At 32.0% G+C, this 118,416-nt stretch overlaps 3 protein-coding genes and 1 long non-coding RNA gene across 4 annotated transcripts; 3 read left to right on the top strand and 1 right to left on the bottom strand.

The window, feature by feature from the left end:
* The first annotated feature begins 14,917 nt into the window (after positions 1–14,917).
* On the top strand, positions 14,918–23,470 carry LOC143077446 (uncharacterized). The gene is made up of 3 exons (XR_012978947.1): positions 14,918–15,289; positions 18,821–18,970; positions 22,990–23,470. It is a non-coding gene; the product is annotated as an uncharacterized LOC143077446 (long non-coding RNA).
* Positions 23,471–52,069: 28,599 nt separating this feature from the next.
* Positions 52,070–59,912, top strand: LOC143061229 (uncharacterized). Its single transcript, XM_076233700.1, has 4 exons — positions 52,070–52,314; positions 54,626–56,141; positions 56,999–57,104; positions 57,759–59,912. Exons 1-4 carry the CDS (start codon positions 52,132–52,134, stop codon positions 57,958–57,960), a joined length of 2,007 nt encoding a protein of 668 aa, XP_076089815.1. The 5' UTR covers positions 52,070–52,131; the 3' UTR covers positions 57,961–59,912.
* Positions 59,913–69,632: 9,720 nt separating this feature from the next.
* On the top strand, positions 69,633–83,445 carry LOC143077414 (uncharacterized). The gene is made up of 10 exons (XM_076252971.1): positions 69,633–72,068; positions 73,271–73,385; positions 74,229–74,386; positions 75,598–75,748; positions 76,922–76,993; positions 78,087–78,252; positions 78,621–78,667; positions 79,239–79,298; positions 81,628–82,824; positions 83,282–83,445. The coding sequence occupies exons 1-10, from the start codon at positions 71,988–71,990 to the stop codon at positions 83,437–83,439; spliced, it is 2,205 nt and encodes a 734-aa protein (XP_076109086.1). The 5' UTR covers positions 69,633–71,987; the 3' UTR covers positions 83,440–83,445.
* A 10,714-nt stretch (positions 83,446–94,159) lies between these two features.
* On the bottom strand, positions 94,160–105,917 carry LOC143061213 (uncharacterized). The gene is made up of 17 exons (XM_076233699.1): positions 105,711–105,917; positions 104,905–105,173; positions 104,127–104,229; positions 103,700–103,929; positions 102,906–103,034; positions 102,501–102,671; positions 101,637–101,773; positions 100,965–101,070; positions 100,341–100,424; positions 99,689–99,869; positions 99,409–99,498; positions 98,442–98,510; positions 97,313–97,373; positions 96,266–96,328; positions 95,283–95,467; positions 94,498–94,779; positions 94,160–94,347 (listed from the first exon to the last, which is right to left on the bottom strand). The coding sequence occupies exons 1-17, from the start codon at positions 105,913–105,915 to the stop codon at positions 94,160–94,162; spliced, it is 2,553 nt and encodes an 850-aa protein (XP_076089814.1). The 5' UTR covers positions 105,916–105,917.
* Positions 105,918–118,416: the final 12,499 nt, after the last annotated feature.

The following is a 118,416-nucleotide window of genomic DNA, read 5'->3' as shown; positions in this document are numbered from 1 at the left end:
AAAGTGGTACAGTTTTAGCCGAAAAGGGAGTTCCTATTGGAAATTGCATTGTCAATATTTACAGAAATGCAACCTATAAAGTTATTATTTGGGTTTTTTTTTAATTATTTGCCACAACAACTATATATATATATCTGAAAAAAAATCAAGCTTTAGGATACTTTGTCAATATAATGAAATTGTATGCGACTGTCATACAAGGGAGAGATTTGGATAGCTATAAAACCAGTTTTAATTCACCATTTTCTGTATAAGATAATCCCTGCACCAAGTTAGGAATATGACAGTCGTTGTCCATTCGTTTGATGTGTTTGAGCTTTTGATTTTGCCATGTGATTAGGTCATTAACAGAACGAAACGGACCAGAAAACCGGTCGTTATCGGATTTTCACATGATAATGACCGATGGGCGTGGTTTCCGTCTGTTAATGACCGTTCGGGCGTGGTTTCCATCTGTTCATGACCGCTGGGGCGTGGTTTATTTGTTAATGATTCTCTGTTTAGAGAGATGTCCCTTCAATAAAACATTTCCTGTTTTCAATATTATATTTAAGTTGTTGAATTGTTTACCATATGTTTTGGTAAATTATAAAATTATAGAGAACTTGATTTAGTATTCATATACTGAAAAGATTGCACTAAAATGAATGGCATTATTGCTACGACTGGTTTTAACTATTTGCCATAGAAATCGTACAACTACTCGAGTTTGCTTTGGACATTTTGAATCTATGAGAATTTTCTGAAACATGGTTCCTCAATGAAATAAACATAATAGTTTTTGAATTACTGGTCATTATCGTGATATATGGACTGCCCGTAGGATAGTGGTATTGACTGTGACAGCGATAATGACCTCGCTCAGTCATTATCACTATCTTATTCAATACCACTGTCCTGTGGGCAGTCCATATATAACGATAAAGACCAGTTATTCAAGAACTATTATATAGATATTGAAATAAATGTGTGAGCAAAACAAATATAAAAGGGTAAAAATGTCAGATATTGTAATGCCTCTTTCCATTTAAAGTTATAACAGGGCGTTAAGCCCACTTAACGTTCAAGACTACCTTTATCGGTAAACGCATAATGTTAATAAGAGATGTTGACGATTTACACATACACAAATTAATATCAAATGTATATAGCGTACACACAATGTGTATGTCTTTAAAAAAAATGTCAAACAGTAACAATCTAATGTCCATAATACATGTAATAGTTTCATTGAAAAATATACAAAACTGCACAGACAACCATGATTCATATCGAAACACATGTAAGATAACTCGACAGAAAATGCGAACAGAAAAAATAATTCGGAGGGACTAGTTACATTTTTGATATAAAAATAATTCAAATTTTAAAGAGTGACAGTGAACACAACAATACTTGAAGTGTTTTCTTATAGAATCATACACCATAATTTTAGCAAGAAGTATAAACTTCTGGCAATTTTCAACTTTAATGGTACCTTAATTGAACGAGAGGCCATGTTGTCAATGTCATGGACAGGATGAGATTACAATAATACATACATGAATCTCCAATTAAAACAAATACACTTTGATGTTTTAAAATCTCCTTGAATAAGAATTTAGAAGTTTGTGAATGAGACTACTGTTAAAAAAAGTAAATAACACAGATATAAGCAAACAAAGCGTAAAATACATCATTAAATTCTCTGAGAAAGACATGATCTCGTGCAGTCCTGAAATATATGTACGGACCGGATGAAGCTCTTTAAGTGATCGTAACTGTTAAGTAATAAATTTATAGTTATGTGTTAATGTATAAATAACAAAAGAAATTTTAGTACTGACAAACCCGTTATTGAAAGATCTTATTACATAATTTGATAAACTTCACTAATTAGTTGATTGTTTTAGATACAGATTAGGATATAAAGGTTATAAATGTGCATGAATCTTATTTAAGTAACTATGCATCATCACTGTAAAATGAGGATGTGAGTTTAGTTTGATTGTAGTTTTTCCTTTTCCATAACGGCAAGTTGCGTCAATTTTTTTCAAATAAATTTCCAAAGACATACTGGTGTTTAGTGATTCCTCATTCCCTGACGAGAAGCAAACACTTATGTCATTGAACGAGAAATCATCTCTACCTACACCCTTAATCGAATATTTAGATATATACAGTATTGTTAAAACTTGTGACACTTGAAGAAGGCCATTTGTTGAGCCGAAATATTTGTCAGCACGATTTAATAACAACATTTTCGTATTATAACATCTTATATCAGTACCGTTGTGCAAATCCTTAGACTGATATATATATATATGTTCCCTCCGGTTTATATGATCCGTTCATCCTATATTGACTCTTAAAATTCAAGAGTCTGTCTGAAATTGATGGTACATTACATGGCCTTCCAAATACCTTTTCGATCCCTAACATCACTGAAGAGACAATTGTTGTCGAAATCCGGATCTGGTGTACAAAAAAAATATTGACACCTCATGTTTGTGGCATAACATCTTGGCAACAAGTTTATTGTTTTCTGTTTAGTATTAAATTCATATTAAGATCCATTTTGTTACATCTTGTGATCAATTTTATTTGGCAATCGCCAATGGCAGTCAGCAGGGTTAAAGAACATCAGTTGTTCGACCTTTTTTAGTCACATGCGTTTTGTTAAAATATACTTTTCACTTTTTTGGTATTTTGGAAAATGTTGTTTGCGCTGTATTTAGACCCTTCTACAATGAAATTTGTTTTACATGCACACGTATAAAAATTGCGGTTTTTATCCAACGCAATCATAGGTTTGAACGTAGTTTTCAATTTAGACTTGTTTATATATATATATATATATGTTTATATATGTAATATATAAATGGAGCAAAAATAGAAAAATATGAAAACATTTAATACCAGTATATTAGTAAAAGAATGACATTGTTTGATTTTGTTGTAAGTAATGTCAGCGAAACAGAAGTGCTGGGATGTGCATACATATAATTATACAATAATCTCTGTGTGTTTGTCTTACTGACATCCTCTAGTACAAATTTTAGATTTGATCATTTTATTGTCATAGAAAAGGATTTAACTTTTGTTTCTATTCTAATAATGTACGAGCGTAGTGATTTTGTTTGTTTATTTTTCTTATTTTCTATCAATATGAATATGACTATTATTGTCAGTTTATTTTCCTTTAATCTGTCAACATATAACATTAAATAATTAAGATAATTGTTAGTGGCACTTTCATAAAAAAAAAAGCCTGTAGGAAAATGTTTCTATTGTTAAATATTTGAGCATAGTGTGTTGTGTTTAATGTTTTCATTTCTTAAAAAATATGACTGTAATTGTCCATTGTAGAGAATCTTAAAGTGATGTTGTATTTTCCCTTAATATGTACTGTTAAATTATCTAGTATACTTATCTTAAATAGATCAGAGTGTTTTAATTGAATGTTGATACTTGTTAAAATTAAATGCGTGCATTTCATGGTCAATTAGTACTGGTGTTTGAAAGGTGAATGATTTACTAATGTATGACACAGGTAGAAAAAGTCTGTTTGATTACGTTCAATGGACTGTTCTATTCTTTATTTACTTTAAAAAATACAGTTTATCAGTATAATATGCATAAATATACAGTTTACAAGTTGTATAGCACTAACATACACATAAATAACAAACGTCAGAAATATCAGTCACATATTATACAGTTTGTGAGTTTCAGACTGCATATAATAAACATAGGTCTTAAATATTATTCCTGCACTTAAATGCATAGAGTAAGTACTTTCCTAAATTACAGAGTTCCTTAGGGTTTTCAACAAAAAGCAATTGTACTAAAAGTTGACGGTTTGTCTAATAATATTTCTTGATAAACTTAAAATGAAATTCATCCTCTACTACAATTTTATCACTATTTCTACGTATTCCATTAAAACGACCAGTTTCAATGCATAGATTATGTAAAGACAGGCGAATTCTCGTTATCCATTTACTAGCTAAAACAGGTAAACATTTTTGTAAATAAAATTGTAATTCTACATTTGACACAATATACTTATATATTCTATACTTTGGTGAAGTTTCAAGCGTGAAATGCAACTCTTGTTTAGCTTGATCATATATTCGTTGTTTGGCTAATTGTAAAATTATCCAAACAAAGTACCCATTGGTTGTCCCAATAAAAGTTCATACCAAGATTATATAAAATTGTTTTAATACAAGTTGCCCAGTTTTTACATTTATTGCTATTTGCAACTAGTTCTTTGTAACCTGACTTTATAATACAATTTTCACTACCGTGAATTTTAGTCCATAATGTGAGCATCCTCAAATTCCGCTCATATAACAATGGAAATCTTCCTAATTCATAATATGCCATTACATTAGAAGTGGACCTCTTGACACCTAGTACTTGTACTTGTTTGGCTTTCTAATTATTTTGATATGAGCGTCACTGATGAGTCTTATGTAGACTAAACGCGCGGCTGGCGTACTAAATTATAATCATGGTACCTTTGATAACTATATACTAGTAATGTTTTACAATAATCCTAATGAACTTTTACTACATTTGGTGTTTTATGAACACCCCAAACTTCACAACCATACATTGAAATACTACACACATAAGTGTCAAATAAACTTATAGAAGTAACAGTGTTCAGTTATAAGGATGATTCATTTTTCCTCATACTAAACATAGCTTTCCCGCCTTGTTCAGCATAGTGGTTTTGAGTAATATAAAATTTACAATTATAATGAAATAACACACCCAGACAACAAAAAGGATCTACAATATTTAATGGTTTACCATTATAAATCCATGTCTCAGTAAGACTAATTTTCCCACCTTTACGAAAAACTACTCTCTTTGTTTTTTTGTGTTAACTGAAAGCCATTTCTCAGTATAACCAGATAAAGTATTTAACATATTTTGTAAGCCTTGGATTGATTCTAACATCTAAATCATATCACCAACATACAATAATAAAAAAGGTGTTATGTCCTGAAAATTTAGTCCACAGTTACCATTAATGATGAATTCATTCTCAAAGTCATTGACATAAAATGAAAATAAAATAGGGGAAAGAAATTCCCCTTGCATTAAACCAAGATTATTTGACTGACACAAAGGTGAAGTGTGCATTGCACTTGTGACTTGCTTATGATTATTCTAAGGATATTTAAAAAGTTTGGCTTTTTTTCTTTAATCTTGCTAGTTGTATTACTTGATGAATTAATTTAACTTAAGGTTCATCATAACAAATGAACAAATATGGCCGTATTTTCACCTCAAAAACTACTCTGTGTACAGACTTACCTGTGCTGTTTGTAAAGATTTAATGCCTAGCATCCACTAGATATATAAAAGTTAAACGCATTTTGTGTTTAAGAAAGATAAAATCTTTCTTCGTTTTTGGTGGGCATTTTTTTTCCTTTCTGCAGAAGGTGTAAAAATAAATAAACACCTGAATTTCTTTTATACTGTCCACTCACTGACTCAGATAAACTCTTTAACTCACCTATAGTTGTGAAGATACCTCTTGTCCATGTCAATTAAGGACAATCAAAACACTACAAACCGGTTTTTTTTTACCAGAGGGAACATTTCATAGTTTTACCACCACTTAGTTAATTTTCACACCTTTTGCATGAAGGAAAAAAATGCCCATCAAAATCCAAAAGAGATTTTATCTTTCTGAAACACAAAATGCATTTAACTTTATTATATCTAGTGGATGCCAGGCATCAAAACTTTATAAACTTCACAGGTAAGTCTGTACTCAGAGTAATTTTTGGCATGTAAATACAGCCATATTTGTCCTTTTGTTATGATGAACCTTAAGGAACCATTTGAGAAATAATTCATATACACTAGTTCCAAATACCTAATTATTTGTTTTATAATATCTAAACTAAAGCTAAATGACACTTATGCATGTAGTTGGGAGTCTTCGTATTTTCTTATAAGTATATTAGTTTCCCGTAGATAGTTTAGCACGGGACTAAAAGTGTGTATGTATCGGATAGAATGTGTTTCAATGAGAGATCTACGACTCCGTTAACTTTGAGCTTATCAAACATCTGTTTTTGTTGCAGATCATATTTTGAGCAGACTAATAGAAAGTGTACAACATCGTCTGTGACTTTGCAGTTTTCACAAATTTTACTCGGGTGTGTCCCTATTTTGTGAAGATATTTATTGACATTAATAGAGCCAGATCTTAATCTGAATATTATTCGTTCATTTTCTCTATTCATTTGTGGAATAGTAATCTTAAATGATACATTATTTTGAAAGGAGTGTAGTAATCTTCCCTTTGGGTTGTCTGACCACTGTTTTTACCAAATTTGTTTGATGTCTTCTTTATATAGGGGAATATGACAATCTATTGTATCTTTATTAAGAGCCACTTTGGCAGTCTGGTCTACCATTTCATTTCCTAAAATTCCGACGTGGCTCAAACAGTATGTTGCTACCTAGTTTGACTAACTTGTTGTATAAAAATATAATGTCGTACAATAAATAATTGTTTACCTTAGTAAATTATTCTTTAAGGCTTGGAGAGCTGACAAAGAGTCGACAAACACAATAACATTATTTGGTTTAAATTCTTCTAACCATATAAGAGACAGAAATATTGCCATAAGCTCACAAGTGAAAATTGACATATTCTTAGTCAGTTTGAAACCTTTTTTATTCCCATTTCAGGTATTGCAAATGCACATGAGGTTTTATTCGAATTTGGATCTTTTGATCCGTCCGTATAAATTTTAAAAACTGGCGCTACTGCGTATCAATCATGAAGTTACTTTCACTTCGAATTAAGTGTGGATTGTTCTTTCTTGAGACGAGATTTGAGAGTTATGAACATACACGGGGTTTAGTCAAATGCCAAAGGGGTGTTGGGAATTGTTTGTATGTATATATTTGGTTAATATCTATATCATGTTGATAAATAATATCTTTTGAATAAATAAAATATGGTTTTTTATTCTGTTTTGTTTCCCTGGAGTAGCAAAGAAATGTTGCCTTTTTTGCTAGACTTTCCCTAGTTGGATGGTTATCTTCATGACTAGATATGTTCAAAAACGATTTTGTAGTAAGACACTGCCTACGCTCTTCGTAGGGTGGGTCACCCATTTCTACTTGCAGTCCACTTGTGGCTACATTTTTTATATGCAATGGTACAAATTCGAAGTGCTTTACTTTGCACCCGGTCCAGTATTTTCTTTACGGAATGTGAGGCGGAATTATATACTTCACATCCGTAGTCTATTTTAGATCTTATAAGTGTAATATATATGTTTCTAAGATAATGGCTGTTTGCTCCCCACTTAGTATCTGTTAGAAGGTCCGGGACCACAATTATTTCGTAGTGCATTTCTTTTAGAAGATAAATGAAAATTAAAAAAATCCCACCTGCGCTTTCTCAATGAAATTTTTACAGTGTGTTGTACTATTTTTGGGACAAATTATATCAAAATTATAGAAAACTTCATCGGCTCTAACTCAAAATATGGACAATTTTATGTTTAGGGCGTCTTGAAATCTTTTGACAGCTTCCGAAGTGCTAATTTTCAACCTTTTTCAGCGTGACCAAATCACTACTTTCCTTTAAAATTCTGAACCCAAATTTTTGTACAGTGTAATTTCACCCCCCCCCCCTTTCTTGCAATTTGAGGCATTAAACACGGAGAAATAAAAATAAATGGGAAGTGACCCACTGTCAACAGGGGACTAAATTTTTTTTAACCAAGTCAATTTACTATCAATAATTCTTCTTAAAAATTTCACCTCATTGACTACTTGTATTAACTGTTACCTAACGTCAATAATAAATTCTCAGACTTTTTCTTTCTACTAAACAGCTCCTTTCTAATAGATGCAGTTTTAGAGGGGGGAATGAGAAATCCCCATCTATCATACTATGATTTGATATTGTCAAGATCTTTCTGTATTCTCCTTTGAATGAATATAACCAATATTTTTACCACACAGCCATATTGCACTATCGTCTACAAATTGGGAAATAGAAATAGAGATTAATACATGGCCTTTTCCATATCAGCATGGGTATCATCCCGAGACCCCCATATCAGCACGAGACGGAGTCGAGGTGCTGATATGGGTCGAGGGATGATACCCAGGCTGATATGGAAAAGGCCATGTATTAATCGCTTTATCATATACTTCCGACAATAGTTTTATGTAACATGTGTAACGCAAATAAACTAATGCAATAACTAAAACAGTCAAACATTTTATAAAGAAAATTAGAATTATGAATCAAATATACTATAGTTGTCCAACAACAGCATCATTAACTCCTTGTATATTTATGGTAACATTTCCTATAGAGGCATTTTGAAACATGAACATTTGGAAGAGTTTTACGTTCATTACTACTCCATGTTTGTTGTACTATAAAATGATTCATAATTGTCAATGGCATTTGTTAGCAAGTATTAAACTATCCCCACAAAAGTTCCCGTAAATTTTGACGTCGTCATAAAAAACATCTGACGTCACAATGGAAAAGTAAACAACCGATACCGGAAACACCGGAAGTAACTTGCACGAGAGGCACTGATATGGGTTTTTTGCACGAGAGGCACTTGATATGGGTTATCAGCCCGGGTGGGAAGATATGGCTTGTGCACTTCCGCCCATTACACATATGCAAAAGCTATCATATTAATGCTAAGTATATGATAAAAATTATTAATGCATGAAGGGAGGTCGTTTACCATAATAGAGAATAATGTCGGGCTGATACAACTTCCTTGAGGTGTACCATTTTTGATCGTGAGAATATCTGAAAGAGTGTTATTTAGGGCCGGGTATTTACTTGGACCTGTATTGTTCTGTTAGTGAGAAAACTATTAGCCCAACCGAGCATGTTACCCTTTATCCACATTTTAACCATTTTGTTTAGAAGTCCAAACTTCCATATCATAGCAAATGCTTTCTGGAAGTCAATAAATACTCCAACTAAATATTCTTTCTTTAAAAATGATTTTTGTATATCGTTATCAAGTCTAATTATTTGTTCCATCGTACTTCTATTGTCACGAAATCCACTCTGATCGATAAGGTGAGTAAATATGATTTTTCTCAACGTACCACCTTAGTCTGTTATTAATCATCTTTTCCATAATTTTTACAAAAATTAGATGTTAAAGCTATTGGTCTATATGCATGTCGATCACTTGAATCCTTCCCCTTTTTAAAGCTTGGAATAAATATTGAATGTTTCCAAGCCAGAGGAAGATCTTGTGAGAACCAAATTATGTTATATAATAAAAGAAGTACACCAAGAGATTAATCGCTAAAGCTTTTAAACATACTATAGGTAACCTTATCTTTACCAGAAGATGTATCTGATGTATCAGCAATAGCATCCTGTAATTCATTAAGGGTAAATGGTTCATTATAACTTTGGTAGTTTTCAGAAAAATATTGTTTCAAGTTTTCAGCTTCTACAGACTCAATATGTTCTTTATGTGATATAAATGCTTCTGAGTAGTTACTTGAACTACTCACATTGGCAAATGCTTAAGCTAATATATTAGCCCTTTCTTTAGTAGATTCATATGGTTTTTTTTTTTTTTTTTGTAAATCAAAGTAGGCATATTTAGAGAATTAATTGTTTTACCCATCATTCTCTTAATTGTATTCCATACTTGCCCTTTATTATTATTATTATTCAAGCCACTGCAGAAGGTTTCCCAATATTGTTGCTGTGTTAATTGAATAGTATTTCTACATTCCTTTTCTCTTTCTTTGTATAATAAATAATCATGTCCACCCCCTATGTCTGGCCTTGTTACGAGCTTTATTGCGTTCTTTTACCACCAATGTACAGTTTTCATTCCACCAGGGGACTTCTGGTTTATTATTTTTCCTTCTTTTATTACAGTATTAGAAGGGATGTGCTCACCAGCAATTTTAATGATAGTGCTAGTGAGATGAGTACATGATTTATTAATATTGTCAGTAACCATGCTCTCACTATGTTGTTTATGACATGAGCTGGCGAACCCATTCTAATCAGCTTTTTTATAGTTCCAAATCAACTCTTGTTCGCTGTTTGAACAAGATGAGGTTTGATTTAATGTTAATTGTATTACAAAATGGTCACTACCATATAAGGATTTAATATCTACTGTCCACGTTTTTTGGTGTGCTAACTGTACGCTAGACATTGATATATCAATACATGACAATTGAAGATCGGAGGGGTTTTGTCTAGTACCTGATCCATCATTTAAAACCATATTATTATTGGTTGTAATAGCATTGTGCAATGAGTTACCTTTAGTGTCAGTTTTATTACTACCCCATAGATAATGATAAGCATTAAAGTCACGACAGATAATAAATTTACCTTCAATTTGATTCAACAGATTTATATAATCATCTTCTTTTGTGTCTATTGATGCATCATATCATATGCAACAACACTGTAAAATGAGGATGTGAGTTTAGTACATGTAATACGTTTGTGATACATTTTCTCCAAATGTAGATTAACTTCGAAACCTTCCGTAACTAATCTTTGTATTTTGCAATTTGATTAGGAACTTTCCGTTTTGAATTTTCCTCGGTGTTAAGTATTTTTGTAAATGTTCTTTTAAATAAGGATCTGTTAAGAAATTAGTCGTTATTGTGCTTTATATATAGAAATACGGACACAAGTATGTTACAAAATGGGCGCCAATTGAATAATAACATCCTTTTGATACACTTTTTTACCGGAAAGTACATAGTTGTTGAAAAAATTACAGCTTTAAGGATCTCATTTAGAGACCTTTTTCACTAATTGAAAATGTACATTTAACTGCAAATTCAGTACAACACCGGTATGCCTATCATGATACAAATTAAAGGAAAGATGATACCCCGTTTAACTCTTCTTCTTCTTTTTCCTCTTTCTTCCTATACCAATAAGCATATCGACGCATGTGAAGATATTTTGACAGAAGGTACTGCGCCATTAAATATGTTTTTTCTACCCTCGAAAGTTTGACACAATTTATATGAAGACATATTCGAGAGCAAGGTTAATGATTTGAGGTCCTTCCTTTGGCCTTGCAGTTGAGACCAAGGTGTAATGACGTTCTAGTTTTACCTTTTTTTTAACGTCATACCAATACGCACTAAGATTTTCACAATATGTTTGGAAACTTGACACCTTAAAAAAATATTTAACCGGACATTACCTTAAATAAACCAGACGAAGCATGTTTGCACTTTTTTCATTTAAAAGTACATAGAAAACATATATTTCTTCAATCGACATGCATACATCCATTCCTTGAGACCGGACGTGACCTTCGGTAACCCGAAAGAAACAATTTATCTCTATTATTTCAGGCTGAAATATATCGAAACCATATATATTTTGAATCAGTGTGAATAAAGTAATCTTATGAGATGGTATGTAACGTGATCTTAAATAAATTTAGCTAATCATATTTCTTATGTCAGACAAAACTATAACATGCATATTTGTACAATGAACCTATCAATATGAAGAAATCTATAAGTTGATGTCAGCACTTATTTTGAGTACGCCAGTATTGATTGCGACCAACATTTCAACAATGCAATAGTGGAAAGAATCTAAATTTTCCGTAAAAGATTTTCTGTTAATATTTTCATTTTTTCTCTGAAACCATGGATGAAATGCAAGTTATCCTAACTTCTCTGAAACTGCATTTAACTGATCTAAAAAAAACTCCAGTTAACAGGATATGCATGTATTTCTTCTTCATAAAACAAAGTTTCGTATCTTGCTTCAAGCCTTTTGAAGTGGGAATGCCATAGTTATCGCTTTCGAGCTCCTAAAGTAATCTGTAAACGTGTCGTTATATTACACAGGATATCAAAACATCCATAACCCATAGTAACAAAAAAAAACCGAAGTTTATGATTCGTTAATATAGTTCAGTGTCCTATAATAGAATAAACCATAATGAACAAATTTAAATAAACAACAAAATATATAATTGTCTCAAATAACTTATACATGTATAAAAAATATACTTATATCAAATAATGCAATTGAGTATATCATAGTTGTAAGAAATCAATTTCAAGTCATGTTATCAGATGTTATATGTTTATTTCATACATGTGCAGCTACAGAACACCCCTTTTACATTGTATATATTTAAAAACTTGACCAAAAATCAAATAATCAAAACGATTTGCTATTGATAATAGCATAAAGTATTGAAAAGTTTTGTATAAAAAAAAATCCCGGAATTTATATTTAAATTTTGCTTTGAACTAATTTTCCCATTTTATGAATCGAAAATGATTTCCTTCGATTTAATTTGTTTGATAATGTACTTTTATTTTCTTTATGTGTGTATGTTTAATACCTGCATGACTTTGGATGGTGATGTGTGTGATCTACTTTTTTTGTGTAACCTGGATGACAACTTGTTTTTTTTTTTTTTTTTTTGTTTGTTGTACTTTTACCTAATGGGTAATTGTATTGAACAATACAAGGTAGCCATAGGGTTATTCAATTCATGTAAATTTCATTTATTCAAAAAGGGGGATAGTTCATTACCTTCCAATTATAGACCTATATCACTCATTAGTTGCCTAGGCAAAGTCATGGAACGTGTTGTATATAAATATATTTCCAACCACTTACAAAGATTTAAATTAATTTATGAGTATCAATCGGGTTTTCTTCCTAAATGTTCAACAGTTCACCAACTGTTAGAAATATATAATTGCATATTGAACTCACTTGAAAAGAAAGAGATAAGTTGTTTTGTTTTTTGCGATTTCTCCAGAGCCTTTGATAAAGTTTGGCATGATGGTTTATTGCATAAAATGAAGGCTTATGGTATACATGGAAATCTGTTAAAATGGTTTAGAAGCTACTTAATTGATAGAAAACAAAGAGTGGTTACCAAGCAATCTTCTTCAAAACTTTGCAGTATTTCAGCTGGAGTTCGTCAAAGGTCGGTCCTTGACCATTACTTTTTGTAATATCATATATTAATGATATTGCAGAAAGACTTATTTCTCTGAACAGACTCTTCGCAGATGACACGTCGTTCAGCTGTGCGGATCGTGATGCTTTTCATATAGAAACTTTGATAAATCATGATCTGGAAAAGCTGAACGAATGGTCCAAAAAAATGGTTAATGTCTTTTAATCCAGATAAAGCAGAAATTATGTTATTTTCTAATGCTGAAACCCCAGAAATGAACTTTATATTCAATGATAAAAATATACCTATTACAAATATTCATAAACATTTAGGGGTTACATTTAGCAATGATGCTAAATGGAATGCCCACGTTGATAATATTATCTTAAGCAATTCTAAACATATAAATATGCTAAGGAAGTTGAAATACAAACTGAGCAGGAAAAATTTAGAAAAACTCTATTCAGTTTTTATAAGACCTTTATTTGAGTGTGCAAGTGAAGTTTCTGATAAAATTGGGGTAGGATAGTTAAGGGGTTACCTATATTCACAAGCTAAAGGGTTATTTATGAAGAACTTGGATGAGAAACATTTATTTAGCTGAAGAAAAAGAGAGAAGAAAAATCAAAATGTTTTATAATATTCAAAATACTTATGTTCCAGAATATTTGTCAGATTTAATTCCCCAAAAAATACAAAGTATGACGGTCTATCCTCTACGCAATGGAAATGCCATCATTATTCCATTCTGCAGACTAACACTAACTAATGATTCATTTATTCCATCAACCATACGTCTTTAGAATAATACTGATGATTCAACTCGTAATACGGAGTCAATTAATAAATTTAAAATTGACCTAAAAAACCGTTATCCTCAGAGTAACATATTTGTACCGAAGCAATATGAATTTGGAATTCGAAAATAGAATATAATTCTCACCCAACTTCGATGTTTTGCATCATACTTTAACTATGATCTATATAGGGTCAATATTATTTCTGACCCTTCTTGCCGCTGTTGTAAATCGTGAAGATTCCTATACTTTCTTTTTTAAATGTATAATATATTCAAACATACGAAATAAAATGTTTGAAAGTCTGCGTTGGCTTCCAAATGATTGTAAAATTAACATAGAACTACTAACCTCGGGTAGTTGTCTTCTTTCTCTAGAGCAAAACCAAACCATTTTCAAAAATGTCTTTGAGTTTATTAAAAGTTCGGAAAGATTTCAAATTGTCTAGATAGCAAACCATGATCGCACACAAATCATCATCTAAGTAAAATTCTTCACTACTTTGTTGTCCCTTTTTTTTGTTTTTTTTTTTTAATTTTTTGTTTTATTTTTTGTGTTTTTGTTTTCTAAATATTCATTTATTTTTATTATTATTTTTTTTTGTATTATTAATATTTTCTTTTTTCTTCAATTTTCCGTCTTTTGATCCATATTTATATAAATATATATATACTAAATAGAAATACTATTCTATACACGCATGCTCACATATATTTTTGTATTATATTGTTAAAATGTTAAATGGAGAAGACTTCATAAGTCTGTTTGACTTGTGTCTTATCCAATGTATACGTAAACAAATAAAATATGTTTAAACTAACCATAAAAACAGAAACGTGACCTAATGATGCAAGTCTTTGTATAAAATGTGAACTTGGGCACCGTCCTTCTTTCCTATTAGGAAAGGATGGTTTATAACCTGTTTTTTTTCTATTACCGTGTCTTATTAAATAAAGTCATATCTGTCACTTGACTATAACCCGTTGGCCTTTTTCCCCTTGATTGTGAACATTCAACGTTAAACGTAAAATCATTAATTGATAAAAAAAAAAAAAAAAAAAAAAAAAACCAAATCAATCAATCATGTTTCAAAAAGGGAAAGAAGGTTTGCCATTGTTTTTTTCAAACAATTAATTTTTTTATTTTTTTTTCGTTCAGCCCGATGCGTACGTATACGAAGTAACAGAAGGTGAAATCCTTAAAATTGCATTTACTTCAACAGTACCAGTTGGTTGTTTTAGCTTAGAGCAAGAGTTCTGTAGTCAAAGTATCTACATTTCAACACCAACTCAGCAACAAGGGTGCGGTAATGGAAATAACATTCAACAGAGAGAAATTGTGTTTAACCAAAATAACTGTGGAATGGAGCTTCCCAGTCTGAATTGGAATGAATCACTGTATCTAGATATCAATGGATATAGCGATGGGATTTATAATCATGCAGATAGGACAACATATATACGACTTTTTACGAATCCAAATGCCGGAAGTTCAATGTTCAAAATATGGCGGAATTTAACTGTTCCAGAAATAACGGTAAGAATGACTTAGAATGATACTTCATCATTGCACGGTAGGTATAGTGTCCGGCTTGGATCGTGGTTTTTCGAGTGATTCGGTCCGGTTTTTCGAGTGTAGTTCAGGCTTTTTCGAGTGAAAAAACATGCGATCAGGTCAATTAACTGCTATTTCGTAATTATAATAGGTTTTTACATGGCTACCAAACTTATTTTGATTACTACAAATGTATACAGGTTTTGAGCAACTAAGAAGCACAATTTACTTGTATCTAACAAATAATATGAATGTTTATTATTGTCCGGACTTTTTCGAGAGAAACTGTAAAATCGTCCGGGTTTTTAACCAAATGGTCCGGGTTTTTTCAAAGAAAATTGTTATGAAAATAAGGCCTTAACTTGAAAAAAATACTTTTTCTTGTTTATAACTGTAATCAAGTGAAGGACAATATCATATCTTCCAAAATAATCTCCAAACCATCATACTAGTCTACGGTGATCAAATTAACCTTTGTCAATTTAATTCTGATCGAAAAACGTTCTACCACAACTTTCAAGTATTAAATTAGAAATTATTGGATCCTTTATAAAAAGGTCTTTAGAAAATAGTAGAGAGGACTCATAATCTTTTCAACTTTATTTCATGGTTCTTCTGATGGCACAGTTAAAAATATTTTTTGTGGTGAATTTCGGAGTTTTTATACGGGACGTGTTTATATACCGTTGTCCGTCAGTGGTCAGCAAGTCGGAAAATGACTCACAAACGCTGTAACCAATTAACATGAAACTTCAGAGAAATGTTTATATCTATTGAGGTATCCAACCTTTCGGATTTTATAATTTTAGATTTTACGTTTCCAAATTATTGGATTTTATTTTCAAACTAGAGGCTCTAGAGGCTCTAAAGAGCCTGTGTCACTCACCTTCGTCTATGTGCTGTAGTTCATATTAAACAAAGGACACCCTTCAACATTGAAGACAAATAGAATCAAGACAAAATTCTCTATTATGGTGACAATGACTTGCTTGTAATTCTTACTTTACTGGAAATTATTGCTGTTTACAGTTATCTCTATCTATAATGAACTTAGTCCAGTAGATTCAGAGGACATGATTTTTGTCAAAGTAAACGGACGATAAAGAAGGACAGTCACAGCGACGAACACCAAATGATGGGAAAAACTCACTTGATCCTTTTTGGCCAGAAGAGCTAAAATTTGGTGATTTTAAAGTTTCAGACAATATTTTTAAAGTGCTTTTAGAAGTTGTCACGTAACTTTGACAATGAGGGTCGATAGAAAACAAAACATTACGACAAAAGAGATGATTTCAGATTTCCAATTGTGAACTTTCCATTTCTAAGTAGCAATATTCCAGCAGCACCTGCATACGGAGTATATGTCCCCCAATTGATACGATATTCCCGTGCTTGCATTTCCTATCATGATTTTCTTGATAGAGGGTTGTTGCTCACAAGGAAGCTATTTAATCGAGAGTTCCAAATGGTGAAGTTGAAATCATCTCTTCGTAAATTTTACGGACGCCATCACGAGTTGGTTGACAGTTATGGAATAACCGTTTCACAAATGATATCGGATATGTTCCTTACATCGTAACTACAATCCCCTTCTCTTTCATAAATGTGACCTACCGAATTAGACAATTTCCGGATTTGTTATTTCATAAGCAACACGACGGGTGCCACATCTGGAGCAGGATCTGCTTACCCTTCCGGAGCACCGTAGATCACCCCTAGGTTTTGGTGGGGTTCGTATTGTTATTCTTTAGTTTTCTATGTTGTGTCATGTGTACTATTGTTTGTCTCTTTGTCCATTTTTAAAGCCATGGCGTTGTCAGTTTATTTTCAATATATGAGTTTGACTGTCCCTCTGGTATCTTTCGTCCCTCTTTTTTGACTGATTTACATAGATTAAGGTAACCTCCTTTCAGCTTTTCATAAGTTTTTGATACTAGTATCACATTTAGAAATTATTTATAGGTTTCATAACAAGTGAGGTCGGATATCGCTTGATATGAACTCTTACAGTTATTTAATTTCAATATACTACGGCGAACTATTTGAACTAAATAACGTGAGTTGATATCAAACGATATATCATTCTCATCAATGACCTAACAAATAGCTAAAGAGATGCCGTAATATCATCTTATGATCCTGGATAAGCAAATCAAATTAACGCAGATTTCCGTATATCACTTTTTCGTATCACACTCTGTGCAGTGTGCTACGAGAAATGCCTTTTCGTGCAAGAATATAGATAATAAGCCACAACCATAAGAGAATGAACTTTTTTTTTAAACGTCACGGGCGTAGCATGCACTCATGGTGCAGCTGTTTATCAAAGACGCAATAAGAAACCTACCTCAATCCAAATTGTCTATGCTTTCATTAGAGTGTTGGCATCATGAATATATAATGAACATGTAATTCATAAGAAGTGACAAACAACAATATATACAAATGTACGATACTTGTTTATAAAGTTTAATCGTAGTACAAGATTATCAAATTGATGAACGCATTGGTTTCGTGCCTTTAAAAGTCGTAGCTTGAACTCTTTTTTCATAGTTTTAAACATAAATACACTGACATTTAACATTTTAAGCTATAGGAAATTTGTAAAATCACTCGATAAAACAAGGACGCACTCGAAAAAGCCCGGACTGCTCTCGAAAAAACGGAACACATAGAAATGAATTTAGTCTCAAAATTTAGTTTTCAATGCAATAACAAGAATATTTGTAAACTGTCTATATATTTAAAGATATAAGGATTCTATGTATGCATTTCAGTCGACATTTGCATTGGTATGTGTATAAAATTAGCTTTATTCTGTTTTTGGAATTAAAGCATTGTAAGGCCAAATTCAACTTTTTTAACAAAGATAATATCGGATTGATAATATATTTTTATCTGAAATACTAACACACCTTGTATATACGTGTATGTTAAACTCAAGCGTCTATATAACGTCCTGTTAGAAAGGAAGTCTGTTTGTTTACATTTTTTATCATAATCACTCGAAAAAAAAGTGGTCACACTCGAAAAAGTCCGATCAAATCACTCGAAAAACCACGATACTTGCCAGACACTATACCTACCGTGAGTGTGTAAAATCGAAAATACAATATTTTCTACTTAATCATGTTAATTGCATAGTGAAATCATAGGTCTACATGCGGCATACAGTACTTTCTTTATATTTTGTACAATGAAATTCATATCAAAGGAAGCATATATCCCAGGGTATAATATTTTAAATTGTATACCTATGGTCACACTAAAAAAATAGAACTGATTTCCAACTAAATCAATAATTCAGTGACACAGTTTCCGTTAGTTTTAACTGATTGAAACAAAGAAGAACATTTATTACCGAGAGAAGCATTTTTCACGTGTGTTAGAAGGTAATTGTGTATACCTATGTTAGTTTACCAAAATACCATATTTTTTGTAAATATAAGACAAACTTCTTTTTATTTTTTTCAAAGTCTTGTTAAGCATAATGGCTTTTTTACATAACTTTAGGTGAAGGTTTTAGACAAAGATAGTATATTAACCTCCAGGCTTTGTCAATCGTACAATGATCCACATATTACAACATTTGACGGACTTTATTATCATTATATGAATGTCGGAGAATTTGTTATGTACAGAAATGATAACGGTCCTTATTGGGTAAGTATTAAAATTATAGTTTATGGTAACCTAAAAGTAAATGTTTGTTGTATATCATATGTTATATGATCAATATTCTTATGGTTATTTGTATGAAATATCGCACAGGTCTTTCAGGGAAGGAAACATTCTGTTCGGCGTGAGCCAAGGCTCCGTGTTTAAGGCCGTATTTTGAACTATAATTGTTTACTTTTACAAGTTGTGACTTGGATAAAAAAAAATTGTCTCACTGGCACTCTTACCACATCTTCTTCTTTCTGTGTAATACAACTTCCATTGACAGTGAATATTGAACTCATTGATAAAGGTCTCCAATGATCGTCAACTTTGTGCACAAATTTAAGCCTGGTATCTACGATGAGGCTTCTTATGACACATAACCCAAACGAAATGAAATGAAAACAACACTTTAAAATTTCAGGCTTCGAAAAATCTTTTCTCTGCTTTACTTCATCAGGGAAAAGTTAAATAGCAAAAATACCTAACACCGAGGAAAAATCAAACCAATAAACAAAGTCAAAAGCTCAAACACACCAAGCAAATGGATAATAACTTCATATTCTTGACTTAGTACATGCATTTCCTAATGTAGAAAAATAGTTGATTAAATCTGGTTTTAATGGTAGCTAAACCTCACACTTCACGCGCTCAAGGCTAGAAATGTATAAGAACCGAAACAGTTGTAGAGCTATTTGTATTTGACAAGTACCAAAGTACTGACCACCAAGCTGATGGTATCCACGAGGACTGATAGCCCTAACGCAAAACATAAAAATGGAACACGTGTTGTTTTAATATAGATATCATCTTATAAACGATGTACATCACATGATGTATAAATCGTTAATGTGTTTTAAAAATAATTACTAAGCAGCTGTTAAATGTTTATAAACAGTTACTGACTATTGTTTTAAACCATAGAAAAAAGGTATAACATATATACTCATATTGTCTGACCATACTGTCTGGATACGTTAAGTTACTTTGAGTGTTAGTTGCGTAAGTTATGAATTTTCAAGGTTTACAAATAGAAAAGTTTTTTGTCTGTTTCCCCTATCTTTTTTAATTGTTTTTTTTCTTTTTAGCTCACCTGGCCAAATATGCCAAGTGAGCTTTTCTCTACACTTGCCGTCCGTCGTCCGTCATCGTCGTCGTCCGACATTCGTCGCCATCGTCCGTTAACTTTTACAAAAATCTTTTCCTCTGAAACTACTTGTCCAAATTTAACCAAACTTGGCTATAATTATCATTGGGGTATATAGAAAAGAATATGTCCGATCAACTAGCCCGCCAACCAAGATGGCCGCCATTGCTAAAAATAAAAAAAAATAGGGATATATTTTGCCTTATATCTCTGTAACCAAAGTATTTAGAGCAAATCTGACGGGGTAAAATTGTTCAGCAGGTCAAGATCTATCTGCCATGAAAATTTTAGACGAATTACACAACCCGTTGTTAGGTATTTAAATGAAAAATTATTAATTTTAATGACATTTTGCAGTTTTTGGTTATTATCTTGAATAATAATATAGATAGAGATAAAGTGTAAGCAGCAATAATGTTTAGCAAGGTAAGATCTAAAATACGTCAATACATAAAAAAGGTCAATTGACTCTTTAAGAAGTTATTCCTCTTTATAGTAAATTTTTAATAATTTTTCATGGTTGTAATCTTTTACAAAAAACTTCTCTGAAACTACAGACATATTCAACCAAACTTGCCCACAATCATCATTAGGGTATGTATTTTTAAAAATGTGTACGATGACCCTGCCTGTCATCAACATGGCAGCCATGCCTAAAAAAAGAACATATGGGCAAAATGCAGATTTTGCCTTATATCTCTGTAACTAAAGTATTTCGAGCTAGTTAATATATATCTGCCCTGAAAATTTCAGACGAATTAAAAAAGACGTTGTTAGGTTGCTGCCCTAGAAATTTTGCAGTTTTTGGTTACTATCTTGAATACTATTATAGATAGAAATAAACAGTAAATAACAATAATGTTCAACAATAAGGTCAGATCTACAAATATGTCAACATGACCAAAATAGCCAATTGACCCCTTTTCACAATTTTTTGGTATTTTTTGTAATCTTTTACAAAAATCTTCTCCTCTGAAACTACTGAGACATAGGCCACAATCATCATCAGGATATCGAGTTTAAAAAATGTGTCCGGTGATCCCGCCTGCCAACCAACATGGCGAACATGGCTAAAAATGGAACATATAAAACGCAGATTTTAGCTTACATCTCTGAAACAAAAGCAAACGTATTATTCGTGGATTATTTCATGCATCAATTGTAAACAAAAATATCAGGTTAGCTTCACAGACTCCATGAAGCCTTTAGTTTAAGAAAATAAAAATTTTAAATTACTTTGATTTGTTACATAATGTTCATACAATTTTTCAATGTCAGTTTTTTAAACGTGTTGTCTGTGCAGATATTTTTAAGTTAAAAACAAAAGCTTTTTAATAATTATGTGAATATACGCATTTGGCCATGATCATATGCATATGGTCTATATATAATACCAACTACAAATATCATCAGGAAATATATTTTTATGTTACGTCGATGAGTGACACAATGATTGGTGCAATTAAAAAAAAAACAGCAAAACAACAACACGATAACCCAAATAAGTCATCCAAGAATCAACGCATGTGCTTATCAAATACAAAAATGTCTTCGTCTATATTTGATTTTAAAAGTTATACCTTCGATCTTCTATCGATATTCCTTGATGTTTTAATGCTGCTGGAGTGATATCTCGTTAAAGACTGTTCGAAATTAAAGGCACATTACCACATTCAGCAATCAACTAGTGCTACACCGTCTAATAATGTTACTCTGCTTCCTGATAAGTAATGAATAAATTAAAAGGTTGAGACGAACACTAACTTCAGCATGTTTAATGGGCACTTACACCATATCCGAAATATACCCAACACTAGACTAACGAAAATATGACATGTACAAAGATGTATTGTCTAGTTTAACTTAACTTTACATTCTTCAGTGTTGTCATCATTTGAAGAGCGAAGGACGCAATGTTCACCTTCAAGAACATCTACAAATACGAACATAAAAATTGATTAACTAAACTATGTTAAACATGATATTGAAACCCATAAAAACAACAATAACCATTTATCAGCAATTTGTATCCCTTTGATCTTACTGCCTAATATTTTTAAGATCATGGACAGGACTTGATACTCGACAAAAATAGGCAGTTTCGTCATGTACAAGTGACGTCTAGTGCTCAAGTCCATCCGCGTCAATTTATCAATGAAATGCATGCGACGTCATTCATACTACCGAACAACTATCCCAACGTTTTGTACGCGTAAAAGTAGTTTGACTAACTTTTTTATTCTTATTCATAATCACAACCAACAAAACCTCCAGTTATGGAAAATTGCCGATAAAAAGAATAGGCATATGGCATTTTTTTCTATACTGACTTCATCAGCTCGAATATTATCTCCTCCTAGAGGACTCACTTGATATTCTTGCTGATCAAGTCAGTATCAAGAATTAAAATGCATATATTGGTGCACCTGAGAAAGCTTTATGTCAATTCTTCGTTTCATTACATTACTGTTTCTCATAGAAGTGTGTGTGTGCCGAGTTATTTTTTTTTTTTTTTTTTTTTTTTTGCATTTTTGTTCCCTTGTCGAATGAATTTTGTTTAAACAAGGAGAAATAAGCCTCAGGCTAACTGCGATTGAAATAAGGTCAAATTTTTCATCATTATATTTTGTACATATTATGAGGAAATCACTGTAGTGGTTCTCATTGAGGTATAAGTGGGATCCAGGATTGGCCAAATGTTTGTAAGCCGGACACGTGAATGTCATACTATTTTGCATGAAAGAAGGAAAAGAAGTCAAGCTGGTCAAGTAAAATTACAAGCGCTATTATTACAATGATAACATCCCTCTCTCCAAATTAAAACTCCACTGTACTGTTTGATGACCTTTTTAATCTCATAATCTTTCTTTTAAAGGTACATGCCTTATTCACCAACTGTGGATGGGGCTGGGTTGGATCGTCATGTAATTGTGGAGTAGCAGTAAGAAGTCGGAGATCACTTTTTGTGATACGAACCTGTAGAGAAATATCTAGAACACAATCCGACTTTTTTCCACAGCCGAGAACATACAGGATAAATTGCGATGAGAATGACATGTTCATTGAGTCCAGAAATAATGAATATATTGTAAGATCATACAATTGATTATACTGTGTCCCTTCATCCCTTTAAAAAAAATTTCAACTTTAGAGATAAGAAAAGCATACGGGAGTAATACAATGTATTTAAGGATGTACTTAGGTGCGTTTTTAGATAAGTGTCAAATGTTCGGATTCCTTGATGTTTCCTTACGATACAAGGTAACATATTTTGCCCCATAACACCTATTTATCTTTTAACATAAGACTTATTAGCTCATAAAAGGTCATTTGACTAAATTCAAGCAGATTCTTGATTTTCTTTCTTCTGATTTGAGACCTAAATAATACCAATGCAAATATAAGGTAAAAAAAAGTCCGAGTCAGCCTTTTTATAAATCAAACATCTCGAAAAGGAGTTCAATGACCTATCAGTATTTTGTAGCTTATTTTAATCCTTAAGTTATACTCTTCCAGCTTAAATTATCAATTTTGAATTCTTGATTTATTTAAATTTACCTAAGATCACCTAAGTACATCCTTAATGAAATGCCATAGTAGTTCACACTTTGCAGTTAATACCTTAATCTACATATTCACATAAATAGAAGATACACAACAAGGAAAATGTGGGAATTCATTAACTCAAATGGCAGAGACATCGGATGAGTTAACCAGTGACCTGTTTTCTGTTTTGTATACATCTACGAGGTCCTTGCAATAATTGTTTAAATGTTTCTGTTTTAAACGATTCATCTGGCATTCCCATTTTATTATTTGAGTGCAACGGATGAGCTGTGTCTAAAAGATTATGCAGTTTATCATTGTTTATAATACTTTTTTGTGTTTCTTAATTATATTTTTAACTCTGACGAATTCCTTTGCCTATCAACAGTATATATAAAGAGTGATACTATTTAATTTTCTAAAAAAAAGATGTTACAAAGAGTTACTATCGTCTAAATATCTTACGCGTTAACGTGTTCCTTTTATTTGTTTTTGTATATTTGTTTTTTGGTCTGGTTAATCATTTTTGGTAATATCTTTTTGGGTGGCTCTGTATTTATATATTCCGCTATTGTTATAAAATTAAGGAGATATGGTTGTTGAGGATATAGTTCAAATACTTAAAGTTATGTTCCCCGTAATTACGTCTTATGTTTAAGACGTTACACTGTAGCTTTGTGTGGGCGCCTTAGATATAGATTTCGATTATAAAAGTAACACAACGAAAAGTATAGAGACTTATAAGTTTACTACAATTCATGTTGATGCCGTGCCGCTTTGGAAAGTAAACTGACAGCGGTGAGAGCAGGTCATAAAAGTGCTGTATTAAGACGACTTTTGAGATTTTGATGCAGAGCAGGGTTTGCAGAAGACAATAACAATCAAAACCAAGGAGTAAACAAAGACTCATAAAACCAAAAGACATTTACATCAACAGTAATAAATAATAAATACAGAATTGTTAGAAACAATTTCGCACAACCAGAAGATAATTAGTGATTTGACGAAAAATTATAGATATAACAAAGGACGAGGATGAAATTCTACAACCATATGAGTATAAATTCTTTCTGAATACTAAAATAAGACACAAACGTAAAACAATACTCATATTCACCAAGTTCTAATGCTACCACCTTGCCTTGTCAGTCAACATAAAATGCTTTCAGTTCAGTTCAAAATACACATCGCTTTGTTTATCAACAAATGTACCATATTTCGCCAAACATTACGCAAAATTACCAACTTCCGAAACTCACCTTACCTACATTTACAGGAGATACACTCATTTGACAAATTTTTTGGGACTCGTCTGTTCACTACAATTCCACACTTACCAACATATAGAAGTTAACGTATATGAAATCGCAACTAAGTTATGAAGCCGCGCGATGTACTGATGAACTGCCGCTCAGCAACAATAATTATACAGAAGCTATTAAATTGTTTAAAGAACTTTTGGACAGCCACGCAAAATTATAAATGGCTACATGCAAGCCCTCTTAGATCTTACTTCACTGCAATACAACCTTGTTAGCCTTCGAAATTATTACGACATACAAGAAGCGTACATAAGAGGTATAGAGTCTATAGGTAGATCGCGAGATTCATATGGCGCACTTCTCATCCCAATCATCTTGAATAAGCTATTGTCAGCTATAAAGGCAAAATTTAGAAAGAGAAAACTGATCCGATAACTGGGAACTAAAAGAACTAAAACACAGGATATTTAAAGAAATTACAATTTTGGAAGCAGGAAAACGCACCGATTTAGTTATTGAAATTTACCGTCTACAGCAACATTTTTGACAAGCGCCAATAAAATAGATTACATGCAAATATAAGATACATTTGAAAACGGCCAGAAACAAAGTACAAATATTCGACAGCAAACCTTGCATTTATTGCAACGATATGCACAAGCCGGCAAAATGCTCAATAATTACCAGATTATGAATAACGTATACAATTATTAAGATGGCTCGGGTGTCCTCCTCCTTCTTGTATTTTGAAGTAGCAGATAACAGTTGGTCTGAATCTTTGATGAAATGTGCAACTTTTAAAAGTAGTATTAAATTCATGTGTATGACTTTTGATGTAAACATAGAAAATATTGGGTTTTGCCAAATAAGGGGAGATAACTCAGGTAGTAGGGGAAATAACTCAGAAAAATTATTTTTTTAAATAAAAAGTGTAATGATTTTACCTATTTTAATATGTAGCAAGAAAACAAGTTCTGTGACCCCATTTTTTTCTTTTTCTTATCTTAAAACATGTTATAAGAGCTATCTTCTCACATCTTATCTTAACCTTCTATCAAATAGTTTTCTTTTTATCACACAAAATTCGATTTTCCGTGCATAATTATAATCCATACAAAACTGACAAATTTTCACAACCTGTAGCGTGTGAAAAAAACGGTGACCAATAATTTGATTATAATTTTGAAAAAAAAGCATGATAAAACCTTCGTTTTGACAAATTATTAAGAAATTTTATGGATTTACTTAAAACGCTCCAGCTTTAACACAAGATATTATGCTTTAAATTCTTAAGAACGCACCACTAGTTTATGTACCCAAAATACCCACATATCGTACTTTACTAAAGCTTTAAATATAAGGACATGTGAAACGTTAGTAAACGCCGTAATAAACAATGAAAACATTGTCACCGCCACAAGTTTTAAACAATGAAAGCATCGTCTACAATACAATCCGTTTCTAACGTATTACTGAAACCGCCATAGCGCCCGATTGGAGTTAGCATCAAAGAAATGAATATATTGGTGATTTTGAATCTGTACAAAGTTTTCATTTTTCTAACCTATATACCACTTTGCCTCATATTCTTATTAAAAAAAATTTCACATCCCTAATTAACTGGGCATTTAAAAAGTCAGAATGCGATTACATATGTTCAAACTCTTTTAGGTCATTTTTAAGTAGCAATAAACAAAAGAACTATGTCAATTGGACATGCTTTGACACTATATAATTTTTTATGCGCTTGAATTTTTACTTGATAACATTTTTGTTCGCTTTGAAGATTCCGTATATCGTCAAGTTATTGGAATTCCAATGGGGACTAACTGTGCACCACTTATTGCGGACCTGTTCTTGTATTGTTATGAGTTACAATTTATGACTGAAATAAGCAAAGACCCATCGAAACAACTTTCGATACAAAAATTTAACAATATTTTAGATATTTGGATGATATATTGTCTCTCAATAATGACGACTTCAATATGTATACTAAAGAAATTTATCCTGTTGAACTTACTTTAAATAAAGCTAATACTAACAATGGCCACTGCCCTTTCCTTGATCTTCATATCTATATCATTAACGGGAAGCTTTATACAAAAATTTATGATAAAAGAGATGATTTTTCATTTCCTATCGTTAATTATCCATTTTGTAATGGTGACTTTCCCTTGTCACCATCTTATGGTGTTTATATATCTCAGCTTGTACGATTTGCTCGTGTATGTAACAACGTTTTAGATTTTAGCGAGAGAAATTTATGTATTACTGAAAAATTATTACACCAGGGTTTTCGATATCACAAACTTGCCAAAACATTTACTAAATTTTATCATCGGTATAAGGCAATAATTCGTAAATATAACTCAACATTCAGACATCTTATACGTTCAGGTATTTCACATCCAATCTTTTATGGTAATATTCTTTACAAAACACAAAAATGTCAGTATTCACCTCAAAAGCTTACAAACCTTTAAACAGACTTATTAAGAAGGGTTACAGTTACGATACTGTTGTCAGATCATTAAAGATTGCATATTTTGGCTGTTATATTGATTCACTTATAGGGTCTTTGCAACGGAACTAAACACATTGTTTTGTATTATTCTTTTTTAAACAGTTGTTGGCATTACACGGGTTATGTTCTTCTCATATATTTTATGGTAGTATGATACTAAACCCCTAATGGGAGGGATTGTGCCTGATATTCATATGATGAAGACATAATATTTCAATCAGTTTAAATGAGGTCTGTAGCTGGCGTGTCAGTTAACCTTAGAAGTCTGTTGTTATTTATGTTTTATAGTCATTTTATTTATTTTCTTTTGTTACATCTTCTGACATCGGACTCGGACTTCTCTTGAAATGAATTTTAATGTTGGTATTGTTATACGTTTACTTTTCAACATTGGCTAGAGGTATAGGGGAGGGTTGAGATCTCATAAACATGTTTTACCCCGCCGCAATTTTTCTCCAGTCCCAAGTCAGGAGCCTTAGTCTTGTATGATTTTTTATTTTAGTTTCTTGTGTCTAATTCGGAGTTTAGTATGACGTTCAATATCACTGTACTAGTATACACTTTTAAGGGGCCAGATGAAGGACGCCTCCGGGTGCGGGAGTTTCTCGCTACATTGAAGACCCATTGGTGGCCTTCGGCTGTTGTCTGCTCTATGGTCGGGTTGTTGTTGCTTTGACACATTCCCCATTTCCTTTCTCAATTTTATTACGGATATAATATTTATCGATGAGGGAGCACAATATTCTTTCGTGACAGAGGAATAAGCTTCAAAAGACATAGAGGCAGTACATGTAGGTACAGAAGTTATTTATCTTTCAGCTTTTGGAAATATATGTACTAAATTTCGAAACCTACCGAAAAATATTGTATACGTTAAATCAATAGAAGGAGAGAAGATACCCATTGAAGTTTTAAGGTTTAGTAGTACCAACTAAAGCAAGTCTGGTAACAAATTGTAGTGTACATGTATATGACACCCGAGATAGCAATTTTTAAAGGGTTACAATTAGCACATCCGATCACAATCAACAACAGTTTAAGTATATATTTATTGATAGGAGCAGATTTTTACTGGTATTTTATAGAAGATACCGTATTAAAAGGAAAAGGCCCGACAGCTGTTAAGTCTTAACTCGGTTAGTTGGTTATTCATTACCAGATTAAACCGAGAGCCGTAAGAATGTTCAATATTGACAAAGCATCAACTGAAAGAGTTTAGTTAAGTAGCATTTTGAACTTGGAGTTACTGAGAGTAGTCGACGCAGAACCGGAGAATGCAGATATCGACTTTATGCATATGTTCTAGAAAACGTCAGTCGAATTTCACAAAAAAACAGGTAGGTAGCTACATGTAAGTTGCCATGGAAATAAAATCAAAAGAACTAACCAACATTCGGCAAAACAGATAACCAAAAACGTTGTCAAAAGGTTGTCAAGACCCTAACATGTTGGAAACAAACGATAACATCATTCGGGATCAGGAGAACAAAGGATTTATCGAGAAAGTGGAGGATCTGGATAAAGCTATTGGTTAGGTTCACTATATTTCACATCACTCCGAAAAGAAGGATTCTATTACTATACCAATTAGAATCGTCTTCGGATGCAGTTGCCGACAATTCCGACAATTACCGAGTCTAAATGACTGTTTATTCAGTACACCACTGATATTAAACGACTTGACCAAGTTACTTTTTAGATTAAGATTAAATCCTGTTGCCATAATTATAGATATAGAGAAAGTATTTTTAAACGTGGGACTACATAAAGAGGATCGTGAAGTGACCAGATTTCTTAGATTAAGTTACCCTTAAGATCTAAGAATCCATCTAACTGCTTTCAGATTCAATTCAGTACTGTTTGGGGCGACATGTTCGCCATTTATTTTGAACGCTGATTTACTTAAACATCTGCAAAAAGAAGGAACTGAAGGAAAATACTTGAGCGAGACCTTTGTGTTGGTAACATTTAAGTAAGCGTTACTGATGAAAATAAAGCCCTCAATTACTTCACGGAAGCAAGACAACTGATGTTTAAAGCTTTATTTAATCTACTTCCAAATTTCATAAAAAGAGTGGGAAAACAAAATCAACATCCGGGTCGGAGATATTGTGCAAGTTGATGACAACAAACTTCGAAATCGTTGGAAAATAGAAATTGTTGAAGAATTAGTTGTTGGAAATGATGGTTTAATCAGATCTGCAATTATCAGAACTGCAAATGGCCGTACGACTCGTCCAATCGTCAAACTTTTTCTGCTAAAGATTCACGAAGAGGAACTACCTAATAAAAAAGAAAAGACGAATGAAGTCGATACCAGCAGAACGGTGCTTGTGCGAAAGGCTGCTATGCGTGAAAAGGAGAGTAATAAATCTTGGACACATTCTTAGACATTTATTCTAGATCTGTGTCCGATTTTAAAATCGTTGTAGAGAATGCTAAATTTTTATTATAGTAATTTCAAGACACAGTAATTCCCCATCATACTTTGAATCCTATTTTGTCGTTTCACATATGGACAGTTACAGAAATACATTTTAATTTTATACAATGACATACTTTTGCGGCCCCCAGTATGTTGAGATATAGTGCAAATACTTAACGTTATGTTTCACGTATTTAAGTTTCATGTTGATGACGTTTCTTTCTACCTAAGTTTGTATAGACGCCTAAGATATAGATTTTGATCATAAAAAGTAACAAAGGGCAAAGTATAGACACTAATTCGTTTATTACAATACAGTGGTATTATTGCCAATTGAACACAGTTCAAAGTGTATGAAAGTAGTTATTAGAAAAACCTTGCGGCTTTCAACAATGATAAAATCTACCGTATTGTCGGCTATAAAATGCCCCGGCATGAAAAAAAATTCAAATGAGAAAAATAATAGCCTAATTATATAAACGATATCATAACATAATAGTTAACGAAATACAAATGAGACAGACATACATCAACGGCAACCACTGAACTAACGACTCCTTACTTGGAACAGACACGCAGCAGGGTTAAACAATTGTTTTATTCAATCCGCCCTTACATGGGACAGTCATGTTATAACACAACATAAGAACAAACAAAACAAATCGGTTTAAAAGAGTAAAACTCATCAGATCGACACAAAGCAGAAACATCAAACAAAAACATAGACCGGACGTGGTAGAATATTTTTCCAGTCCTTTTCCATCAAAACAAAACAGACACTTAGTACAGATATGGGAGTACTCGCAGTACTGATACCTAGTTCAACGCCAACTAAACTAATAAAATATATGCATGAATGAAGACATGCAATGGATTTATATATGTAACAGTCAGAGAAAAACATGACATTGTGCAATGCTAAAATAAAGGTATCCGAAAGGTACCGTCAAAGTGCATATGTGCATCATATTACTGTTATATTATTGAGCTACAGTAATTTTGTTTTGTTTTCATTGATGTTTGATGATGTGCTTTGTTTATTTTTAAAGTGTTTATACGACATCTTGTGTTTCTGTTAGTTGTTTGTTTTTATAGTGATTAACAATATTTACTGCTGTACCCCCACCTTCGGTAGCAACAGTTACGATCCAGTACTCTCCTATCCACCCTTCTCGCACCGAGGGTAAATTATCACGTTGTGATTGGTTTAACGCCGTCACGTGGTGACCCTTTATGAGACCGTAGGGGGTTAGTAAATTTCATAGGGGGTTCGTGACGCGGTAATGGTGACGTCATCTATTAAATATTGTTGTGTTTCTTTGATTATTTTTCAACACAACGCAGCAGAAAAAGTCAAGCGTGTGATAAATTCGGTATACGGTTAACTACTGACTCCACTACGGATCAATAGAGGGTGAATACAATCCATAGGGAATTCGGCCTCTGGCCTCATCCTCTATGGATTTTACTTACCCTCAATGGATCCGTAAAGGGTCAGTAACGAACCATATAACTTATGTTGGAAGATTAAGCCAACATTTGTGATTACAATGCTGCGCAATCTATCGGTAGGTAAAAGTCATGCCCATTCCATTTTTTTACAATGACAGTTCTTGAACTCTCTTCAATGTAGAGGTGTAGAAATGATTGTGTCTAGTGTTTACACATTTCGTGAAGCGTGAACTGAAAATACATTTTGATATTCGAACATGTGCTCGAGAGACATACCCAGGAACTTCAATAAGTTAATAAAGAACTGGAAAATTATCACAAAATACCGTTCTACGTTATTGGGAAAAGACTTGTTGTACAATCAGCACTTGGCATTTGTAAATTTATATTTTTCTACATTTAAAATTTATACGTGATCATCTTAAAGGTTCTTTTTGATTGGATGCAGCAATTTACAACTGCGGCCAATATAAATCATTATCTTGTGTCTCCGAAACTCTATATAAATCCACCAAAGGTGGAGAGGAGGAGACTGGATCGTAACCTTTGGCTAGCGAAGATCGATGTACCCAAATTGCAGACATGCTTACTGATAAAGTCTGTTCTTTTGCTCATACATGTTCGTCAATAAAATGAAATTCGATGCAATTGTCACGCAAAAAAAGTAAAATAACAAAAATAAAGAACTCCAAGGAAATTCAAAACGGAAAATCCTATATCAGGTGGCAAAATCAACAGCTCAAACACATAAACGAGTGGACAACAAATTTCATATGCCTGACTTGGTACATGCATTTTCTTACGTAGAAATGGGTTGATAAAACCTGGTTAAATACATTGTAGCTAGCAAAACCCGCACTTGTATGACACTTGCATAAAATTCCATTATATTGACAAAAATGTGTGAACAAAACGAACAGACATGATAGTTAAAAAATGTCAAAGAGGGGGACAGAAGTCAACATTGTGTTATAATTTTACTCACTATAAGAACAAACAATAAGCCAAAAAAAAAAAGAAAATTACATTTGTACAAAGGGCAAAGGAAAAAACGAATAACAAAAATACATAAATTTGAAATATTACCTTAATACAATGCGAGACGTTTAACGATCTATAAAACCAGGTTTGATCCACCAATTTCAGGAGTATGACAGGTGTGTTGTATTTGTTTGATGTTATCTTTTGATTTTGTAATTTTGACTTTTCGTTTTAAATTTTTCTTCGATTTCGGTATTTTTGTTATTTCATTTTCTTCTAAATGCTGAAGTGTATCCTTATTACTTTTACAATGGGTCCATATGAATTTTCCGGGTAAATAAAAATGCATGGCTTGTTTGTTGATAATAAACTATAGCAGATGCGATTGTAGTCACGGTCCCTGGATTCACAGAAGTGATTTGTCTGGATATACCTTTTATAAAAGTCACTCATTATGTAGAAAAAAATCCCTTTTTATAGCCATTGAAATCTATTGTGCCAGCTTTTGTCTGTCGTTACACATCGCAGGCTTTTGCAGTTGGTATGCCATTGTTTTAAATTTCAAAATGCTCTGTTTTTAGGATGATACTGTTGTGCAAATTGAATTTTAAAATATACGTATGTTAAATGATTATATATATTTACTGAAGGTTACCCTACCGTCTGGTACAGAAATACGGATTGTAGTTTCATGGGGGTCCAAGTTCATCAATCCGATAACAATCAAACCGACGATATACGATATAGGAAAGACAAAGGGACTGTGTGGGCATTTAAGTGAAACAAAAGATGAAACAGATGATTTTAAACAACCAGATGGCAATCATACTGATGACACCGACATTTTTGGAGATTCCTGGAAGTAAACTATTTCTTACACGTACATTTACTACAGTATTAAAAAATATGTCAATTACCTTTTTAGTCAAGTCAAACTAAGTTTTAACCTCAAACTAATTGCAAAAGATTTTTTTTTTTTGGTTCTAATCTTTAGCATTAAGCCCTAAATATACACAGAAAAAAAAGTCCCATTAAATCTAACTGGAAGAAAATTCAAAATTATCATTTTGACTTCCTATTAAAATTAACATTGAAAGGGGAGATAACTCCGCAAAAATTAGTCTTTTTTAGTCATTTTTTGGTTGATTTTTTTAAAGTTCATGTAAAGTATGATACTGTGATTGGGTAATAAGTCAGTATTTGACTATAATATATAATCTTCTGCTCATGAAATGTACAAAACCGAAGTGTTATAATTTTTGTTTTTGTGCATTTTTCATCAAACAAATTGCATATTTGTGGCTTTGTGACCATTTTGAAAAAATAATATGAAAGTTTGGTAATGTTTATATCTGTAAATTATATTTGTTCAACATCTACCTTGTTTATAGAAACTTTAAATAACAAAAAGAAAAATTATATGCATTATTATTTTTATTAAGTTTTAGATTCTTTACCTTGACATGTTGAAAAATGCTCAACTAATTAATTACGAAATCTAGATTGTAGCTTGATAAAAGATATGAAAACACTTTTAGAGTTGTTTGTTTTACTCTTAACTCTAAAGACAGCTAAAATATCAAGAATCAATTCATTCTGTTGAATAGAAGTGGCAAAGTTATAATTTTGAATAACTTTTTATTAATATTTCTGCCTTTTTTGCAGAGTTTTCTCCATTTTTCAATGCAAATCTCCATAGGAATTTTAATCGTAATGATTAAGTCTTTCTCAAGTAAGATTATTTAGGACTTTTTTTCTGTGCATATTTGGGGTATAATTCTTAAGATTAAAACTTTTAAAAAAATCTTCTGTTGCAATTACTTTAAGGTTAGAGTCAAATTCATGCTTGATTGACTGGACTGTTTCGACTTTAATGATTACTGTAAACCAACATATTTTCGCGAGCGACTAATTTTCGCGATTTTCGCGAGTAGAGAAAAAACGCGAATTTCAATCGCCGAGAATAATTAAAATTTCCATCCATCTTCATTAATCTTCATCCAGTTAATTAGAAAATCGCGAAATAAAAGAGCCGCAAAGTTGACTAGAAAGGATAAAAACGTGAAATAAAGTATCCGCAAAATGAAGTTGGTTTACAGTATACAAATAAAAATTACATAATGAAAAGAGGTTTGAAATTGAAAACAAATAATTAATTTTTTTGGGGGGGAAACCGACAAAATAAAATCAAATAAATTTTACAAGTTTTAGTAAATATTTTTATTACATAACATTAATAACGTTAATTTACTATTATATGTAAAATGCTGAAGTATTTATAACTCTACAGTTTACAAGCCATAATAGAGGCACATATTACATAGCAAAAAAATAGCACAACTCTTTTGCAATTTTCTTTTTGAAATTCCCTTTTCATATGCAAGAGTCAAATGTATCGAGCTTAAAGATTTGATTTACCAGTCTGCTTTGTATTCATTTATACAATAATTGCAATAACCAGAATTATTTTGTATCAGTGATGTCTTATACATATATTATTTTTCACAATGGAATACATCAGTTGAAAAGAATACGTACATGTTTGAAACACGCAAAGATGTTCATGCATTATACATACACATTAGAAAAATCAATGTTATTGAATACGTGGTTGTTTGTTTGTGGTTAATTTGAAATCTTTTAGGCATATTTTATTAACAACATATATAAAAAATGTTTTTAAATGGAATTATCTGATACAACATTAATTTATTAATGCTTTATTCGTATTGAATTCTAAAAAAATAAAGTCATGTTTCTAAGTAAAATCTTAAACAGTTCATAGAGCCCAAAATTCAGGTCATCATCCCTGGTTACATAATGCCTAATTTCATGCATTTCTTTTACAGGATCGATCCGTCTGGTATGGGATCACTGTTTAACAATTTCTCATATATTCTTACCCAAGGAGTAGGGGATACGAAGGACCCTTTAAAACGTTATTGTGTTTGTGAAAGAGAAGCAACACCTACAGATCCTTTGAATCAGTTTAATAGTCTGAAGTGTAACCTAACTACGGAATTTTGTTCGTCCGACACAGGAAATATAATAAATGCCTTTCCTTCAATTTGTTCATCTAATGGTCGTAAACGAAGGTCATCGGGTCTTATGCATAAGATATATCGTCGCAGTACAACTGATAGTGATGATGTGACTGAGTTTGAGCCTCTTACTTATAATGAAGATGTCGATAACACGGAGATACCAGTAAGTACTATGTATCATTGCGCATGTTGTACCTTGCTAGTATATGAATGCTTCATTGCACAGGTTGTACCTTATAAGAATGCATACTAGTATTTACGAGCCTGAATATCATACATATGATACGCAAGAAAATATATCGACTAAACTCCATTTACTTTGCATTCTTATATAATATTTCATTACTATATCTAAACAACGAAAACTAGTGAGTACTGCTTCGACCGTTTTCATAGTGAATTTAGTCGTGTTAGTTCCTTGTAGATCTTGTGTTGCTGATAATTTTTAAAAATTAAAAATATTGTGTAAAATATGTTAGGGTTATATCTTTATTATTACTGTATACGAATTTTCAGAAGACGTGGTACGTTTTTTGCCTATAAAATTAAGCCATCTCTATCAATCAAAATTTTAAAGGAAAAAGATATTACAGAAATTGGAGGATTGTAATTATATTTGCTTTTTACATTTTCTTTATATCTACGTGTACCTCAGTTTTCATTACAAACGGAAAAAAATCATTTCAAAGTTGTTTATAGATTTACTTAGCTGTATTTGGCACAATTGTTTTAAAAATTTGAGTCAACAATGCTCTTCAACTTTGTACGTTTTTTGTCTTTCAAAGTATTTTGATTTCAGCGTCACTGATGAGTCTTATCAAGACGAAATGCGCGTCTGACGTATCAAATTATAAGCCTGGTACCTTTGATAACTATTTATAGGTCGGTCAACAAACAGAATATAATTAAGTTAAAAGTAGAGAATCAGGTATTACTCAAGTACAATTTAGGCCTGAAAAACATAAAATTGAGAAAGGAAATGGTGAATATGTCAAAGCGACAACCACCCGACCATAGAGCAAACAACAATAAACCATTTACTGATTAATATGGTGAGCTTCGATTAAATGACAAAGATATTGTAAAACAGTAATAAGTCTGTCTTAACTATTTTTACAAATAGATTGATAGCGTCTTAGAAAAAACAGAAACGTTCTGTTTCGGAAATTACTTTTCAAAGATTGATGAAAATAAGTCTTACATATCTGTTAGATACATATTCGATTTTCAAAGTTATTTTCCTTGTCTCAAACCAATACCACATTCGCTTAATGTATTTTTGTATTTCAGGAGATAAATTTTAGAAATGGTTGGACGGAGGAAAGCGCAAATCAAACCTGTCATGAGCGCCTTAATCATGTTGTGCCATCCGACTTGTTTGCTGAAATAGCTGGAGCATCGGATACAGATTTCATAGAAGCTTGCATTATGGATATAAAGGTAATAGTATACGGTAAACCATTGTCCGGACCAAACAAACAGTATAACTGAATAGATGATAAGCATGATGAATGAACTGATGAACGAAAACTGAATGTGAATTCCTTATATTTTTTTATATTTTGAAATCTGGTAAACGTTTTTATCTTAAATCAAAGACATCTAAATAAAAAAAAAATGTGATATATTTATGGAATTTATTTCATGTTTTCTAGATAAAGTTAATCGCCTACATGATTTTGTAATTTAATACTTGCATCCAATGTGAAAATTTGTTGTTTCATTTGAGGATGTTAGAACCAGTATTGGTTTTGCTTTCTATCCGTTGAAGCATCAGAAAAATAATATAAAAAAAACTATTTAATGACGATAGAATAGCATATTATGCTTTAAAAAGTGTTGTCAAAAGCAAAACATTTGACTTTGAAGAGCCGATATATACAAACGAATTTAATTTGAATTTGAGGTTTAAATTTCTCAATTATTAACTGTGTGATGTGGTAAAACCTATTTGTATCATTCTCGTAATGGAGAGGAGGAATAAAAGGAATTATGGTAAATGGTTATGTATGTGCTATCAAACCATTATTTTTAGCGCCTTTGTCAGATTTATATTTCTCTTGGTGTTTACATTTTTAAGTCAGTTGTGTGTGTATGTCTACGATGTATGTTGGTTTTGTACCAATTATTGTCACATTTACCAATTATCTATTTTCGGGTTGCTCCCACAATTGTGTCAATATAGCTTAAATATAAACAAATGTCATACAACTGAGCGGTAAAAAAAGCTAAACAAACCAGGGTTGACCCTATATGTTCTTCATATAATGTCTGTTTCAAGTTAGGAATATGGCAGCTTTTCTGATTTTGATTGGTTTCATAGACTTCTCCTTATGCTATATTCATTTAAATCACATATCATACTATGCACAACCAAAAATCTAAATTCGCATGAATACGGATTCAAATGAAGTTGAATTAAAAACTTGCACGCACATGATACACCAGCAATGCTTTTTGGTTTATTTTAACACAATTGAACCAAACTGAATGCTAAGTGCGAATTATCATTTTAATAATTCGGTTCTATAAATGCTTTAAACAGAACAAAAAACCTCCAGATTTTGTTGTTTTTGATGCTTTGTCTTTATATAGAAAAATCTTTATTTCCTTAACTCCATCCTATAACATAAATTCAAATAGAACTATAACATACCATTTATTTTTTTTAATTTTAAAGCGGCTTTCAATATGTAACCAACAATAAACAAATGTTACATTTAACTATCAAAACAGTTATCAAAAGTACAACGATTGTAATTTAATACGCCAGACGCGCGTTTCGTCTACACAAGACTCATCATTGACGCTCAGATCAAAATAGTTTAAAAGTCAAACAGATACAAAGTTGAAGAGCATTGAGCATTGAGCATTGTGCCAAATACGGCTACGGTAATCTATTCCTGGGATAAGAAAATCCTTAGTTTTTCTAAATTTCAAAGTTTTGTGACAGGAAATTTATAAAAAAAAAATGACCATATAATTGATATTCATGTCAACACCGAAGTGCTGACTACTGGGCTAGTGATACCCTCGGGGACGAAACGTCCAATAGCAGTGTCATAGACCCAGTGGTAAAACATTCCAATTTGTTAATTTTACTTTTATACTGCAATGCCTTATTGGGATATGGTCCGAATGAAGTGTTCCGCTGAAAACTGGGAATCACTGTCGATGTGGTAATAGGGAAAACGGTAGTATAACATTTTCCCAGCATTAGGTTGGCCTTTTTTGTACCTAAGGCAGGTGAAGGAAGTCAAATTAGGAACGCTGTGATTGGATGTAAGGGTACAATATATTTTTTTATTTATCTATGAATAACTGCAGTGTGTATATTTACAATATAAATTTTGAAACCTATTGAAATATTTTCTAGAGAATTATTCGAAAAGACTTCCAAAGTAAATTTGGTGCAAAATTACGGTTGGCATGGATAACATAAACAAGCTCAGTTGGAAGTTGGTCATGATACTATTTGGCTTTAATTTTTTAAACAGAATAATAAAGTACTAAGACAACATATAAATGTTTTATCCAAGTTTTTATCATAAAAAGTGGTAAATTTAGAAAATGTTAATATTGTCGCCTATGGCAGAATAAATAGTACCGCTTTCCCTGTACTGAAGATTGCATGGGAAATCAAAGTAAATCAGACTTCAATTCTTTAATACTATTTTGCAGATTTTGATTAGTACATTTGATTTTTATCACAAAGAATAGAATTGTTTCACTGAAAACAATACTGTGTTGGGAAAAGTGCTGAGTCATCATGATAAGTCAAATTGATTGGTAATGATATAAAACTGTATTCTAGGATGTCAATATTAACTATATTGTATAAAATGCACCATATTATAATAATTCTTTTTTATTTGATTTCACCTTTCATAATGATTTTTTTCAATTTGAAACACCAGAATTCAAGTCCCGACAAATATTTTTAACTGAAATGTTTGCCTTTTTTGCTGCGTAATTCCCTAAATGTATCACTTGTCAATGAGTATTTCTATAAACATAATCTATCAAAATGAGAAATTGTCTGGTTAAGTCTGTACTTTTGATAGAATTGGGCAATATTTGGTCACACTAGAAGCATTTTCTGTGTTAGAATTGTTCATCTAAGAAAAAAGAGGCCCACTTGAGGCTAAATTTACATAGAATTTATACTCTTCTGTGTAAAGAATTGTTCACATTCTTGATAATTCATGCAGCAAATATTTCAATAGTGCTTCTTTTTGTAGTTTCTTTCTATTTTTATATCAGACATAAATAATTTTTCATTTCCTACTGTCTGAAAGGACTTTTGTTGGAAATTAATACTCCCAAGGGACATAATTCAGTTTTTTCATAGATTAATACAGGCAACAAAGGCAACTTTACAGCTGATTGTTTTCATATTTAATGTTTAAATTGTCTATTATCTTTGCTGTCATCATCTCAAGACAGAATAAAGGATTTTATAACAAGCTCTGAAATTTTTAACCACAATATGGCATATAATAAAGCATGGAATGGAGATTAGTATGACACATCTTGAATTTGTGCATTTGTTGTAAATTTTTGATAAAATGTACACAAATTGAATGAAACTGTCCATTTTATCTGTTTAAATGGAACGATTTATCATTCTTTTTAAATAAGATAAGATATGATTGGATACAGGTTGTTTATTAAGGCTTTTCTGAAAGAAGTAGAGCCTGAGGTACATTTTTTGTAAACCAGCATGTAGGGGTGGGGACATAAAATGATCTATGTTTCTTTAAGTAATGGGAACATACAAGTATTTATTATATCCAAAGATTTCACAATAGCCCAGTATTGCATTAATGGTGTCATAAGAATTATTTATATCTTTATGTCACAGTATAGGGAAAACGGTAGTATTACATTTTCCCAGCATTAGGTTGGCCTTTTGTGTACCCAAGGCAGGTGAAGGAAGTCAAATTAGGAGTGCTGTGATTGGATGTAATGGTACAATATAATTTTTTTTTTATTTATGAATAACTGCAGTGTGTATATTTACAATATAAATTTTGGAACCTATTGAAATATTTTCTAGAGAATTATTCGAAAAGACTTCAAAAATCTCATAAATTTGGTGCAAAATTACGGTTGGACATGGATAACATAAACAAGCTCAGTTGGAAGTTGGTCATGATACTATTTGGCTTTAATTTTTTAAACAGAATAATAAAGTACTAAGACAACATACAAATGTTTTATCCAAGTTCTTATCATAAAAAGTGGTAAATTTAGAAAATGTTAATATTGTCGCCTATGGCAGAATAAATAGTACCGCTTTCCTTAATATATTTAGTCTATTAAACCGGATGTTATTTCTTTATATTTTTTAATTGTTTCAAATAACTTATAGCCAGTTTCATTCTTACCTACAGCACTATTTATTCATTAAAGTGATGACAAGCTTATTAAGCATTTTCTAAAGAATACACTTGCACGGTTGATTGATCTAATGGGATCATCTGTTTAGATAACTTTCTGCTTTGTGGGACGGGACGGCACTTGCTAAGATTAAATATATGTATGTTTGTATGTCTTTAGGTTTTTATATATGTTTAGATAAAAAAAAATAAGTTTGAAGATTTGAAGCTCAAACTATACATTTTTAGCTCATCTGGCCAAAAGGGCCCGTTGTCGTCCGTCGTTTTCGTCCGTCGTCGTTTGTTAACTTTAACATTAATCTTCTTCTCCGAAAATACTTGGCTAAATTCAACCAAACTTGGCCTAAACATCCTTAGATGTTGGTTTACCCTTTACGTCTTCTGGTCTTTCAAGTACCGCACATGACCTATTCTTGAATGTGACTGTTTTGCTGAGTTTGGATTCGTATTGCTATAAGATGTGTCACAGTATTTGTTATACAACATTCTATATTTGACAATGATGTTGTATTTGTAATTCTGATCGACATTCTTAATGTCATATTGTTTGTAGTTGTAATTCTATTTTATTTTTATTTGTATGTAAAGTTCAGATAATTTTAAAATCACCCAGATCATTTGTAATATTTTAGTTTGAAGCAACTAAACGTACACAATTTATTTGTTTTACAGCTTGAATCAGAAGAAATAAAACCAAATCTTGAACTACTTTTTTATATCAAATTTTTAGAAATTTACCTGTGTCATAACTTTGTAGCGTCAATCCAGTCGAGGGGAAGACATTGCATGGTTCTGTTGTGTTGTTTTATGCGCTGCACTAAGCTGTTTTACGTGTTGACATGAATATCAATTTCATGGTCATTTTTTATAAATTTACTGTTTGCAGAGGTAGGAATTATTCTAAATACTAAGCATTTTTTTATCCAAGGCAAAGATAACCTCAGCCGTATTTGGCAAACCTTTTTTTGGAATTTTGGGTCATCAATTCAATGCTCTATAACTTTACACTTTTTGGCTGTCTGACTATTTTATTCTGAGCATACTAAATTATAATCCTGGTACCGTTGATAACTATTATTAGTCTATGTAGATGAAACGTGAGTCTGGCATACTAGTATTCAATTATAAGCCTGGAACCTTTAATAACTATAAGCATATCGAAATATAGTATTGTATTGTTTATTTGTGTATTTCTCTGTCATCAATATTCTTGCATTTATTTGTACTGTAGTTAAGACATGTAATGTTGTCCTTTGAGTGTTGTATTTAACACAACAATAAAAGTGCCAGGTATGGCTAGCCACAAAAACCAGGTTCATCCCACCACTTTTTCCTAAAAATATCCTGTCCCAAATCAGGAAAAAGGCAATTGATATTTTATAGTTCGTTTCTGTGTATGTGTGTGTGTGTGTGTGTGTTAAATTGTCGTTTGGTTCTTGTTGCACTTTAGTGCATCTGTTGTTTCGTTGTTTCAGTCTTATACTTGATGTGTTTCACTCAGATTTAGTTAGTATCCAGGATTTGTTTCATTCAATCGAATTATGACTTTTGATTTATAATTTATATATCTAATGATCCCGCCCATACACCAAAATGGCTGGCATTACTTAAAACAGAAACTATGGATTAAATGCGGATTTTTGCTGATAACTCTGAATCTAAAACATTTAGAGCAATTCTGACATGATGGAAACGAGAAAATTTTCAGACACATCAGACAACCCGTTATTTGGTTGCTCCCCTGATTTGGTAATTTATATTTAATTTTGCAGTTTTTGGTTATTATCTTGAAAATTAAAAAAAAAATGTAGAGATAAACTGTAAACAGCAAAATTGTTTAGCAAAGTAAGATCTACAAATAAGTCAGCATCACCAAGTGTAAGATGCCCAACTGCTTAGCGAAATAAGATCTACAAATAAGTCAACATGACCAAAATAGTCAATTCTCAACAAAAAGAGTTATTGCCCCTTTAAGTCAATTTTTCATATTTTTTTATAAATGTTTGGTAACTTTTAAAAAAAGAGGGACGAAAGATACCAAAGGGACAGTCAAACTCATAAATCTAAAACAAACTGACAACGCCATGGCTAAAAATGAAAAAGACAAACAGAAAAACAATAGTACACATGACACAACATAGAAAACTAAAGAATAAACAACACGAACCCCACCAAAAACTAGGGGTGATCTCAGGTGCTCCGGAAGGGTAAGCAGATCCTGCTCCACATGCGGCACCCGTCGTGTTGCTTATGTGATTACAAATCCGGTAAATAGTCTAATTCGGTAGGTCAAATTCATGAAAGGGAAGGGGATTGTAGTTACGACGTGAGGAACATATCCGATATCATTTGTGAAATGGTTATTCCATAACGGTCAACCAACTCGTGATGGCGTCCGTAAAATTTACGAAGGGATGATTTCAACTTCACCATTTGGAACTCTTGATTTAATAGCTTCCTTGTGAGCAGTAAAAAAATCTTCTTTTCTAAAACTACTCAGCCAAGTTAAACCAAACTTGGCCTAAATCATTTTTTGGAAATCTAGTTTAGAAATGTATTCAATGAACCCGCCAAACAATCAAGATGGCCACCATGGCTAAAGATAGAACATGGGGGTAAAATACTGTTTTTCTTGTATCTCTTTAGCCAAAGCATTTAGAGCACATCTGACAAGGGATGAAAATGCTCATCAGGTCGAGACCCACGTGCCTGCAATTTTCGGACAAATTAGACAACCTGTTGATGTTGCTGCCCCTGAATTTGTAATTTGTTGGAAAGTTTTCAGTTTTTTGTTATTATCTTGAATATCGAAGGTCGCTGGTTTTCTCCCGGCACTTCAGCTTCTTCCACCAATAAAAACTGGCCGCCACGAAATAGACTAAATGCGGTGCTTAAAAGTAGCGGTTTAAGTAAACAGCAAAATTGTTCACCAAAGTAAGATCTACATATATTTCAACATTCTCCTTTAAAACTACTGAGACAAATTTTATTAAACTTGGTCACAATCATCATTAGGGTATCTAGTTAAAATAAATGTGTCAGATGTCCCAGCCTTCCAACCAATATAACATGGCTAAAAATAGAACGTAAAAGTTAAAGGCAAGTCATATCCAACCAACCATAGTGGTCATAACGTGACTTTTACACTTCAGTTGTATATCATTAATGAACGATAATGAACTAGGTACATAGATCAAACGGTCATAACATTTTTGTTACATTGTGTATTTTACCTCCCAACCCCGCTTTTTACAATATTCATCTTTACAATAAAAAAATGTTTTAAGTTTCAGATCAGATATATGATTTCTTGCTTCGAAATAAGTCTTATAATTGAGGTGACATAACCACTTATCCCCGGCTTAGTATATATCTAGGATTATGATTGGTTAACGCACGTCATTACAAAACCCATAGCCCCTGGGTGTTGCTAACCCATATCCCCGGACGTTGTTAACCATTATCCCGGGGAACTCCACGCAAGTTTTCCTTAGTTCCATGATTGCTCCTTGTGAAATATTGAATTCTGTAGATTATCCATGATGTTTGTAATTAAATATTTAATTCATTAACGGGTTTGTCCTATTATGCCGATCATTTACACTCATTTCATTAAATGCATCACTTGACTGCCACATTTTTTAGGAATGGGACTTCTGACCTAGCTATGCAAATGACCCACATTGACGTCACACCATCTATGACGTAACTCTCACAACATTGAGCGCCAAATTTGACTCAATCCAGTTTCTCTGTCTCCGTATTTTAAAAAAACGTCTTATATTTGACTACCTGTAGCTATAGGGTACTACCAAAGGTAGTACCCTACACCCCGTAAAAAATATGTAAAATATCCGAATTTCAATAAAACTTTTTTAGATAATGAAAAAAAACGTTGTTTTCACGTTACACTTTGTACCCGAATTTCCATAAAACTCGCCCGATTCGGACTAAGACCGGGGATAAATTCGTTATCTACGTTCATATCCGTAGATATGGATATTTTAACACCCTTCAGTACCCTGTACACCCTTCGGCTTTGCCTCATGGTGTACTGGGGTACTTCAGGGTGTTAAAATATCCATATCTACGGATATGAACGTAGATAACGTATAACAGCCTCCGTTGACTTCTTCGTTAAAACTCGATAAAATTACAATTGGACATATTATATAATCAATTTTCTCAACTAAATTATTTTTACTAACCCCTTAAAAGATCGGCATCATATTCATTTAAATGATATCGAAAACCATATATATGTATCAAACTTTTTGCCTCTTAACTTCATTGAAAAGTTCACATGTTGACATTCGTTAGCAATATTTTATAAATGGCGCCCTCAAATCCCTGGAAGTAAACAACGACACGACATAGATTCATTTAGTTATTAATCAAAAAGTAATATTTCAAATAGGGTATCTTATTGTATTTAAGAAATTTCCTATTTCATTTTTTCTTAAATATATTAACAAGAAACAGTCTCTCGCACTCAGATTTTGTATATGCATTAACCATGGAGTTTACATTGACATCTTGGGTCGACTTGTGAAGATATATTTTGTAAGATTTTTGCGATGAAAATCGAATAATTGTTGGAAGCATTCATTTTCAGTGATTATTTTACCTTAAAACAATATAAGATCAAACATTGTTTCTCTTTATTAAAGGGAAACTTCGCAAAAAAAAAAAATTGATATTATGTCCATTCTGTATAAAAATGCTCAAGTTCATAGATATTAATGTTTTATTCTGCTAGATAAGAGATCACCATCGATTTTAAATTTAGAGTATCAATTCTCTGCTTGCGGCCATTTTGTCACCTTCTTCGTTTTGAAACCCCGATATGTCTATAAACTACAAAGGATAAAAACTACAGTAACCTGATATTGTCGTAATTGCGTGTCGAGATCTTGTCAATCGTACGATTGTTTTATCCGACTAACTAACTTGATACGGAAAATGTTACTATTTTTAAAATAACCATGGTCTGTCATTTTTAAACTGTTTATATTGGAATTTAGTTAAAAAAAATCAAAGTTCAAATCATAAATAAGTGTTCTGTGAAAATTGTTTCCGACAATCTAATTTGTTTATAATTCTTTTATGTAATAAACTTAATTTAATTTAATTTAATTTAAATAAATTCGAACCTTCCCTCATCTGATCACCAGCATGGCTAAAGGTATTACTCTCAAAGGTATTGTGAGGTGACACGTCAAGGTATTCAAGAGTTTTCTGTCGGGCTTGCAAGTTCTTGCATCGTTTCACTTCTGAGATATTGATCAGTGTACACGGCCGATAACTTGTAACTTTCTATTTTGAACTATCAGGTGTATAATATACATATCTGTCTTTCAAGTGTGAAAGTGATATACTAGTCATACTAAACTCATAGTGATACGTTTGTTTATAAATAACATTTCTGGTGTAAAGAATATTATTTATAAAAATCTAAATAATACCCCCTCCCCCCCCCAAAAAAAAAATGATAAAATAAAAATCTATTTACATATTTCTTCCAAGGGTAAATTTTAAATTTGGGAAAATGTAAGTATATACTCGTCAATAGCCAAGGACAGATTGGAACATACCAGAAATATTGATTTTAAAAAATGTAGGCCCCTTCGTTTATACGCCTGGATAGAAAGGTACGGAACTATAGCGCAATTTAAAATACATACCTGTGTACATTGAACATAAGAAAGAAACATACATTTTGTGTAAATTGGGGTAAAAGATTTGTAAATATACTATATATGGTGTGTGATAACATTGTGTGAGGGAATTCGACGTTTGCTGTACCACTGTTCACTCCAGCGCAATTTATGACAATACCACAGTATCAATCAGAATGATTTTTTTGCAGTGTTTTAAGAAATGATTTTACTTTGTTGTCGCGTATTATTCGTGATACATTCAATGTTTTAAAAAGGCGAATTTTCTGTATAAAGTCAATGATTATGTTGACTTTTGAAGGCCAAACTTTTTACAGCCTTAAATACGCAAATAAAAGATCCAAAAACTATACCAATACAGAATGACATGTTTATGAAATTATAGCAAATCTATTGGTTAACAAATTTTTATTCGTTGTTGCAAAATAATGAACTTAAAATATCTGACATTTTCTCCCTACCCAGTTTACCCCTATACATTTTTATGATGTGGACTGGTCATTGTTATTGAATCGTAGGCAATTTGATTGGATTAAGTTGTTATAAGTTTACCTACAAACTTGTTTATGCTTTTCATACATGACTATTGATTAATTAAAACGTGCATGAATGTGTACGGTAACTAAAATGACCTTCAAACTGGACACTGGACGAGTCAATATTATGTTTTATCAATGAAAGTTAAGGTATGAAAGGTAAGAATTGCCACTTCTTCTATTTTCACAAAATTTTCTGAATACACAGTTGAAATATTATTTTTTAAAAGCCTATTGTGGAGATAAAAGAGAAAGTTTACAAATAAGACGTTTTGTTCCATTAAACAAGTCATTTCTTAAGAGAAATGCCGAAATATATTTTACGCACGACTACGGCAGGTAAAATTATTATTTATCATAACAAAAAAAAAGGATTTTTCAGTCTCATTGGAATATGTTAATTACAATTAATCACAAACTTAAGAAGTAAGTAAATAAAGTCAAAATATGTCCGATCTGCCTATTTCTGGACATCAAAAGTCAATACGATCGTTTTAAAGTCAATTTCGTCTACCTCACAAAATCTTGTTAGGCACTTATAGTCAACGTATGCGGCCAAGCCAACAGTATGTAGTCATCGAATGTCGATAGACCAAAAGAAGAAGAGGAAGAAGAAGGGAACCAATTTGATTTAAATACAGGTCGATAGATGACTTGCTTTGGTTCATCGAAGTTATGAACATAGTAAAATCACAGATTTATATTTTAAAGTTAGATTGTTCTCTAATAAAGGAAGAAATTCGTCATTATCACAATTGTTCCGACATGCATGAAAAATATATGCAACTGGACGTACACTTATTGTCCCCAAGGGATGTGAATATTTTCCAGGGAAACTATTGAGCATCAAGGTTTCAAATCAATTTCGGGATTTATTTTCTTTCTTGATATTCAATAACAGAAATTTAAAGAATAAACTCGCCATTTTGATTTGATGAAACAAAAAAGTTCTAGAAAATCAACAGTTTATCAATAAAAAAAAAGAACAGAAACATTTAAACTTACTTTTAGAATGTTTTTATTTAATTTCCTAGCGAGCAACACCTACAAAAATGCCCATTTTGATCTCTGGGGCTATTTAAAATTCATCTGACATTGCAATTTCATTTGTGACGTTAATCACGTGCAGCCCATGTTCTATTGGAATTAGAATATGGCATTGTACCCAAAGCCGAAGAAGAACGTCATATTAGAATATACGTTTTGAGACGAAGAATATTTTAATGAGGACATTCCCGATTATGTATAAATTTTGATGATGTTTTTCACACTTGAAAAGAATATCTGTTCATAATTTTTCGATTCCATTCAAGAAAGATCCTTAAATTTCCTGTCAATTTTTTAAACATTTATATTTTCAAATAGCTGAAGTATTTATGCGTTGTGAGACTTAAAATATTTTGATGAGAACATTAATTCCTGAATATGTAAATAAAGATCGCTTTGGATGGACTTAATTATATAATTGCAATTGGTAATGATCTGTTTCAAATAGTAAATGTTACCGATTCTAATTTAAAATAGTACAATCTTTAGTTCATACACTCGTGTTTAGAAGGCTATTATTATTTATTAATTTGTTCAATTAAATTAATTCAGTATTTCATCGTTACAAAAATAATAAGAAGTCATAATCCGTTTAAAAGTGAGCTTATGCAAAATATACAACAGCTATCCAGTTCTTGTACGACCTTATTACTCCCCTAAATTAGTTTTAATTCTTTTACATTTCTGTGTAACTATCACTCGTCTCCCGTTTATCATTCATACGAAATGTCAGTGTTCACACTTGGAAAGGTCAACCGTGACGGCTAGAATTCACTGAATGAAGATCAAAAGATCAGAATTACATAATGCTAATCTTTTAATTACCTTGAGTTTAACCACACATTCGAAGTTTACTAAGTGTCACATAATAATACACATTGTATTTCCACAGTTCCCCTGAGACTACTATAACTGTGTTAACGTAGTCTCAGAGTACACGCAGAAAATGTTTGCCGGACTGAAGCAAAAAGGTCAGAATACAAACATGTATTTTAATTCACTATCGATCATGTCAGTTTCATATGTTTGATTAAAGTATTTGTAAAAAAAAATCATAAAAATATTGTAATGTATGAATTACTGTTATTACTAAAATTCGTATCAAAAATCCACACATAAATTCTCATTGACAATCTAACTTTAAAAAATGCATGGCTATCACTTATTTTTGTTGGTTAATAGCTATAACAAAAGTCGTCGATGCGCTTTAAATCGCGTTATAAGATGGTTAACGAACAAGAGTTAAATGAGATTTATTTCAAGGATTGAAGAAATAAAATTAATAGTTCCCAATTTTCTTCTTAAGATCATAAGTGAAAAATCGCGAATTTTTACTTTAAAGTGAGTACATGCTGTTTTGTTTTAAAACTTCGAAGTTACGTAAAAATTGGCGACCAAATAATTTTCCAACGTCGAAGATGTTCGACGCTAATTTTACCTATGCAAATGATTTAATTTTATTTCACTGTTGATATTGCAATTAATTACATGTATGACACGTTATTGCCACTTTAATAATACACAAGATATAGCTATGTTTTACCTTTATAAATAGAGAAAATCAGAAATGAGCAAATAGGTTCAGAAAAATGAGCTCTACCAATTGTCCATTTACTTCAAAACTGTTAGACAAATTCGTATAGGGGTTATTGCCCATAAATGACATTTGTGTTATCGTTTTTGCCTATTATAATGAAAACTATGATGTTTAAAAAGTAACATTCTTTTTTGTGTTATGCCTCATTTGATTTAAATCATAATAGATAATTAACACTTTGAATCACACAAAAAATACCAGCAAGGCAAGATCTATTTATAAGGCAAGGAAACTAACCAGACTGGAAAAACAGTAACACAAGATTTACAAAATAGAGACCGTTGTCATAAAGTCTGTTCTTCTCTTCACTGTTTGAGAGTGTCCTGTGTCCTATGCCCATAACCAAGGTGAGCGACACAGTCTTTTAAGAGCCTCTAGTTTATCATTCTTATTATGTTTTATTGGTTTTATCCTAGTTAACGGGTGACACAACTTTTATTCAAGACACTGCAAGAGCGATGCAAACTATCACACTTGTAGAAGCTACTAGAAATGAAACTCTTTCCATACTAAAAACAGACAACGGGACACAAACCATTTTAGAATACGCCACAAGTTTTCTATGCTCTAACAATTGTTCAGGAAACGGAAACTGTACAACAGGTAATATATCTTTTTGTTGATAAGACTATATCAACCACCATAAACAACAAAATCCGTAAATATTGCAACGAAAAGAAAGGTTATCAAAAAAGATATTATATTTCAACAAAAGATTCAAGTTTAAATGTACGGGAAAACCAAATTGCTCAGACTAATTTAGTGTTTCCCCTTGACATGTTCAGCATGGATAGACGCCATATCCTTTTTAAATGACGACATGACCTTTTGCTGTCCTTATAAAAGACTTCATACCCCTTTCACTTATTTAGATGACGCCATGGTCTCGTAAATGATTGATACAAGAAAGTGGATGTATAAATTCCAGAATTGGCTTGAGCGTATTTCTCTACTTTTTTCTTCTCTATTATTTTCACTATTTTGAACGATTAAAAGATCGATTTATATGGTTATTCAAATCTTTCAAAAATTATCGTTCTTATTTGAACAAAAAGTGTGTAAGCATTTCTCAGTACCGCCGATTATCAATTTCACCTGATTTATTATAGATCGACATCGTTTTACGCTGTTTAATAAACAAAATCGATGGATATACTAAATTCTTTGAATGTTTCAATTTTGACTAGACGCCATTTTGTGGAAAGATTTTAAACTGGTCCTTCGACTAATATCCTCGTAATGCATTCAAAAATAGTGAACAAGTAAACCGGAAGAAAACTTATTTTTCTTAGTATAAACCTCCTTTAATTAGAAGCACCTCCTTTGCATTAACTTTAAAATTTTCAGAAATTGTTTATCCAACATATGTACAGCACATATATATAAACGATAAAGTGTCATGCATGGTATATATACAGGGACCTTTTTTTAATACAAATACAGGCGTGAAATTAAAAACCTGGAATATTTTAACACATACACTGTTATTGATTGCTATCTTGAGCTCTGATTCTATCAACAATTGTCAGTCCATACTTTACCAATGCAATATAACCCTTTCATTCTTAGCATAATCTATGTGCCCGTTTGTTAATCCTTTGCGTGCTCCAGGTGCCCTTTTTTTATTGAAGTTACCACGTCTCTTTTGTGTGAAAAGGAAAACACTATAATTAAACTAAAAAATGTGACCTTTTTCCCTTTATTTTATTGGAGGAACAACATTTTTGATATATTTGAAAAAACATCAAACATTTCTTTACCATTTCCAGTGTTGATATTACAAAATGCATATATGTTTTGTTACCTTACTTTCGTACCCAATCTTAAATTATAACTATAATTGATAAAACGTTTACCGTATATGAAAATAACCAAACGTCATCATTTTATTATAGGTACTTGCTATTGTTTTGGCGGATTTGTAGGCTCTGATTGTTCTCAAGAGGTAGATATTCCTCCCTCTAATATAAGCGTTCCACAGGATGGATTATGTGGTACACGTTCCCGAGCATGTAGGAGGACAAATGTATATGGAATATTTCCAACATCAGATGTGTGGTGTAAAAGTAATCATTTTCAGGTAATAATAATCATACTGCAGAGTACGTTCGTATTAATTAAAAAAGGAGGACATTGAAAGGATCTGTAAGGTTGTTATTGGCTTTAATGTAACGGCCCTTGTATAGAATCTAGGTTAAGCTGTATTAGCCAGAGAGTCGAGGGGCAATACAGCTGATCGAGAATATTTATCATAGCTATGTTTTCACTCTTTTCACAAACTTCTGGCACATAATCTACTTTTATTCATCGTTTAACCAGCTTTCCATAAGCTTAATCAGTGAAGATGAAACTTTGTATAACTTATCAACAAGAATGTGCAATCGTTTTCTTGTTAACCGATTATATTGATCAGTTCCCTTTTAAAGCTAATATATATTTTCTATGTGTCAGATTTTAAAGAACGAAACGGTTTACATATCGAACGGTACAGTGTTAAAAGCTGACTATAGAAATGGTTTTATGGTAACCTGTGAGCTCCAGTCTTCGAGAAAGAAAAGATCAACAGCAGAAACGATAATTGCTGAAGGATATGAAATAAGTGTTTCAAACGATGGCATACACTTCGGAGATTCAGTTAGAATTATTATTTATGACGAACTCTGTCATGAATGCAATTCTACCACAATAACCTGCGTAGTATTGGTATGTTTCCATAAAATTATGTTTCAAAAGTATGCCTTAGAAATCTGAAGGTATCTTTCATCTTTAATACTTATTTCTTTTTTTTTAAATGTAAATCTAAGTAAAGATTTTTTTGTGCTGTTATAAGCTTTTCAAAACATTATTTTTCATTACATATCATTGCAAAAAGACATCTTTGATTCTTTCCATTGATATATCCGAATGTAACATGCAATGGTAGATAAACTTTTTAAAATTCTATAAAATTCTTGTAACCATGCATTTATTCTAACTATTTCCATATCTATGATTGCGTTCAATGAATGGTAACTTCAGATGCCACAAGCATTTCAGATAGTATGTGTGTCTTTTGCATTTTTGGATTGTAAAACTAAAGAATACAAAAGGTTCTAATTTTCAATCACTTCATCAAAATTTGTTCCAGAAATGCGACTTAATCACGTAAATTTTCAATAAAATGAACTTTTTTTTTTTGGTGATTTAAAGTTCTAAGTGCTCGATTTCAATTGCATCATAAGGGTATCATTGGGTGTCTACGCGGAAAGAGAACGATTTTAAAGGAGATCTACATAAAATGTTCATATTTTTGTTAAAGTAGGAAAAAAAGAACGGTGACACTTTTTTTAGGTCTTTCCACTTTTCCGTGGAAAGACCTATTGGATTTCTTCTGATTATTTTTTTTTCTTCCGCCTAATTTTTTCTCTTCGCTGTTTTTTTGTTTTGCAGGATGTCGCTTATATTTTTGGAATATGATATCGAACAGTTTATACGCTTTTGAAACCAACTCTGCCTTACCGAATTCTTTCCGTAATAAGAGTTATCTCCCCGAACACTGTTTTTCTTGTTATCTCTAAGGCTTCGCAACCGTATAAGAAACCGACAAATTTATTTTTCCAAATTGCTCGTTATATCTTCAGGATGTTCTGTTTTATTTTGACCGAAGCCGTATAAAGATTCCATATGAGAGTTATCCCACCTTTTATGTTTGATATAATAATATGCATTTCTAACTGGTAAACCATAAGTGATAGATACCTAGGGTCTTTTGATTTGAGATCCTTGGTCCAAAAAAATTAAAATAAGGTCAAGGTCAAAGGTCAAGGTCATATAAATTTTGATTTTGGCTTATTTTCACTTATTTCCAAAAGCTGTATAACTTATCGACAAATTATTTTTACTAAATTGTTAGTTGCGACATGTCGTAACACGTAAATTTCAGTCGAAAGAGTACGTAGACATTTGATGCCAGTTTTGCCCCCTTTTATATCTAATATTAGTTGTAAGGTTATACAACTCATTAACAATATATAGTCGAGGCCTAGAGTCTTTTGATTTGAGGTCCTTGGTTCATGACCTCGAAATTGAGCTCAAGGTCATAGGTAAATGTAACGTTCTAGATTTTGGCATTTGCTTTTACCTCATATGTATATATACGTGATCAAGACATGGGACTTTTTAAATTAGGTTGCAAGCAATGTGATCTAGAAAAAGACAACCGGAAGTGACCTTTTGTAAACCGGAAGTAGCTATATTTTGTACTTAATTAATGAAAAAGTATATAGAACAATATATTTTTGGAATCAGTGAGTGTCAAGTAAACAATAAAAAATTACCGGAAGTAACATATTCTAAACCAGAAGTAAAAAATGATCTCCCTTATTTATATCTTTTTGTATAAAAACCATATATTTTTGGAATAAGCGTTCAATAAGCTGTCATTTGACGCTAAAATTAACATTTAAAACCAAATTTTAATATTTTCATATAAAAAAAGGTCTTAACTGGTGGAAAGACCATCAATGGTTCTCTGAACAATTGGTTTTTAATTTTATTTATATTGATTTTTTTTAAACCTATATTCTCATTTATTGTTTTATTGTGATATTATTTACTCTATATTTACAAAATAATGTTTTCCCCTTATAATCCATACAACTAGCGTCATTTTTTTCATAACCTGTAGCTTCAAAATAGCTTGTACATGTATTAGTGAACAAATTACACTGTATACTACATGTGATGGATGGATTTATTGTTGGATGCAGTCATATCGTAATTGACGATGTGTATACATATTGGATAATTGATATGTGCTATGTTACACATACATCATTGAATATAGATTAAGCTTGCTCAGAATTCATACCCTCACTTACAACAAGAGATCGTCAGTTACGATGTTTTTAAAAATAAATTTTAAAGAAGAAAAGTAGACAGTTTGAATTTTCTCATTGTAATAGTTTCATTCATATGTAAAATAATCTAAAAGAAGCTTTTCTAATACATTTGTTTGTTATACATGTACGTCTAGGATGGCTGTCCATATTTTACAACAGCAATCGCAGAAACGACAACATTAGATGAAACCACCACACAAACAATTACAACTCAAGACATGACGACCAACATAACTTCCACTCAAGACTTTACGACTAAACCTGAAACAGATGAGATGACATCAACAGTTGAATCAACTTCAAAGTCAACAATGTATGATGTAACAACGACACCGGAGGTTACGACAACACCGACAACAACTGATTGGATGTCGACCACAGTTCAACAATCAACGCAAAAAACAACAACTGATGGAACTACTACATCAGACGTGATTACGACAACAAGTAGTCTAACGATACCGACTACACAAAAAGACGCTTCATTATCAGATGCTACGACGAAAATGACAACTGATCAGCTGACAACCACCGCTGAACTAACAACAGAAACGACAACTACTTATATAGATGTAACAACAAAACCTACAACTGATAGACTGTCGTCAACAGAACAACTATCAACGCAACAGACATCATATGATGCAACAACTACATCAGACGTGATGACAAAACAGACAACAAGCGGTCTAACGACACCAACTTCACCTACACAAACTGCTTCATCAGAGGTTACGAAAAAAATTACAACTGATCAGCTGACGACCACAGCTGAACGAACAACAGAGCCTACAACACATGACGTAACTACTTCACAAGATGTAACAACAAAACCGACAACAGCTGATTGGCAAACATCCACAGTTTCAATACAACAGACGACATATGATACAACTACATCAGATAAGCCGACAGGAAAGATAACGAGTGGCATATCCACACCGGCAACATACAGACAAACTACTTTATCAGAGGTTACAACAAAACTGACAACTCATCAGCTGACGACCACAGCTGAACTAACAACACGTACTACACTGGACGATACAACAAAGTTTACGTCTCCTAAAATGACTTCTACGGCTTTACCAACGCCAAAGCCTACTACATTTGATGAAATTACCTCAACAACAATCACAACAAAAACGACGGAGAATAATGATCTTATCTCTACAGCTGACCAGTCAACGCAGACAACACCGTATGACGTAACTTCTACCACCGATAAAGCAGAACAGTCTACATCCGTTGAAACTACACCTTCAACAAGTTATATGTTTAAAACTACACTCGAAAAGACAACTAGTCCGACGAAAGGTGTTATTGAAACACAATCTACAAAAGTAGGTGATACAACAAGATCTGACACCACAAACCGGCCAACAATACCAAGCACAACGCAATCAACAAAGTTCGAACCAACTACACACGAAGTAACAACAGAAGGTACAAAACTTACAACAATCAACGGTCGGACAACACAAAAGTTAGGAACATCAGCAACCACAAAAAATCCAATTACCACAATGTATGAACAGAAATCATCAACTCTGGAAGAGGATACATCTACGAAGGCAGATGAAACCTCTGTCGCCGGGGAAATAACAACATCAGACACACAAATGAAGAATGAAATATCAGACGGCTCAAGTAAGCATTAAAATAAATAACTTTAATCACTGCTTAAAAAAAGAATGAACTGTATATATTTTTTTACGACGTACAATTAGCACTCGACTGAAGAAGCCCTTGGTTGTGGGTACTTATCGTGAATTATGTATTGTTTCAGCAGGGGAAAAAACTCGAACAATATTATTTGTATATGTACTAGTAAGTCATTATTTGAAATGTATAACTCAAGAATTCGGAATTCATATCAAAACTAGGAGTCCAATGTATATCCCTACACCATTTTTGAAACAAAACATTGAGGAAATCACAATTATTCCCTTCATTGTATCTCCTTTCATAACAACATATCAAAGAGCGAGTTGTACATCTCCCGTCTTTATTCAAGAAATATGTGTAGAATTTATCTCTGCTTTAAATAAAGAAATACTTGGCATGAGTAAAGTTTGATCCTGTCCAGAACTATAGAAAATATTTCACATAACATTTCATTGCATACAAGATGATAATCATCGCTGGAAGTAAACCAATCAAATTTTCACATCTGTGTTGCCTTACATATGTTCAATACCATCTGAAAAGGAAAAACGTATTCAATTTACAGGCTTCAAATTTCGTAAGAATTTGTTTTTATGAAAGTCCATGTCAGGGACAAAAGTTAAACGCTTTTAGTATTGAGTGTACATTAAATAATGACTGTTCAAGACCATAATCATTTGTATTGATCGTTAGTATTTACATATTTTTTTTACCTGCTTATCAAAAATATTATTATTTTATTTAAAATGCACTGAACTATTTAAGAAAGGTTCAAAAGTATACATTTTCATTTTTTTGTCTTTTCATAGTTATTTAAATTCTATGATTTTTCTTTTCAGGCGATGAAATGAGAGTAGTTTATGTCATTTCAAGTTCATTTGGTGCCGTTATTATTGTGGCCCTTATTGCTACTGCAGTAGTTAGCCTTTACTACAGAAGTATCAAGTATGTTATTTATTTTACAATTTATAAAGGGTCGACTCATTTCACCATATATTTTTTCAAATGTTGCAATTTTCATGGTCTATCCATAAAACCAGGTTTTTCTTAAAATTTCTTGTGCTAAGTCAGAAATATTGCAGTTGTTTTTAAAAAGTCCGTTTCTTTGTATGTTGGCGTTTGTTTTTGTTACAGTGCAGGGTTTCTATTGTTCCGATGTTGTTTTTTCTTATAGTTGATGTGTTTTCCCTGCTTTTAATATGCAACCTTGAATTATTTTGTCTTTACTATTTTTGATTTTTTAAAAGCGGTATACTACTTTTGTTTTTATCTATTTGAGAAGATTAACCAACACAAAAGAGTGACAACGTGCAGCATTTAACACAGACAAAGTCTTAGATACATCAGGTTTCATTGAAACTAGTAATCAAGACTGAATCTTTTCAAACAAGCACATGCTTAATTGAAAACAAATACTTACACATTCAATCATTAATTACATAGTGTAATGATACCAAAACAGTATGAGTAAAATCCTATTTTCTAGGAGTAAAATTTGCTATTTTTTGTCTTAGGAAATAATTATTTCAAAATTGCAATTATCAAGAATTGCATCTTAATCAACTGTATGTATTTAAAAGATACGTGTTGTTCTTCAAGGAAAAAAAAAGAAAAGGTTTCATCTAGAAAAAGAAGTCATACAAGATACTATGGATCAGAGATTAGTTTGAAGTTTGATGAAGAAGACTGGACTTCTTATGGAGCAGGATCATTCCAATATGGCGAAAAAGAGCTACCATTCACTAATTTTCGATACGTGAAAAAAATTAACACATCATCTAGCTCAATAAACGAAATATAGTTACAAAACAATTCATTATATGAATATTTATTCTGCAGATATTATTATAAAATTTATTATACCAAAATTTAAAAGAAACAAAATAATGTAATTTCACAGACTGTATTATTATAATCAAAACTGTTTAGAAAAAAAATAAGATAATTTATCTGCTATACATAGTAGCCATGAGAAGCATGATAATGCGTTATGTTCAGAATGTTCTATCCCTTTTTTTAATATTGCACGAGTAATTTGGCTTCAGATTCCATGATATTTGTTGTGTGTTAATCTATTTTGGTATTTCTTTATAAATTAGCTTTCGTTATTTCAGTATTCGCTTTATAAATTTTGCTCTACAAATTATGTTTCAACGTTTTAGTGGTTGGCCAAATGAAAAATATACACAGTGACGATAAAACGGTTCTATTCAATTTTAAGCAAATTACGTGCACAAAGATACTAGAAACTACATTTAAACTCATCGAATCACATTTCAAATGTGTAATTTTGATTTCTAACATTATTATTGAAGATTTGGTAATATAATAATGGCTAAAAGATTAGCCTTTTGATAGATTGTATGATCTTTGAAGATTTTTTTATTTCTTTTATTCCCCATGGTTGTAGTTGAAATCAACATTCATTATACCTAGAAGAGAAAAAAAAATATACCAAATACAAACCGGTTTGTTTTACTTCAACAGCAAACTTTTAATTATTTCCTAAATCTCATGTATAAATATCTTCTGTTTATTTAGGGTTGTTGTATTGTAAGTTATCAACAGTGAATGGTGTGTTTTTGGTGTAATGTGTGCAAGTTTCGTTATTATCGGATAACATCTCTTTTTGAAAGATTTAATTGATTTTTTATAATGCCTATCAAAATCTACAACAAACAATAATTATTGAAACAAATTCACCCTTAACATCTATTTAGTTTTCATTTTAAGAGTTTAAGATATTAAAACATAACTATATAAAAAGATATTTTGATATTGGAAATATTAAATGAAAGAAATATACGCAAAAATGGAATATTCGTGTTCTATTTTGATATATCATTGTCTTTTTAAGAAATCAGACTTCTAACTAATTTATCATCATACACTTATTATGGCTCATAAATATACCTTTATTTAATGATTCAAATAACCAAGAGAGGATGACATATTTACACATTTTCTTTGCAATGTTAATAACGGACTATGAATAAACTCTTATTGATACTAATGAGGTTCCTTCAAAGCCAAACCAATTCCTATTTTGTTATAAATATAGATTTTGTACATTGATATATCTTCTATTGGTCTATTGGCCCTGTAAACAAATATATACAGAGCAGGCTTCATAAAATGGTGAAAGTTCAGATGTTCCGAATGGAGAAAATTCCTTCTCAGAAAATAAATCCCATACTAAAGGAGAAGATTTTTATGTTTATTCCAGGCGATGATATTTCTCTCGCACCTTTGGATGACACCATATAACTAGTTCATGTTTCATTGTTTTCATAAAATGTATATACTTTTTTTTTTTTTTTTGCTTGCAAAGATTAGACTGTCACAGTAAATTAATAGAAAGATCAATTTTTACAATTGCTGTACTTTACTGTTGTACTGTATTTATTGTTGTTGTACTTTTTTACCAATCATTTTAAAATCAAATGTTATCAAACATAACTAGTATAATCATACAATGTAATTCTATTTTGTAATTCGAAAAGGGATCATAGTACTTTTGCAGTAGTTATTTCACACAACATGGGTACTTATCGATCCATTAAATGTGTTTTTTTTTTTTGCTATGAAACCTTTTTGAAGTTATATCAACTTCTTCATTCAATCGTTATCTCGTTTTGTGAATAAATATTTAACCAAATGCTTTACATATAATTTCAACAAGGTTTCATCCTGAAGATGCATGCCAAATATATCGTCAAACTTTAACTGGTAATCAATAAATAAATCAATTATATCATTTTAAGTATTGTCTTGAGTTCTGCTTATCTGTTGGTACATTCTGTTGTTGAAATTTTTCAAATTTTAAATTCCATAATTTCTCAGTTTCAAGTCGACGTTCCTCGGTTCTGAGTTGACATTTCTCAGTTCCGACTTGACGATTCTCATTTTCGACTCAATATTTCTTAGTTCGATGTCTTTGGCTGAAACTAGGCAATGAGTCAAGTGAACAATTGCAAAGATAACATAAGAAATGTCAAAATGGAAATAAGAAATAAGAAATTGCGAAAAAACAAAATGTCGCTATCAGTCTTTCGTAAATCTACCACTCTAATCAAGTCAGATAAATATGTGGTCACAAACATGCATGTATATACTCTTAGTATAATACGCATGATACCGACTTCAATGCCTAAAACTTTTAGTAATTTTTCGGATGTACGCTCCATCTTAAAAGTAAAACGTTTAGAAAGCCAACAAATAATCTTAGTTTTAACAAACTAGCATATGTTATTTAGCCTACTAACAGGGTATACAATTCAATCCCCGCTTAGGACAAAAATAAAAAGAGTCAAATAAGCAAATATGTTTTAATGAAGCAGTTGAGAGCTATAGTGAATAAAGTCACGACATTGAAGAACAACGTTCTAACTACGAAAGGAAAAAGGAAAAGATTGAACGGTCATTTTAATCATTTAAAATATTAAGGTGTAATAGCCAATGAGACCAAATGAAATAAATGTTAACAATTATAGGTCACTGTAATGCCTTAAATGATCAAAACCCATCCGCATAAGCAGCTTTTAGTCCCAAAAATGACAAATGTAATACAATTCAAACAAGAAAACCAACGGTCAGATTGATGTAAAAAGTCAAATCACAAAGAAACTAAATTCTGATAAAAATTCAATCGAAAAGTCCCTAATCACATGGCAAAATCAAATGACAAAACACATCAAACGAATGGACAACAACTGTCATATTCCTGACTTGGTACAGAAAAATTGTGGATTGAACCTGGTTTTATAGTGCGAAACCTCCTATTTGTACGCCAGTCTCTTCAAATTTCGTTGTAGTTAGGGACTTATCATTTTTTATCTGGGAGGGAGGATCAAATGTTTTCTGTATGGAAGAGGTTGGTTCAATTTTTTTTTATAATTCAAGGTTAGGGGATCAATATTTTTTACACATAGAAATAAGTATTTCACAAACTAACTTCAAGAGAACAAATGTCAAGAACATTACAACAGTTAAATTGAAATATATTTTTAACACCATTCATAATCAATTAGGTGCTTCGTATTCCGAATAATTCAGTCGCTATACGTGTATTTCACTCACTTTGGTCACTAAATTAACAATTTAGCATTACTGCCAAGTTTTATTTTAATCAGTTAATATAATAGTTTGAGAGTATAAATTAAAACAAGATCTACAGCGATTGGTGCAAAATTTTGTCCAAAAATACAAATCATGCCGCATCACGAAAGAAAATAGTTTGTAGAGCGATAAATTCTCCAAATGATTAAATATTCATCTTATCTGCATACTTATTCTGCTCTTGTTTTTTTCTATGGTCGGGTTGTTGTCTCTTTGGCACATTCCCCATTTCCATTCTCAATTTTATACAAAAAGTTGAATATTGATACACAAGATAATTCTTAGAAAAAAGAAGAAAAGTTATCAAAGGTACCAGGATTATAATTTAGTACGCCAGACACGTAATATGGACACCACTAATGTATCTTTTGGTTTTCATTACAAGATCCCGTGGCTGGGTCCATTTAAAATTATATATAAATACCTCTAACTCCCTCAAAATTTGTACTTTTTAGGCTAATAAATCAAAATTTTTAGGTTACTATGACATATTTACGAATGAAATGTGACAATAAATGAGTAATTGAATTGTTCAAGCTGAAAGCATAAACTATCCATATAAATTAAAGTTTAGCGACTCAATTGAGGTTTTAATAAGGCCTTACGTAAAACTTAAGTTTAAGCAGCGTTCAAGAGAAGGACATATAATTGAATCCTCTTAGAAAATAAAGTGTTGTAGCTGTTTCAAAAAGTGATTTTTTAGAATAACTTCGGATCAGGTTTTCTTTAATAACCCAATATAGGAAATCAGGAAAAAAAGTCAGAAAAAGCTTCCCAAAGCAATGGCTTGCCCTACAAACTTATATTCATGGAAGAGCACAGGGACTCTGTTAGCAGATTAGAATTTTGTTAATCAATGGTTTTTTTTGGTTTTTTTTAGTAATTCCTGTCTATTTGTATTACTTTTCTAACGTATTTGACGTTGACATCACTTTTTCTGTTGTGATTTTTCAGTATACGGAAATGGATAGTAAACGGCAAATTGCTAGAAACCAAAGAAATAGTGATGTCAATGTCAAATACGTTAATAAAGTAATACCGAGTCCCTTTGTGGGAGAGGCCTCATGGAAGAGCCCTATTTTAAAACAGTTTTCCCTCAAATATGTTTTTTGGACTCTATCCACTGAGAATAGTTCATTTTCAATATTTTCGTAAAGTAACATAAGTGATCTGCATGTTTAACAGAGGGGGGATCAAATTTTTATAAATGTGATCAAATAGTGAAATATTATGGGGAATCAAGAAATTTTGTTGGACCAGCACCCCCCCCCCCCCTTTTCCCAGGTAAAAAATGATAAGTCCCTTACAAAGATGCGTGAACAAAATAGACATAACGGGAGGTATTGTGCCCAAAACAGACATAACGGAAGGGGGGGGGGATAGTTCCTGATATTCATATGATGAAGACATTATCTTTCAATCAGTTTATTGAGGTCTGGCGCTGGCATGTCAGTTAACTGCTAGTAGTCTGTTGTTATTTATGTATTATTCTCATTTTATTTATTTTCTTTTGTTACATCTTCTGACATCGGACTCGGACTTCTCTTGAACTGAATTTTAAAGTGCGTATTGTTATATGCGTTTACTTTTCTACATTGGCTTGAGGTGTAGATAGGTTTGAGATCTCATAAACATGTTTAACCCCGCTGCAATTTTGCGCCTGTCCTAAGTCAGGAGCCTCTGGCCTTGGTTAGTCTTGTATGAATTTTAATTTTAGTTTCTTGTGTATAATTCGGAGTTTAGTATGACGTCCATTACCACTGAACTAGTATACATATTTTTTAAGGGGCCAGCTGAAGGACGCCTACGGGTGCGGGATTTTCTCGCTACATTGAAGACCCATTGGTGACCTTCGGCTGTTGTCTGCTCTATATATGGTCGGTTAGTTGTCGCTTTGACACATTCCCCATTTCCTTTCTCAATTTTATAATAAATAATAGAGTCAAAATATGGGTACAACAGTCTTCACTGTGTTACGATCTCAAAACAAACAATCATTTACAAAAAAACACAAAAGCATCTATCAAATTAAAAACCACACTCATTGCCTCGCGTGTCTGACATCAGAAAACGCAAATGTCACACAAGAAGAAATTTTGTCGTTCAATTATATATAAATACTAGAACACACCCGTGGTATCACGGATCCGTGACTGAATTAAAGTATATAACTATGCGCAAGCCTTATTTTAGTATTAGTATTGTCATCTGATAAAGTCATGCCGATTATAAGATACACAGTTTTTCTTTGCTTTCAAGTCTTTCTGTTTGAACCCGTCGAACTGGAACTTATAAATTATTGGTAATATTAATTATTTGGAAAACAAAAGGTCCTGGAATGGAGTATTTTTTAATCAACAGCATTGTCCTATATAAGTTATAAATAAATGATTTGTAAAATACATTGAATGTATAAAAAGTCATGAGAATTCCGAATGTAATCAGGTTATATCCGGGCACTCTGGTTCTAAACCTTGGTTCCATCTGGGTTTTCTGGTTCTGAACCTTGGTTCTTTGGTTCGAAACCATGGTAACTGGTTCAACATCCGGGTTGTCTGGTTAAGGCAACCCAACTTCTTGGTTCCATCTGGGTTGTATTCTGGATCATTCTAATGTTCCCGTTGAACATAACAGAAGATAACCGCAAGTCTCCGAATAAAAAGGTAAAGTAGGTCAAAGACGCTAAAATTATTTTATAACATTAAACATTTTAGCATCGACGGTAAAGGAAGCTATAAGGTATTTATCTTCTCATTTTAATTATTTTGATAAGGAAACTAGATAAAAATAAAACATCGTATAGATTTTTAAAACAAACCGAAGTATACAGTACATCGAACATCCTTTTATTTAATTCAGTCGTTTTGTTTTCTTTTTTTTTCCCTTACTCATCCCTTGTTAACGTAAATATGTCTAGACAGTGGCGGATCAAGAACTTTTCCTAAGGGGGGGCCGCTCCAGTCATGCTTCAATGATTCCCTATATAATCAATAAAATTTTTCCCACGAAAGGGGAGCCGCTCCCCCCCCCCTGGATCCGCCTATGCTAGAAGTTTTAAAACCACCCAATTAGGACATTTTGTTTATATGGCTGTTTATATGTGCATCTAACCACTTGACCAGTTGACGACTTGCATATATATTTGATTGCACATTTATTATCAAGTTCGACTGAATTTTATTTAAAGGCTTTTTAATAATGTCAGATTTGAAAGAAATACATGTGAAGTATATGTAACAAATCTTTTTGTTCAACACAGAATGTTAAAAGACATATAATTGAAAGTGATGATCAATAAGTTGGTAAGCTTTAATTAGTTGGAAAAAAACGTTATAAAATATAATAAAATGTATAATTATGTACAATAAATTTGTCAAATTTGATACTCATTTAGTCATTGTGAAGGGCATGCATACAATCATTCGGCCAACAATAAAGAAATCAAAATTAAGATTAAATATTTGTATACAATGTAATAAAATTATGTGTACATGTGTTAATGACAGTGCTAGTGGAATGTGTATCACCAGCACAATAGTCAGAACTTCGTGTTGGCGCCATGATTTAGAGGCATAAAGAGTTACACTAGTCCGTCTGTCCCGAACGTCCCATAAAAACGGGTTACACTCTTCTTACTTTAATTTGCCTCAACCAAATACTAAAAAACTTATACACAATATATAAAAGAAGCTGGTGCATGAGTGCCAATGAGAACTCTCCACAAGAGACTAAATGACACAGAAATTAACAATTATACAATGTAGCCTAGGTCACCATGCGGTCTTCAACAAAGAGCAAGGTTCATACCGCAAAATCGGCTATTAAAGGCACCGACATGACAACGTAAAACAATTCAAACGAGAAAACAAACGGTCTAATTTATGATAAGCACGTACATATAAAATAAGGCGGGGTTAAACATGTAAGAGGGATCCCAACCCTCCCCGTTATGTGGCATGAGTGCCAATGAGAACTCCCCACAAAAGACCTGGTCCAGATGACACAAACACTAACAACTATAGGTCATATATACAGCTTTCAACAATGAGCAAAGTCAATACCGCATATAGTCAGCAATAAAAGGCACTGAAATGACATTGTAAAACAATATTCAAACGAGAAAATAAACGAACAAATTTATGTACAAGAAATGAACGAAAAACAAGTATGTTACACTTAAAAACGACATTCATTGAATTACAGGCTCCTGACTTACCACAGACACATACATACCGAATAAGGCGGGGTTGAACATGTAAGCGGGATCCCCACCTCAACACAAAATCAAATTTGAAGTTTTTAAGTGTCACTTTTACCGTTCAAGAGTTATCATGTCCCTTTAAAAACATAAGAAGTGCTGACTCTTTCGTTTCCTTTCTCTTAAATAAGTCTGACTCAATCAAATGTTAGTATTCACATTACCCCCATAACACAGATCTATTAACTTCGATATTGGGTCCCGATGGCGTCACTGTTCATGAGTGTTTAGATGTAAAAAGTTGTGGTACGAGTACCAATGATACAAATGTGAACCCGGAGCCTTGAGATAGGAAAACTGCTAAATCTATTGTTTCCGTTCTTTAACTTTAATTTGCCTCAACCAAATGTTTTGAAACTTATTCACAATGCTTATGGTCACAAAACGGTCAAAATTACGCGAATACTGCATCTATATGTGAAAGTTTACTCATTTTTTTCACAAGCAGGGGCATCTGTGGTTAATAGACAAATTCTACATTTATTTCAGTAATCAGCTTATTTACTTCCATTGAATTCTTCTTTAAATAGACTTAACTTGCGCATTTTTTTTCAGGATCTCGGTGCAGTTTGGTAACAGACAGTGATATTTCAAGTTGAATGTGACCAACTTAACAAAGTGTTTCACTAGATTCAGCTCTCTGTCTAAGTGTACTTTAAAGGTTCTTAGCCTTGAGTTCAGTTTATTGATATGCGTATACCTTCTGTGTGAATTTTTATGATGTAAAAGCAGACTATCCATACCTACATGTCCATGAAATGAAATCTAAGGTAAAATGATTGAAACATTTTGCATTATCTATCACAACTGGCAGCACACGATGCTACTGAAGCAGTAAATTTTCTTACTTGATATTCGCGGAAATTAAAGGATTTAGTTTCATCTGAACCAAACATTCTTAAAAATTGAGAATGGAAATGTGGAATGTGTTAAAGAGACAGTAACCATGTCAAAAGAGCAGAAAGCAGTCAAAGGCAACTAATGGGTCCTCATAGCTGACTATGCGGTATGGGCTTTGCTCATTGTTGAAGGCCGTACGGTGACCTATAATTGTTAATGTCTGTGTCATTTTGGTCTTTTGTGGATAGTTGTCTCAATGGCAATCATACCACATCTTCTTTTTTATATCTTCAACAAAGCGAGAAAATCCCTCGCCCAGAGGCGGGCTTCAGATGGCCCTTAATCAAATGTGTACCAGTTCAAACTCCAAATTATAAAATAAACTTACAATTAAAAACATACAAGACTAACAAAAACCAGAGACTCCTGACTTGACATTCAAGGTAATCATACCAAGAGACACATCCAATATGCAAAGGTCAAGAGTCAAAAAGTCATAGTCTGGTCAAGAGATCCTTGTCAAAAAAAAAAAAAAAAAAAAAAAAAACCACACACACAGCGGATTTTGAGAAAAGGGTCATCGTGGTACATAAAACTAACAATATATCTAATATATCTAAGAAGATGTGGTACGAGTGCCAATCAGTAACAGTTAATTCTCCATTTAATTCAAACAAAATATATCCAGCTGAAGGACACCTACGGGTGCGGGAATCCTCGCTACATTGAAGACCCATTGGTTGCCTTCGGCTGTTGTTTGCTCTATGGTCGGGTGGTTGTCGCTTTGACATATTCACCATTTCCTTTCTCAATTTTAAGTTTTACATTGACGGCAAAGGTCAAGCTCACATGAAGTTTCTCGTGCCAATAGACTCATCATCTTATGACAATACATCTACATACCACATATTCAGAAGCAGGGTCAATTGAAAATTATATTTTGAGGTCAAGGTAATATACCGAGGAATACACTGCAACGTGATGACATCCAACGTGCATACATGTAGGTCAGGAGTCAAAAAGTCAAAGTTTGATCAAATGTTTCATGTAAAAAATACACACAGCAGTCTTGCACGAAAGCTCATCATGGTACACGTAACAATGTCTTGTGTCATGATGCACTACACATGCAAAATATAGAAAACTTAGGGCAGAGACAGAAATACAAGACACATAACTAAACTCAATTGAATGGTACTTGTATTGCAGGTCACTACAATTGCCTTCAACAAAGAATATAAACTCTCGCAACAATGCAAAGTTAAACCCGTCTTTCACTAAAGTTTGAGCAGGATTCTTTGCAACGATTATCTTACCACATACAATTGAGAATCGAGTCGTGCAGTTATGTCAATAAAGTAAAACGGTAAGATTAGACATTAAAACACTAAAAACTAGGGTTTAACATTAATTTTTAACCCAACCATGTCATAGTACTATGGTAAACTTATGGAAACACATCATACAGTCATGAAATTGAATATTTGAAATAGTACGACCAGAACAATACAAGACAGAGTTGTAAACAGAAGAAAGTAATGATACATATCGAATTTTTGATCCCAATGCACAAATTAGGAACCGTAGTTTTCATTCAATTTATTTATCTAAAATGTACGCTTGGGTTACACAATGGAAATTTACACTGTATATTTATATAAACGATCAATCTTGTAAAATAAATAAATAAATAAATAATCTTTATTTCAAGAGGATGATCCCATTAGTTAAAACTAATCTTCCTGAGAGTCCTCAAAATAATAATAACATATTTATAAGTACATAGAGTATTATAAAGTTATATTATACACAATATACAATTGTATTTAAATAATAATGAAAAAGCATATTAATTTGCACAATTGATGAAAAAGGAGTAGGTCCGGTAAGGCCCCTTTTTGGCCCAAAAATATAACAGTTTTACAAAATTGTTAAAATGTAAACTTTCAGTTATTTATTGGACAGTTGAATGCTTCTGCTACATAAATATGGGCTGTTTTTGACAATACAATGCACATATATCGGGTTGTAGCACCATTAAGTCATGCTAAATTACTGAAATCTTCAAAACTCTATCATTTTAGTTAAATTTTAGACGGTTTCCGTGTAAAACGAAAGTGGCCGCATTCGTGTTCATCCTTAATATTGCAATGTAAGTTGTGTTTTATGATAATACATAAAATATATAAAGGTTGTGGATGAACACGGATGCGGCCACTTTCATTTTTGACAAAAACAATCTGAAAAGTGACGTTTTTTGGCATATTTGAGAGATTTTTCATATTTGAGCTTCAATCGGATCGTTTTTAATGACTTAATCAGTTGAAATCTTTCACATAAACTAATTGAATCAAGTGAAATAGACACTTAAGTGTTTATAAAGTGGTCAAAAATCTTTCGTCAGATGAAACTGAAATTTGAGGCCAAAATGAGTCCTTACCGGACCTACTCCTTTGTAACATTTTGTTTTAAAAGATACAAGTGTATTACTCATTTTTATTTCATTTGGTAAACTGTTCCATATTTGAGAACACCCGATGCAACTGGGGTTTTCCTATTCAATAGATGTTAGGTTATGTGGGGTTATGCTGTTCAGCCGATAACATAGTATACTATGTTACTATATAGTATTGGGTTATCCTGTTGAATAGAATGATTTTATGCAGCAATTATAACCAATCAATTGCAGTTTCCCAGCATGCTTTTCAAAGAGTTCTAACATTAGCCATTTTCAAATAACATAAAAAGCACGTTCAAATTTCATCAAGTTTTCCTTTTATTTCTCGTACATCTCAACTAGACATGTCGGTAAGCTATTTTAATGTTTTATCATCTGTCCGACTAGAGATATTTGAAATATTACAGGGCTGAACCTGTGCCCATCTTTATTGCAGACTGAAATGTGATGTTGCAGTGCTGCGTTATCCATACCCTATAATGGTACTATGAACTAAGCAGATTTTCTTCTTATAATAATGATATATGAACGTTGATTCCTTTGTGCGTACTGGATGCACTATATCATGTATATGCAGACTATGCAACTACTTTCTAGAAACTTCGTAGCAATTGAAATTGAAAAAAATAGACGCTTGCAACCAATGATGCTCTCATACAAAATCTATAATATTATATATATGAGATTTATTACATGATTTTAAAATGTTTTCCAGTAAATGTAAAATGCTAAGAATTTGTCCGCGGCGGGATTTTTACTTTTGTCACGTGACCGTTAAGTCAAAATGGCGGACATCCAGTAATAGGAAGGTGGCCGCTACAAAAAATATTAGTTGCGGTTTATCGGAGGACCTCCAATGGATTTTAAACGGGAAGCTTATTTTCTTATATACCTTTGAAAAATAACATATTAAACCATCAGATATAGAATTGACTACCGTTTACTCACAGACAGTAGTTTCTGTCAATGGAAAAAAAAGGGGGGGGTACTATCCACATTCGTATGTTAAATCACTCGCACTTGTTTTTGTTAATGGGGGATGGGGGTGAAAAACTTTTCATTTCTTTAGTGTTAATTGTTTTCACTTATTATTCTTTATCTTGGATCTCCTGTAGTTGGTAATCGCAATACTGGTATACCACTATTGTCCACAATACTGGTATACAAATTTTGTACCAGTATTGTTACTTTTTTTTGGTAGATTAGTACCATAGTCACTTCAGAACCATATATATGGGCAATACAATTTGTAACAGATATATCTTCTTCTTCTTTAATTGCACTTGTAAATACTGAGCACGCAGGTTGACGTTTGCACAGCAGTATCTGCGTTATGGATTTCCACTGCAGATCAATAGTATAGATGTAGATGTAGATGTGGTACAAATACTTATACATTTTTGTACTTGGCAAGCACTCCGACAGTTAGAGAGCTGTTCAGGTAATATCTGAAAAAGTTTATAATCTAGTAAGAGAAAGTACACAAAGACTGAATACATAAATATCAATATAGGAAGTGTGGAGGGAGGATTTGCAGAAATACCATCTTAATAAAATATAGACACTAAAATATACTACTGAGACCTGAAAAGAGATAGCTAAAAGAAAACATAGAAGAAAGTAAAGAGTTTGTTAAAATGCTGAGACAGTATGGTTTCCTTAAGCAATGACAATGTTAAGGAAAAAACATCAGAAAATTCAAAACTTCCTTTATGACAATCACAATGTTCCATCAGTTAAACATACAATTATTCCTTATTAAATTGTCATGTCATATTTCATTATGCATATATATTTGACACCTTTGATAAAAGATTAATTACCTATATATGTATTGTTTATTTAAGAAAACACAATACTGGTACAAATTTTTTATACCAGTATTGTGCACAATACTAGTATACCAGTATTGCGATCACCAACTACAGGAGATCCTTTATCTTTAAAACACTGGCTATTATGTAATCACATGAATTACTATTATCTTCAAATGATATTTTCTGTCCTTTATGTCCACCCACTTCATTATTTTTTTTCTTTTTTCCTATCCACATCCTCATAGGGATATAAGCCTTATTATAACAAACTGACCACTTAATAGGAACTATGGCTGTGTTGACATCTAAAATAATACTCAGAATTACCTGAGCAAAGGAAAACATCTTGACTCTTGAGGCCTTTATTTCTAATTGCTTTAATTATCTTAATTTACTCTTAAACTTGACACAATGACCAATGATATAATTTGTTGAATTTATAAAAATAAAGATTAGAACTACTACTGCACTAAGTGTGAAAATTAAGATTAAAACAAATTGCATCCATAGTATTCTAATAATGGTTAGAAAAACAGCAACTTCTTCTTCTTCTTCTTTTTTTATACACATGAAAAATATTAAAAGAATGGACACGAGGAATGTTTAAAAGAGTCAACAAACCAACTATAAAGCACAAAACAGCCAAGGGCCATCAATGAATATGCTTAAGCTTGTAAAAGATTTTTTTTATAGATGACCTTATCATGCTGATATTAGAAATATTATTTATATTATTTGATAACCATATTTCCTTTATAATTATGTAATATTCTTTTCATTGATAAAACCAGTAACAAATAAAGTTGAGAAAGGAAATGAGGAATGTGTCAAAGCGACAACAACCCAACCATAGAGCAGACAACAGCCAAAGGCCACCAATGGGTCTTCAATGTATCAAGAAACTCCCGCACCCAGAGGTGTCTTTCAGCTGGCCCCTTAATAAATATGTATATACTAGTTCAGTGATAATGGACATCATACTAAACTCTAAAAGATACACAAGAAACTAAAATTAAAAATCATACAAGACTAACAAAGGCCAGAGGCTCCGGACTTGGGACAGGCGCAAAATTGCAGCAGGGTTAAACATGTTTATGAGATCTGAACCGTCTCCTTATACCTCTACCCAATGTAGATAAGTGAACAAATGCTTGTTTAAAAGCATTACTTTAAGGTTCCTTTGACTAAAGGTTTCACCTCGATATGAAATGTATTTACATTTGTAGTATAAACATGATAAAGTTAATACTAAAACCGCTCACAGTGTAAATATATTTCAGAAAACAAACTTATCAGAGGAGACCAAGGATATTTTAAAGGAGCTGTTTGCCCAAGGCATGGACTGCAAAGGTATAAAAAGCAGTGTGCTGCACAACAAGGCTGTTGAAAGAACAGGACTGCCGTTACAGGTTATCAAGGTATTTTAATTTATATGCCAACTTGGCAATGGTGACTTTAAATTTTCATGTAATACATTGCATTATTAAATAGGCTTTCAAACTGTAACAAAGGATTTGGATTTGGATTAATACCAAAACACTGTACATGGTGTATCCAGTCATATATATTAATTCAAAGTTTATACATGTTAATAGTTTTTCTGATTTTGATATTTTATTCAACTGTTTTGATGGAATTCACATGTATGTTGTATCATTGTGTCATTTTACAATACAATGTACATGCATTTGCTCACATGCAATACCAATCTTGAACAAACAATTAATAAATTCATACCTATTAAATATTATCCCCGGCTTAATATTTTTCTATGATTTTGATTGGTTAACGCACGTCATTACAAAACCCATAGCCCCTGGGTGTTGCTAACCCATATTCCTGGACATTGCTTACTATTATCCCAGGGAACTTCACGCTTGTGAAATATAAAATTCTGTAGATTATTCATGATGACTGTAATTTAAATATTTTAATAATTCATTAATGATTTGTCCTATTATGCCAATCATTTACACTCATTTCATTAAATGCATCACTTGACTGCCTCATTGAAGGAATGGGACTACTGACCTAGCTATGCAAATGACTCACTTTGACGTCAGTCACGTCACACCATCTATGACATAACTCTCACAACATTGAGCACCAAATTTGACTCCATCCAGTTTTTCTGTCTCAGGATTAAAAAACGTCTTATATTTGACTACCTGTAGGGTTTGACCAAAGGTAAGTACCCTACACCTTGTAAAAAAAATGTCAAATTTCCAAATTTCAATTAAACTATTTTAGATAATGAAAAAAACATTGATTTTATGCAACACTTTGTACCCAAATTTCCCTAAAACTCTTCCAATTCAAACTAAGACCGGGGATTAATTCGTTATCTACGTTCATATTGCATAGATAATTTATAGCGTCATTCTAATAAAATCAGGAAAAAAAAACTATAGTACAATGTATAAAAATATCCATATGAATAAAATTGATTATGGACCTTATATACCTTGAATGATTCTACATATAACATGTAACCACTCAGATAAAATAGCTTAATAATTGTGAGATACTAAAAGTCTAATTTGATTTTTTTACAATTTCACCTTTGTCATTTTGGAGTCATATGTGCCTGATTGAATTTATTTTATACTAATAATTTAAGGACTGGATTGGCAATTATAAAAAAGTCGTGGAGGGAAGGAAATATGAAGCACAGCCACGGACATTATACCTCAAAGGAATGACTGGGTATAATTGTTTTGTTAGAGAGAAAAAAGGTAAACTGCATACATGTATGTTAATATATATAGCCTATCGTTATTTTAACTGGGGCTAAAATGGCAAGAGGTTAATCTAAAGGAAGTACACCACTAATTAATGGCCCCATTGCTTTCTATGTTAAATTCCTCAATTTCGAGTGGTCACAGCTCTTTTAACTTAAGTTCAAATAAAGTGACAATCATTACATGTCAAAGCAACACCTTCTGGTGTCCTGTACTGAAAAAATCAACATAAAACTACCCATAACACTTTGGTTTTGTACATTTCATGAGCAGAAGATTAAATAATATAGTCAAACACATACTTATAACCCAATCAAAGTCTCATACTTTACATGAATTTCAAGAAAAATAACCAAAGACAGACCAAAAAAGACTCATTTTTGCAAGAGTTATCTCCCCTTCCAATGTCAATTTCCATAGGAAATTTAAAATGCTGATTTTGTGTTTTTCTCAAGTTACATTTTATGGGACTTTTTTCTTGTGTATAAAAAGGGCATAATGCTATAGATTAGAACTAAAACATTTTCTGTTGCAATTAGTTTGAGGTTCACTTCAAAATGTTATCGATTACAGCTGGTTAAGATTATCCCATGCCTGCTTGACTGACTTCACTAATTGCAGTAGCCTAAAGAATATTTACTTGAGCTATTGCTCATAAAAATATAATTTGATGAAATTTGGCATCAATGAATAGTAGCCTCAATTGAAGGTTTAAAAAGTTTTTCTTTTGACCTTTTTTAAAGAAGAATTAATGGAAAAACTTGTGTTTGCTTATTCTTAAAAGAATTAGTCAGGTTAGACAGTTGATTAACCTAATTTTATATTTGTTTATTTAAGATCAATTCAATGACATAGCAGACTGGGCACCTGCCTGGAATTTGTTAGGGCAGGAGGAAAAGGAGGCATATAAACAGAAGGCAAAGGAAAAGCCAGTGGTACCACCTCAACCACAACAGAAAGATGCCTTTAAAAGGCTTAAGATTATCAGAGAACATGTGAGACTTATTTTTTTTAATTATTATTTGATTTAAGGGGGCTCGCGGGTCTAAATCGATTTTTTTATTTAATATAGGATTTCTCTATATTTTTCTATAAATTAACTTTATCTTATACCTAATGGAAAAATTAAATAAAAATATGGGGTCACCGTGCATTTACTCTCACAATCTGCCTTCGAAAAAAGATTACATATTTGTTAATGTCCTTTTTTTCTGTTGAACTAATATGAGAAATATTGGTAATATCGAAATAAAAAAAGAACTAAATTACAGAAATTGGTTAAATTTTACAATTTTTTAGTTTATGTACAGCCTTTTGGAAAACAATAATAAAAAATATAGGTCACCGATGAGTTAAAAAAGATATTTCATTTTTAGCCAAAAAAATGTCACTTTTGCACCAAAGGGAGATAATTTGGAGCTTTTTCAATGATATCTAAATTTTAAAAGTCACCTGGAGCCAACATGTATTGATTTTTTTGAAAAATTCTTGTACCATAAAATAAAGTAACAACTACTAAAGGTAATTAATAAAATTTGTAAAGAAAAATGAATGTTTGAATTTTTTCTGAAAATCTTATACCCTCGAGCCTCCTTAAACAATTTTATTCTGATTTGCTTATAAAATAAACTTTCCTGAAGACCCAACTTGTAATATGATGGCAACATTTTTTCAGTTACCGGCAATATGTGTATGTGTTTTGATGCATGCTGAAGTGAGCATTTTCCATAACTTGGCATCCACCATCATCTTCGTCCGTTCAATTTTAATGCCAAATAATGGCATTTTTGCACCAAAGGGAGATAATTTGGAGCTTTTTCAATGATACCTACATTTTTAGTGTCACATGGGGCCAACTGCAATTTTTTTTTGGAATTATTTTTGTACCGTATGATAAAGTAACAACTACTAAAGGTAATTAATAGAATTTGTAATGAAAAACAAATGTTATTTTTTTCTGAAAATCTTATACCCGCAATCCTCCTGAAAAGGCATTTTTTAAGCCACAAATAAATGTATATTGAAAATCAAAAATAGTTATTGATAAAAGATTTAAGCAAAAAATTACAGGTGCGCAAACTAGGCTCTTGATAAATAAATATCAATAAATAGTGAGTGTGCACAATTTTTTTTTTATCTAGGTTTGTTTGATATTATTTTAATCCTCAGTCAGACCATAATCAAATATTTTTCTTTTTCCCTTCAGATTGTTGAACTTGAAAAGCATGGTATAGATGTAGCTCTGGTAGGCATTGACACCAACACTGGATCCCAGATCCTTTTAGGAGATGGAAAATCTGCTGCCTTCCTTAAATCAGAGGACATCCTGCAGAATTTGTTTGCTTTTCATTCACTAGGTCAGAATTTTAACATTTGTATGCCCTATTTATGGGCATTTTGTTTTCTGCTCTGTGCATTTGTTTGTTTGTTATCTTTTGTTTGTTTTTCTGTCTGTTTCACTTCAGGTTTAAGTTTTTGGTTGAGGTTTTTAGTTTTTGGATTAAGTTGAATTCCAATCAACTTGAAACTTTTTATACATGTTTCCTGTGATGATCTTTCTAATTATAATGCCAAATTAGAGTTTTTGTTCCATTTTCACAGTCCACTGAACATGGATAATGATAGTGCAAATGGGCATCCATGTACTGGGGACACATTCTTGTTTAAATTACATACAAGTTTAATTCAGTTTACCAAAAATTGTCACTACCTGTACCTATCGCTTTTTGTCTGAACTAGACAGAGCCAAAAAACCAGACATGGTGGCAGAGCATTAACAATGTATAAGTTTGTGATTACATCTAGTTTATAGTGAACCACTTTTGGTATGCAGTTGTATAAGTGTAGGCATTTCTTATTTCCATGAAAAATATTTTCCTCTGTCCCTATGTCATAGTTTATTGACTTTGAAACTTTTGCTTAGTTTACTTGTTTTATTTTGTGATTAGGTTCAAGGGGATTCATTAGTGGCATTAGTATTATTTTATCCAAATTTCAATAGAAGAAGTAACGAAATTATTTTCAGTTTGTAAGTTTTTATTTGTATAACGTCATGTTTAACAATGAAATCTATGCACCAAAATCATTTATGAAGTTTTGCAGAATTTTATTTTATTTCAAGTTTATACATTTTTCCAACTGTTACAACTTATTATTTGTTTGTAATGCATTAGATTTGGAATAACAGTACGTACTATAGTTGAAGAGTTGCCACCTCAATTTTGATTTGATGGTTACAAATATCCGTTTTACTGTGTCCACTACCTGTCACCAGTTAAACTGCATTTACGAATCACTTCAACTAGAGTACTTTCATTCCTATGTGTGAGGTTGTGCATCCAACTATGGAATGGTCCTTTATAGACCTAGTTACCATGGAAACTGTTCAAATATAATAAAAAATATTGGCAAGGTAGCCTGGCATCATGAAGTGACATCTGCTATTGCTTGCCAATTCTAGTTATTTTTCTTTTTGTATGTTTAACAATCTAGTTTTAATATTGTGACTTGACATTACTTTTTTTCTGTAGGAACCAAAGAAGTACCAAAAGACTTAAAAAGTCTTCAACAGGAGGCTCAAACCCACATGAACAAGTTGTATTGTAAGTGTAATGTCTTTTACTCTACTTCATATGAAATTTCAGCTGCAATGTGGAAAACTTTAATGCTGAGTTTATAAATCTCGTAATAATAATGTTAACTTGAAGAAAAAATAAAATTGAGAATGGAAATGGGGAATGTGTCAAAGAGACAACAACCCGACCAAATAAAAAACAACAGCAGAAGGTCACCAACTGGTCTTCAATGTAGCGAGAAATTCCAGCACCCGGAGGCGTCCTTCAGCTGGCCCCTTGAAGAAAAAAGTCCATTTATAAGTTTAATACGGATTAACAGGTACAACGTTTTAACAAAACTTCCTTCTGGATATTAGCTTTTGATCATAAACAAGTTTTTATTCAAGTTTGGTACAAATCCAGAATAGCTTAAAAGTTATTAAAATTTTAAAAACTTTGACCACAAAATAGAAATAAAATAAAATGGAAATAGGGAATGTGCCAAAGAGACAAAAACTCGACCATATAAACAGAAAACAGCAAAAGGTCACCAATAGATCTTCAAATTCTGGAATGTATTGTTTCCTGGCAGAAAAACTAAGTCAATTTATAATTATGTACAGAAATTTTTTTATTTTATTTTTAACAAATTGACTTCTGAATACTATCTCATTGTCATAAACAAGCTTCTGTCCAAGTTTGGTAGAATTTGAGAAAAGTCATTAAAATTTTAACCACAGAGTGAATTTAATGTTTCCCAGCAGAAAAACTAAGTCTATTTACAAGAATATGTCATTAAATTTTAAAAACTTTAAACACAGATTGAATTTAATGTTTCCAAGCAGAAAAACTAAGTCTATTTCGTGTAAAATACGGAAAGTTGAATTTTATTTTTACAAAATTTACTTCTGGATACTATTTAATGATCATAAATAAGCTTCTGTCCACGTTACAAATTCAGGATAGTTTAAGAAAGCTATTAAAATTTCAAAAAACTTTAACCACAGAGTGACTATTTGTGGATGCTGACGAAACAGAATGTAGGATTGCTTTGTCTAACTTTTTTGTTTAAACTTAAAGGCTCAACAAAAATAATCAAATGTGTTTTAGTAAATACTGTTTTATATAATTTTTTTTTTAGCAAAAGCAGTGGGAAAAAAACAAGCTTTCCCGTACACAAAAGTTAAAAAAGGAATAATAGAAGTGAATGGTATCCCCCTTGATGTTCTCCCCCTTAAACCTATGTCAGATTATGGGGAGAAAAAAATGAAAATGTTTTTAAACATAAAGGAAATTTCGGTAGAAGTGTAAGTACAATTAGACATTTTAACTTTTATATCCATCCTGCAATTAATAGAGTGGAACAATGGTGAACAGTGTTTTTGGTCTGCACATCTTCTCAAGTTAGTTAAGTCTACGTCCTGTACACTAGAAAACCAACATCATTTTACGCTTATTGATATAAAATACCATTTGTCAACCATGCATCTTCAATGTCACAAATTATTTTTAAAATTATAATTAATTAAAGCTATATAAAAAGAGTCAACAAATACATTTTTATAGTTATTGCCCTTTGACAGACAGGTATATAAACTAATGCACATACTTAAGAAATTTATGCATGTTTTAGAAGTAAATTTTACCAGTTTTTCAATTTTATTGTTTATTTCAGGCCCACATCTCCTGAATATGAGGTATTATCATTACCAGTTGACAATGGTAAATAAATATAACATACTTTATTTAAATGTCTTTTATAAATTTTGTCCTGATTATGCCTGAAATATTTGCCACAGCAAATAACAATCAATCCTATTTTAATTGCAAGCTTTAGTCAAAATGTAACTTATACACAATGCTTATTACTACAAAACACAGATCAAGTTTGAATATTGGTGGTGTCACTGTTCTAGAGTTATGCCCCTTTATAAATGGAAAAATTTCAATTTTTTTCGTTTCCATTCCCTTACTTTAGTGTACCTCAACAAAATATTATGAAACCTTATACACACAAAATACAAATCAAGTTTGAACTTAGGAAGCGTCACTTTAACCATTCCACAATTATGCCTCTTTATAAATGGAAAAATTACAAAAATGTGAGTTTCCATTCTCTTATTTAAGTAACTTCCAAATTTTTTTCAGATGAAAATGCAACCACCTGTTAATTGTTAATGTCAGAGATTTGATTGAAACAATAATGACAGGTTGTAATGGGCATTATTTGTGTGCATGCATTTTTATTGGAATTAAAACTTCTAGTTTATGTCTATTATCAATTATCTTTCAGCTATAGAAACAGAATTGAATATGAAGGTGCAGAAGGCTGTTGAGGAGGATAACTTGATTGGTAGTAATTTTATTTTATTTAGTGATTAGTTCATAATAACATCTGTAAACATTAAAAATATTGAAGCAAATTTCCCAAAAAATCTGCCAACCGGTTTTACATAATGGTGTTTTTATCAAATTTCGTTCATTGCTATATGTGTACCAAAATATATATATATTTTCCACAAAAATATATTTATTTCTTCATAAAACTGTTGTTACATTATCAGAAGGTCAGTTTCTTTTTAAGTTAACAAAAAATAGCAGGACTTTAAGTTATATATGTAATGAGTTTCTGGGCAAAAAATATATTCATTTAGTTATCCAATGATGATACTGACCTATATACATTAACCTTATATGATCATATTTTAACCTTTTGATATCTTAACATACATCTATAATGTGAAATTAAATTTTCTGATCAGCTCTGATCTAGTCTGATCTGTTTACATTGCTGAACAATTGACCTGTTCAGTCTGCTGCAAACATCTGACCATACATCAACTAAAAAAACATTCCAAAAGTTCCTAAAATTAACCTTACAACAACAACAGCATACAAGAAAGACTAAAATACATTAAAAAATATAACACTCAAAAAGTAACTCAATTAAATAATTCATTATTCTGTGGTAAAACAGAGATTAATAAGAGCAATTTATATATCCCTCAGCTAGATAACTTGCTAAACTGGTTCAAAATTGCATGTACAGTGAGATTTTAGAATTCTTATATGAGTATATACCATTTGCCTAGATTGTAAAAGGCTACCATAAAAAAAAAAAACTTGAAAAATCATAAGATTAGTTTGACCAAGAGCTATTCTGTTCCATATAGAAGTCATAAAATACATGTTTTATTAATTTCAATCAGAAAAAATGCAAAAATAAGAACATGGATTCAAGTCTTAACTGCATGCATGTTGTATGACCATAAAAGGCTAACATACTTGAGTATGCCAATTTAAGAGCTTAAATTTCCCATAAGCAGGACGGTTGACCAAAACAGATGATTAAACATGATTACTTACATCATGTTTGACTTATTTTCATTGGAATAGGTACAACTTCTAAAAATTGGATTTCTGGTGATTCTCTGTAATAGGAAGTACACTACTAATTAATGGCCCCATTGCTTTCTATGTTAAATTCCTCAATTTCGAGTGGTCACAGCTCTTTTATCTTAAGTTTAAATAAAGTGACAATCATTGCATGTCAAAGCAACACCTTCTGGTGTCCTATACTGAAAAAATCAAAATACCTTAAATGGCATATAAGAAAGAACTGGTTCCCGGAACTTCGGATGTACCAAAACAAGTACTTCTGATCTGACAAAAAGGCAAAATGTACCCTCCTTTTTAAATTTCATGCCATTTTTGTATTATTCAAATTTATCAGTCAAAAAATTTTCTACAATGATCACCAGTCATGCAGCTTTCATTTGATACCAAAATTAATAAAAAAATCTAAATATTTTGAAAGTTATGTCCATGCGTAGGAACTATTTTGTGTTAAATATGTATTACTTTCTGGTATGTGCTTTCTTGCCGGGCCCGAATTAGTGGTGTTACACCTAGAGCACAAAAATTTGGGAACGAAATTTGGGACACCAAACATGTCTGCTCTATGGTCGGGTTGTTGTCTCTTTGGCACATTCCCCATTTAAAAAAAAAAAAAAACTATAATAGAACTTTCGTCATATCTTGTTTTCATGGTTACAAGTTAAATGTGAATTTGGTTTTTATTTTCTAAATATCTTTTACCCAAGTCTAGTTAATAGAAAATGTATTATTTTCTGATGGATCATGACTACAATACACTGTCGCAAAAATTCTGAGATTTTAAACCAGGTTTTTAATCCTGCTTAGCCTGAAAATTCAATAATTGATTTAACATTTTTAAAATATATTTATCACAATTAAAAAATGATGTGTTTAGTGAGCAAAAGATTGGATATGGGGAAATGTAGTGAACATCACAAATTCTTATAAGATGCTCCTCTTTCGCTTTGTAAATTGGCCATGTTCAATTCAAATAGATCATGGTAAACATGTGCATAACATATGTTGTATTTTGAACGGTGCAGGAGATCAAATCAGACATTTCTGTTACTTAATTGAAAAAACGAAGTGAAAACTAACTATGGCACTGTAATTCAAATTCAAATTCATGCACAATGATACAGATAATGATTATAATGTTATGCATATTTCCTTTAGCAATGCTTTAGGGACAATACTTTGTTTTATAAAAACTTTTTTTTTTTCAAACCAAGAAAATTTGGTAATGAAAAGTAAATATTGGAGATGCAGTGAAAATTACCATATTAATGATTTTATTTTTGTAGAACCTGGAAGTGAAGAACTACTCTACAATTTACTGGTGACTCCTGAGGTTGAAGAAAACATTTATTCACTTGCATCACCAGCAGTCACACACATACTCCCATCACAACCAGTCACACATACACTACCATCACTACCAGTCACACAAACACAACCAAACAAAACAACAGTCAAAAGATCATTAAAAAAACCATCAGCCAAACAAACATTCACACTAAAAAAAACACCAGCCAAACAAACACTCACACTAAAAAAAACACCAGTTACTCATGCATTCACATCACCACCAGTCACACATACAGTACCATCACCACCAGTCACACATACACTACCATCATCACCAGTCACACATACACTACCATTACCACAAGTCATACATACACTACCATCACCACCAGTCACACTAGCACTCACTTCACCACCAGTCACACATACACTACCATCATCACCAGTCACACATACACTACCATCACCACCAGTCACACATACACTACCATCACCACCAGTCACACATACACTACCATCACCACCAGTCACACATACACTACCATCACCACCAGTCACACATACACTACCATCACCACCAGTCACACTAGCACTCACTTCACCACCAGTCACACATACAGTACCATCACCACCAGTCACACATACACTCACTTCACCAGTCACACATACAGTACCATCACCACTAGTCACACATACACTACCATCACCACCAGTCACACATACACTCACATCACCACCAGTCACACTAGCACTCACATCACCACCAGTCACACATACACTCACATCACCACCAGTCACACATACACTCACATCACCACCAGTCACACATACAGTAGCATCACCACCAGTCACACATACACTCACATCACCACCAGTCACACATACAGTACCATCACTAGTCACACATACACTACCATCACCACCAGTCACACATACAATCACATCACCACCAGTCACACATACACTACCATCACCACCAGTCACAACTACACTACCATCACCACCAGTCACACATACACTCACATCACCACCAGTCACACAAACACTTCCATCTCCACCAGTCACACATACACTCACATTATCACCAGTAACACTAGCACTCACTTCACCACCAGTCACACATACCAGCAAAAGACCAAGGGGGACAGCTGCTAACAGGACAAAAGCCACTAAAAAGAGAAAGAACAACAAAGGTAATAAAAGTGCAAGTTAGAATTTCAATTGTAACTAGAATGACACAGAAAAAGCTCTGCATTATCTGGATTTATCAGTCATCTGTTATTTTCTAATAATTCACTTGAACAGAAATTATTTATATGATATTATGTATTTGGTATATTTATAACATGTCAAATATCTTGACAAATTGTGTTTTTGATGTTTATGGCATAGTTAAAATATAAATTTTTGATTAGAAATAATGCAATTGAATGTTAAAATTAACTTCTTCTAATTAACAAACTATTAAAATTGATATTTTGACTAACTGACATTTCGTTTTTGTTTAAATTCATCATTAACATTGCTGTACATATAGACTTAGGTCAGTTTCACCAAAAAGATGACTAAGATTCATATAGATCACTTTGCTATGAAATAAATGAACTTCTTTATTTTTCATATAACTACAATGTTTTATTTTTCTTTCAGAATGGGGAGTGAAAGGCATCATTGCCACAAGAACAGTAGAAAATTCACGACAATATTTGATTCATTGGGATGGATTTAGCCATGACCATGATTCATGGGAGCCAGAATGTAATCTGACTCCAAGTCTAATTGGACAGTTTTTTGCCAATAAAATTTGAATTAAATTTTTTATATAATAAATACAATTTAACAACTGACCACCAGCGATCCTGGATTTAAGCCAATATATAAGCTGCGTTGAATAGAAATCGACCTTATGCTAGTACACATTTATATGTACATATAAACAGCTGTGATTGGTTTTAGGAACATTCAACATGTTCAAATATGGAATATCTAATATTTAATGTTCTTAGTACAACTTAAAGTTTCTAACAGTTATAGACTTTTGATATAGATTGTTTTTTCCAGCCAAAATAGGATAACAGATATCCAGTTGCATAAAGTGTATTTCTATCGAAAACTAAGCATACAATGTTATAGAGTCTTCAAGAAAGAACATTATTTGCAATAAAACAACTCTTCAACAGTTATCATGGATTTAAGTAATTGTACATTATTTGGCCTTCAACAATAAATAATCTGTACACTAAATCAAGTATCCACCGAAATACTTGATTTCAAGCAATAATATGTAATCTGGCCTTCAACGATGAAGCATTGTTACAATAAAACAACTTGCCACCAGAGACAGTGAATTTAAGAAAATGAATGTTACATAGCTGGTCATAAACAATGAATAATAGTAACAATAAAACAACTCTCCAACAGATATTGTGCATTCAACAATGAATAATCTGTACAAAAATGCAATTATCCACAGAGTATATGGATTTAAGCAAATAAAAGTTATCTGGCCGTCAACAATGATAAATTGTTACAATAAGTCAGCTCTCCAAAATGTATTGTGGATTTAAGTAATTGTATGTTTTCTGACCTTGAATAATAAAGAAATAAAACAACTCGCCACCAGAGCCTTTAACAATGATGAATTATCACAATAAGACAACTCTCCACCAGAGCCTTCAACAATGATGATTATTACAATAAGACATCTCTCCAAAATGTATCATGGATTTAAGCAACTGGATGTTATTTTGGTCTTCAACAATGAATAATCAGTACAATTATACAATTCTCCACCAGAAAACCTTGATTTTAGCAATTAAATGTAATCTAGCCTTTAACAATGATTGTTTTTTGTCGAGCCTGCAAATTTTATATCAGAAACCTTGACATAGGGATAGTGATCAGGTGGTGGAGGCGCTAGCTTTAGTTTTCACTTAACCTTGACCTTATTTCACAGATCAGTGATAAAGGTTAAGTTTTGGTGCATGGTCAAGTCCATATCTCAGATACTATAAGCAATAGGTCATCTATATTCAGTGTATTTACATATTCAACTGGAAGGTGCATTTGACCTTGACCTCATTTTCATGGTTCAATGGTTATCGTTGAGCTTTTTTTGTTTTGGTCTATTTTTCTTATACTGTATGCAATAGGTCTACTATATTTAGTGTATACGATGATTGTAAAGTGTGTATGTCTAGTTGCCAGGTGTCATCTGTGGTCAAAGTGAAGTTTTTGAGTTATGTCTATTTTTCTTATACTATATGCAATAGGTCAACTATAGTTGGTGTATGGAAATGTTTAATGATCTATGTTTTATTTGACCTTGACCTCATTTTTATGGTTCATTAAACAGTTAAGTTTTGGGTTTTGGTCTGTTTTTCTTAAAATATAAGCAATAGTTCAACTCTATTTGTTAAACTTTTATTTTCCCTGGCATTGTTCATCTTACCTTTACCTCATTTTCATGGTTCATCGATCAATGTTAAGTTTTTTCTTGGTTAATGTTAAGATTATGAGACAGTTTTAATAAACCTTCAAATTTAGTATTATCAACTAATATCAATTAGTAAAGAAGGCGAGAGATTTCTGCGTGTTCACTCTTGTTTTACCATAAGACAATTCTCAACCAGAGAACGTGAATTCAAGCAAGAATTGTATGTTATATGCATGGCCTACCGAAGAATTACAGTAAAACAACTCTACACCAGATATCGTGGATATCATCAAGTACATGTATATGACATAATAATGTATATGGCCTTCAACAATCAAAAACGCTACCCATCGAATAACTGTTTCATTGATGTATGAACAATGTATAGAGCTCAATCCCATCGAATATCTCGGCCTGGTTGGTGTATAAGAACGTTATATAAGTGGTAAACCGATCGAATAACTGTCTCATTGGTGCATGAACATAATATAACCTATACCAATCTAATACTCTGTCTCATTGGTGTATAAACTAGGTATACGACATATTAACCTCGAATAACTCTGTCTCATTGGTGTGTGAACGTTATATAGAACCTAAACCTCTGGAATAACTGTCTATTATTCGTGTACGAACAAGGGATTGCAGCGAGTACTTGGGTACTCGCTCGGATTGCCGAGAAGACTAATCGAGTACTCGCTCGGAAGGCCGAGTAGTCGAGTACAGTTTGAGTACTCGGATACTAGTTTGCCTGCTATACATCTTGAGACATTTCTCTTCACAGTTCTACTCAATTTAGGTCCGTTGAAATATCCCTTTACAATAAATTAACAACATAATTAAATATGTTTATCCTGATGTTACTATAGTAGTACCAGTAACGTCCTTTCCTTCCGAGGGAATGTTTCCATATGTACTACTTGTAACTAACAACCGTAAGTCAAACAGTCACAGTCCTTCGTCTGAAATTGTTGACTATATCATATTTTTAAACAAAACAAAAATAAACTGACCTACGGAAGCGTTTCAGCGCCTTACAACTTTTCTTTTTCACCGGCAAAATAGCGATTTATATAGAGTTTTGCTATTTTGCCGGTCTTATTTCATTTTTTTAATCAAGACTTTATGCAATATTTTTTAAAGGAAACTTATTAGGCACTGGCTACGGTTACATGGAAATGTAACAATAATAAAAATATTATTGTTACATTGGAGACTAAATACCGGAATGCATGGTTGGGTAAGGACCTGTTTAATTACGAATGTAACAATAATTATTGAGGCTACGGTTACATTGCGTTTATATTGTTACATGGAAAACAGCGATGTACGATGGGACTAGTAATATGTACTGAATAATAAAAGTTGAAGACATTCATTTTATATTTACCATACATACAATTTCTTCATTGTCATTTTTATTTACAATGACAGTTTCTACAAATCCAGTATTACTAAGTGTTTTTTAAAAGCATGTATAAGTCCTACACATTTTTGATGAACGAAAATACGTCCTCCATGGATACATGTACATACAGAAGTTCCCAGTATTTTAATTAAGTTACAGTTAGCAAACTTTGCTTTTGATGTATCACCTTTTTTAGAACTGCGTTTGTATAGTTGTATGAAATTTGTGTCTTAATATTGTTGTTTAATTTAAAACGCATCCCAACTGCCAAGTTTTAATTTGTTCACCCTAAACAAAATTGGTAATAGAAATATCTTCATCCATTGTTCAAAGTATAATGACACTGTAATAAGAGTAGGTGTGCAGTGCAGTTAAATACTTTAAAGTGAAACCATTAACCTATATTTTTCGCCTTTGACATTACTAATGTGAAGTAGTATCTAAAGTTAAGAAAATCAAAACCATTAATACGTATAACTATAATTAAACACCATTTGTTGAATAATAATATTTATTATTTATCATTATTTAATTTACAAGTATTATTTAGTACATATGAAAGAATTAAGCAATAAAACTATTATAGAAGATTTGAGTTTAATAATCTAGCGTACATTGCTGTTTTTCATGTAACAATAACGTTATGTAACCGTAGCCTCAATAATTATTGTTACATTCGTAATTAATCGGTTCCTTACCCAACTTTGCATTCTGACAATTAGTCTCCAATGTAACAATAATATTTTTATTATTGTTAAATTTCCATGTAACCGTAGCCAGTGCCAACTTAATAATGAATAAATGCATGATATATATGTGGCTCGATGTCAATAACCATTTAGTTCTCGCCTTGCCTTCCCGGTCATTCAATTTGATGAACTGCACTAACTTTTAATTACATGTACATACGTCAAAAATACTTATAGAGCATGTTAACATTGTCAGAAAAAAATTAAAAAAATTGTTTGCAGTCTCGATGAAATATGATTGATGACAAAGGCTTTATGCACGTTCTGTACCTGTCAAATTTAAATTATGAAAACATTACTTAGTATTCTACAGTAAATATCTAGCTAGTAATAGAAAACCGATCTTTCTGTATACAAAAATAATGAGTCTGCGGTTTTTAGATAGTCTGTAAGTATTGTCTGTAATTCTTAGATACAGTTTGTAAGTATTGTCTGAGGTTCTTATATACAATTGTAAGTTTTGTCCAAGGTTCTTAGAGTTAGTCTGTAATTCTTAAATACAGTCTGTAAGTATTGTCTGTAGTTCTTAGATACAGTCTGTAAGTATTGTCTGTAGTTCTTAGATAGTCTGTAAGTATTGTCTATAGTTCTTAGATAGTCTGTAAGTATTGTCTGTAGTTCTTAGATACGGTCTGTAAGTATTGTCTGTAGTTCTTAGATACGGTCTGTAAGTATTGTCTGTAGTTCATAGATACAGTCTGTAAGTATTGTCTGTAGTTCTTAGATAGTCTGTAAGTATTGTCTGTAGTTCTTAGGTACGGTCTGTAAGTATTGTCTGTAGTTCTTAGATAGTCTGTAAGTATTGTCTGTAGTTCTTAGATACAGTCTGTAAGTATTGTCTATAGTTCTTAGATACGGTCTGTAAGTATTGTCTATAGTTCTTAGATACGGTCTGTAAGTATTGTCTATAGTTCTTAGATACGGTCTGTAAGTATTGTCTATAGTTCTTAGATACGGTCTGTAAGTATTGTCTGTAGTTCATAGATACAGTCTGTAAGTATTGTCTGTAGTTCTTAGATAGTCTGTAAGTATTGTCTGTAGTTCTTAGGTACGGTCTGTAAGTATTGTCTGTAGTTCTTAGATAGTCTGTAAGTATTGTCTTTAGTTCTTAGATACAGTCTGTAAGTATTGTCTGTAGTTCTTAGATACAGTCTGTAAGTATTGTCTGTAGTTCTTAGATACAGTCTGTAAGTATTGTCTGTAGTTCTTAGATAGTCTGTAAGTATTGTCTATAGTTCTTAGATACAGTCTGTAAGTATTGTCTATAGTTCTTAGATACGGTCTGTAAGTATTGTCTATAGTTCTTAGATACGGTCTGTAAGTATTGTCTATAGTTCTTAGATACGGTCTGTAAGTATTGTCTATAGTTCTTAGATACGGTCTGTAAGTATTGTCTATAGTTCTTAGATACGGTCTGTAAGTATTGTCTATAGTTCTTAGATACGGTCTGTAAGTATTGTCTATAGTTCTTAGATACGGTCTGTAAGTATTGTCTATAGTTCTTAGATACGGTCTGTAAGTATTGTCTATAGTTCTTAGATACGGTCTGTAAGTATTGTCTATAGTTCTTAGATAGTCTGTAAGTATTGTCTATAGTTCTTAGATACGGTCTGTAAGTATTGTCTATAGTTCTTAGATACAGTCTGTAAGTATTGTCTGAGGTTCTTATATACAATTGTAATTTTTGTCCGAGGTTCTTAGAGTTAGTCTGTAAGTAGTGTCTGCAGTTCTTAGATACAGTCTGTAAGTATACTAGTCTGAGGTATTCATATACAGTTTGTAAGTATTGTCTGAGGTTCCTATATACAGATGTAAGTTTTGTCTCAGATAATTAGATTTAGTCTGTAAGTATAGTCTGCAGTTCTTAGATAGTCTGTAAGTATTGTCTGTAATTCATCTTTAATATTATCTCGTCTTGAACATGGACGTACTGGACGTAAATAAATTGCTGGACAGACGTCTAGCGGTTACATGACCGAATTATTGTATTCATCATTAATATTTTATCCGACGTCCTCGGAACATGAATGAAATATTTGTCGCTGGACGTGCAGCCAACATCAATCAATCAGTCTAGCGGTAATATGGTCTAACTATTGTATTTATCTTTAATATGATCTCTTCCTGAACATGAATGAAATATTTGCTACTTGACGTAAATAGTTTGATGGACAGACGTCTAGCAGTGGTTTCATGACCTAACTATTTTATTTATCTGTAATATGATATCTTTCCGCTGACCATGAATAAAATATTTGAATTCGGGACGTGAATAGATTGCTGGACTGACGTCTAGCGGTTACATGACCGAACTATTGTATTCATCATTAATATGATATCCGACGTCCTGAACATGAATGAAATATTTGTCACTGGACGTACAGCCAACTTCAAATAATCAGTCTAGCGGTAATATGGTCTAACTATTGTATTTATCTTTAATATGATCTCTTCCTGAACATGAATGAAAATATTTGCTACTTGACGTAAATAGTTTGATGGACAGTCGTCTAGCAGTGGTTTCATGACCTAACTATTTTATTTATCTGTAATATGATATCTTTCAGCTGACCATGAGTAAAATATTTGAACTCGGGACGTAAATAGTTTGCTGGACTGACGTCTAGCGGTTACATGACTTAACTTTTGTTTTCATCTTTGATATGGTCTCTTCCTGAACATGAATGAAATAGTTGTCACTGGACGTAAAATCAACACCATTCAATCAGTCTAGCATTAATATGGCCTTACTATTGTATTCATCTTTAATATGATCTCTTCCTGAACATGAATGAAATATTTGCCACTCAGTGACGTAAATAGTTTGCTGGACAGGCGTCTAGCGGTTACATGACCGAACTATTGTTTTCATCTTTAATATGGTCTCTTCCTGAACATGAATGAAATAGTTGTCACTGGAAGTACAGCAAACATCAAGCAATAAATCTAGCGGTTACAAGACCGGTAGCAAATCTGTTAAAACGACACACTAAAAGACAACTTCAATGGAAATGCCAAATGAATTTCCATTTTTCTACAGAGTTATTCGATTCGTATAAGCTATATATATATATATATATATATAAAGTTCATACACCATATCACCAATGAGGCATATACTATTCCATGGATATAGACGCTATATATCGTCCATACACCAACAGACCAATGAGACATACAACAATGGGATACATAATTATTTCAGAGCCACCGCATCCGTTGTTTTTATTGAACCACTTGGAAGATTGTAAGTTACATTCTGGTAGACCTTAATGATTTTTACCGATTGAAACCGTCAACACATCGGATTTATTTTTACTTATGTGTTATACTTTGTCGACGTCCCTTCTTTTAAAAGATTTTTTTTTTGCACAGTTCTACACAACATAAATTTATTTCGCTGAACAGTTGGGACAAATTCAAACTCTATCCCACTCTTTCTTTTGTAATATGGAACCTTGTTGTACAATTTTAGAGAGACCCATGCCATACACAAGTTATTGTCTGGAAAATAGAAAACTTGAAATGCTTGTTTTCGGACTTGTACCGAAATCCTGGCATGTTTGGGCCAATAATCCTCAAACTCAATCCCATTCTTCCCTTTGTGATAAGGAACCTTGTCGTACGATGTTAGCCGCGAGATCCATTCACACAAGTTATTTTTCTGAAACTACAAAAATGCTTGTTTTGGTCCTTAATTTCTAATCCTTTGGCACCATAAGCACACAAAAAATCCCAACCTTCCACTTGTGGTCAAATTTCAGAGCAGTCACAATACTTATTCCTAAAAGGTTAGGACCCAATCCAAACTTTTGTTGTATTGAACCCAAGACTATATGTGTTTATTGTGTTATAGTAGTCTCAGATTGAACCTTCTTAAAAAGAAATCAAAGATCAATTCACTTAAAATAAAGTTATTGTCCGAAAATTTTTTGGCAGTTGCATAAAAATGCATGTATCAAGTCAGGAATGTGACAGTTGTTATCCATTCTTTTGATTAGGGACTTACCGTTTCAATTTTTCCTCGGACTGTTCAGTATTTTTTAGTTCTTTGTTTTTATGGATATTGTATATACAAGTACAATCTAAATATCATCATGCTATGCTCACAAAGACGAGTTATAAAAGATTAGAATTTGAATCAGAATGGGAAACGACTTCTTTCTAGTGTGCTGGATAGGGGAAGCCAACTGCTGATGTTTACAGATATAGTTCATATCTCTGGTTACTTATATAAATTAAATTTTTAATTCTACTTTCCCTGTTCTTCTCATGTACAAGTCCCAGTTATTAATAGTAAGGTTTGTTTGATTGTTGTTAATAATCGAAAGAGTGAGTTTAAGAAGACGAAAACTAAATTTTGCTGTCCTACACAAACTTTATTCTACAATAATTGGACAATTACTTGTAAAAGAATTGTCTCCCTAGTAACATGAGGTACTGTTTAGATGGTGTGCAAGAAATGAAGTGATTTTTCAGGTTTTATTACAGTAATGTGGTTATATCATATTGATATAGATATACACATATTGTAAGGTGTAGGTCCAAGTCATCGATTATGGAAATGAGATCTTGAGACTGGTTTCTTGAGTGATAATTATGGTATTTTAACTTTGGGTTTCCTTTTCCTTGTATTTACACCAATATTCAATATTCCAATTTATTACACATACTAGTATATGAATGATAAACTATGCTCGTCTCTGCAAGTGGAGTCATGTGAGAGTTAAGCATGTTATTTCATGCTGGTTTCAGTTCATGAATTGGAAGATAAGTACATTATGTCTTTGACGAAGAGTTGCCTCAATATCACACACACTTCATATTAATTTTATAGTCATTTATTGTGGTTCCATATTTTTCTCTTCCAAGATATCATAAGCAATTGCTGACATATTATATGTAAGAAATAATTGTATGGTGTCAGCTGTCGGAATTAGACCTCGACTCAAGGTTCAAGTTACATTAGTCACTGGAAAAATTTTCTTTGATATATACTAAAAGAGGGGCAAAAAAAAAATGTACCATCCTTTCTCAAGTCTGCAAAATTACTATTCAATGTAAAGAACAACATTGGGTATAGGTTACATAAATTTATTTATAAAGATATTTAGGTTCCATTAAAGTTGTTAAACATCTGTACAATATCATTAAATCAAAAACAATCAAGCAATAAAAGTTTTAAAAAGCATAGTTTGATTTGCAGCAGGCCAAGTTTACAGGCTTATTCCATCCATGCCAGGGACTTATAACCTTACGACCTTTCACAGTGCGCCAGCGGGTTATATCCTGTTCTGCAAATCATAACATGCAATCCCCCTCCCAACTTTCGTTAAATTCCTACCCGAAATATATTAACAGCAAGTTTTTTTACCAAAACAAACATCTCTATAGTCAAGAATGTTATTAGTTCTATATTAAAAAATTAAAACAATAACGTTTAGGGTTACTTTTAATTTATCATCATCAAGCAACACCAAGAATTTTGTGATTACAACCAATTCACATGATCTATTCAGACATATATAAACTGCATATAAACTTGTCCAGATTGTATTAATTCCAAAACAATCAATTATAAATAAAAGTTTTAAAAAGCATAGTTTGATTTGCAGCAGGCCAAGTTTACAGGCTTGTTCCATCCATGCCAGGGACTTATAACCTTACGACCTTTCACAGTGCGCCAGGGGGTTATATCCTGTTCTGCAAATCATTTTATGCACCCACTCCTAAAATTTCAACCTGATTAATCTCAACAGCAAGTTCCTCTAAATAGTAAAATTAACAACTCATTTGTTTTAATAACCTTTCTATATTGCAAAATTTATGAATTAAAAATGCAATAATTTTAACTTTAGACGGCCCACCAATAAGAACAAAAGGCATGAAAATTAAAGAATATTAATAAACTTTAAAAAAAAAATCACCTTTTTTTTAACCAGGTACATTTTCTGACATGATTTTTTTTAAAAGCTTCTCCTGTTGAAATTGATCTAATCTAACACTAAAAAATCATTGTTCTCAATTTCCTAAAAAAATATTGTTGGTATTTCTTCTTTGGTTGGTAAATTTAAGGATCTGGACAATTCAGTATTCAATTTATCATGAACTATTCTTGGTACAATAGAAACATCTGTAACAGTGTGTTCAAATAATGTGAAACATGAATGAAAAAGAGTTTCAATCTAAAAATGTTTCACAAACAGGTAATTAATTTTGCCTAAATGGAACCGGTTTCCTTTTAAAGGTAAAAGATTGTTGATTGTGTCAAAAATTTCCTTACTCTGTTTACTTAAATAAAGTAAATATTTATTTATTTCAATGTCAATATTATTACTTTCTTCTTCTGCATGGTCAATCAAACATTTGGACTGAACAGCCTTTTGTTGGTTCTCAGATATCTTTCTCGATTCCAACTGATCATATATTTCTGATTCAAGTGACAAAAATTGTTTAGAATCCAAATTTGTGTTGTTAATAGCATTCAGTTAGTCCACTCCTTTTTTTATCTTTAGAAAGTTGCTTGAGAACTGTTTGCTTATACGGATTCCAATGGCTTGACCCTCTGAAACCAGAAATTGTTTAGAATCCAAATTTGTGTTGTTAATAGCATTCAGTTTGTCCACTCCTTTTTTTTATCTTTAGAAAGTTGCTCGAGAACTGTTTGCTTATACGGATTCCAATGGCTTGACCCTCTGAAACCAGAAATTGTTTAGAATCCAAATTTGTGTTGTTAATAGCATTCAGTTTGTCTACTTCTTTTTTTATCTTTAGAAAGTTGCTTGAGAACTGTTTGCTTATACGGATTCCAATGGCTTGACCCTCTGAAAAATTGAGTTTTAAAACCAAGTGCTATTTACTGACATGGTTTAAGCTTTTCCTTTATTTATCGATCTAATAATTGTGTCGTCAACACAAAAAAAGCAGTTATCAATTTAAATATCATCTTCATCTAATTCCTCGTCACTGTCCTTTTCTATATAAATACTGTTCAAATCATTAGTTTCAAACTGCTCAATTTCTTGAAATATTGTTGTCATTTCTTCTTCGGTTGGTAAATTTAAGGATCTTGACAATTCAGTATTCAATTTATCATGAACTATTCTTGGTACAATAGAAACATCTGTAACAGTGTGTTCAAATAATGTGTAACATGAATGAAAAAGTGTTTCAATATTAAAATGTTTCACAAACAGGTAATTAATTTTGCCTAAATGGAACCGGTTTCCTTCTAAAGGTAAAAGATTGTTGATTGTGTCAATAATTTCCTTACTCTGTTTACTTAAATAAGGTAAATATTTTTTTATTTCAATGTCAATATTATTACTTTCTTCTTCTGCATGGTCAATCAAACATTTGGACTGAACAGCCTTTTGTTGGTTTTCAGATATCTTTCTCGATTCCAACTGATCATATATTTCTGATTCAAGTGACAAAAATTGTTTAGAATCCAAATTTGTGTTGTTAATAGCATTCAGTTTGTCCACTTCTTTTTTTATCTTTAGAAAGTTGCTTGAGAACTGTTTGCTTATACGGATTCCAATGGCTTGACCCTCTGAAAAATTGATATAACAAATTATTTATTGGCTCTCAGAAAAAAGGACATAACACTGATAAAAATAATGGTAACATGTTATTAACGTGTCAAGTAAAACGGTAATTAGAGAGTTGTACAGAAAAACATTTGTGAACAGTTCGCAATGAAAAGCAGGTTATATGACACTTGATTTTGTATTTTGAAGGACTCATTTGTAGTTTGAGAAAAATGCAATAAAAAATTCCTATATGGCTATTTACAAATAGTTGCTGAGAGGTAAACCTTAAAATTTAACACATTGTATAGCTTGACGTATAAAGCTTGAATCACAACTTCTTAGAAAGCCATACATAATTATAGAAAAAAAAAATGTTAATTCATTGAAAATTGAATTGAAATTATAAATTTGACTCTATGGGTGATTAATTAAAGTTTTGAATTGTCTACCGATGGTACCATGTAAGTTTAAATACATGTAGAACAGCTCTTATGAATATAATACTAGTTATACATTTTCATACCTGCATATTTCTTCATCAAGCTAGACAAATATTGCCGGTCAGTTGCAAGTTCCTTTAATTTGACCAAACATGCGCTTTTTCTCTTTGTCTGAGCTGATTCTAAAAGCAGTTGTCCTTGATCTGAAGTAAGCTGAAGCTGGGTTAAATTTGTTTTTTTCTTCAACTTTGAACAATCTGATATTAGCCTAGAAAAGAAGACATTATAATAGAACAAATGAATTTTGTTTTTAAGTGGGGTTAAAATTTCACTCCATAATGTAAAATTGAAAACTTATAACATTTTTAATTATTGCACAACTATACTGTAATCACAAGTGTATTTAGCGTAAGATCTAATGATCAACAGATAAAGTATCATCACATGTTTTAAGTGCAACCCTTACAAATAAAAAAAAATAAACCAAATTTTTTTTAAAAGTTGAAATTAAAAGTTGAAGTGTTCATCCATTTGCAGTTGAGTTTTTTATGGTTTTTTTTTAGTTTGAAGGTTAAATTCATTTCTTCAGTTGTATAGGTTATACGTCCATGAGCTGATATTTGAAAAGTTCACATATTTAAAGACGACATCAAAAGTTTAATGAAGGATAAAAAAAACTTAATTCGTATAGTTTTTTCACTGACCCCTCCTCCCTCTAAACTTAATTTGGAAAAAAATGATTGACCCATATGGATATCTTGCAGCAGTTCAACCCCACCCCCAAACTATTTTGAATTAAGTTTTTTTTTTTTTTTTATCTTATATTGATCTTTGATGTTATCCCTTAATGACTGTAATAATATCCATATTCAAATTAATGCATGTACACATTTTTTTCCCAAAGCATGTTTCATCTATGACAAACAATCATCAACAAATGCCAGAAAACTTTGTAATGTCTCTGTATGATTGCAGAAAAGGTTAAAGTGCTAGTGCTTACAAAATAATAAGGAATATAACAATAATATATTAAAAATGTTACATATAATATATGTGTCAAATTCACCTTTCAATGCGTCTTTCCATTTCCACCTTTTCATCATCTGCTTCATTTATATCTAATAGTTGCCTGTAAAAAAAACACAATAGTGTCACAACAATGCACAAGCATTGTAGCAGTTGTAGCAGGAACTACCACAGCAGACTAAATTAAATCATAAAAAAAAAAAAGGAAAGGTAAGTCAGTATTTTCATTTTTTTTTATCTTATTTTGGCACTATGATTTTGGATGAAGTGATTCATATTTCCATGGTCTGAGTTGTCTATATGCCAAATTGACCTGTGTATTTAATGAGTAGATTTTGAATGTTTTTTTTTGATTTGATACTAAAATAAACTCGAGTGTCTTGTTGTTAAATCTAAAAACTAAAAGGAACAGAAAATAGAATTATCAAAAGCATTTATGTAGTTTCTTATTTAATCCCCCCCCCCCCCCAAAAAAAAAAAAACTAGTTGCAATTTAACTACCACCTGGAATATTGGTTGTATTTCCCAATTTCATTGATAACCGTGTTAAAATTCCAATAACTGGCCATGGTCCTTTTTCGCAAAATACCCAGATATACCCCTTATGTCCAACAATTTCAATTAGTTACTTCCTAAATAACAGAAATTAAATGATGTAGTCAGCTGGTTCTACAATAAGAGTTGGTTGGCTTACTGTGACATACATATATTCTGTTTTGGATTTGATTTAAGACTTATTCTAACACTGATTTGGGGCATTTTAAGGCAGCCAGTCATTTAAGATAAGAGCAGCAAGAATGGGTTTAAACTCCTGACCTCCATGTTGACTCACTAGTGATTATAGTAATAACTTAAATCACTCAGCCATCAAAGTTCTAATTTTGTTTTGGCCTTCAGGAAAAAGTTGTAGATAACATTATATTCTGTCCTAAGATCATGTTAGTTTTCAAAACTAGCTTTTAAGAACATAAACCCTCAATCCACCTTTTTTTTTTTTCATTTTACAATGGTTTCTAAATGTTTTAAAAGGATGAGCCACATGATTTGTTTTTCATTCAAGTTCTCAATTGAACTGCTTGAAACTCACTTTTTGGATTCAATCTGATGCAGGAGTTCAGCATACTGCTCATCTGTAGTCAAAGGCAGAGCTAAATGAATAAATTTAAAGAACTAGTATAATATATTTAAAAATAAATAATATAAAGTTGCCTGCATTTTTCCAAAAATAGAAAAGATTGTGAGGTAATAGTATTAAGTGTATTTTGAGATTCTGGACTTGTGTTACTGTACTATAGAAAGTAAATTAACCTGTCAAGGCTTTTACTTTGAATGAGTGGCAAATGTGTAGTATGTGCAGGATGTTGCTGCACAACAAATCTAAACATTAATTACACGTTACAACTCAAAATTATAAAATATTTCTTATGGAAGGCTACCAATGAAAACTATTATAAATTATTTCGTATCGGTTGGGAATAAGATTCTCTTATTGGATAAAAAGGGGTCATGACATTCATTAATCTTCAGTAATAAATTCCATTGGTCATTAACAGAACAATATAGACCAGAAAACCGGTTGTTAATGAACTTTTACATGATATGGACCGGTGGGGCGTGGTTTAGGTCTGATAATGACCGTTGAGGCGTGGTTTCCCTTTGATAATGACTGTTGGGGCGTGGTTTCTCTGCTATTAATGACCAATGGGGCGTGGTTTCTCTGTTTAGAAAGATGTACTTTTTATAAAGCATGTTCCTGATTTTAATATTGAATTTAAGTTGTTGAATTGTTTATTATATGTTTTCGTTAATAGTAAAATTAAAGAGAACTTAATTAAGAATTTATATACTGAAAAGTTGCACTAAAATGAATGGCAGTATTACTACGACTGGTCTTCACTCTTTGCTATAGAAATCGTACAACTACTCGAGTTCGCTTTAGGCGTTTTGAATTTATGAGAATTTCCCAAAACATGGTTTCTCAATGAAATAACCATGATAGTTCTTGAAAAACTGGTCATTATCATGATATATGGACTTCCCACAGGACAGTGGTATTGACTAAGAAAGTGATAATGACTGAGCCAAAGGCGAGGTCATTATTGCTGTTGCAATATAAGTTTACTTCCCAAGGTCTTTCCTGTAAACTGCATATTGAATCACGCTTAGTCAAATATTTATGCAGACGTACCACAAAAAGCATTCATAATATTCCTCACCTTTCCTTTCTTTTCTGTTGGATTGTGTTTTCCATTCTTCCTTCCAGGTTTGAATCACATCTTTAGATTCTGTAATAAAGAAATAAGTTTAAAGTTCTGTCTACTCTTGAATAAATATATTGGCCATGACGACTTGAAATTAAATCTCAAGTCAAAAGTCTGGAACTGTTTAAAAATCGAGTTGTTATAAGAACCCTATAACAAAGAACAAAATTCATCTTACTTTGTACTTGAACATGATAAATTTTCCTTAAACTAAGCAAAGTTATATACATGTAAATGTGCACTTGCATAAGGTCTATTTCTATCTGACGAAGCTCATATATTATCAATCAGCTTTTTTATGAATACTTCTTTTACAAATTAATTTGACTTTTATACTGCATTTTTAAAATTGGTAAAGATTCTGTCAATAAATATTACTCAATAAAATAACAAAAAGAGCATGTTATTATACAACTATAAAACAATAGTTAACTTTTGATTTTAGTTGAATATCATATCTCGGGTTAATAAATATTGATTCTTACATTGATCTGTTAGCATATTTTGATTCATCAAGTTAGCTAAAAAATTTATGACCCTTAAAATCATCCAACAATCTCTGAGATCACCGTCATCAAAAGTCAATAATTGTATATTATCAATATAAATATATTGTTTGAGTGCCAGTGAGAAAAAGACCTATGTATGTACTTCTTGAGAACTATATCTTGCATAATTTCATCAAAAAGTATTGAAACAGGGTATCAAATTACTTGATATTAATAAAATAAAATGGGTTAACTTACATTAAAACTAAACATTGCCTATAAAAGGCAACATAATTCAGGCCAGCATGATAAAGGGGTAGGCTATTTTTTTTTAATTTGAACTGATATGAACCAGCTGAGCATGCATTTATGGATACCCATTTTATATTTCAAAATAATACAAATTTCAATTAATAGTTTAAAGGTCATCCTACCTTTCATATCAACAAGAATTCCAGATATAATGGCCTCATTTTCTTTCAATATCTGCACACATCGTTTCTTCTTCTCTACCATTTTTTTTCCTGAAAAAAAAAGAAAGTATATCTATGTTAAGAACCCTATTTTGAATTATAATATTGAGTCAAGGTAAAGGTGAAGAATGGAAATAAATTTTGGGACATGCTTACAGACAGGCATGGGTATATTTTTGGATAGCATAAAGATGATTTTCATATATATGAATTAAATGAAAATCTAATATTAGCTACATACCTAGATTCCATATTTGTTTTTCTGTGTGGTGCAACATAGCTTCCGTTAGTAGATCTTGCCTGTTATTGATCGTCATTTCTTTGGTTATTTTTCTAAAACCCCTCAGATAGGACCACAGCCTTTCAATTCCCTCTCCGTCTGTCAAACCTGTTCCGTCTGCAAATCTCTGACCATACATCAACTAAAAAAAACATTCCAAAAGTTCCTAAAATTAACCTTACAACAACAACAGCATACAAGAAAGACTAAAATACATTAAAAAATATAACACTCAAAAAGTAACTCAATTGAATAAGGTTGGAATCAAAAGCTAAAAATGTAATTGTCCCATTTTATTTCAATCAAGTTGTACCGGAACATTAAAAGTAAAATCAACGAAATTTCAAAATTTTCTATTCAATTGCAGTTAGGGGAACAATTTTAACTTTTGAACAGCCTTTAAAATTAAAACTAGCACTAAAGAAATGTCCAAACAATTGTTTTGTTATCTTAAAACACAAAAATTTGGGAATGAAATTTGGGACACCTAACATGTCTGCTCTATGGTCGGGTTGTTGTCTCTTTGGCACATTCCCCATTTTCATACAGATAAAAAAAAATTGCTACCATCATCATATGACTAGGACATAATTCATAAAATTGATAAGTTTACCTGACATTCTGTATTGTGTGCAAAACTGTGAAAAACAGGGACAGCAAAGGAACATCTCTCTAAAACATCAATGTTATTAGTTTTCTGAAATGAAAAGAGAGTAAATTATGCAATTTATGTATACAAACAGCATAAGAAGGAACAATATATATATATATATATATAGACACTAGTCTAAATTGAAAACATTCAAACCTACAATTACGTTGTATAAAAACATATATATATATATACAAGTACGTCTAAACCAATGACAAACTCTATAGCAGATTTTATCCATCAGGTCACCAGCAGGGATGGTGATACAAGGCTGACAATACATTCTGTATAGATAATTCGTTTAAAATCAGCCCAACAATGTCAGACATCCTTAAAAGAACAAAATGTTTGCTTTCACAAATGTACAGATCTAGCATTGTTGGGCTGATATATAGGGAGTATATACAGTTAATCAATCAGAATCTTTTGAGTATATTTTATTTTAGAATCCAGAATACATGTAACTGATGTTGTTTTCAAAAGAAATAAATCACTTACTAATCCCATGAATAATACTAAATAGGAAAAAAACTTTAAACAGTATATTTTTTTCAAACATCCATTAAACAATTTTTTAAAGATTACCTTCAAATGTTTATGCAACATACAGGCAATGTCATACATGACAACCAAATTATCTGATGACCTATTTTCCAATATACACTTTAACATATAGACTGGATAACTCAATCTGAAAAGAGAAAGAATTTAAAGAAGTTCTACATATAAACATACACAAAGATGGAAAATTTCACAATATTTATGGAAATATTTATTTACACCTTTAAGGTTAATTGTTTGAAAATCATATTTTTACAGTAAACAATCATACTGACTCTTACTTGCCCAAGGAAAGACTTGAAGACAAAAAAAGTATATGAATCAACTTGCACAAGCATTAGATACTAATAAAAAATGAAAACTATGCTACTGTAAATCTAAAATAAAATAGTTTGACAAATTATTTCTTAATTCAAGGGTAAATAACATGTCATAAGATGACAGTTGATGATTAAAATTACAAGGGTTCCCAAGAGTGACATTTTTCTTACAACTAAATCTAACTAAAGCAGATGTTTTTAATTGTTTATTAAGTTTATTAATTGGTAATTTTGCATGGTAATAAATACTCCTTTTTTCTTAACTTTGTCCATAGAATAAATAAAGAAACTGAGAAATAACCAAACAAAACAGCCTTCTTTTAATAGGATTTTAATAGGAAAACAGTTGTAACAGAATATACATTTGTACATATACCTTTCTCCATGAACCAAATCTGCAAAATATATTGGAATGTCATGCTTGCATACACTGCCAAATATTCCTGTAACATCAAGTTTTCCATTTTTCACTTTAGAGCGAATGGCATTACCAGCCTGGAAGTTTGAACATTCCTAAAATGTATATATAACTTTATAATTCATCTATATCTATGGTTTATACACATGTGATGTGATTAAAATTGGAGTATATTCTTTAGTTAATGTACAAATAAACTTAAAAATAATTGTATACTGTACATGTATTGTCATTTCAAAATCCTATATTAATATGAAAGTAAAAAAGAGAAATCTGAGAAAAAGGACATTTTAAATTTAATTATCATGGTGGAACCATAAACAATTTAAGGAGTAGGGATATTTAAGGGTAAGTTTTGGCCCAAGAAATAAAACATTGGACAACTATTTTAAATTTGCACATAATGTACGGAAATGCACAGAGAACAAAAATATGGAGAAACATGATGTCGTCTCAATAATGCATTAAATGCAAAGTTTTCATTTAAACAATGAACATGATAAAAATTAATATCCGCAAATGTGAATTAATGTGTTGTTCAGCCACTTAATTAATATTTATATCTATTAAAGTTCTTTGATTAGTTATTGTATAATTCTTGGGTGTGCACATAATTTGACAATCTAAAATACACTTAAATTAGTTAAAAAAAACCAACTATAGAACTTTTGTCATATTTTGTTTTCATGGTTACACATTAAATGTGAATTTGGTTCTTATTTTCTGAATACCTTTTACCCAAGTCTAGTTAATAAAAAATGTATCATTCCACTGATGGATAATGACTACCATACACTGTCGCTAGAAATTAAAATAACTTACACTATTTGGTGCTTTACTGTCAAGAGCGTAATCATCAATAAATCTTCTGAGATCCCCATGATCAAGAAAATATAGGTTTTTATGTCTAGCTGATTGTCTGTCTTGACCAGATCCTGACGATTGTTTATGAACAAGACCAAAGTTGGCATCCATGGAAACTATTGATGGTGTCTGTGAAAAGATTATAAAGTCATATAGAACTCAAAATTAAATCATTAAAACAATTATAGCGTACGTTGTTTCAGATTTGAAAAACGAGACAGACCAATTACAAAATTGTATTTGTAAAATTTATCATGACACATGAAATCGCTAATATGTTTTCCGAAATGATATGATAAGTTAAAGTTTGTTGGAACAAATCAACTCAAAAAGAAATAATATAAATTTATATTAGAAACTTACCTTAACACATATTGGACATTCAGTGGCAAAAGAAGATTCTGTTATGTTTGCTCGGGTATTCAGTGAATACCTATGGTAATTGTACTCAGTGAGGCAATCACCAACCACAGCTCTATATATGTTTTTTTCCTAAAAAAAAGAAAGAGAAGAGAATTTTATTAAAACAGATTCAAATGAAGTAACCTGCTACAAACACTGTAGAGTCAATGCTGTAACCTCTTTTCTTAAGAAAATGAATTGTTTATGTTTGAATTTCTTTTATTATCAATAAAAAAATTAAGGTTTTTACAAATGTCTGATGGTGTAACTAAGCTACTGAAAGCGAGTATTGTAAACAACAGGGCGACTTGTTTTCGCTTTGAGGGTTGAGCAAAGGGAAGTGGCGGTAGCGTAAACCAGTGAGTAAAACTAAACCAATGATAGCAAGGAGCTATATTGATATAATAATTTAGGTGTTATGTTTGAAAGATGTTATTCTTATGTTTTATACCAAGTATTTACAATATACATTGATGAGGTTGAAAACAAATCTTAATGTACCCACAATATACAGGGTATACCAGCATTTTTTTACAAACTTAATTTGCAAGATGTGAACCAAATATCTTTACATTCTAGTCCACAATTCCCATCTTTTTTCTTATTTTTTCTACATCTAGACAGCACATTGTGACAATAAATAGTTTTAAAATATATCAACATTTTTATTGTCTATATTGATGCATTTCTAACAAATGAGTAATGTCAGAGACAAAACACTTTCCAACATCAGAAAACTGTTAAAATTAACTTACAACGTTGGAGATTAATTTGATGTAGTTAGAGTGCATAGTATCTAAAGCATCACAAAAAGATTTTGCAGGTAAACAGCACTCAAGTTGCAAAACAGACAATAGCTCCATAAATCTGAGATCAAAGCCAATTTTAGGGCTTGTAGGTGTAGCTGGCCATAAGCTGTAACGCAAAAAAGTGACAGCAGGATCTTCACATCTGCATAGCTGGATTTTACATGTATGTTGTAAACCTGCAAAATGAGAAAAAATATTAAATAAAGAAGAACTAGAGGCTCTAAAGAGTAATAAATTCAGTTTCTTTCCCTTTAAAATTATTTTTTCATCTGTATAAAGTTAATTTCAATCAAGAAAAAGAGGATACTAAAGTAACCATACAGAACCCATTATTGGGAACATTTATTTTGGGGCAGCATAAAAAAATATTTACCCTTTACATCAACAGCATATATGGAAGTAGAGTATGATGATTCACAAATGTGGTCTTTCCTGGCAAGTTCATTAGTCATTTGAATAGGTACATACATGGTTTGCTGTAATAGAGGTAAAGTATGTATATAAATTATAGTATTATTGTATGAGGTTAATACGATCAAATATAAACCTGAAAAAGATATATTAGTACAGGGCAAAGTCACAATCAAATTTTTTTTGGTTTGCCCAAACCCTACCCAAAGGTTGAGACGGTGAGTAGGTAGGTAGGCGTTTTCTTTTTTTTTCTTCAAAAAAAGAAATTGAAGTATCTGGTGTTTATTAGCTTTTTTCTGGGTAGGTAGCGTTTGGACAAACAAACCTATTCTTTTTTATGGAATAAAAAATCTTTGGATCAATATACATCATATGTTAAACTATAACAACACGTCCCAGGTTAGGGGAGGGTTGGGATAATATTGCTAACATTTTAACCCCACCACATTCTGTATGTATGTGCCTGACCCAAGTCATGAGCCTGTAATTCCATGGTTGTCGTTTGCTTATGTGTTACATATGTTTTTCGTTCATATTCTTAACAAAAAATAGGCTGTTAGTTTTCTCATTTAAATTGTTTTACATTGTCATTTCAGGGCTTTGTTCATTGTTGAAGGCTGTACAGCAACCTATAGTAAATAATTTCTTTGTCATTTGGTCTCTTGTATGCTTGTGGAGAGTTGTTTCATTAACAATTATACCACATCTTTTTTTATTTATATATTGTGGCCATATTTTACCTTCCACTGGTGTGGTTTATGGAACAAAATGTTCTGGTGAATCCTCTTACAGCAAGTATCACAGTAATATGCAGAGGGACCACAATCCTGACAAAAAATAACATCATCAATAGATGATTCACAAAAGCAACAACAATGAGTTGCTGGGGACTGTTCCTCCAACCTGGTTTCAATGAGCTTGTCTCTCAGCAAGTCCCATGCTCCCATTACCCTTTTCCTTTTTTCTGCATACGTAAGATTGATTCTTCCAGGATTACTGTTCACATTATCTGCAAAAACAGTCAATTTATCATAATCATTGTAATTCGATCAGTTCACAAAGCAGGCAAATTAACAAGACAAATAAACACTCATACAGCCGCAGGTTTTTAATTTGTGGTTTTCAATTTGTTGGTTTAACATGATCGAGTAGACACACCAGGCACAGAATATCATAATACGTCCTGTAAACTGGTGTATAAAAGTAAAATACAAAATGTGTAATCAGACAATTTTACCGTTGTTGTTATTCAATACTTTTAATTACTTTAAACAGTAGCCATCTTTCTTGAGTCAGAGTGTATTGCGTTTTGTGACTAATTTCAAGCAATCTTTACAAGATATTGTCCACAGATGCAATAATAAAAAATATAGTGAAAATGGTGTGTAGTACAATAAATTTTTACATTGTAGTAGAAAATCCGGTAAAAATCCATAAGTATAACTGTATTACCTTAAATATCTTATGTAAATAGAACATTTATTTGAATATTTCTTCAAGAATACAAATTCTAAATGTCAGACAATTATATAAAATACAAAAATACCTTCACATTGAAAATCAAATTGGTCAGCTGGATAGTCTATTTGGGCAAGTTGGTTAGTCACTTCTTGGTTGATATTGTTGCTATTACTAACATCAGAACCATTATATGTCATCCTGACATGTTTTGTTTGGAATTTGGAAGATGCCCCATCAAAAACAGTCCTCTTTATTTTGGGTGGTTTTGTTGTTAAATGAATCCTTTTCATCTGAAAAAGTAATAAATGTGAAGTAAAACAAGTAATTGATAACTCTTTGTTAAAAGTTGTGTTTTTTAAAATAATTCATGGTATGCACTGCAATCTTAAAATATCATTCAGTTCATGATGTTCAAATGTTACAATTGTGACAATCATCATGATCATGGGCTATTTTAATTGTGCAGTGTTATTACAGAGCCATTGGTTAATTTTAAATAAATATTATGTAAGTAGTCTTTAATGAAATGTTCATAAAACTATTAAGTGTATTTTCCTGTGTATTTTTAATAGTTAATAGAACACACCAATGATATCGCGGGTCCGTGACTGAATTAAAGTATATAACTATGCACAAGCCTTATTTAAGTATTAGTATTGTCATCTGATAAAGTCATGATGATTATAAGATGCACAGTTTTCTCTGCTTTCAAATCTAAATCTTTCTGTTTGAACCCGTAGAACTGGAACTTATCAATCATTGGTAATATTAATTACTTGGAAAACAAAAGGTCCTGGAACAAATATGGAATGGAGTATGTTTTAATCAACAGCATTGTCCTTTATTAGTTATAAATAAAGTTGAATTTTTTGATTCGCTGTTTTACATCATGCCCGCTAACAAATTGAAAACTGTACCTATACGCTTTATTTTTAAGTATTCCTATTGTTATCTTAAAAAGTCTTACTGATTAAAATACTATAATAGGTAACAATTTGACAATTTAGTAGGGCCAAAATTAAAAATATGTTTGTTTCCCCTCCCCCCACCCGGGTCAAAATATTATTTTCCACAAAAAAATCAAAATTATTTTTTTCCTGAAAATAATTTGTTTCCATTTTTGGAAAGTGCTTGAAAGCAGAAGGATTGATAATCTAAATAAATACACTCAAATTGAGCACAAACAACTGATAAGTGGCCTGGACTGGAAAAATCAAACCATTCATGTGACCATGCAATGACAAGCACGTCCAGTAAAAAAAAAACCTGCCTTCCTGGTCTGTTTACAAAGGGTAGACCAGGGGAGGGGAAATAGACATTCTTTAAAATGTGGCCTAGTGTCAACCCTGCGATTATGACCCGTGTATAAATACAGCATATTAATACTGAATACACCGCTTTGTGGTGCGCCTGTCAGATGCGGAACGTACAAATAAGGTAACCGGTAACATGTGAATATATTACTATTGGTATAGGTATTGGACTCGATCCGGAACTTCTTTTTTATTGGCAATTTTAATTACGTGGAAAACAAAAGAGCCTGGAGTGGTGTAATTTCTAATCTACACCTTTGTACTATATTAGTTATATATAAAGTTAAATTCTTTGATTCGTCGTTTTTACGTGATGACGGCTGACAAATTGGACCTCATCATTTTAGTATTATAGATGCAATATTTTGAAAATGTCTTTGAATTAAAAGAAATCAAATAAAAAGAATTCCCAAATCCCGATACCAGAGTCCTTGTAAAGGTCAGACCCCCCACTTAGGCCCATCTATTATTTTTTTACTATTTGCAAACCATGGTCTCTATTACACCTTATCGCTAATTGTCCGCCATTACTGGATATCACACAGGTTCCCGTAAAATTTTTACGTCATAAAACAAAATATCTGACGCCACAATGGAAAAATGATTGTTGTATGCGTCAAAAGTTAAAGCGGCCCGGTCAGCCGGCCGATAAGGTTAATAGCGATAAAGTGTATAGTCCGCAAATAGTCAAATAATAACACTAGAACCTACATGTACAGTTCTGCAGTTATGTCATTCCCGGAATTATAGATTATCTTTAATAATCTCAAAGACATTGGGGGGGGGGGGGGGGGAAGGGACCCCATTTCAGATTTTTCTTATTGTTGCTTACGGATTCACTGAAGCGTGAAGCAGCCAGCCTACTCTTAGGCAGCCAGTGAGCCCCCATTTATGAAAATTTCTGGATCCGCCACCGATTTGGACTATTTCCATGGACACTGTCACTGATGGATAGAAACAAGTGCCTGTGGCAATCACCCTTACAAATTAGTCAAGGAAGGCTAATATTGCAATTGTTTGCTTTGACGCCTTCCTTGTCAATGTGGGATAAAAAAACAAAGGCAAAATAAAAAAATACACGCAGCAGACGGCATGATTAGCTGGATACCTTGTAGTTCAAATAATTATGACGTCTTAATATATATATTTTTTTTCTTTGACGCATTACTTCGACGTAAGGCGTCAAAGAAACAAATTATAATAGCCTTTCAAGACGTCATAATTATATGGACTAGACACCTTGTAACGTCTTGTTTGAAGGATATTTTCTATTTTTGCTATAACGCTGTCCGTCGATCAGGAACATATATATTAACGTTAGATATACTGTTCCCAGCGTCGATGTAAGGCGTCAAAGAAAAAAAATATAACAGCCTTTCAACATATCATAAATATTTAGACTATCCTACAGATAAAAAGGTGTTTTTATAAATATGGGCACTTACTTTTACCTTTTTTCTTAATCTACAAATGGCCGCCAAAAACAGTGATGCTGAATGCAGCGTGCTTAGCTAAACGGAATTGCGCATGCTCGAAAAGACCTTATAGTTCCTCTTAGTTATTCTATTCAACAGGATAACCCGATACTATATAGTAACATAGTATACTATGTTATCGGCTGAACAGCATAACCCCACATAACCTAACATCTATTGAATAGGAAAACCTGAGTCGTATCGGGTGTTGAGAACCTGAATATGTAAATGTTTTCTTTAAAAAATTTGTTTTTGGTTTTGGAAGATTTAATACTTTTTCATCAGCTGAACGTAAGTTATAATTTTGATTATCAGTAAAATGAAAATTTTCTTGTAAATAGTTAGGAACCATACCATTTAATGATTTAAATACAAGTATTGCCTTTTGGTATTGAATGCGTTTTTCCACATTTAACCAGCGTAAACTATTAAACAATAAACTGGATGATGTCATTATGTCAGCTTCTACTATAACCCTAGCAGATTTCTTTAATAACTTATTAAGTTTATTTATTCCACTTTCACAACAGCTTCCCCATATATTGCAACAATAATCAAATAATGGCAGAATATAAGCATTAAAATAGATAATACGTATATGCATAGGTAAATATTTTCTTATCTTTTGTAATAAATTGATTCTGTTTGATATAGTACATGACATTTTCTCTATCTGCTGATTCCAATTTAGGTTTTTGTCAATATATAAACCAAGAAGTTTTTCACAATCTACATTTTCTATTTGTTCATTTGAAATATTGATATCTAAAATTGAGAAAGGAAATGGTGAATATGTCAAAGCGACAACCACCCGACCATAGAGCAAACAACAGCCGAAGGCAACCAATGGGTCTTCAATGTAGCGAGAATTCCCGCACCCGTAGGTGTCCTTCAGCTGGCCCCTAAATATCTAAACTGTTTCCAGTTGAACAAAGTCTTTGTTTTGAACCAATAATCATTGATTTACACTTGTTGGCATTTAATTTCATACAATTTTGCGCACACCAGTTTTCAATTACATGAATATCATTTTGAAGGTTAGAAGTTAACTGAAGTAAATTATTACCTTTACAATGTAATGTAGAATCATCTGCATATAAATCTATTAATGAATGTTCTATATTAAGTGGTAAATCATTGATATATAAAATAAATAACAAAGGGCCCAGGATAGAGCCTTGTGGTACCCCAGTTTTTATGCATTTAGTATTAGACATGACGTTATTGACCTTAATTTGTTGGCTTCGTTCAAACAAGTATGACTTAAACCAGTCTAGCGTATAATTTGAAACATTATAATATTCAAGTTTTTTCAATAAAATTATATGATAAACCAGATCAAAAGCTTTCTTTAAATCTAAAAATATAACTCCGTTTATCTCTCCATTATCTATATTTGCCAACCATTCATCTACTAATTTAATAAGTGCAGTAGTACACGAATGTTTAGGTCTGAAACCTAACTGTGTAGTATTAAGAAGGTCATTACTATTTAAAAATATATACAAACTATTAGCTATATGTCGTTCTATGATTTTTGAGAGACAAGGCAAAACTGCTATTGGTCTATAATTATCAGGATTACAGGCATCGCCACTTTTAAAAATTGGGCAAACTCTTGCAGTTTTAAAAATACTTGGAAATTTACCACTTTTGATGCTTAGATTAAATATATATGTCAATGATTATTCTTAACAATTTTATAATTTCACATGGAGAATGTTGGTATACAGGGTTAAAAAAACAAAAGTTATGTAAGAAATAATTTCAGAAATAGATCGAGATTTAAAATTGTCCAAATGTTCTTTAGAATTTTTAAGAATCAACACATGGTTAACTATACTACGGAAGCGTATTAGGGACATAGAAAAAATAAAATTGGCAGTGAACTTTTTTTTCAAAGTCGAAATTTTGACTTTTCAAATCTCGAAATTTTGACTTTAACTTGAAATTTTGACTTTTCAAATCTCGAAATTTTGACTTAAACTTAAAATTTTGACTTTCTAAAATCTTGAAATTTCGACTTTTTGAAAAGTCGAAATTTTGACTTTTTGAAACTCGAAATTTCAACTTATAAAAAGTCAAAATTTCGACTTTAAACTCGAAATTTCCACTTATTTAAAACTCGAAATTTTGACTTATTTAAAAACTCGAAATTTCAACTTATTTTTAACTCAAAATTTCGACTTTTTTAAAACTCGAAATTTCGACTTATTTTAAACTCGAAATTTCAACTTATTTTTAACTCAAAATTTCGACTTTTTTAAAACTCGAAATTTCGACTTATTTTAAGCTCGATATTTCAACTTATATTAAACTCAAAATTTCGACTTTTTTAAAACTCGAAATTTCGACTTATTTTAAACTCGAAATTTCAACTTATTTTTAACTCAAAATTTCGACTTTTTTAAAACTCGAAATTTCGACTTATTTTAAGCTCGATATTTCAACTTATATTAAACTCAAAATTTCGACTCTATGTAAACTCAAAATTTCGACTTTTTGTAAACTCAAAATTTCGACTTTTTTTTTAAATCGAAATTTCGACTTTGATCTCAAAATTTCGACTGTTGAAATCTCGAAATTTTGACTTTTTCTAAGTACTTTTAAAACTTTGATGTTTGGATTCAAACACAGTTATTACAATTTAAGAAGGAGTAGATATAGACGCAAATTATTAAAACGTCATCCACACATTTTGGCAATTAAAATATTTAGAAATTGATTTTGTTCTTAAATTGAGATATGGGTTAGCATTTAATATTGAAGAAATCATTCGTAAAGAACATGCATGTTGACAGAATTCCCCCCCCCCCCCCCATATTCCATGTTTTAGTTTCCACGACACTGTCATAGGATCGTCAGATCTTAGGACATTTAGCATCAAAGTTTCAAAGGCCTGTTTGGTATCCCAATAGCAAGTCACTGACTTTGCCTTGTTTAAACAATTATGGTAAATCAAGTAGCTAAAAAAGCCATGCATATTCAGAACGACCAATGAGCTGCTCAGTTTTCTAGTTTTGGAAGTTTGCATTCAAATAACACAACTATTAACCCTTGTCTTTATATATTAGACTGTTGAAATAAAGTATGTCGTAATATAGGTGTGTTGGAATAGCGGGGTTGTCTTGATACACATATCTGAAGTCCAGACTTGAAATATGTATTTTAAACGTGAAACATATTTTATTTATTCTTCGGCAAGAACAAGATTTTCTATCTAAAATAACCTCTTTAAAATGGTTTAGTTTATTAAAATATGCTTATGAAGTTTATGATGTAAATGGCTCTCCACCTCGCTGATATAAATGACTGTGAATGTGGTAATCGCAAACGTATAAATACTGAGGAAAAGTCGAAATTCTGAGTTTAAAAGAAGTTGAAATTTCGAGTTTAGAAAAAGTCGAAATTTCGAGTTTAGAAAAAGTCGAAATTTTGAGTTTAAAAGAAGTCGAAATTTTGAGTTTTTAAAAGAAGTCGAAATTTTGAGTTTAGAAAAAGTCGAAATTTTGAGTTTAGAAAAAGTCGAAATTTTGAGTTTTAGAAAGTCGAAATTTTAAGATTTTAGAAAGTCAAAATTTCAAGATAAGAAAAGTTTAAATTTCGAGTTAAAGTCGAAATTTTGAGATTTTAAATGTCAAAATTTCGACTTGGAAAAAAAAGTTCACTGCCAATTTTATTTTTTCTATGTCCCTAATACGCTTCCGTACTATACCACTACGCGAGTAAGATAAATTTGTCGTTCAAAGTATTTTCAAACTTATAATAGAACAATAACATAATGTCATATACAGTGAAGATCACTTCTAACCTCTCATTAGAACTGTTCTAAATTGTCCTAGAACAGTTCTACCTAGAACAGTTCTACCCTAGAACTGTTCTTGGTAGAACTGTCTGGATCAGTTCTAGGATAGAACTGTCTTTAACTGTTCTATGTAGAACTGATCAAATCAGTTCTATTCGTAGAACTGTCAGCAGAACTGACCAAATCAATTCTAATAGTAGAACTGTCAGCAGAACTGACTAAATCAGTTATAACCGTAGAACTGTCAGCAGAACTGTCTTGAACTGTTCTAGCCTTAGAACTGACCAAACCTGTCAGGAATGAAAACAGTTCTAAATGACGTCACTACACTAGGTTAGAACTGCTCTAGCTAGAACTGTCTAAAAGGTGTCAGGATGACACTTCTACATACTGTCCTATAACAGTTCTAACGACAGATTCTGACCGATTTGAAGAGATGTTCGAAGTCATCGCCACTGTAGCAAACATTTAGTAAAGAAAAAAGAAAAGAAAAAGAACGGAGCGGAACGGAACTGCATGCAGAGTAAACATTCACACAATCGGCAATACGAACTCCGAGTAGAAAAAAAAAACACTTAATATGTGGTGATTTGTTCCAGTAAGCCTCTGCACACGACATGTTTCGTGCGCTAAACGATGAAAACTGACAATATGACAAATTGGAAAGGATCAAATAACTGTAACAGTGTACTCAGTTATGCAAGAATGAACAAGATTAGCGAAAGACCGCCCATTGCTGTGGAAATGACGAATGAAAGTGTTTGTATGTTAGGCTTGTTGCTGTTAAACAATTATAAGCCAAATATATGATCTTTATGGTTCAATAGACGAAACAATTATCAAAAATTCCCCTGTATAAAAAGTAGTATCAAAATGACGATATAGTATGGTCAGCGATACTTGAAACTTTAAGATGAAGAATTATTATAGTCCATTATGGAATTCGTAGGTGATTATTTATGTTCGTCTACGTATAAATATTTGAAATCCATCGTTACCCAGAATTTGGTTTTATGTTTTTCACTCTTTACTTAAACAGTCATACAGTAACATAGTTCCATGTTTTATGTTGTTAACCGAGCACAGAAATTTTGATACGACCTTGGTAAAGATATCAAGTTATCAACCCTTTAAATAAACTTATTCTAAAACGTTACCTTTTCAACCCTGTTACTAAATCTTTGAATAATGTTTTTTATCGGTATAAATATTGATTTTGTTATCAGTGAATTAAAACCTTACTAAATATTACACGTATGTACCTCACGTGCACGGTACTACAATCTGGCGATTCCTGAGTGTATTTTGGTATAACATAAGGTCGTATTTTCCTCTAACGTCTTTACACTAAATTTATTGGAGTTTTATGTGTACTGATTGATATTTTAGTCTTAGATACATGCTTTTTTATTAGTTCCTTTTTTCCATCAACTGGCTGTCAGTTACTGAACTACAAGTACTCTCAGATCTGTATCTAATATGTTGATGGGGATGAGGGATGCTGACATGTGTTTTTGTAGGATCAATGGAGTAATTTCTTAACCGTGTTAATGCTAAATGTATTGAAGACTTGCTCATCTTGATAGATCAGTGGTCTAAATTTTACACGTTAAGATAGTCGGTAAGATAAATTCGTTACATAGTGTGCTAGTGACGTAATACGGTATATATGGGGTCAGTAAATTCCATATGGGGATTCGAGCTTCGCTCTCACCCCATATATACCGTATTAGGTCACTAGCACACTATGTAAACTAATAATACCTTCCCATGTCCTGTCTGTGTCTGATGTGTTTCTATGTTTCGATTTGATGAGTTAATATAATTGAGAATGGAAATGGGGAATGTGTCAAAGAGACAACAACCCGACGAAAGCCTTTTTCAACTGACCCATTTCCAGTCTGTGTCTGATGTGTTTCTATGTTTCGAATTGATGAGTTAATATAATTGAGAATGGAAATGGAGAATGTGTCAAAGAGACAATATCCCGACAAAAGCCTTTTTCAACTGACCCATGTCCTGTCTGTGTCTGATGTGTTTCTATGTTTCGATTTGATGAGTTAATATAATTGAGAATGGAAATGGAGAATGTGTCAAAGAGACAACCCGACAAAAGCCTTTTTCAACTGACCCATGTCCTGTCTGTGTCTGATGTGTTTCTATGTTTCGATTTGATGAGTTAATATAATTGAGAATGGAAATGGAGAATGTGTCAAAGAGACAACCCGACAAAAACCTTTTTCAACTGACCCATGTCCTGTCTGTGTCTGATGTGTTTCTATGTTTCGATTTGATGAGTTAATATAATTGAGAATGGAAATGGAGAATGTGTCAAAGAGACAACAACCCGACAAAAGCCTTTTTCAACTGACCCATGTCCTGTCTGTGTCTGATGTGTTTCTATGTTTCGATTTGATGAGTTAATATAATTGAGAATGGAAATGAAGAATGTGTCAAAGAGACAACAACCCGACAAAAGCCTTTTTTCAACTGACCCATGTCCTGTCTGTGTCTGATGTGGTTCTATGTTTCGATTTGATGAGTTAATATAATGAAGAATGGAAATGGAGAATGTGTCAAAAAGACAACAACCCGACAAAAGCCTTTTTTCAACTGACCAATGTCCTGTCTGTGTCTGATGTGTTTCTATGTTTCGATTTGATGAGTTAATTTAATGGAGAATGGAAATGGAGAATGTGTCAGCGACAATATCCCGACAAAAGCCTTTTTAAACTGATTTTGAATAGTTTGTTCTTATGGTTTACTGTTACACCACTGTCCTATAATAGATTAGGAGGAGGGTTTAGCGCTCTTAAACATGTTTAACCCTATTAATTCTTTAAATGCCTGTTCTAAGTCAAGTTCAGTAGTTTTCGTTGGTTCATGTTTTCTCGATTGAATTGGTTCATATTGTTCATGTCGGGGCCTTTTATAACAAGGTACTATCTTTTACAATTGTTCAAGATCGTAAAGTTTCCTATTATTGCTTAAATTCACTTTTTTTTTTAACTCTGGTGGATATTTGTCTCATTGGCAACCATACTACACATCCTTATCTTTATTATATAACTTCTGGTAGGTCATTAATCATAATCCATGCCGTAAAAGTAACATAATCGGGGATATTAAAACAATGAAAATTAAAGTAACACATGTAACATGAACTAGCGAAACAATCCAACGAAGTGTGAGCTTGAGCTTTCTGTCACATTATGCCAGGAAGCAGCGATTAAAAGGTGCTATTGTGGTAGTCAAAATTCTGTAACTCTCATGAAAATGATCAAATCAAGATACCGCTATATGAAACGATTGATACGGTGCTTTTTGTCCGCGATTTGCTTTTTGTCCGCCTTTGCTTTTTGTCCGATTATTTTGCTTTTTGTCCGATACTTTTGCTTTTTGTCCGTTGCTTTTTGTCCGTTTTGCTTTTTGTCCGATAATTTTGCTTTTTGTCCGATACTTTTGCTTTTTGTCCGTTGCTTTTTGTCCGTTTTGCTTTTTGTCCGATAATTTTGCTTTTTGTCCGACACTTTTGCTTTTTGTCCGTTGCTTTTTGTCCGTTTTGCTTTTTAGCTCACCTGGACCATAGGACTAAGTGAGCTTTTCTCATTTTCTCATTATTCGTCGTCGTCATTAATTTTTACAAAAATCTTCTCTTCTGAAACTACTGGCAAAATTAAAGCAAACATGGCCAAAATCATCCTTAGGGTATTTAGTTTCAAAAAAGTATCCGATGACCCCGCCCAATAATCAAGATGGTCGCAATGTCTAAAAGAAGAGCATCGCATAAAATGTAGATTTTGGCTTATATATCTGAAACAAAACCATAGAGACAATCTAACAAGGGATAAGAACATTTCGCCTCATAAAATAATGTGGACCAGTCAAAACTTTTCATGTGGGACAATATGAGCTCTTAATTTAAAAAAAAAGTGGGACAATCGGGAATAACCCCTACAGACGTGAGCAATTCTAAAATAAACACTGTTGATGTATCTCTTTTAAATTTTCTATTAAAAAGTGTTTTACATTTACGAATGCACTATATTGTATCTGTATCTAAAATATTAAACGCATTTATTTCGTGATAGAAATTAAGTAAATGCTTAAGTAACCATTTTATTACTTTTCCACCTCTTTTCGAGTTTGTCAAACAAAAATTAACTACTTTGTTGAAAATGCTGTTGTGTTAACCAAAGTTTCCTTAATCTTATTACTTGAATAACCTCGAACTTCCTCGTCATTTGGATATAGTTGCTAAATAATTCCGAAATGTATGGATTAATACAGTTTATCTAAATAAATAGCTACACATGTATTACGTAAACTTTGTGATAGTGTTCCAAAAATGAAGTTTGTTTGTTTGTTATATTTGTACTATTTGTAATGTTTAAGAAAAATAAAGTTGTTGGAAATATGACGAAAATATTACCAGACTTAAAAAAGTTTTTTTTTAACTGAAATGTTGCAAAATATTTTGGAGCGACTGTCAATCGGCCATTCGCATATAAGTGCAAATGGTGACTATATATTATTAGCGGGAAGAAGAAACTGTGCGTTTAAGCAATAACATGTCGTAAATGTGTGCACTTCCACATGTAGCAAACGCCGACACCATTTAACATAATGATAAAACTATTCAAACGAGAAAACCATTGATTTACAAAACACTATACGACAAACAAATACAGAGACAAACAACAACTATTGAATTACAGATTGAAACTCCGTTCCTGACTTATTCGTATGATTATCATAAATAATATTTAGCGCGGTTAAACATCAATTTAGAATTTCAATAACGAAACCATCACTCAAGGATTATTTGATTTGATAAATTTCTAAACTATTCTAAAGTTTCGAGCATATAAAAAAGAAGATGTTGTATGATTGCCAATGAGACAACTATCCACAAAAGACCAAAATGACACAAACATTAACAACTATAGGTCACCGTACGACCTTCAACAATGAGCAAAGCCCATACCGCATAGTCAGCTATAAAGGCCCCGATAAGACAATGTAAAACAATTCAAACGAGAAAACTAACGGCCTTATTTAAGTAAAAAAATGAACGAAAAACAAATATGTAACACATAAACAAACGACAACCACTGAATTACAGGCTCCTGACTTGGGACAGGCACAGATTTAAATAATGTGCCGGAGTTAAACATATTAGCGGGATCCCAACCCTCCCCCTAACCTGGGACAGTGGTATAACAGTACAACATAAGAACGAACTATAAAAATCAGATAGACACAAATACAAGTGGACGTGGCCCGGTACTTATACATCCCGACATGCACAAAAAGTCACAATGAACAGATCTGAGAGTACTCGCAGTTATCTGACAGCTATTTCAAAGCCACTAACAACTAATAAAAAGTCATGCCTCTGAGACTTAACGTTCGTTTAAGTCTTTGAATATCCCATGTATTCTACAAATTGGTGTACGTACACCATTGCTCACACGTTTGAGGATGACAGACTAACTTACGACCAGAATGAATAAGAATTAGTCTATATAACAAGATCTAAAATATTTCTAGTGTAAAAGACTTTAACCTCGCCACATTATTTATGTATGTGCCTGTACCAAGTCAGGAGCCTGTATATTCAGTGGTTGTCGTTTGTTTATGTGTTACATATTTGTTTTTTCATTTATTTTTTTGACATAAATAAGGCCGTTAGTTTTCTCGTTTGAATTGTTTTACATTGTCTTATCGGGGCCTTTTATAGCTGACTATGCTGTATGGGCTTTCCTCATTGTTGAAGGCCGTACGGTGACCTAATGCTGTTAATGTCTGTGTCATTTTGGTCTTTTGTGGATAGTTGTCTCATTTGCAATAATACCACATCTTCTTTTTTATAAGAATGCCAACTCCTCACACGTACAATTATTACTTCATTTTCTTTTTTTCACTCATCTAATTATTATATCTATTTTAATTCAATATTGTATCCATATAAATGTATATGGACGCTTACATATATATAATTATTGCGATATCATATATAAGAGAGAGGCAAAGTGTACCAAAGGATAATCACACTAAAAAGGGTTGAAACAAACCAACAAAGCCGCAGCTGAATGAAAAACAACAAGATACACAACAGTCCACAAAACAAATGGTCCGAGAACACAATTAATTCGTAGTGCATTTCTTTTAGAACATAAATGAAAATTAAAAAAA

This window comes from Mytilus galloprovincialis, chromosome 1, assembly GCF_965363235.1.
Source record: "Mytilus galloprovincialis chromosome 1, xbMytGall1.hap1.1, whole genome shotgun sequence".
Classification (NCBI taxonomy): Eukaryota; Metazoa; Mollusca; class Bivalvia; order Mytilida; family Mytilidae; genus Mytilus; species Mytilus galloprovincialis.
This window is presented reverse-complemented; position numbering and strand designations above follow the sequence as displayed.

What these genes read in the sequence shown, in the direction of transcription:
- LOC143061229 (XM_076233700.1), top strand. Translation starts at nt 52,132, where the DNA reads ATGGTAACCTGTGAGCTCCAGTCTTCGAGAAAGAAAAGATCAACAGCA. An exon ending in CAATAACCTGCGTAGTATTG is followed by an intron (nt 52,315 to 54,625) that starts GTATGTTTCCAT and finishes ATGTACGTCTAG; the next exon opens with GATGGCTGTCCATATTTTAC. An exon ending in CTTTACTACAGAAGTATCAA is followed by an intron (nt 57,105 to 57,758) that starts GTATGTTATTTA and finishes TTGTTCTTCAAG; the next exon opens with GAAAAAAAAAGAAAAGGTTT.
- LOC143077414 (XM_076252971.1), top strand. Translation starts at nt 71,988, where the DNA reads ATGGACTGCAAAGGTATAAAAAGCAGTGTGCTGCACAACAAGGCTGTT. An exon ending in TGCCGTTACAGGTTATCAAG is followed by an intron (nt 72,069 to 73,270) that starts GTATTTTAATTT and finishes TAATAATTTAAG; the next exon opens with GACTGGATTGGCAATTATAA. An exon ending in TTTTGTTAGAGAGAAAAAAG is followed by an intron (nt 73,386 to 74,228) that starts GTAAACTGCATA and finishes TGTTTATTTAAG; the next exon opens with ATCAATTCAATGACATAGCA.
- LOC143061213 (XM_076233699.1), bottom strand. Translation starts at nt 105,915, where the DNA reads ATGAAAAGGATTCATTTAACAACAAAACCACCCAAAATAAAGAGGACT. An exon ending in CATCAGATTGAATCCAAAAA is followed by an intron (nt 96,329 to 97,312) that starts GTGAGTTTCAAG and finishes TTTTTTTTACAG; the next exon opens with GCAACTATTAGATATAAATG. An exon ending in ACCTTATTTAAGTAAACAGA is followed by an intron (nt 94,348 to 94,497) that starts GTAAGGAAATTA and finishes ACACTGTTACAG; the next exon opens with ATGTTTCTATTGTACCAAGA.